We start from the raw sequence: 144,179 nt of genomic DNA on the forward strand, positions 1-144,179 counted from the left end.
ATTTTTCTTTTTATTTTTTAACACAGGTCTAATTTTTCATACGCTTTTTACATTTTTGTTATACATATAAAACATTTGTATACAAGCATAATATGTTTAAGTACCAACATTCTTTTACAGAAACATGTTTTGAATATTACTAATTTTCAAAAATGTGTTAAACATTTTTTCCAATACATGTTGATACATTTTTTAATAATAAAACCCATTTTTTGAACTATAAAAACATTTTTGTACATTCTACATACATTTTTTCTAAATTTCACCAACACATTTTTTAAACTTGTGTAGATTTTTTTAAGTGTGACGTACATTTTTCTAATGTACGGGACGCTTGTTTTTGGATTATATGAACATTTTTTGACATTGTATAAACATTTTTTCAATGTCACATTATTTTTGAAATGTGTGACATTTTTAATTGTCACTAACAGTTTTCATACACATGTTCAACATTATTCATATGTATGATTAACATTTATACTTTTTCATTCACGTTATACATTTTTGGTTTATGACAAATATTTTCTATACATGTTTAACATTTTTCAATTGTAAGATTAACATTTATTTATGACAACAGTAAATAAAGAAAATGAAAATGAGAAGGAAAAAGGAAAACACAAAAAGATAATACACGCATGACGTCATCGTTAGTGGGCCTGCCCAGTTCAGGCTCCCCGCATGCGAGCCCTGCCTAGGCATCGCGAGAAGTGGCACATAGCCGCGCCGAAGAGAAGGAGGTTGTACCTTGGTTGGCTAACTCCTAGTTGGGTTGCTTCTTGCTCAGTTGTTGGTTTTGTGATGTGTTGACTACTGGGTTGGCCCAATGAAACACACAGAAAGGCAGGGATTATTATTATTAACCAATCGAACAAGTTTTAAACTGTTTGAACAGTCAAACCTGGTTCAAATCTTGTGAAAGTTTTTACACAACTTCTTTGGATTATTCCAAGCCCACATAAATTATCTCTAGTATTTTTGGGTGGATAGTTTCATTCCTAAAAATATAAACCCAATTTGATTAAAATCAATATTCAAGCTAAAAGTGTGTTGTGGGTAATTCCAAAATTGATCGAATAATTTTGGTAGCTCCCTAAAATTATTGAAGGCTATGTACAAGTTTTCAAGAGAATTCACCATGTGAAATTATTCAATTCAAATAGATCAAATACCTATGGTTTATAAAAATTTGGAGTTCAATTAGAGTTTTGCCTTATAGGAAAACAATCTATGGGTTAGATAGAAGTAACAATATAGCTTGGTTTCTATGCTCTATGGGCGGCGAGAGAAAAAAAATCATCATTAATGCCTCTATGGGTTAGTCATCGGTTGTTGAGCCTGTTAGGCGGGCCATCCGGGGCAATTTTATAGACATACTACAAGAATTTGATCTTTAAGTTGCTACATTGGTGACAAAAATCCTTAAATTGGGTATTCTCTATCACCAGTGATATCTTTGTTTTGATGCCTTGAGTTTGTTGCACTAAGTTTGTTAAATAAATAAAGCAACTTCATCATTTGAAAGATCGGGTTAAATTGGACATGCCTCTTTTAAATTACACCATCACTCACACATGTATGCACCCACTACATATACCCGTAAAGACTGACATAAAACATCACATAATATTTGATTAAAACATAATGTCATGAATGTAGGATAATTGAGAGACCAAATTACCAATAGTTTACACTTCTTAGCTAATTTTTTCCTGATTTATACTGCTTAAGTTCCATGGCACCCACTTGGAATGCTCACATGCAACTAATTAGAATGATATATAGAGACATATTGTTGTTCAATACTTCTTGGGATGGCAAGGGGCGTGCGGGTAGCTCGTTTGGTTTGGCCCAATCACTGGTTCAAGGCGGTTGGTCCCCATTTTCACTTAGCATGTTGGTTAGTTTAGTAACGAACTGATGATTTTGACATTGACCAAAGGTATAATTTACTAGCAATGAATAGAGCACATGTGATTGAAGCATTTGTGATGGATTGATTTATTTGCTCTAGGGGACTAGAAAGAAAAATACTAGCATCGCTGCCTCTATGGGTTAGTCATTGGATGTGTGTCCATTGTAGGTGGGCCATTTATGTCCATTTGGAATAAAATTTGTTGGACAATATACAATAATTTAGTCTCTAAGTTTGTAAATTAGTGATATAAATCCTACATAGGGTATTCTATATCACCCATACTCTCTTTGTTCTGATGTCTTGAGTCAGTTGCACTAACTTTACCAAATGATTATATTGGACATGCTTCTTTCGAATACACCATCACTCACACATGTGTGCACCCAGGCGACTACATATACACATACATGTATAACAATAACGCAAATGTTAGAAAATAACACACTAAAAGATTATGCCATGAATGTAGGGTAATTTAGAAATAAATTTCCAATAATGTACCACACTTTAAAAAATCCCAAATTGCATTGCTTAAAGTTCCTTTGCACCCGTTTGTGAGGCTCACATGGCAACTGACTAGAATGATATATGGAGACGTATTGTTGTTGGGTGTTTTCTGACTTGACAAAGGGGTACACAGGTAGCTTGCTTGGTTTAACCTAAACCATTGCCTCAAATCGGTCGGTCTGCTTCTCGATCATCATTCCACTTAGAATGTTGTTTAACTTAGTGATGAACTGATTATTGCAGCAATGATCAGAGGTGTGGTCTACTAGCAACGACAAGAGTAAGTGATAGAAGTAGCAGCCATTGATGCAAACGTTTAGTGATGAACTGATTATTGTCATGGCTTTAGTTCAAGGAGGAATTAATAATTAAAAAGGTAAAAAAATCTGTTTTTTAAATAAAATTGACCTTCTATTGTACTTGAGGGAGTTATGGACTAAGGGGTCCTCGGGGCGTCGGCCCATTGAGTATGGGCCGGACTAGTGAAGCCGTATAGCGACAGGCGATCTACGGAGTCGTGGTGTGTCCTCCAAGTCGAGGATAGATAGGATATCTTTTTCCCTTATTGTATTCTATCTCCGGTAACCCTAACCCTATCGGTGTCTATATAAACCGAGGGTTGTAGTCTTTAGGGTAGGGACACATTCGTCACCTCATCACCAGAGGGTTTAGCTCATGCTGATCTTGAGGTAGATGTACTCCATAAACCATACTATACATCCAATATAATCAAGCAGGACTTAGGGTATTACCTCTTCGAGAGGGCCCGAACCCGGGTAAACACCGTGTTCATCGTCTCCTGTTCCCCATCGATCTTAGATCCACAGTTCAGGACCCCTAACCCGAGGTCTGCCCGTTTTGACACCGACGTTGGTGCTTTCATTGAGAGTTCCGCTGTTGGATCGCCAGCAAAATCGATGGCTCAACTGGTCATTAGAGACCACACCCGCGCCTAGGGCTTCCTTGCCCCTGGTCACTTCCTCGTGTTCGACGGCATATTAGTGCACGCCGATCTCACTAGTCACCCCGGCCAGATCGAAGGCTTCGCCCCCATGGAGGGACTCACTAGTTCGGGGGCATCAACCCCGGGGCCAGCAGACCTACAAGAATCAAGTATCTCTCAGAGTCCAGCCTTGGAGCCTGACCCCGACCGACCGTCCGCGAGATCTCCCGCCGAATTGCCGGAGTGTCCGGCATCCCCATGTGCCCAACCGACAGACCACTTGGCAAGTCTATTCCGTGCAATGGGAATCTCCATTATCAGGCCCACGGCCTATGATCGGATCGGGCTTAAACCCGATGACCGAGAAATCAACACCTCTCCGGCCACGCACCTCGTCGCACCGTCGAAGAGGCCCAGGAGGGTCTAGAGCCTTACAAGCTAAGTACAGTGTACACTCGAGTCTCTAGCTCGGAGTCACACACTAGGCCAGAGATACGTCCGGACTTAAGCCCTAGTGCAAGATCTGACCTCGAGCCGATCCAGCCGCACACTAGTCCGGATCTGAACCCTGCGCGATCAAAACTGGACATGGCTCAACCACCTATCAAGGATAGTCCGGGTCCGCCGTAGGGAGGAATCCCCGAATTTTTCCCGCCCACCCACCACACGGAATACTCCCCGGATTCGAGAAATACGGATATATGGGACCTCATGTATGTCAAAAAGCTGCCAAACGAGACAGTCCATCATTATTGGGCCAGGTTTCTCCTTGTAAAGAACATGATGGCACCGTGCTGCGACAAAGAGGTAATCAAAGCTTTCCAGTTCAACTGCAAGGACGAGGGCCTCTTAAACGCCCTCTCATGACGCCAAATTCACAACTTCACCGAACTATCAGATACGGTACGCAAGTATTGCGCCATGGAGAACACGTGGAGGGTGCAACAGATGGACATGGGGCCACAACCCGCCACGCAGCACGGACAGTCTCGCATCAAATGAGCATACACACATCAATCGCCAGAACACGAGCCTGACGAAAAGAAAACTAGGCCCAGATCAGTGCTGGACGAACTACTGGATAAACCATGCCCAATACACTCGGTCCTGCTAGACGCAAATCAAACCCACAGACTTCGAGCCTGTTGGGTGGTGAGACAAGTAGCCAAACTTGGCGAGTCAATCTTGGGCCTTACGCCTCTAGATAAACAGCTCGCAGCTTCACCACAGGACCACAATGTCCTTACGGTCTACAAGACGTTCGCCTCAAACAATAAAAGGAAAAAGGCTCTTCGAGAGCTCAGCCAGATATATCAAGTGACGGTTGATGACCCACAAGTATAGGGGATCTATCGTAGTCCTATCGATAAGTAAGAGTGTTCAACCCGACGAGGACCAGAAGGAAATGACAAGTGGTTTTTAGCAAGGTATTCTCCACAAGCACTGAAATTATCGGTAACAGATAGTTGTGTGATAAGATAATTCGTAACGGGTAACAAGTAACAAAAGTAAACAAGGTGCAACAAGGTGGCCCAATCCTTTTTGTAGCAAAGTACAAGCCTGGACGAACTCTTATATAAAGCAAGCGCTCCCGAGGACACATGGGAATTACTGTCAAGCTAGTTTTCATCATGCTCATATGATTCGCGTTCGTTACTTTGATAATTTGATATGTGGGTGGACCGATGCTTGGGTGCTGCCCTTCCTTGGACAAGCCTCCCACTTATGATTAACCCCTTTCGCAAGCATCCGTAACTACGAAAGAAGAATTAAGATAAATCTAACCATAGCATGGAACATTGGGTCCAAATTAGCCCCTTACGAAGCAACGCATAAACTAGGGTTTAAGCTTCTGTCAGTCTAGCAACCCATCATCTACTTATTACTTACCAACTTCCCCTAGGCCCAAATAATGGTGAAGTGTCATGTAGTTGATGTTCACATAACACCACTAGAGGAAAGACAACATACATCTCATCAAAATATCGAACGAATACCAAATTCACATGATTATTTATAACAAGACTTCTCCCATGTCCTCAGGAACAAACATAACTACTCACAAAGCATATTCATGTTCATAATCAGAGGAGTATTAATTATGATTAAGGATCTGAACATATGATCTTCCACCGAATAAACCAACTAGCATCAACTACAAGGAGTAATCAACACTACTAGCAACCCACAGGTGCCAATCTGAGGTTTTGAGACAAAGATCAGATACAAGAGATGAACTAGGGTTTGAGAGGAGATGGTGTTGGTGAAGATTTTGATGGAGATTGACCCCCTCTCGATGAGAGGATCGTTGGTGATGATGAGGGCTTCGATTTCCCCCTTCGGGAGGGAAGTTTCCCCGGCAGAACAGCTCCGCCGGAGCCCTAGATTGGTTCTGCCCAAGTTCCGCCTCAAGACGGCAGCGCTTCGTCCCGAAAGCTTCCTTCTGTTTTTTTCCAGGTTAAAACACATCATATAACGTGTAATAACAGCCCATAATGCAATGAATATCAATATAAAAGCATGATGCAAAATGGACGTATCAATGGCTGCACAGCCATGGGCAGCCACGCCTATCACTTTCGACGAGAAGGATGAGCCAAGCCCCCATAACAACCACGCACCGGCCGCACTGGTCCTCGACCCCATTGTCGATGGTTTCGGTTGACTAAAGTGCCGATGGATGGAGGCAGCGGCCTCAACCTCATTTATGAGGATACTCTCGATAAAATGCAGTTCAACAGGTCTCGCACCAAACGCAGTCATACCACATTCCGAGGTATAATGCTCGGTAGGGAGGCACGTTGCTCAGGACGCATAACCCTGGATGTCGTGTTTGGCTCACCCAATAACTACAGATCCGAACCCTTGCTATTTCACATTGTGCCCTTTCGCAGCGGATACCACGCCCTGCTAGGACGCGAGGCATTCTCGAGATTTCAGGCCATACCACATTACGGGTATATGAAACTCAAGATGCCAAGGCCCAACGGGGTAATCTCACTCAAAAGCGACCCGAGAAAAGCCTTGCGAGCCGAAAACAAGACGACATCCCTTGCCCTAGAGGCACTATCCGAAGCCCTAGCGGCCGAAGAGTTGACAACATTGCGCACTATAGTCGACAAGGACGACGTGTTCCTCGGTAAAAGACAAAAATCCACATCATTCAAGCTAGCAGATGAAATAGTCAAATCCCAAGTACACCCAACAGATCCCAATAAAACGACATCTATAGGAGCACAACTGGACCCCATAGTCGACAAGGCACTAAGAGCATTCCTACGTGAAAACTGGGAAATATTCGCCTGGCACCCCTTAGACATGCCAGGAATCCCACGCAGGCTAGGAGAGCACATCCTAAACATCCTCAAAGGCTTCAAGCCGGTGAAAGAGACTCTATGCTGTTTTTTCGAACCCAAACGACAAGCCATGGGCGAAGAGCTTGCAAAACTGCTGGAGGTCGGATTCATCCACAAGATCAAACACCAGGAATGGTTAGCAAATCTGGTCATGGTACCCAAGAAGGACAAGTCCTGGCGGCTCTGTGTCGATTTTAAAGACCTGAACAAGGCCTGCCCTAAGGACCCTTTCCCCCTGCCAAGAACAGGCCAGATCATCGACGCCACCACCGAACACGACTCGCTATGCTTCCTTGACGCATACTCCGGATACCACGAGTTAAGATGAAGGGGTCCGATCAGGCGACAACCGCATTCATCACCCCTTACGGGCCTTTCTGCTTCAACACCATGCCGTTCGGACTAAAAAAACGTAGGAGCCACATACTAGCGCATGATTTAAACATGCCTCGAGAGTCAAATCAGCAGAATGGTCGAGGCATATGTGGATGACGTGGTTGTCAAAACCAAAAACATCGACCAACTGATAGACGACCTCCGTCAAACATTCGACAATTTACGAGCTACGATATACGTCTCAACCCGGAAAATGTGTCTTCGGGGTCCCTGCCAGAAAATTGCTTGGATTCATCGTTTCCCATAGAGGAATCGAGGCCAATCCGGCCAAAATCAGCATGCTATCCCAGCTCGCAATAGCAACAGAGCTCAAGCCCGTCCAGAAATTGGCTGGATGCGTAGCAGCATTAAGCCGTTTCATATCTCGCCTCGGAGAAAAGGCACTCCCACTCTACAGACTGCTCAAAAACACCAAGAACTTCTAATGGACTGATAAAGCAACTGTGGTGCTTGAGGAGATTAAAACACTTCTCGCCGGCAACCCTATCCTGGCCGCACCTAGCGTCGGTGAGCCCATGCTACTATATATTTCAGCCACCAGCCAGGCGGTCAGCGCGGTGCTCATCGTGGAGCGAGAGTCCGAGGGCCACAAGTTCCAAGTCCAGAAGCCGGTCTATTACGTGTCTGAGGTACTTACGCCATGCAAATCAAGATACCCGCACTATCAAAAGATTGCCTACACGGTTTTTTTGGCATCCCGAAAGCTACGACACTACTTTCAGGAATGTTCGGTCACAGTGGCATCAGAGGTCCCCTTGGATGATATAATCAACAACAGGGACGCCACGGGCCACATCGCCAAATGGGCCATCGAGCTCCTTCCTTTCAAGATAACATACAAACCACGCCGAGCTATTAAATCTTAGGTGCTGGCCGATTTTATAGCCGAATGGACCGAAGTCTTAACTACCCCGGGAATACAGTACATATTTGCACTAGACGATGTACTTCGACGGCTCCAAAATGCTAGTCGGACTAGGGGCTGGGGTAATTTTAATATCCCCTACAGGCGATACCGTTCGGTATGTCCTACAAATAATGTACATGGACTCCAACAATGCAGCCAAATATGAAGCGCTACTACATGGTCTTCGGATGGCCACGTCAATGGGGGTGCAACACCTCGAAGTAAGGGGAGATTCAAACCTAGTGATACATCTCCAACGTATCTATAATTTTTTATTGTTCCATGCTATTATATTATCATTCTTGGATGTTTTATAATCATTTTATATCATTTTTTGGTACTAACCTATAGACATAGTGCCAAGTGCCAGCTGTTGTTTTTTGCATGTTTTTTACATCGCAGAAATCAATACCAAACAGAGTCCAAACACAGCGAAACGTTTTGGAGATTTTTTTTGGACCAGAAGACATCCAGTGGGCCGGAGAAGCGTCTGGGGGGTGCTCCGAGGGGAGCACTACCCACCAGGGCGCGCTTGGAGGCCCAGGCGCACCCTGGTGGGTTGTGCCCACCTCGGGTGCCCCCTGAACCGACTCTTTGCTCTATAAATACCCCAATATTCCAGAAACCCTAGGGGAGTCGACGAAAATCAATTCCAGCCGTCGCAGAGTCCAGAACCACCAGATCCAATCTAGACACCATCACGGTGGGGTTCACCACTTCCATTGGTGCCTCTCTGATGATGCGTGAGTAGTTCTTTGTAGACCTTCGGGTCCGTAGTTAGTAGCTAGATGGCTTCCTCTCTCTCGTTTGATTCTCAATACAATGGTCACTTGGAGATCCATATGATGTAACTCTTTTTGTGGTGTGTTTGTTGGGCTCGGATGAACTTTGAGTTTATGATCAGATCTATCTTTTTATCCATGAAAGTTATTTGAGTCTTCTTTGATCTCTTATATGCATGATTGCTTATAGCCTCGTATTTCTTCTCCGATATTGGGTTTTGTTTGGCCAACTTGATCTATTTATCTTGCAATGGGAAGAGATGCTTTGTAGTGGGTTCGATCTTACGGTGCTTGATCCCAGTGACAGAAGGGGAACCGACACGTATATATCATTGCTACTAAGGATAAAATGATGGGGTCTATTTCTACATAAATAGATCTTGTCTACATCATGTCATCGTTCTTATTGCATTACTCCTTTTCTCCATGAACTTAATACACTAGATGCATGCTGGATAGCGGTCAATTTGAGGAGTAATAGTAGTAGATGCAGGCAGGAGTCGGTCTACTAATCTTGGACGTGATGCCTATATAATGATCATTGTCTGGATATCGTCATGATTATTTGAAGTTCTATCAATTGCCCAGCAGTAATTTGTTCACCCACCGTTTGCTATTTTTCTTGAGAGAAGCCACTAGTGAAATCTACGCCCCCAGGTCTCTTTCTCATATTATTTGCCTTTGCGATCTATTTTCCTTTGCTTTTATTTTCAGATCTATTAAACCAAAAATACAAAAATACCTTGCTGCACTTTATTTTATTTGGTGTTTGATCTATCAATATTTACTACTCCCTCACGTCCGTTTGCCAATTTCTGGCGCCGCTACGCGAAAGGGATTGACAACCCCTTTTACACGCCGGGTTGCGAGTATTTGTTATTTGTGTGTAGGTGTTGTTTACGTAGTGTTGCTTGGTTCTCCTACTGGTTCGATAACCTTGGTCTCATAATTGAGGGACCACTGCTATGCTGCATCATCCCTTCCTCTTTGGGGAAATACAGACGTAGCTTCAAGCTGCATCAAAAGGAATTTCTGGCGCTGTTGCCGGGGAGGATCTTCAACATCTACCAGGTTCCTAATCACAAATCTCATCTCCTCGCAATTTACATTATTTTCCATTTGCCTCTCATTTTCCTCTCCCCTACTTCACAAAAAATTTCCGTTTTATTGGCCCTCTTTTTCGTTCGCCGTTTTCTTGCCGGATCTGTTTTGAGTGCAATCTTGTTGCGTAGTCACAATGACTCAAGAGAACACCAAGTTGTGTGATTTCTCAAATACCAACAACAATGATTTTATTGGCACTCTGATTGCTTCTCCCGCCACTAGTGCAGACTCTTGTGATATTAATACTGCTTTGCTGAATCTCGTTATGGAAGATCAATTTTCTGGTACTCCTAATGAGGATGCCGCGCCCCATCTTAATACCTTCGTGGAATTATGTGATATGCAAAAGTAAAAAGATGTGGACAATGATGTTGTGAAGATGAAATTATTTCCGTTTTCTTTGCATGATTATGCAAAAAAATGGTTTTCTTCTTTGCCTCGCAATAGCATCGATTCTTGGAATAAGTGCAAAGATGCTTTTATCACTAAGTATTTTCCGCCCGCAAAAATTATATCCCTTAGAACCCAGATCATGAATTTCAAGCAACTTGAACATGAGCATGTTGCACAATCTTGGGAAAGGATGAAAATGATGCTAAGGAATTGCCCAACTCATGGGTTAAATCTTTGGATGATCATACAAATTTTTTATGCGGGATTGAATTTTGTTTCTCATAATCTTTTAGATTCCGCCGCGGGTGGTACTTTTATGGAAATTACTTTGGGTGAAGCCACCAAATTTCTTGATAATATCATGGCAAATTATTCGCAATGGCATACCGAAAGAGCTCCTACTAGTAAAAAAAGTTAATTCGGTTGAAGAAATTTCTTCTTTGAGTGAAAAAGTTGATGCTCTTATGAAATTGGTTGCTAGTAAAAGTGCTCCTATTGATTTCAATCATATGCCTTTGTCTACTTCGATTGAGAAAAATAGTGATGCCATAGATGTGAATTTTATCTCTCGAAATAATTTCAATAACAATGCTTATAGAGGTAATTTTAATCCTAGGCCTTTTCCTAGTAATTCCTCTAATAATTATGGTAATTCCTGTGGAAATCAATCTTACAATAATAATAGGAACACCTCTGATCTTGAGAATAATATTAAAGAATTTATCAACATGCAAAAAGTTTTCAACACTACTATAGAAGAAAAGTTGAATAAGATTGATGATTTGTCTAGAAGTGTTGATAGAATTTCTCATGATGTAGAAAATCTCAAGATGAAATTTTTTGTGCCTAAAGTTGAGGAATCAATTAAGCTCTTTATGTTTCTATGGATGAAAGTAACAAAAGAACCGCTATGCTTAGAGCTAGAAGAGAATTTTTAGAAAAAAACATTTTCTAGTGATTGCTTTCATAAAAGTGATGAAGATCTTAAAATGATTGGTGTTTCTTCTATTGAATTCAACTTTAGTTAGAAGGTGTCCTGATAATTCGGAGGGTGAAAATCTTGTTGAGAAAATTGATAAAAGTGGGTTTGATGAGGTCAAAACTTTAACTAGTGATGTGCCCACTCTTTTGGATTACAAAGACTTTAATTACGATAGTTGCTCTTTGATTGATTGTATTTCTTTGTTGTAATCCATGATAAATTCATCCCATGCTTATGAACAAAATAAAGCTTTCACTAAACATATTGTTGATGCTATGATGAAAGCTTTAGAAGAAAAGTTGGAATTAGAAGTTTCAATTCCTAGAAAATTGCATGATGTTCTTATTCATATTAAAAATTATGAGTGTTTTGCTTTGTGTGACTTGGGTCCTAGTGTTTCTACAATTCCGAAATCTTCTTGGCGGATTCTACTATTAAAAACACTCATAAAAACACTCATAATTGGAACATAATTAATGATGTTCTTATTCTTGCAAATAGGAATTATGTGCCCATAGATTTTATTGTTCTTGATATTGATTGTAATCCGACTTGTCCAATCATTCTTGGTAGACCGTTTTTACGCACTATCGGTGCCGTGATTGATATGAATAAGCTCTAGTGCTTCACTTATATATTTTTGAGCACAATGTGCTTTTGAATTTTTGAAGAAACGCTCTCTTTCTTCACTTAGATTTATTTGAGAGTTAATAAATTTTCAAGAAATTCTCTCTTGTTTCACTTAAATTAATTTGAGAGAAAGAAATATTATGCTCATGATCTTCACTTATATTTGTTTGAGCTTATGAAAACCAACATATGAAAATTAATCCCAAAGTGATAGATATCCAAGAAGGATATAATAAAAACTTTCAGGAAGATCATTGGACAAAATAAACTTTATTCCTTGTAATAGTTTTTAGATATGATAGTGTGATATGTGAGTCATGTTGATGAGTAATTATGCTTTAGTAAGAATATTGGTGTTAAGGTTTGTGATTCGCTATGTAAGCACGAAAGTCAATAGTTGTGCAAAGAAATTGCATCCTACTTGTGGTGCATTATTCAGTGTTAATTATGCTTAATGCTCGCTTATGAGATTATTCATTTCTTGGTTGGTCGCTTCTCAATCTTTTTGCTAACCTTCATTTTGCACTAAGTATGATCACTACTTGTGCATCAAAAAACATTTAAATCAGTTTTGCCACATGAGTCCACTATATCTACCTATATGCAGCATTCTTTTGCCGTTCTAAGCAAATTTGTATGTGCCATTTCTAATTTTTGAAATGAACTTCTCTTTTGTGTGTTCGTACCGCTCGCAGGCGGTGAGGGGTGGCTAATATTGTCCATGCTAGATGTGTTATTCTCACGATGAGTGTTTATTCACTTGTCATTGCATGAGAGTAAGGCAAAGGTATTAGGGATGCCCAGTCCCGAAATGAAAAATGAATTTACTTTATGTTGTCAAATAATAAATTCCTTGGAAAGTGTTGGTATGGAAGGCACCCATGGATACGGTTAGCCATGGAAAGTGAAAGTATGGTTGAAAAAGGAATAAACTTTAATTTCTGTTTGGGAACCGGCTATGATATATCTAGCATGGAAAGTGCTGGGAACTCTAAGCCGTTTTCGTTGGTGGAAAAGGCACACCTCTCAAAATGTTTTTATCTCTAAGTTTTTCGCTTTGAGCTCTGGCACCTCTACAAATCCCTACTTCCCTCTGTGAAGGGCCTTTCTTTTACTTTATGCAATTTTTATTTTTCAATTTGAGTCTCCATGTTCTCTTATAAAAAGCACCAACTAGGAGGCACTATGATCGTACTTGAGCATTGGGTGTAGTTAATATTCGAGTGTGTTTCATGAATGGATCAATGATTGAGCATGTTGGGGTAGGGATAACTTATTTTAGCGTTGATATTTTGAAAGACATGGTTGCTTGTTGGTATGCTTGAGTATTTAAGTTATCATGTCAAAACCAGACTATTGCTTTGAACAATATAAAAGTCCAAATGTCCATGCTATAAAGAAAAGAATATGATATGACATGTTAGGCAGCATTCCACATAAAAAATTCTGTTTTTATCATTTACCTACTCGAGAACGAGCATGAATTAAGCTTGGGGATGCTGATACGTCTCCAACGTATCTATAATTTTTTATTGTTCCATGCTGTTATATTATCATTCTTGGATGTTTTATAATCTTTTTATAGTAATTTTATATCATTTTTTGGTACTAACCTATTGACATAGTGCCAAGTGCCAGTTGCTGTTTTCTACATATTTTTTACATCGCAGGAAAACAATACCAAACGGAGTCCAAACGCAGCGAAACTTTTTGGAGATGTTTTTGGACCAGAAGACATCCAGTGGGCCGGAGAAGCGCCTGGGGGGTGCTCTGAGGGGAGCACAACTCACCAGGGCGCGCCTGGAGGCCCTGGCGCACCCTGGTGGGTTATGCCCACATTGGGTGCCCCCTAAACCGACTATTTGCTCTATAAATACCCCAATATTCTAGAAACCCTAGGGGAGTCGACGAAAATCAATTCCCGCCGCCATAGAGTCCAGAACCACTAGATCCAATCTAGACACCATGACTGAGGGGTTCACCACTTCCATTGGTGCCTCTCCGATGATGCATGAGTAGTTCTTTGTAGACCTTCGGGTCCGTAGTTAGTAGCTAGATGGCTTCCTCTCTCTCGTTTGATTCCCAATACAATGGTCTCTTGGAGATCCATATGATGTAACTCTTTTTGCGGTGTGTTTGTTGGGATCGGATGAACTTTTAGTTTATGTCGGTGTACAAAAGTAGGGGCACACCTTTGTACCCCTTTACTTGTGCACGGGCAGTCGGAGCCGCGCGCCACGGCCACACTAAGCAGGGCAGAGGAGGGGAGCCGGAGAGAAGCCGAAGCACAAGATGGCCAAGGCAATGCCAAGACCAAAGAGCGAGAGGGCGAGGTGGACTCCCCCGGCAAGGGCCTCCGCGGCCCCGGCAAGAGCCTTGCCGGGGCAACTTGCCCGTTGCTAACAGAGTGGGCCACCGTTGAGCCCACGGGTTCCAACTCAACCAACCACATTGGAACTAGGGCTCGGGAGGCACCTCCGTGGTAGCATGCAAATCTTTGTCAAGACCATAGAGATATAAGATCAAATGAGAACCAGAAGACGGCGACCCTCAGCGGGATCCTTGCCGAGGAGATCCACAAGACCCCCGGCAAGCGCCTTGCCGGGGACGACTGCAACGCCACGGAAAGACCCTTGCCAGGCCCCCGGCAAGGCCCTTGCCGAGGGCGTCAGCAGGGCCACAGCCAGGCCCGCGTCGACCAAGACTCCACCGCCGTCCCCAAGCAGTTGCTAGCTCAACCAGCTGGGCAGGCACCTGCGTGGCGACGGGCGGCCTCTACGCCAACTCAGCAAGCACCTGCGTGGTGGCATGCAGATCTTCGTGAAGATCCTACCACCGCGCCACCTCAGCTGCTTGCCTGCCTACATGGCGCCGCATGCACCGCTGGCCTAGGCGCGTGTCGAAGCAAGGCGAGGCGGCAACGGACGGGACGGGCCTCGTTCCCGTCCCCAATAAAGCTAAGGGACACCTAAGCTGCGCATTAAATGCGTCTTGTCCTGTAACACGAGCGATAAGCTCGCAGCACTGTAGGCCTTTCCACCTCCTGTGTGCCATGGTGGCAGCCCCTTCCGACTATAAAAGGAGGCCCTTGGCATACTGGAGGGGGATTGGGCTCTTTTGAACTACGCAGCCACCATAGCTAGTTCGAGAGCTTAAGAACTCTCTCAAATACACACCAAAGCAGGACTAGGATTTTACGCATCCTCGCGGCCCAAACCTGGGTAAACGTTCCTTGTGCTGACTGTTAATCCTACTCTTCTCACAACCCCGCGCCCCGGCAACCGTAGTAGGGATTCTTGTGATCCCATAGGTGTCGTTTCCCACCGACATCTTTGGTGCGCCAGGTAGGGGGCGCAATTGTGAGAATCTGGTCTAGTAGTTAGCCTAGCAGTTCTTCATCGCCATGGCTCCCAAGAAGAAGACGATCACGGTGATCGGCTCATCGGGAACCGAACGGCCCGTGCCAGTGCGGGCGAACAACGGGCCGGTCGCGGATAGGACCCAGGTCGCAGTCCGCGAGCACCAGCATCGCTCTGGCAGTCAGAGCCTGGCGAGCGGCGTCGTTCGTGCGCCAGGCGACGGGCCGCACGCCGCCAAATCCAAAGATGGAGCTGGGCCCCCGCAGGCGGCGCGGGGCCCTCCAGGAGTGTTGTTGTGCCACCCACGGGCGGCGCAGCAACCTCCAAGACGCCCACGCCGGCGCCCACAGCGCGCTCTTCCCAGGGTGCGCGCGACGAGCAGCGCCACCATGCTGGAGGCCCCGGACACCACCGTGGGAAGAGCCCTGTGCATCGTCCGCGGGACGAAGGAGTCCAGCATGCTCGCCGAAGTGCTGGCAAAAATGGCACGTGGCCGCTGGGCCATGGTAGAGCTCCTTCTAACGTAGTTAGAAGTCGAAGCGCGCCACAGTCCACGCAGCTGTCACCGCAACCCACGCCAGCGGAAGCTTTGGCGCGCGCGCAGCTGCTCCTCGACTTCCCTCCTGCTGCGGAGAAGCTCGGCGAGTGGAGAGCCACCATCCGGAGCCTCGTCGCCGTCGCCAATAAAGATGATCCGCGACCGGCGGGGCCTTCGGGCCGGCGCTCCGTCGAACCACCGCATGCCAGCGGTGGAGGGGCCGGGGGTGCGGCGGCCACGATGCACTCTCCTCCTCCATGCTAGCCACCGCGGGTGTCGGTCCATCGTGATGACGCTTGTGATAATATTTCCATAGCATCGCCCGACCCACGGACCCACCGCGACTAGCGCCAAGTTCTTCGAGAATGAGCTCACGAAGATGCTCGAACCACTATCGAGCGCCGGCGCTATACGCGCCACTAGTCGGACAAGCGGGCAGGACCTGCTATGGACCACCCAGCGCCGGGGAGCTCCGGCGGCCTACCTTACAAGGTGGGTTGCCCAGCTTTTACCCGTGAGCTGCGGCAGTTCCAGTGGCCGTCCCACCACATGTTCAAGCCCGACGTTGGCGAGAAGTACAACGGCAAGACCCATCCTTCAGAGTTCCTCAGCATCTACACCATCGCGATGCAAGCTGCCGGAGCTCGCGACGACAAGGTGCTTGCCAATTACTTCCCGTTGGCACTGAAGCCCAACGTCATGTGTTGGTTGATGCACTTGCCGGCGGATTCCATCTCTTCTTGGTCGGATCTGTGCCATGAGTTTGTTGGTGCCTTCACCGGGGGCCACCAAGCTCATGGCCAAGCCAGTGATCTGCATATCATTCCCAGAAGGAAGGGGAAACCCTGCGCGAGTACATCCAGAGGTTCAGCCGGGTGCAGTACAACATCCCCGATGTTCATCCCGCCGCCGTGATCAGTGCGTTCCATCAGAACATGCGCAACCGCAAGATGCGCGAAGAGCTGGCGATGAACAAGGTTAAGGATGTGGCCGAACTTTATGTTCTGGCCGATAGGTGCGCCCGGGCTGAAGAGGGAAGGAAGTACCCCGGCGAGGACGCCAACGCGGAAACCAAATCCACTGATGAAGAAAGGCAAGGCCCCCGGCAGTGTCTGACGCCAGCGGGGTGGTGCCCGCACAGTCAAGTGAAGTGGTGCAGAAGAAGAAGATAATGCAGCACCCGGTTTACTTCGTCAGCTCCCTCTTGTAGGGGGCTAGGTCGAGGTACTCCGGTGTGCAGAAATTGTTCTTCGGCCTCCTTATGGCCTCGAGGAAGCTGCGTCATTACTTCCAAGCCCACGAGATCACTGTCGTCACCCGCCTCCCGTTGCAACGGATACTGCACAACCTAGATGCGACCGGAAGGATTGTGGAATGGGCCTTGGAGTTGTCGAGCTTTGGGTTGAAGTTTGAAAGTACCTCGACAATCCAGAGCAGAGTCTTGGCGGAGTTCATTGCAGAATGGACCTCAACGCCCGACGAAGAAATTCATGAGACCGCTCTCCCCGGCAAGGAAGCAAGCCGCGACTGGATCATGTACTTTGATGGGGCTTTCTCGCTACAAGGCGCCGGCGCCGGTGTGCTGCTTGTCGCACCCACTGGAGAGCACCTCAAGTATGCGATCTAGATGCACTTTCCCAGGGAGATGTCGACAAACAACACTGCTGAATACAAGGGGCTGCTTGCCGGTCTCAGGATCGCGGCGGACCTCGGGGTGAAAAAGCTCATCGTCAGGGGTGACTCACAGCTTGTCATCAGACAAGTTAACAAGGATTATCAGAGTCCGTTGATGGAGGCCTACGTAGATGAGGTGAGGAAACTGGAGGAGCGCTTCAACGGTATACAAGCAGAGCACGTTCCCCGAGCAAAGAACGACATCGCTAACTACCTGTCAAAGCGCGCTGCATTCAAGCTACCTATGGAACGAGGTACCTTTTTGCTTCGGTTAACTCAACCATCCGTCGAGCCATCAACAGAGTAGAACAAGCGGAAGAAGTCAGGCCCCAGCAAGTACTTTCCCGCCGAGCCCCCAGGGGCTGCGGGCAAGGGTGTTGCCGCGGATCCTGAGCCTGCCGAGGGATGGCTGGCTCCGGCGGGGCGCCAAGCCCTGGCCGTAGAGACGGCTGCCCCCATGGCGGAAGAGATGCCTTTGGTCCTTGCCGTTGAGCCCCAGGCTCCAGCATGGGCACAGCATACCGTCCATTTCCTCCAGATAGGGGAACTTCCTGAGGAGCAGGAAGAAGCGGAAAAAGTAGTCCGCCGGTCTGTCTGCCTTGTACCAGTTCGTCGATGACGTCCTGTCCAGAAGAAGACCGAACGGTGTGAAATTGAAGTGCATCCCCCGGGAGGAAGGACTGGAGCTGTTGGCAGAGATACATGGTGGCATATGTGGCTCCCACATAGGGTCAAGGGCCCTTGCCGGCAAGGCATTCCGACAAGGCTTCTTCTGGCCCACCGCCCTCCAGGATGCAACGGCACTAGTAACCAAGTGTGAAGCGTGTCAGTTCCATTCAAAGAAGCTTCATCAACCAGCTCAAGCCCTTCAAACAATCCCTCTCTCCTGGCCATTTTTGGTCTGGGGGCTCGACATACTGGGCCCCTTCCCCCGTGCTGTCGGGGGCTTTCAGTACTTGTACATTGCAATCGACAAGTTCACAAAGTGGCCGGAGGTGGAACCGGTGAGGAAGGTGACAACACAGTCAGCCGTCAAGTTCTTCAAGGGACTAGTCTGCCGTTTTGGTGTGCCCAACAGAGTCATCACTGATAATGGCACGCAGTTCACAAGCCACACCTTCATGCAATACATTCAAGACCTCGGCAGCAAGGTCTGTTTTGCTTCCGTGGCACACCCCCGGAGCAACGGCCAAGCTGAGAGGGCGAATGCTGAAGTGTTGCGAGGCCTGAGAACGAAGACCTTTGACAAGCTGCACAAGAGTGGAAGGCGTTGGATTGATGAGTTGCCAGCGGTTCTTTGGTCGATCAGGACGACGCCAAATCGAGCAACCGGCCAGACACCCTTTGCCCTAGTATATGGGGCAGAAGCAGTTCTCCCCACGGAACTCATATACGGGTCACCTCGAGTGCTCGCTTATGATGAGCTTGAGCAAGAGCAGTTGCAGCAAGATGACGCAACGCTCCTTGAGGAAGATCGTCTTCAGGCGGCTGTGAGAGCAGCACGCTACCAGCAGGCCTTGTGCCGCTACCATAGCCGCAAGGTCCATGCCCGAAGCTTTGAGGAAGGCGACCTTGTTCTTCGGCGCGTTCAGTCGGCCAAGAATTCCAACAAGTTGACGCCGAAGTGGGAAGGCCCTTATTGGGTAATACGAGTCACCAGGCCCGGCGCAGTCCGCCTGGAGACCGAAGATGCTGTCCCAGTGAGCAACTCCTGGAACATCGAGCATCTTCGCAAGTTTTACCCATAAGGCGCGGCTCGTCGGGCCTCCCGGCATGCCACCTTTTGTACAAGCTTTGCCGGCAAGTGTCGGCGTTCTGGGAACGGGGCTCCCCAGACTTGCCTGCCTGCGGCCCACGGCGTGGCTATGCTAGCGGGCCTGTACGACCCATCTTCATCAACAAAGCATTCAAGACCCTCGTGAGGGGCCAAGCCTCGCGAGGCGGACAACGCAAAACCTCCTCAGGAGCGGCCTCACCAGGCTGCCTCACGAGGAGCGGAGATATCAAGGCGGGGCAAACCTCGCGAGGCTGTCATGACGCGAGCCATGACGATCGACACCAGGCGGGTGCCAGCGCGCAGTGTCCTTGTTTCCTCTTTGGTGCTAAGGAGGCCAGCGCAGGCGCGGAGTACCGAGGCATCAGGCAAAGGTTTCCATATCAGTGCAACGAGACCGAGACCAGCAGGCCAACAGGACGGAGGTCACCGTGGAGCCCAAGATGGCGTCATCACCAGAGCCCTTTCGCAGGCGAAGACCGCTTTTGTCAGGATAGCTTGTACTAGCTGTCCCCTTTCAAATTGGCCGCCGTTGTTGGCTCCCTTCCTGCTCAATATTTGGGAAGAGGACCAGGGCCTCTATAAATAGGACTAGCCACCACCAAAGGAGGCAGCTTGATCTCATCTGATCGAGAGCCAACCCTTAGCCACACCGAACACAAGAACACCTCAACCTTAGGAGGCTGTTCTTCCCCTTGTACTGTTCTTCATCAGCCCAAGAGGCAATCCACCACCACACACTGGAGTAGGGTATTACACCACAACGGTGGCCTGAACTAGTATAAATCTTGTGTCTTTGTGTTGCTAGTTCGTCGAGTTCGTCCGCAAGATCTTAGCGAGCTAGGGCGTAGATCGGTAGGACGGAAAGAACTTCGCGTGCACCCCAGGGTTCGAGCCTTAAGGGTTTTGCCGGAACCCCAGATCCGACATTTGGCGCATGATAACCCACAAGTATAGGGGATCGCAACAGTTTTCGAGGGTAGAGTATTCAACCCAAATTTATTGATTCGACACAAGGGGAGCCAAAGAATATTCTCAAGTATTAGCAGTCGAGTTGTCAATTCAACCACACCTGGATAACTTAATATCTGCAGCAAAGCATTTAGTAGCAAAGTAATATGGAAGTAACGGTAACGGTAGCAAAAGTAATATTTTTGGGTTTTGTAGTGATTGTAACTGTCGGGTGGTTGATGCGACATATGCCAAGGGATGGCTTATCATTGTGGGAGCCAATAAAATGTCGCCGGTGCCTGGAAACGGGATGAGGCGAAGACATGCACGCCGGCGAATCTTACCCAGGTTCGGGGCTCTCCGAGGAGATAACACCCCTAGTCCTGCTCTGCGGGGTCTCCGCATGATCACTAGATCGATAAAGGGTAGCTACAATCGCTCCTAGAGCTGTTGGGATCAAGGGAGAAGGAGAACAAGGCTAGCTCTTGCTTCTCTCTATCTATGTGTGCGCGTGTGTTATCTTGGATGCGAACCCTTTGCATGGGTGCTCCGGGGGGTTTATATAGGCCTACCCCCGGGGGTACAATGGTAATCCGACTGGGACCTGGCCCCAGCCGTCAGTGTCTACGCTCGCCGGCTTCTCCACCGGCTGGTGGGTCCCACCGGCTGCCGGCTACTCGGTCGACAGGCCGGTCCCACCGCCTAGGGTTTTGTCGGCGGCTACTTACTGTAGCCGCGCCTCGGATGATGAGGGCTTTGTCGAGGTGAGCGTGGCTACAGTGGGCCGCGTCGGGGGCTATCACTGTAGCCTCACCTCGTCTTGTCTCCTTAATGGGGCTCCTGCTTCGAGGAAGGGCATGGCCGGCTTCTGGAGGCCGGCTATGCTCCCGGCCGACTAGGGAAAGCCGGGCCGCCTTCACGCCTCTCTCTGGCTGAAGGGGCCCGCAGTCCTTGGGTCGTGCAAGAGTGGGTCGTGGATGACGTCGAGGCTAACGTGGCTACAGTGCCGGGCCGCACGGGAGACTCCCTCCCGTACGGCCTCCTGTAGCCATGCCCGCCTCGGGATTCGGGGGTCGTGGGCCGCACTGTGGCCACGCCCCGTCAGGTCGCCGTTAAGTTGGAGTGGTTGTGGTCGTGGCCGGCTTCTAGGAGTCGGCGTCCTTCTGGGCCGGCTTCTTGGAGTCGGCGAGGCTGGGTCGTCTTCCGGGAGTCGGCTTTAGTGGCAGCCGGCCCGGGAAGGCGGCCCAAATGCTTGGAGTGCTTGAAGGCCCAAAGGCCTGATAAATTTTCTGAAGAGCCAGGGGTAGCCGGTTTGGCTACCCGTGGCCACTTACTCCGACAGTAGTCCCCGAAGCTGATCGGGCTTCGAGGTGGAGTAGGGTTCGAGAAGCTCGAACAGCTTCCCATCGCGACAAGCCGGCAGCTGGGAGCCGGCCTTGGTCAGGCACGTCGCCTGAGCCGAAATCTTCTGGAGTCGGAGGGCGGGAACCCGCTGGCATGTGCGCCGGGCCGGGCCGGCCGGGCCGACGGCGCGCCACGTAGCCGGAAAGCCTGCCAGCCCACGCGCGAGACGGGACGTTCCCGCAGAGAGGGGGCCCGCCAGGTCCGCGCCCCGGCCCAGGCGCGGATCTTTTGTATCCCGGAACCGCCCGCACGTTCCGTGCGGCAGTTTCGGCTCGCACTTATGCGTAATAAACGCGAGACGTGGGGGGAGTGGGCGCAGTTAATCCCACGTCTCCCCCCACGTCCGGCCTCTTCGGCCGCGTGAGGCTATAAGTAGGGGGAGGTGGAGGGCGGCAGGCCCTCGCACGCTCCTCCTACTTCCGCCGTCTTCTTGCCTTGCTCGTTCTCGCAACAGCGCCTCGCCGCCGCGCTCTTCCTCCGCACGCTCCTCCGTCGCCGTGCTAGCTTCCGCCATGCCTCCCCACGTAGAGCAGCGTGGCGGGGATTGGGACGGCTCCATCGTCCACAACGACCACATCGACTTCCTCCGCGACACACGGCGTCTGCCCAGTGCGGACAAAGTGGAGGTCCGCCTCGCGCCGGAGAAAGAAATCAGGCCGGCGCCGCGGGATGGCGAGCGGGTGGTCTTCCGCTCGCACTTCCTGCGCGGCTTCGGCTTGCCAGTGAGCGCCTTCTTCCGCACCTGGCTGGACTTCTATCAGCTCCAGCCGCACCACCTCACCCCCAACGCGGTGGTGCTGCTGTCGGCCTTCGTCACTCTGTGCGAGGGCTATCTCGGCGTCCTCCCCACCCTTGAGCTCTGGGGGGAATTCTTCCAGTCGAAGCTGGGTACGCGCAGCCAGGGCATGCCGGCCCACACTGGCGCCTTCATCGCGTCGCGGAGATCGGGCGCCGACAACCCTTTCCCCGTCATCACGCTGATCCAATCGGTGAAGAAGTGGCAGAAATCATACTTCTACGTGAGGAACATCGCTCCACGGGGCGACTACGTCAACCTGCCGGCTTACGTAGCCGGCCCGCCGGCGGGGAGGCTGCCCCAGTGGTCCTTCCGGGCGGTGACGCTGTCGCAGGGAGGAAACGCCGCCATCGCCCGCCTGCGGGTGATGGTCCAGACGGAGGGCCTGACGGGTCCCGACCTCCTGGCCGCGTTCGTCACACGCCGGGTCCTCCCGCTCCAGAGCCGGCCTCATCTGATCTGTCAGATGAGCGGCCAGCTCGATCCGAGCCGGATGTGTACCAAGGAGATGCCGCAGGCCGACGCTGCCGACATGGTGAACTACCTCGCCAACTGCCAGCTTCCCGACGACTGGCAATTCGGCAAGGAGCCATACAGCCGCGCCAATCCTCCGCCTACGGTACGCTCCCCTTCTCTTTTTCTCTTTGTCGCCGAGTTCCTCCGGGCCGACTCTAACTCAGTCGGCTCGCTCTTTTGACAGAATCCTCTGCTTCGGCCGGCCGGCGGGGCGGACGTGGAGCGCCGCTTCGTCCCCGACCGGACCGAGCACGACCAGGAGGACCCCGATCTGGGGGCGGTCCATATGGAGGAAGCCGCCGAGCCGGCTGGTGGCCAAGCCGGCGGCGAAGCAGGCGGCGCCGGGTTCTCCGCGACCTTCGACGATTGGCCGGACGAGGACGAAGCCGAAGTCGTCCCGCCCCGCCAGCCAGCCTCCGGACGCGGCGCGGGCTCCTCCGGCGCGCAGCCTGCTCGGGGTAGAGGCCAGAAACGTCGCGCCACCCAGGGCATGTTCGGTAGCCGGACGAAGAAGCCGAGGGGTGGGGCGGCAGCCACCAGGCGGGAAGAAGCGGCCGCGAAGGCGGCTCGCTTCCGCAAAGTGGTGAAGCAGCCGCAGGCTGTGTCAGCGTAAGCTTTCTTTCTTTCTGTGTATTCTCCTTCTTTCTTTCTTGGGTGGTCTTCTGAACCTTTGTCTTCTTTTCTTTGATCAGAGCTCCACTGTCACTCGAGCGGGCGGCTGCCGGCTCCGTTGTCGAGTCGCCAGGGGGCTCTGGGAGCACCACCCGCCGCGTAGATCCCCGCGCCGCCCTCCTGGAGGCGACGGAAAGGAACGCGCGGGAGGTGCGGGAGGAGCAGGAAGCGCGGGAGGCGGAGGCACGGAAGGCAGCCGCCGCCCAGGCAGCTCGGGACGAGGGGGCGGCGAAGGCGCTCGCCGAGGCTGCGGCCAAGGCCCAGGCAGAGGCCGAGGCCGAAGCGGCGGCAGGGGAGGCCTTGATGGTCACCCCTCTGCGCGCCATGGCGCCCGGGGACGCGGATCCCTCGCCAGGGGGAGCCAGCGGTTCCCAGCCGGGTCTGGGCGGGAGCGGCGACGACGTCATCTTCGTGAGGGAGGCGCCGGGGCCGACTCCTCCGACTAGGGCGGCCCAAGGCGGTCAGACTGAGCCTGCGCCTGCACAGTCGGCGGAAGGCGAGCCGGCCGCGGGAGCTGAGGTGGCGGTCCGGGTTCCGCCAAGCCGGCGCGCAGGGAAGACCGCGTCGGAGCCGCATAAGGCGGCGTCGGAGCCACGGCCGGCCGTGGGCTCCAGCTCGTCGGCCCGAGACGCGGAGGCGGCCAGCGCTACCTCCGGGTGGACGCCAGGCGGAGGGACAGCCGTGGTGAACATCGCTGCACAAGACGTCCGGACCCGGCTCCAGAGCCAAGCCGCGACGCTGAGGCAGTTCACCGACGAATTCCTCGCCACGCGGGCAGCCATCCGGGTTCGTATTCTCATTTTTGCTCTTGATTTTTCTCGTGGGGGCGCGTCAGCGCACCCACTGGGTGTAGTCCCCGAGTTCCGAGTCGGCTGCTGAGCAGGCGGCTTGGAACTTCTTGGTGGATTTGCCTTTGCTATTTTTGTTCTTACTTCGGTCTTCTGTCCATCTTGCAGGACTACCACAACCTCCGAGCGGCCGCCTTCAACTCCCAGGCTCGGGAGCTGACGCAGAAGACCGCCGATCTCACTGAAAGCCGAGGTATGTGACTTGATCTCTATCTCATGTGGGGGCGCGTCAGCGCACCCACTGGGTGTAGTCCCCGAGATTCGGGCCGACTGCTGAGCAGTCGGCTCGGATCTTCCTTGATGATTTCTCATTGTTCTTCTTCTTCTGTCTCTGCAGCGGCCAACGCCAGTCTGAGGGCACAGCTGGGGGAGTCCCAGACTGCTCTTCGTGCCAAGGACGCGGAGCTCGCCGCCTTGGTGCAGGAGCGCGACCGCCTGGTCAAGAAGCTGGCCGACCAGGAGGAAAGCCACAAGGCGGCGCTGAAGGCCGCGCAGGACCGCGAAGCCGCCCTCCAGGCCGAGTTCGAGACGGAGGCGGCCGCCTGGGACGAGGCCAGGCAGACTCTGGTCTCCGGCTATGGCCAGATTGAGGATCTGGTTGACGGTAAGTCGTCTGCCCCTTCGTCCTTTCTTGCCATCTGTCACTTTGACTTGTTTTTTCTGATTTGGGGTTCTTCTTTTCTTTTCTGCGCAGAGTACTTCCCCGGCTATTCCACTGCCGCCAACCAGGCCATCGAAGCTCGTCGCCAGGCGAAGAGGCAAGACGGCTTCGAGATTTCGCCGACTGCCGGCCGCTCGCTGGAGGAGCAGCTCCTGGCGATCCAGGCTCGTATCCAGCCGGCTCACAGGCTGCTCCGCCGGCTTCAGCGTGCCGGGTCGCAGGTCCTGGCCGCCCTCTGGCCCGGCCAAGTGATCCCGCGCACTCCCAGTCGGACCGCCGATTGGCTGGAGGTGGCCGTCGGGCGCTTCGAGGCTTGGAAGGCGTCAGCGGCTCGCTCCGGCGCCGGGCGGGCGCTGGAGTTCGTCAAGGCCTGGTACCCAGGCCTGAATCTGGACCAGCTGGCTACCTGGCGGCAGCAAGCCGACGCGGAGCTGGAGCCGGCGCGGCCGGCCATCATTCGACGGGCTTCGGCAATCGCCGACTACACCGACACCAACGTCTTCGCCCCCGAGGTGGACGACAATGGAGTCGCCCAGCCGGAAGATTGGTTCGGGCTGGACCCGGCGTGCGGCGAGGACTCGGCGGAGGAGATCGACTCCAGCGACGAGGGCGAAGAGGAGGAGGAGGAGGGTGAAGACGTCGAGCCGGCTGGTGGAGCAGCCGGCCAGCCTGACCGCGCCTCCAGCACTACGTTGCGTGCGAGTGCGTCTCCTGTTGCGGGAGGCGGTCAAGCCGGGACCAGCTAGGCGGCCACTCCTTCAGCCGGCGAGCTGCCTTCACCGACCAACTCGGCCTTCGCGCCTTTGTCTTCTTTCTTTTGTTTCCTGTCTTGTTACTTTTGAACAATGTTTTTGGTTAAGTCTGCGCAGTTCCACCCACTGGGTGTATTGAAACTCAAGTCTGTTGCCGCCTATCGGGGCTTTATGTATATAAGTTATGCAATCGGTCTTTCCTTGTACTTTCGCTTTTTGTCCTTCTGCTTTTTTCCTTTGCCGCCCTCCCTTGGTTGCCGCCTCCCTAGTCAAACAGTTGCTCTGCAATCTGTAGCCGGGGAGTGCCTGGCCGATTGGGGAGGGGGAAGTACTTTTAGCTCGGTCGGACTTAAGCTAAGTTTTTAGGAAGCCGGCCAGCCGGCTGCTGTGACAGCCGGCAGGCATATATGGAGGCCGTCTTTTTGCTATATAGGTTAGTTGTTCCTTAGCCGTTTTTTCGTGTGGGCATCCTTTCTGTCTTCTCTCTTGCTAGTCGGACAGTCAGTTCTTTGAGCTGCGACTTTCAACAAGAGAGGACTTGGGAGCCGGCGCACTACTTTGCTGACTTTGGGAAGAACGTAGAATATAGCTCAAGGCGGCCAGTCCCCGGGCCGACTAGTCGGACCCGGTGCCGGACAAGAATTCGAAATGTAATAATACATTCATGGATATGACACTCGTCATTCATAGATAAATAAAAGGCAGTCCCCGAGTACTGTTCGGGGGCCTGTTGGTTTGTAACGTAATACAAAAAAGGGGTAGCGTGATACATACTGCTTTTCAGCTGTAAAATCGTCTTAGGAGGTTTGCGTTCCATGGTCGCTCCGACTCCTTGCCGGAGTCGTCTCTCTTGCGTGCTTTTGGCTTTTGCGCGTCGATCAAGTAGTAGGAGTCGTTGCCGAGTGCCTTGCTGACGACGAAGGGGCCTTCCCAAGGGGCCGAGAGCTTGTGCTGGCCGGCTGTTCGCTGGATCAGCCTGAGCACAAGGTCGCCCTCTTGGAAGGATCTTGGCTTGACCTTGCGGTTGTAGTAGCGGCGCAGGCCTTGCTGGTAGATGGCGGACCGGCTGAGGGCTAACAGCCGGCCTTCTTCCAGTAGGTCGACGCCGTCTTCTCTTGCTTCTTTGGCTTCCTCCTCCGTGTACATGGTGATCCGAGGCGAGTCGAACTCGATGTCTGTTGGGATGACAGCCTCGGCACCGTACACGAGGAAGAATGGAGTGAAGCCGGTTGACTTGTTGGGTGTAGTGCGCAGACTCCAGAGGACAGCCGGCAGCTCTTCGAGCCAGCAGCCGGCCGATCGCTCCAGTGGTACAACCAGTCGGGGTTTGATGCCGGAGAGGATAAGTCCATTTGCTCGCTCGACCTGGCCGTTTGACTGCGGGTGGGCAACGGACGCTAAGTCCAGTCGGATGCCCTGTGTCGCGCAGAAACGTGCCAGCGCGCCTTTGGCGAAGTTTGTGCCGTTGTCGGTGATGATGCTGTGCGGCACGCCGTACCGAGTGGTGATGTCGGTGATGAATGTCACGGCAGTCGGCCCGTTCAGCTTCTTGATGGGCTTGGCTTCGATCCACTTTGTGAACTTGTCCACCGCAACGAGCAGGTGTGTCATGCCACCGCGGGCTGTCTTGAAAGGGCCTACCATGTCCAGTCCCCAGACGGCAAAAGGCCAGGTGAGGGGAATGGTCTTGAGGGCGGAAGCCGGCAGGTGTTGTTTGGAACTGAAGACTTGACACCCTCTGCAGCTCTTTACTATTTCTTTAGCATCCTCCAAGGCAGTCGGCCAGAAGAACCCATGGCGGAAAGCCTTGGCCACGAGGGATCTTGAGGCGGCGTGGTGGCCGCATTCGCCTTGGTGGATGTCTTTGAGGATTGCCACTCCTTTTTCTGGCTCGACGCAACGCTGGAAGACTCCAGTGACGCTGCGCTTCACAAGCTCCCTGTTGATTATTGTGTATGCTGCGGCTCGTCGTTGCACTAGTCTTGCTGCGATCTCATCAGTCGGCAGCTCTCTGCTGACTAGGAACTTGAGGATGGGCTGGGCCCATGAGGGAGCTGTGACTTCTTCTGCTGTTATCGTGGCCACCATGACTCGGGTGGGTGGGTTGGGTGTTGTATTGGAGTCGACCACTGCTTCTTGTGTCGTTGCAGTCCCCGGGCCGACTGCTGCAGTCCCCGAGCCGGGTTCTGAAGTCCCTGGGCCGGGTTCGACTACGTCAGTCCCCGGGGCAGTCGTCGACGTCCCCGTGCCGCCTGCAGGATTTCTTGAGCCGGATCCGGCTGTTTCTGGCGCAGGCGGTACGAAGATGGAGTCCGACTCTGGAGACGGCTTGATGGACGGCTTGAGGAGGCGTTGGAGGGAGACGCCAGTCGGTATGGCTTGTCGGGTGGAGCCGATCCGTGCTAGGGCATCTGCTTGGTCGTTGTCGGCCCTTGGCACATGAAGGAACTCGCACCCTTCGAAGTATCCGCTCATCTGCTGGACGAGGAAGCGGTAGCTCGCCATGTTCGCGTCCTTGGCGTCCCAGTCGCCAGATGATTGCTGGACCACTAAGTCGGAGTCGCCGTAGCACAGGATCCGGCGTATGCCGAGCTCTTTGGCTAGCCGGAGCCCATGTACGAGCGCCTCGTACTCGGCCACGTTGTTGGAGGCGGCGAAGTGGATCTGCAGCGTGTACTTGAGCTTGTCGCCTTTGGGAGAGGTGAGGACGATGCCGGCTCCCAAGCCGGTGCGCATCTTGGACCCGTCAAAGTGCATCCGCCAATGGGTAGAGTCGGGAGCCGGCGGTAAGTACTGGGTCTCGGCCCAGTCGACGAGGAAGTCGGCCAATGCTTGCGACTTGATGGCGGTGCGGGGTTGATAGAAAATCGTGTAAGGCGCCAAGGCAATGGCCCATTTGGCCACCCGGCCGGATGCATCCCGGCTGCCTATGATCTCGGCGAGCGGGGCAGTGCACACGACCGTGATGGGGTGCTCTTGGAAGTAGGGCTTCAATTTCTTGGCAGCGAAGTACACCCCATAGCACATCTTCTGGTAGTGCGGGTAGTTTTGCTTTGAGCTGGATAGTACTTCGCTGAGATAGTAGACCGGCCTCTGGACCAGCTGGGCTCGGCCTTCCTCCGGGCGCTGGACCACAACAACAGTGCTGACGACTCGGCTTGTCGCGGCGATGTAGAGGAGCATGGGCTCCTTCTCAGTCGGCGCAGCCAGGACGGGCGGAGTGGTCAACATTTTCTTCAACTCATGGAAGGCTTGGTCGGCTTGATCATTCCACTCAAAGTGAGTGGACTTCTTCATGAGTCGGTACAGGGGGAGGGCCTTCTCTCCTAGTCGGCTGATAAAACGGTTCAGGGAGGCTAAGCAGCCAGTGAACTTCTGCACATCTCGCAGCTTGGTGGGTATCTCCATCCTCTCGATGGCCTTGATCTTGACAGGGTTGCACTCAATGCCGCGTTCGGAGACCAGGAAGCCTAGCAGCTGGCCGGCTGGTACTCCGAACACGCACTTCTCGGGGTTGAGCTTGATCTGGAATCGGCGCAAGTTGGCAAATGTTTCCTTCAGGTCTTCCAGCAAGGTACCGCGCTTCTCTGTCTTCACCACAATGTCGTCTACGTAGACGTGGGCATTTCTGCCGAGTTGTTTCAAGAGACATTTCTGCATGCAACGCTGAAAAGTGGCACCGGCGTTTCTCAAGCCGAATGTCATTGTCAGGTAGCAGAAAGCTCCAAAGGGTGTGATGAAGGCAGTCTTGAGGCGGTCAGCCGGGTCCAACTTGATCTGATGATATCCTGAGTATGCATCCAAGAAACTTAACAGCTCGCATCCGGCTGTGGAGTCTATCACTTGGTCAATCCGTGGCAAAGCAAACGGATCCTTTGGGCAGGCCTTGTTCAGACTTGTGTAGTCTATACACATGCGCCACTTGTTATTCTTCTTCAAAACCAGAACTGGATTGGCAAGCCATTCTGGAAAGAACACTTCCATGATGAAGCCGGCTGCAAGGAGCCGGGCTATCTCTTCTCCCACGATTCTTCGCTTCTCTTCTGATAGTCGGCGGAGGGGTTGCTTGACCGGCTTCGCATCAGCTCGGACATGTAATTTGTGCTCGGCGAAATCCTTCGGGACACCCGGCATGTCCTTTGGGGACCATGCAAAGATGTCTCGATTCTCACGGAGGAAGTCGGCGAGCTCGCCTTCCTATTTACTGTCCAAGTTCGCCCCAATCACGGCGAACCTCTCCGGGTGCTCCGGGTCTAGAGGTATCTTCTTCGTCTCTTTTGCAGGCTGGAAGGAGCCCTGCGCGTCACAGTCCTTGGGGTTGGGGGACAAGGCCGGCTGCTTGCCGGCCATGGCCACAACCCGTTCCAACATCTTCTTCTCTTCTGCCACCACAAGGGACTCGGCCAGCCGGCTGCTGGCCATGGCACACTCGATGGACTTCTTGTAGTCGCCGGCTATCGTGATGATCCCTTTCGAGCTCGGCATCTTCATCTTCAGGTAGGCATAGTGGGGCACAGCCATGAACTTGGCCAAAGCAGGTCGGCCAAGCAGTGCATGATAGGGGCTTTCCAAATCCACCACCTCGAACCATATTGCTTCCCGGCGAAAATGATCTTTGTCTCCGAAGAGAACATCCATCTTGATCTTGCCGATTGGAGAGCAAGATAGGCCGGGTACGATACCATGGAAGACTGTGCGGCTCGGCATGAGCTGCTTCGCTTTGATGTTCAGCTTGTCCATGGTATCGCGGTACAGTATGTTGATACTGCTTCCGCCGTCTATCAGGACGCGGGAAAATCTGGCAGCTCGCCTCTCCGTCGCAAGGGTGACGTCCAAAACCATAGCATAGGAGCCAGGCGAAGGCATCACCTCTGGGTGGTCGGCCTGGCTCCAGCTGATGGGTTTTTCCGACCAGTGCATGAACTCGGCGGTGCTAGAGGCGACTGCGTTTACTTCTTGGTGCTGCCGGCGTCGGCTGCGCTTGTCGTCGACTTGACTTGTGAAGACAACGTAGGCGTCGTGCGCTTCAGGGAACTCGTCTTGGATGGCGCCGACTGCCGGCCGGGCCGCCGGCTGCGGGGGAGCTGGAGGCGGCGGGCCGGGAGGCGGAGGCGGCACCATCCCTTCGCCCTTGGTGATGCGGGTGAGCCAATGGCATTTCCGTGTTGTATGGTTGGACGGCTTCGCGCCGCTGTGGAACTTGCAGGGAGCATCGAGTGCTTGTTCGTAGGAGAAGGACGGCTGCCAGGGCGGCCGGCCTCCCTTCTTCTTGGGAGCAGGCCGCTCTTCGGGCTGCTCGTCTTCAATGGTGGCCACCTGCCGACTGGAGGAAGTCGGCATGGGGCCCTTGCGCTTGTGGTCGTTCTGGTAGGGGCGCCGGTTGGGGTCGCCAGCCGGCTGCTTGGGAGCCGGGGCGACCACTTTCCCCGAGGCGTCCACTCGGAGCTCGGTCTTCATGGAGGAGTCGGCAGTAGCGTATTTGTCGGCGATGACGAGTAGCTCGTCGAGGGTGGCGGGCTCGTCGCAGAGGAGTCGGTGCTTGAGGAGGGTGCCCTCTCGGCACCCGGTAGTGAAGTATTCGATGGCCTGGACCTCGTGCACTCCCTCGCAGGAGTTGCGGAGCTCGGCCCATCGCGTGAGGTAGTCGCGGGTCGACTCGTTGGGCCCCTGGACGCAGAGGGAGAGCTGGCGAGGCTTGGGAGGCCGCTTGTAGGTGCTGGTGAAGTTGCGGACGAAAGCTTCGGTGAAGTCCAGCCAACTGTTGATGCTGTAGGGCTTGAGGCTGTTGAGCCATGTGCGCGCCGTGCCCTGCAGCATCAGGGGGACGTACTTCACGGCAACGCGCCGGTTGCCGTTGGCGATGCTGACGGCTGTGGAGTAGTCGATGAGCCAATCTTCCGGCTTCACCGAGCCGTTGTACTTGGGCGTGTCTCTGGGGAGCGAGAACCCTTTGGGAAAGGGCTCGTCGCGGATGCGGGGGCCAAAGCATGGCGGGCCGACATCGTCTTCTTCTTCTAACGCCAAGGATCGGGCCAGGCGGTCGATCCTGTGGCGGGCGTCGCTCTCGCCGACTCCTTCTCGGCGGCCGAGTCGGTCGCCAAGAGTCGGATGGGTGACAGGCGGTGGAGTGAGGCGTCTTTCTCTTCGAGGCGGGGGAGGAGGCAGGTTTCCCTGATGTTCAACCGCCCGAGGGCGGCCTTCCGCGTCGCGCTCGATAGTGATGCGGGTCCGGCTGCGGCTGGCAGCCGGCTCCTTGTCTTTCTTCTGGCGCGTGCCGCTCGCAGTCGGCGAGCGGGACGTTGCGGCGTGCTCCCGGCGCGGAGGTTGACTATCGGCACGGGCGCCGGCTTCGTGCCGTTCTGCAGCCGCGTCGATCAGCTGCTGGATCCGTCTTGTCATGTAGGGGAGCTCGTCGGCTCCCAGCTCATTGAGCTCCTCTGCAGCCGCCTGAGCGGCCCGCAGATTCTCGAGCGGGGTGGCGTAGACGGGGCGATCTGCGCCCAACATGCTGGCAACGGCTGCGCCGCGCTTCTGGACGAAGCCGGCTCGGCTCGGGCCGCTAGGCGGCGGCGTCCCGAAGGCGGCGCGGTCAGCTTCGCGCTGGTGGGCCTCGGTGAGACGTCTCATCGAGGCTATCTTCTTGCCCTCCGTGATGAGGGCAAGGCGGCGTGCCTCCAGGGTCTCGGCGTCGGCGTCGGCCGGGATGGGGACGGAGAGGTCGTGCATCGCCGCTCGCTGAGCGTCGCGGGCGTTCTCGCCCGAGTCGGAGACGTGGCCGATGACCATCACTTCGGTGACAGCGCTGCTGCCGCTGTCAGCTCGAGGGAGTGGGTCGTCGAAGACCACCACGTCGGAGGGGTAAGCGTCGAGCGACGCGGTGTCGGAGTCGATGAGCATCGGGTCGGTGGAGCCGACAGACTCCATGTCCGCAGCAGGCTCGCTGGAGACGTGAAGTTGGTCGAGGAGGCTGACGAGGCGGCTCTCGGGGTAGTCGGTGCCTGCGTCGGACGCAGGCTCGTCGGAGATGCGAGTCTCGCCGAGCTGATCGGCGAGGCGGCTCGCTGCGCAGGCGTCGCCGACGCCTTGCAGCGCGTCGGGGCAAGCGCCATCGGGCGCAGCAGGCTGGCTGCGCTCGCGGGGAAGGAAGAAGGTTCCCGTCCAGAACAGGTCTCCGGACGACGGTGCACCTGGCCCCACGGTGGGCGCCAAATGTCGGGTGGTTGATGCGACATATGCCAAGGGATGGCTTATCATTGTGGGAGCCAATAAAACGTCGCCGGTGCCTGGAAACGGGATGAGGCGAAGACATGCACGCCGGCGAATCTTACCCAGGTTCGGGGCTCTCCGAGGAGATAACACCCCTAGTCCTGCTCTGCGGGGTCTCCGCATGATCACTAGATCGATAAAGGGTAGCTACAATCGCTCCTAGAGCTGTTGGGATCAAGGGAGAAGGAGAACAAGGCTAGCTCTTGCTTCTCTCTATCTATGTGTGCGTGTGTGTTATCTTGGATGCGAACCCTTTGCATGGGTGCTCCGGGGGGTTTATATAGGCCTACCCCCCGGGGATACAATGGTAATCCGACTGGGACCTGGCCCCAGCCGTCAGTGTCTACGCTCGCCGGCTTCTCCGCCGGCTGCTGGGTCCCGCCGGCTGGTGGGTCCACCGGCTGCCGGCTACTCGGTCGACAGGCCGGTCCCACCGCCTAGGGTTTTGTCGGCGGCTACTTACTGTAGCCGCGCCTCGGATGATGAGGGCTTTGTCGAGGTGAGCGTGGCTACAGTGGGCCGCGTCGGGGGCTATCACTGTAGCCTCACCTCGTCTTGTCTCCTTAATGGGGCTCCTGCTTCGAGGAAGGGCATGGCCGGCTTCTGGAGGCCGGCTATGCTCCCGGCCGACTAGGGAAAGCCGGGCCGCCTTCACGCCTCTCTCTGGCTGAAGGGGCCCGCAGTCCTTGGGTCGTGCAAGAGTGGGTCGTGGATGACGTCGAGGCTAACGTGGCTACAGTGCCGGGCCGCACGGGAGACCTCCCTCCCGTACGGCCTCCTGTAGCCATGCCCGCCTCGGGCTTCTGGGGTCGTGGGCCGCACTGTGGCCACGCCCCGTCAGGTCGCCGTTAAGTTGGGGTGGTTGTGGTCGTGGCTGGCTTCTAGGAGTCGGCGTCCTTCTGGGCCGGCTTCTTGCAGTCGGCGAGGCTGGGTCGTCTTCTGGGAGTCGGCTTTAGTGGTAGCCGGCCCGGGAAGGCGGCCCAAATGCTTGGAGTGCTTGAAGGCCCAAAGGCTTGATAAATTTTCTGAAGAGCCAGGGGTAGCCGGTTTGGCTACCCGTGGCCACTTACTCCGACAGTAACAGTAGCAACGGAAAAGTAAATAAGCGAAGAACAATATGTGAAAAGCTCGTAGGCATTGGATCGGTGATGGAGAATTATGCCGGATGCGATTCATCATGTAACAGTCGTAACATAGGGTGAGACAGAGCTAGCTTCAATTCATCAATGTAATGTAGGCATGTATTCCAAATATAGTCATACATGCTTATGGAAAAGAACTTGCATGACATCTTTTGTCCTACCCTCCCGTGGCAGCGGGGTCCTAGCGGAAACTAAGGGATATTAAGGCCTCCTTTTAATAGAGTACCAGACCAAAGCATTAACACATAGTGAATACATGAACTCCTCAAACTACGGTCATCGCCGGGAGTGGTCCCGATTATTGTCACTTCGGGGTTGCCGGATCATAACACATAGTAGGTGACTATAGACTTGCAAGATAGGATCAAGAACTCACATATATTCATGAAAACATAATAGGTTCAGATCTGAAATCATGGCACTCGGGCCCTAGTGACAAGCATTAAGCATAGCAAAGTCATAGCAACATCAATCTCAGAACATAGTGGATACTAGAGATCAAACCCTAACAAATCTAACTCGATTACATAATAAATCTCATCCAACCCATCACCGTCCAACAAGCCTACGATGGGATTACTCACGCACGGCGGTGAGCATCATGAAATTGGTGATGGAGGATGGTTGATGATGACGATGGCGACGGATTCCCCTCTCCGGAGCCCTGAACGGATTCCAGATCAGCCCTCCCGAGAGAGTTTAGGGCTTGGCGGCGGCTCCGTATCGTAAAACGCGATGAATCTTTCTCTCTGATTTTTTCTCCCCGAACACGAATATATGGAGTTGGAGTTGAGGTCGGTGGAGCACCAGGGGGGCCCACGAGGCAGGGGGCGCACCCCCACCCTCGTGGCAAGGGTGTGGGCCCCCTGGCCTTGATTCTTTCGCCAATATTTTTTATTATTTCCAAAAATAATCTCCGTGGAGTTTCAGGTCATTCCGAGAACTTTTGTTTCTGCACATAAATAACACCATGGCAATTCTGCTGAAAACAGCGTCAGTCCGGGTTAGTTCCATTCAAATCATACAAGTTAGAGTCCAAAACAAGGGCAAAAGTGTTTGGAAAAGTAGATACGACGGAGACGTATCAACTCCCCCAAGCTTAAACCTTTGCTTGTCCTCAAGCAATTAAGTTGATAAGCTGAAAGTGATAAAGAAAAACTTTTACAAACTCTGTTTGCTCTTGTTGTTGTAAATATGTAAAGCCAACATTCAAGTTTTCAGCAAAGATTATGAACTAACCATATTCACAATAACTGTTATGTCTCATGTTTACTCATATCAATGGCATAATCAACTAGCGAGCAATAATAATAAACCTCGGATGACAACACTTTCTCAAAACAATCATAATATGATATAACAAGATGGTATCTCACTAGCCCTTTCTGAGACCACAAAACATAAATGCAGAGCACCTTTAAAGATCAAGGACTGACTAGATATTGTAATTCATGGTAAAAGAGATCCAGTCATAGTCATACCCAATATAAATTAATAGTAATGGATGCAAATGACAGCCGTGCTCTCCAGCTGGTGCTTTTTAATAAGAGAGTGATGACTCAACATAAAAGTAAATAGATAGGCCCTTCACAGAGGGAAGCAGGGATTTGTAGAGGTGCCAGAGCTCGATTTTGAAATAGAGATAAATAATATTTTGAGCGGCATACTTTCATTGTCAACATAACAACCGAGAGATGGCGATATCTTCCATGCTACACACATTATAGGCGGTTCCCAATTAGAATGGTAAAGTTTATACTCCCCTCCACCAACAAGCATCAATCCATGGCTTGCTCGAAACAACGAGTGCCTCCAACTAACAACAGTCCTGGGGGAGTTTTGTTTGCAATTATTTTGATTTGATTTGCATAAAGCATGGGACTGGGCATCCCGGTGACCAGCCATTTTCTCGTGAGTGAGGAGTGGAGTCCACTCCTCTTGAGAATAACCCGCCTAACATGGAAGATACGGACAGCCCTAGTTGATACATGAGCTATTCGAGCATACAAAACAGAATTTCATTTGAAGGTTTAGAGTTTGGCACATACAAATTTACTTGGAACGGCAGGTAGATACCGCATATAGGAAGGTATAGTGGACTCATATGGAATAACTTTGGGGTTTAAGGAATTGGATGCACAAGCAGTATTCCCGCTTAGTACAAGTGAAGGCTAGCAAAAGACTGGGAAGCGACCAACTAGAGAGCGACAACAGTCATGAACATGCATTAAAATTAATGAACATTGAGTGCAAGCATGAGTATGATATAATCCACCATGAACATAAATATCATGAAGGCTATGTTGATTTTGTTTCAACTACATGCGTGAACATGTGCCAAGTCAAGTCACTTAAATCATTCAAAGGAGGATACCACCCCATCATACCACATCACAACCATTTTAATAGCATGTTGGCAGGCAAGGTAAACCATTATAAACTCCTAGCTAATTAAGCATGGCATAAGCAACTATAATCTCTAATTGTCATTGCAAACATGTTTATTCATTATAGGCTGAATCAGGAATGATGAACTAATCATATTTACAAAAACAAGAGAGGTCGAGTTCATACCAGCTTTTCTCATCTCAATCAGTCCATCATATATCGTCATAATTGCCTTTCACTTGCATGACCGAACGATGTGAATAAGAATAATAGTGCATGTGCATTGGACTAAGCTGGAATCTGCGAGCATTCAATAAACAGGAGAAGACAAGGCAATATGGGCTCTTGGTTAAATCAACAATAATCCATATAAGAGCCACTTCAACAATTTAATTATGGTCTTCTCCTATCGACCCCCAAAGAAAAGAAAAGAAATAAAACTATTTACACGGGAAAGCTCCCAACAAGCAAAAGAAGAACATGAAATATTTTTGGGTTTTCTTTTAATTATTACTACTACAGCAAGAAAGGTAAACTAACTAAAAGCTACAACTAATTTTTTTGGTTTTTCTTAAGGTTTTTCAAACACACAAGAAGAAAGCAAGAAAAAGGAAAATAAACTAGCATGGATATTATAGTGAAAAAGTATGAGCACCGACAACTAGCATGAGTGTGTGAACATGAATGTAACGTTGGTGAGAGATACGTACTCCCCCAAGCTTAGGCTTTTGGCCTAAGTTGGTCTATTGCCACGGCTGGCCTGGCGGATATCCAAAGTTATAGTTGGGGTCGTACTGAGAAGAAGAAGCCTCTGATTGCCACTGGTTGGCAATCATCTCCGGATCCCACTGGTAATTAGACTGTCGTTGAGGATGAAATTGTGGTTCCGGCTCTGGCTCTGTGGCTGATGTAGGGTTCCGGTAGGCGTGAATGGCTGCTAGCGGAACGAGATACTGGCCTGCAGATAAATCAAACAAGGAAGGAGCATGCAAGGTAATAGTCTCAGGGTGATGTTTATCATAGAACAATTTGTATTTAAGCGCCCTTTCCCTATTCTTAACAATAAAATCATGCGCTACCATACTCTTATAATCTAAATAAACAGTAGGCAACAATTTTTCTTCTTTTTCATAGTGCCTAATAGGTATGTTATAGTATGCAGGAAGGCGTGAAGCATAGACACCTCCAAAGATGGGGCCCTTTGTACGGTTCAGACTTACCAGTTTGGCAATAATAGCGCCCATACTAACAGAGTCATCACGGAATAAAGCATGGAAAAAATAATAATATCAGGGACACTAAGGTTTCCACAGTTTCCGCGACCAATTAAGCAACGACTAGCAAATATTGCAAAGTAGCGTAAAATAGGAAAATGTATGCTAGTGATTCTTGCATCGGAAACCTTCCTAGTTTCCTGATGACCCACAAGTATAGGGGCTCTATCGTAGTCCTTTCGATAAGTAAGAGTGTCGAACCCAACGAGGAGCAGAAGGAAATGATAAGTGGTTTTTAGCAAGGTATTCTCTGCAAGTACTGAAATAAGAGGTAACAGATAGTTTTGTGATAGGATAATTTGTAACGAGCAACAAGTAACCAAAGTAAATAAAGTGCAGCAAGGTGGCCCAATCCTTTTTGTAGCAAAGGACAAGCCTGGACAAACTCTTATATAGAGAAAAGCGCTCCCGAGGACACATGGGAATTATCGTCAAGCTAGTTTTCATCACGTTCATATGATTCGCGTTCGGTACTTTGATAATTTGATATGTGGGTGGACCGGTGCTTGGGTGCTGTTCTTACTTGAACAAGCATCCCACTTATGATTAACCTCTATTGCAAGCATCCGCAACTACAACAAAAGTATTAAGGTAAACCTAACCATAGCATGAAACATATGGATCCAAATCAGCCCCTTACGAAGCAACGCATAAACTAGGGTTTAAGCTTCTGTCACTCTAGCAACCCATCATCTACTTATTACTTCCCAATGCCTTCCTCTAGGCCCAAATAATGGTGAAGTGTTATGTAGTCGACGTTCACATAACACCACTAGAGGCTAGACAACATACATCTCATCAAAATATCGAACGAATACCAAATTCACATGACTACTAATAGCAAGACTTCTCCCATGTCCTCAGGAACAAACGTAACTACTCACAAAGCATATTCATGTTCATAATCAGAGGGGTATTAATATGCATATAGGATCTGAACATATGATCTTCCACCAAATAAACCAACTAGCATCAACTACAAGGAGTAATCAACACTACTAGCAACCTACTAGTACCAATCCCGGACTTGGAGACAAGAATTGGATACAAGAGATGAACTAGGGTTTTGAGAGGAGATGGTGCTGGTGAAGATGTTGATGGAGATTGCCCTCTCCCGATGAGAGGAGCGTTGGTGATGACGATGGCGATGATTTCCCCCTCCCGGAGGGAAGTGTCCCCGGCAGAACAGCTCTGCCGGAGCCCTAGATTGGTTCCGCCAAGGTTCCGCCTCGTGGCGGCGGAGTCTCGTCCCGAAAGGTTGCTTATGATTTTTTCCTTAATGAAAAACTTCATATAGCAGAAGATGGCCACCGGAGAGCCAACAGGGGGCCCACGAGGCAGGGGGCGCGCCCTGGGGGGTAGGGCGCGCCCCCACCCTCGTGGACAGGTGGTGGCCCCCCTGACGTATTTCTTCCGCTCAGTATTTTTTATTATTTCCAAAAATAACTTTCGTGGAGTTTCAGGACTTTTGGAGTTGTGCAGAATAGGTCTTTAATATTTGCTCCTTTTCCAGCCCAGAATTCCAGCTGCCGGCATTCTCCCTCCTTATGTAAACCTTGTAAAATAAGAGAGAATAGGCATAAGTATTGTGACATAACATGTAATAACAGCCCATAATGCAATAAATATCGATATAAAAGCATGATGCAAAATGGACGTATCAACTCCCCCAAGCTTAGACCTCGCTTGTCCTCAAGCGGAAGCCGATAACGATAAATATGTCCACATGTTTAGAGGTAGAGGTGTCGATAAAATAAAATACGGACATGAGGGCATCATGATTATTCTCATAACAGCAACATATATGGATATTGTCATATGATTTCTTATGCTCAAGTAATAATCTATTCACAATGCAAAGTATGAATCAGAAACTTTATTGAGAACTAACAAACTATAATCTCAGTCATTGAAGCAATTGCAATTTATCATAACATCAGAAAGAGTCTATGTCAGAGCTTTCTAGCAAGTCCACATACTCAACTATCATTTAGTCTTTCATAATTGCTAACACTCACGCAATACTTGTGGTTACGGAGTTTTAATCGGACACAGAGAAAGATAGGGGCTTATAGTTTCGCCTCCCAACCTTTTACCTCAAGGGTAATGTCAACAATAATAACTCATGCTGACTTACATCCAATTAGATATATCTATCAGGATCTTTCCAACACCCTGTGCTTGCCAAAGGATAAAATGTAAAAAGGAAAGGTGAAGATCACCATGACTCTTGCATAAGGTAGAAGATAATAATAAAAGATAGGCCCTTCGCAGAGGGAAGCAGAGGTTGCCATGCGCTTTCAGGGTTGGATGCACAAAATCTTAATGCGAAAGAACGTCACTTTATATTGCCACTTGTGATATGAACCTTTATTATGCAGTCCGTCGCTTTTATTTCTTCCACATCACAAGATCGTATAAAGCTTATTTCCTCCACACCAATCAATCATACATATTTAGAGAGCAATTTTTATTGCTTGCACCGATGACAACTTACTTGAAGGATCTTACTCAATCCATAGGTAGATATGGTGGACTCTCATGGCAAAACTGGTTTAAGGGTTTTTGGAAGCACAAGTAGTATCTCTACTTGGTGCTAAGAATTTGGCTAGCATGAGGGGGAAAGGCAAGCTCAACATGTTGGATGATCCATGACAATATACTTTATCTCAGATATAAGAAAACATAACCCATTACGTTGTCTTCCTTGTCCAACATCAACTCTTTAGCATGTCATATTTTAATGAGTGCTCCCAATCATAAAAGATGTCCAAGATAGTATATTTATATGTGAAACCTCTCTTTCTTTATTACTTCCTATTAATTGCAACGATGACCAAAGCTATGTTTGCCAACTCTCAACAACTTTTAATCATCATACTCTTTCTATGTGAAGTCATTACTCTCATAAGATCAATATGATCTCTTTGTTTCTTTTTATTCTTTTTCTCTTATTCACTCAAGATCATAGAAAAATAATCAAGCCCTTGACTCAACACTAATTTTTATTATATAGCTCACGGACTCGATTACATAGAGGGATCATAGAGCAAAACTCAAAAATAGATCATGCCATAAACTTTATTCTACTAGATCAAGATACTACTAATAGGATCGAACTAAGAAAAACGGTAAAGATAGGAGTGTGATGGTGATACGATACCGGGGCATCTCCCCCAAGCTTGGCAGTTGCCAAGGGGAGTGCCCATGCCCATGTGATTATATCTCCTTTGCTGATGAAGAAGGTGGCGGTGTTGTTGGTGATGCGGGCTTATCGTCCATCTTCCAAGGCATAGGCTCACCATCATAGAAGGATGATCGAGTCTCCGGGATCCTCAAATCTGCAGCCAAACTCATCCTTTTGAATCTATATTCATACTCACAGTTTTGGTTTTGCAGGTCATAGATTTGGGCTTGAAGGTGCTCGATCTTCTCGTGAAGCTTGAAGATGGTCTCCCCGATGTTGTCGGCATCCAGCTTGTGGTTGTTGGTGAACTCCGTGATCATCATGTGGTTGGAGTTGAGTCCACGTTCCACCATCCCCTGGCACTTGAAAACTTGTTGCTCCATTGCTTCGAGCCTCGTCTCCACGCTTCCGGTCCCCTTCGGTCCCTCAACATCGCGGATGTGCAGCAACCCATCACACATCTCAATGGTTTGAGGGTGTCGCAGCACCTCCGCGAGGTAAGGGTTGATGACCTTCTCGAAGAACTTGTCCTTGGGGGCACTTGGAGACGTCATGATAATCTAGATCTGTCAGAAAAATAGCTCGAAACAAGAACAGAGGATATTTGCGTGATACAGGAGTCAAAACCTTCGGGAGATTATATAATGAATTTTTACCGACCAAAATACGTATCGTGCAAGAAAACGGAGTCCGGAGAGCACACGAGGTGCCCACGAGGTAGGGGGCGCGCCCAGTAGGGTAGGGCGCGCCCTCCACCCTCGTGGAGCCCTCGTGTCCTTCCCGGACTGCTTCTTATTTTTCTATTTTTCTAAATATTCCAAAACGGAGAAATATTGCCTTAAAAACTGTTTTGGAGTCGGTTTACTTACCGTACCACATACCTATTCCTTTTCGGAGTCTGAAACGTTCCGGAAAGTGTCCCTTATGTATTCCTCCGGGGTTACGGTTTCAATAACATTGGTTTCAACATTTATGGGATTACCTGAGATATAATGTTTGATTCTTTGACCGTTCACCACCTTCGGATTTGTGCCTTCGAAGTTGTTGATTTTTATGGCACCGGAACGATAGACCTCCTCGATAACGTAGGGGCCTTCCCATTTAGAGAGAAGTTTTCCTGCAAAAAATCTTAAACGAGAGTTGTATAGCAATACATAATCACCTACATTAAACTCACGCTTTTGTATCCTTTTGTCATGCCATCTTTTAACTTTTTCTTTAAACAACTTGGCATTTTCATAAGCTTGGGTTCTCCATTCATCAAGTGAGCTAATATCAAATAACCTCTTCTCACCGGCAAGTTTGAAATCATAATTGAGCTCTTTAATAGCCCAATAAGCCTTATGTTCTAGTTCGAGAGGTAAGTGACATGCTTTTCCATAAACCATTTTATACGGAGACATACCCATAGGATTTTTATATGCAGTTCTATAGGCCCATAATGCATCATCAAGTTTCTTGGACCAATTCTTTCTAGATCTATTAACAGTCTTTTGCAAAATTAATTTGAGCTCTCTATTACTCAATTCTACTTGACCACTAGACTGTGGGTGATAAGGAGATGCAATTCTATGATTAACATCATACTTAGCAAGCATTTTACGGAAAGCACCATGAATAAAATGTGAACCACCATCAGTCATTAAATATCTAGGGACTCCAAACCTCGGAAAAATAACTTCTTTAAGCATCTTAATAGAAGTGTTATGATCAGCACTACTAGTTGGAATAGCTTCTACCCACTTAGTAACGTAATCAACAGCAACTAAAATATGTGTGTATCCATTAGAGGCAGGAAAAGGTCCCATATAATCAAAGCCCCAAACATCAAATGGTTCAATAACAAGTGAATAGTTCATAGGCATTTCTTGACGTCTACTAATATTACCAATTCTTTGACATTCATCACAAGATAAGACAAACTTACGGGCATCCTTGAAGAGAGTAGGCCAATAAAAACCGGATTGCAATACCTTATGTGCAGTTCTATCTCCAGCGTGGTGTCCTCCATAAGCTTCGGAGTGACACTTGCGTAGGATCTGTTCCTGTTCATGCTCAGGTACACAACGTCTAATAACACCATCTACTCCTTCTTTATAAAGATGTGGGTTATCCCAAAAGTAATGTCTCAAATCATAGATTTTCTTCTTCTTTTGCTGGTATGTGAGACTAGGTGGTATAAGTTTAGCAACGATGTAATTGGCATAATCAGCATACCATGGAGTAGTACGAGAAGCATTTATGACATTTAATTGCTCATCAGGAAAGCTATCATCAATAGGTAGTGGGTCATCAAGAATATTTTCTAACCTAGACAAGTTGTCTGCAACGGGGTTCTCAGCTCCCTTTCTATCAACAATATGCAAATCAAATTCTTGTAGCAAGAGAACCCATCTAATAAGTCTAGGTTTAGCATCTTTCTTTTACATAAGATATTTAATAGCAGCATGATCCGTGTGAATAGTTACTTTAGAATCGACAATATAAGGTCTGAACTTATCACAGGCAAATACGACTGCTAAGAATTCTTTTTCAGTAGTAGCGTAATTTCTCTGAGCATTGTCTAGAGTCTTACTAGCATATTGAATAACATTTAATTTCTTATCAACTCTTTGCCCTAGAACAGCACCTACAGCATAATCACTAGCATCACACATAATTTCAAAGGGTAAATTCCAATCAGGTGGCTGAACAATAGGTGCAGAGATCAATGCTTTCTTAAGTATTTCAAATGCTTCTACACAATCATCATCAAAGACAAATGGTATATCTTTTTGTAATAAATTAGTTAGAGGCGAAGAAATTTTTGAGAAGTCCTCAATGAACCTCCTATAAAATCCGGCATGACCAAGGAAACTTCTTATACCTTTGATGTCCTTGGGACATGGCATCTTTTCAATAGCATCAACCTTGGCTTTATCAACCTCAATACCTCTTTCAGAAACTTTATGCCCCAAGACAATACCTTCATTAACCATAAAGTGGCACTTTTCCCAATTCAAGACAAGATTAGTTTCTTCACATCTCTGCAAAACTCGATCAAGGTTGCTCAAGCAATCATCAAAAGAGGATCCGTAGACGGAAAAATCGTCCATGAAAACCTCACAAATCTTTTCACAAAAGTCAGAGAATATAGCCATCATGCATCTTTGAAAGGTAGCAGGTGCATTACATAAACCAAAAGGCATACGTCTATAAGCAAAAGTACCAAAAGGGCAAGTAAAAGTAGTCTTTGATTGATCATTGGCTGACACAGGTATTTGAGAGAAACCAGAATAACCATCTAGAAAGCAAAAATGTGTATGTTTGGATAATCTTTCTAGCATTTGATCGATAAAAGGTAAGGGGTAATGATCCTTTTTAGTAGCCTTATTTAATTTGCGGAAATCAATTACCATCCTATAACCTGTAATAATTCTTTGCGGAATCAATTCATCTTTATCATTAGGAACGACAGTAATACCTCCCTTCTTAGGAACGCAATGGACAGGACTTACCCACTGACTATCAGCAACGGGATAAATTATACCTGCCTCAAGGAGCTTTAGTATTTCCTTTCTTACCACTTCTTTCATCTTAGGATTCAGCCTTCGTTGATGATCATGAACCGTTTTGGCATCTTCTTCCAAATTTATTTTATGTTGACATAGAGTGGGACTAATGCCCTTAAGATCATCAAGAGTATATCCAATAGCAGCACGGTGCTTCTTCAGAGTTTTCAATAGTCTTTCTTCTTCATGCTCTAAAAGGTTAGCACTAATAATAATAGGATATATCTTTTTCTCATCAAGATAAGTATATTTAAGAGTATCAGGTAAAGGTTTGAGCTCAAACACGGGATCACCCTTGGGTGGAGGAGGATCCCCTAAGATTTCAACAGGCAAATTGTGTTTCAGGATAGGTTCCTGTTTAAAGAACACTTCATCTATTTCCCTTCTTTCATTCATAAACATATCATTTTCATGGTCTAGCAAATATTGTTCTAAAGGATCACTAGGAGGTACGACAATAGAAGCAAGACCAATAATTTCATCCTTACTAGGCAATTCTTCTTCACGGTGTTGTCTACTAAATTTAGAGAAATTAAACTCATGAGACATATCACCCAAGCCTATAGTAACAACATCCTTTTCGCAGTCTATCCTAGCATTGACAGTGTTCAAGAAGGGTCTACCAAATATAATGGGACAAAAGCTATCTTATGGGGAACCAAGAACAAGAAAATCAGCAGGATATTTAGTTTTCCCACACAAGACTTCAACATCTCTTACAATTCCAATGGGTGATATTGTATCTCTATTAGCAAGTTTGATGGTAACATCAATACCTTCTATCTCAGCAGGTGCAATTTCATGCATAATTTCTTTGTATAAGTCATGAGGTATAGCACTAGCACTAGAACCCATATCACATAAGCCATGATAACAATGATATCCTATTTAACAGAAATAACAGGCATGCCTACCACAGGTCTATGTTTATCTTTAGCACAAGGTTTGGCAATTCTAGCAGTTTCACCGCAGAAATAAATAACATGCCCATCAATATTATCAGCCAAGAGATCTTTAACAATAGCAATATTAGGTTCAACTTTGATTTGCTCAGGAGGTGTATAAGTTCTAATATTGCTTTTACGAACCATAGTTGAAGCTTTAGCATGATCCTTTATTCTAACAGGGAAAAGGTGGTTTCTCAACATAAGAAGTAGGAACAACAGGATCATTATAAGTGATAGTCTTTTCTTCAACTTTAGTAGGTGCAGCTACTTTTACTTCTATGGGAGGATGATATTTAAACCACTTCTCTTTGGGAAGATCAACATAAGTAGCAAAAGATTCACAGAAAGAAGCTACTATCTCAGAGTCAAGTCCATATTTAGTGCTAAATTTACGGAAAACATCGGTATCCATAAAAGATTTAACACAATCAAACTTAGGTGTCATACCGGACTCCTTACCTTCGTCGAGATCCCAATCTTCAGAGTTGCGTTTAATTCTATCCAATAAATTCCATTTGAATTCAATAGTCTTCATCATAAAAGAGCCAGCACAAGAAGTATCGAGCATGGTGCGATTGTTTTCAGAAAGCCGAGCATAAAAACTTTGAATAATTATTTCTCTTGGGAGCTCATGATTGGGGCATGAATATAACATTGATTTAAGCCTCCCCAAGCTTGAGCGATGCTTTCTCCTTCGCGAGGCCAAAAATTATATATATAATTGCGATCACGATGAACAAGATGCATAGGATAAAACTTCTGATGAAATTCCAATTTCAATCGTTTGTAGTTCCATGACCCCGTATCATCACATAGCCTATACCATGTCGATGCATCTCCCTTCAAAGATAAAGGGAAGACCTTCTTCTTAACAACATCACCGGGTATACCTGCAAGCTTAAATAATCCACAAACTTCATCCACATAGATTAGGTGCTCATCAGGATGCTTTGTTCCATCTCCTGCAAAAGGATTAGCTAGCAGTTTTTCTAACATACCCGAAGGAACTTCAAAGGGAACATTTTCATTTTCAGTAGGTTCAGTAGGTTGAGGAGCAACTCTTTGCTCTACTGGTCGGGGTGAAGATACCCCAAACAAGCCCCTCAGAGGATTACTTTCCATAGTAACAAGTGACAGTAAATTTCAGCACACTATATAAATTTTTCCTTACCAAATTCCACCTACCAAAGGCGCTTCACTCCCCGGCAACGGCGCCAGAAAAGAGTCTTGATGACCCACAAGTATAGGGGATCTATCGTAGTCCTTTCGATAAGTAAGAGTGTCGAACCCAACGAGGAGCAGAAGGAAATGATAAGCGGTTTTCAGCAAGGTATTCTCTGCAAGTACTGAAATAAGTGGTAACAGATAGTTTTGTGATAGGATAATTTGTAACGAGCAACAAGTAACAAAAGTAAATAAAGTGCAGCAAGGTGGCCCAATCCTTTTTGTAGCAAAGGACAAGCCTGGACAAACTCTTATATAGAGAAAAGCGCTCCCGAGGACACATGGGAATTATCGTCAAGCTAGTTTTCATCACGTTCATATGATTCGCGTTCGGTACTTTGATAATTTGATATGTGGGTGGACCGGTGCTTGGGTGCTGTTCTTACTTGAACAAGCATCCCACTTATGATTAACCTCTATTGCAAGCATCCGCAACTACAACAAAAGTATTAAGGTAAACCTAACCATAGCATGAAACATATGGATCCAAATCAGCCCCTTACGAAGCAACGCATAAACTAGGGTTTAAGCTTCTGTCACTCTAGCAACCCATCATCTACTTATTACTTCCCAATGCCTTCCTCTAGGCCCAAATAATGGTGAAGTGTTATGTAGTCGACGTTCACATAACACCACTAGAGGCTAGACAACATACATCTCATCAAAATATCGAACGAATACCAAATTCACATGACTACTAATAGCAAGACTTCTCCCATGTCCTCAGGAACAAACGTAACTACTCACAAAGCATATTCATGTTCATAATCAGAGGGGTATTAATATGCATATAGGATCTGAACATATGATCTTCCACCAAATAAACCAACTAGCATCAACTACAAGGAGTAATCAACACTACTAGCAACCTACTAGTACCAATACCGGACTTGAAGACAAGAATTGGATACAAGAGATGAACTAGGGTTTTGAGAGGAGATGGTGCTGGTGAAGATGTTGATGGAGATTGCCCTCTCCCGATGAGAGGAGCGTTGGTGATGACGATGGCGATGATTTTCCCCTCCCGGAGGGAAGTGTCCCCGGCAGAACAGCCCTGCCGGAGCCCTAGATTGGTTCCGCCAAGGTTCCGCCTCGTGGCGGTGGAGTCTCGTCCCGAAAGGTTGCTTATGATTTTTTCCTTGATGAAAGACTTCATATAGCAGAAGATGGCCACCGGAGAGCCAACAGGGAGCCCACGAGGCAGGGGGCGCGCCCTGGGGGTAGGGCGCGCCCCCCACCCTCGTGGACAGGTGGTGGCCCCCCTGACGTATTTCTTCCGCTCAATATTTTTTTTTATTTCCAAAAATAACTTTCGTGGAGTTTCAGGACTTTTGGAGTTGTGCAGAATAGGTCTATAATATTTGCTCCTTTTCCAGCCCAGAATTCCAGCTGCCGGCATTCTCCCCCCTTATGTAAACCTTGTAAAATAAGAGAGAATAGGCATACATATTGTGACATAACGTGTAATAACAGCCCATAATGCAATAAATATCGATATAAAAGCATGATGAAAAATGGACGTATCAACTCCCCCAAGCTTCATATAGCAGAAGATGGCCACCGGAGAGCCAACATGGGGCCCACGAGGCAGGGGGGCGCGCCCTGGGGGGTAGGGCGCGCCCCCCACCCTCGTGGACAGGTGGTGCCCCCCCGACGTATTTCTTCCTCTCAGAATTTTGTATTATTTCCAAAAATAACTTTCGTGGAGCTTCAGGACTTTTGGAGTTGTGCAGAATAGGTCTCTAATATTTGCTCTTTTCCAGCCCAGAATTCCAGCTGCCGGCATTCTCCCCCCTTATGTAAACCTTGTAAAATAAGAGAGAATAGGCATAAGTATTGTGACATAACGTGTAATAACAGCTCATAATGCAATAAATATCGATATAAAAGCATGATGCAAAATGGACGTATCATTTCCCCTACAGTAATAGTATCAATAAACCCATCCACATCTCTACGATGTGGTTCCTCTAAGCTACCCTCGAAAGGTATTTTGCAAACCCTGCAAAATTCATATAGTGACATCTTCTTAACGACATCATATAAATGAAACTCTACTGAAGGAGGTGATTCCTTAGGATAATAGTAGAAGTTTTGCACAAAAGTATTGGTGAGTAAGAGATACTGTTCGCGTTGGTCGCGGAGGAAGTCAGTGAGGCCTGCATTCTCAGCCAATTCATAAAAATCATCATAAATCCCGGCTCCTCTCAAGAAATCATCGGAAGGCCATTCACACGGCCGAACCTCCGCGGTTTTTTGGGCCTCTCTGCTTTTTCATTTTGCTTTTCCTTCGAGCTTCGGCTCGATGAGCCCCTCAAAAATCTCTTCATTGTTTTCTGAAAATTTCTGAAATTTTTAGTAACTTCAAATAAAAGTGAACCAAGCTCAACAAAATTGATAGCAACTACTCCTACAAGTGCCTAGAGCCTATATCATGCATTAGAACTACTTGGAACCATATAAATTTGACATCCAAGCTCAAGAACATGGTCACCTAGGCAACAAAAATTTGCAATGAATAAAGCACTAGAACAAAAACTAATTGGACCATTGGAGGAGTCACATACCAAGGAACAATCCCCCAATGCAGTTTTGTGAGAGGTGCTTTGAGAAAGGAGATCGAAAATGGCAGCAAAATGAGCTAGAACTCGGGCTTGAGCTGGTTGGTGAATTTTTTGGGAGGAAGAAGAAGTGTGTGGGAGCAGGAATAAGTGGAGGGGAGCCACCATGGGCCCACGAGGCAGGGGGGCGCGCCCGGGGGGGGGGGGTGGGCGCGCCCTGGACCCTCGTGGCCAGGTGCCAGCTCCCCCTGCTGTGTTCTCAGTGCTAGATATTCTCAAATATTCCAGAAAAAATCATATTAAATTGGCAGGGCATTTGGAGAATTTTTATTTTCGGGGTATTTTTATATTGTACGGATAATTCAGAAAACAGACAGAAAATACTAGTTTTATTTTATTTCAACTAAATAACAGAAAGTAGAAGGATGGTACAGAAGGTTGTGCTTTCTAACTTCATCCATCTCATGCTCATCAAAAGGAATCCACTAACAAGGTTGATCAAGTCTTGTAAACAAACTCATTCCGAATAACATGGAACCGAAGAAATTTCGAATAACACTATGTTACCTCAACGGGGATATGCACATCCCCAATAATAAGAATATCATATTTCTTCTTGACAGTAGGAAGAGGAAATTCAAAACCTCCAAAAATAATCGATGGACTTTTTCCAATAGAATTGATACTGTGGACTTGAGGTTGTTTCCTCGGAAAGTGTACCGTATGCTCATTACCTTTAACATGAAAAGTGACATTGCCTTTGTTGCAATCAATAACAGCCCCTGCAGTATTCAAAAAGGGTCTTCCAAGAATAATAGACATACTATCGTCCTCAGGAATATCAAGAATAACAAAGTCCGTTAAAATAGTAATGTTTGCAACCACAATAGGCACATCCTCACGAATACCGACAGGTATAGCAGTTGATTTATCAGCCATTTGCAAAGATATTTCAGTAGGTGTCAACTTATTCAAATCAAGTCTACGATATAAAGAGAGAGGCATAACACTAACACCGGCTCCAAGATCACATAAAGCAGTTTTAACATAGTTTCTTTTAATGGAGCATGGTATAGTGGGTACTCCTGGATCTCCAAGTTTCTTTGGTATTCCACCCTTAAAAGTATAATTAGCAAGCATGGTGGAAAGTTTAGCTTCCGGTATCTTTCTTTTATTTGTAACAATTTCTTTCATATATTTAGCATAAGGATTCATTTTGAGCATATCAGTTAATCGCATACGCAAAAAGATAGGTCTAATCAATTCAGCAAAGCGTTCAAAATCGTCATCATCCTTTTTGTTGGATGGTTTGGGAGGAAAAGGCATGGGTTTCTGAACCCATGGTTCTCTTTCTTTACCGTGTTTCCTAGCAACAAAGTCTCTCTTATCATAACGTTGATTCTTTGATTGTGGGTTATCAAGATCAACAGCAGGTTCAATCTCTACATCATTATCATTGCTAGGTTGAGCATCAACATGAACATCATCATTAACATTATCACTAGGTTCATGTTCATTACCAGATTGTGTTTCAGCATCAGAAATAGAAATATCATTGGGATTATCAGGTGTGTCTACAACAGGTTCACTAGAAGCATGAAAAGTCCTATCATTTTTCTTTTTCTTCTTTTTAGAAGGACTAGGTGCATCAACATTATTTCTCTGAGAACCCTGCTCAATTCTCTTAGGATGGCCTTCAGGATACAAAGGTTCCTGAGTCATTTTACCAATTCTAGTAGCCACTCTAACATCATAATCATTATTCTTACTATTCAGTTCATTGAGCAAATCATTTTGAGCTTTAAGTACTTGTTCTACTTGAGTGGTAACCATATAAGCATGTTTACTAATGAGTTTAAGTTCACCTTTAACTCTAGACATGTAATCACCCAAGTGTTCTATCATATAAGCATTTTGTTTTAATTGTCTACCAAAATAATCACTAAAATCTTCTTGCTTAACCATAAAGTTATCAAACTCATCCAAACATTGGCTAGCAAACTTAGTAGGAGGGATTTCAGCTTTATCATATCTATAGAGAGAATTTACCTTTACTACCTGTGTCGGGTTATCAAGACCATGAGTCTCTTCAATAGGCGATGGATTAAAACCATGTATTTCTTCAACAGGCGGTAAATTAAGACCATGTATTTCTTCAATAGGAGGTAAATTCTTAACATGTTCTGCTTTTATACCTTTTTCTTTCATAGATTTCTTTGCCTCTTGCATATCTTCAGGACTGAGAAATAGAACACCCCTTTTCTTCGGAGTTGGCTTAGGAGTTGGTTCAGGAAGTGTCCAATTATTTTCATTGGTCAACATATTATTCAATAGAATTTCAGCTTCATCTGGTGTTCTTTCCCTGAAAACAGAACCAACACAACTATCCAGGTGGTCTCTGGAAGCATCGGTTAGTCCATTATAAAAGATATCAAGTATTTCATTTTTCTTGAGAGGATGATCACGCAAAGCATTAAGTAATTGGAGAAGCCTCCCCAAGCTTGTGGGAGACTCTCTTCTTCAATTTGCACAAAATTGTATATATCCCTTAAAGCAACTTGTTTCTTATGAGCAGGGAAATATTTAGCAGAGAAGTAATAAATCATATCCTGGGGACTACGCACACAACCAGGATCAGGAGAATTAAACCATATCTTAGCATCACCCTTTAATGAGAACGGAAATATTTTAAGGATATAAAAGTAGCGGGTTCTCTCATCATTAGTGAACAGGGTGGCTATATCATTTAATTTAGTAAGATGTGCCACAATAGTTTCAGATTCATAGCCATAGAAAGGATCATATTGAACCAAAGTAATTATATCAGGATCAATAGAGAATTCATAATCCTTATCAGTAACAAAGATAGGTGAAGTAGCATAAGCAGGATCATATTTCATTCTAGCATTCAGAGTTTTTTGTTTGAGCTTAGCTAATAATATCTTAAGATCACTTCTATCATTGCAAGCAAGAAAGTCTCTAGCAGTTTCTTCATCCATAACATAGCCCTCAGGCACAATAGGCAATTCATATTTATTGGGAGAGTCTTCATCATCACTTTCATCAATATTATCAGTTTCAATAATTTCATTCTCTCCAACCCTAGCAAGTTGTTCATCAAGAAATTCACCAAGTGGCACAGTAGTATCAAGCATAGAAGTAGTTTCATCATAAGTATCATGCATAGTAGAAGTGGCATCATCAATAACATGCGACATATCAGAATTAATAGCAGAAGCAGGTTTACATGTCGTAAGCTTACTCAAAACAGAAGGTGAATCAAGTGCAGAGCTAGATGGCAGTTCCTTACCTCCCCTCGTAGTTGAGGGATAAATTTTTGTTTTCGCGTCTTTCAAGTTCTTCATAGTGACCACCAGATATAAATCCCAAGTGGCTCAAAGAATAGAGCTATGCTCCCCGGCAACGGCGCCAGAAAATAGTCTTGATAACCCACAAGTATAGGGGATCGCAACAGTTTTCGAGGGTAGAGTATTCAACCCAAATTTATTGATTCGACACAAGGGGAGCCAAAGAATATTCTCAAGTATTAGCAGTTGAGTTGTCAATTCAACCACACCTGGATAACTTAATATCTGCAGCAAAGTATTTAGTAGCAAAGTAATATGGAAGTAACGGTAACGGTAGCAAAAGTAATATTTTTGGGTTTTGTAGTGATTGTAACAGTAGCAACGGAAAAGTAAATAAGCGAAGAACAATATGTGAAAAGCTCATATGCATTGGATCGGTGATGGAGAAATATGCCGGATGCGGTTCATCATGTAACAGTCATAACATAGGGTGACACAGAACTAGCTCCAATTCATCAATGTAATGTAGGCATGTATTCCGAATATAGTCATACGTGCCTATGGAAAAGAACTTGCATGACATCTTTTGTCCTACCCTCCCGTGGCAGCGGGGTCCTAGCGGAAACTAAGGGATATCAAGGCCTCCTTTTAATAGAGTAACGGACCAAAGCATTAACACATAGTGAATACATGAACTCCTCAAACTACGGTCATCACCGGGAGTGGTCCCGATTATTGTCACTTCGGGGTTGCCGGATCGTAACACATAGTAGGTGACTATAGACTTGCAAGATAGGATCAAGAACTCACATATATTCATGAAAACATAATAGGTTCAGATCTGAAATCATGGCACTCGGGCCCTAGTGACAAGCATTAAGCATAGAAAAGTCATAGCAACATCAATCTCAGAATATAGTGGATACTAGGGATCAAACCCTAACAAATCTAACTCGATTACATGATAAATCTCATCCAACCCATCACCGTCCAGCAAGCCTATGATGGAATTACTCACGCACGGCGGTGAGCATCATGAAATTGGTGATGGAGGATGGTTGATGATGACGATGGCGACGGATTCCCCTCTCCGGAGCCCCGAACGGACTCCAGATCAGCCCTCCTGAGAGAGTTTAGGGCTTGGCGACGGCTCCGTATCGTAAAACGTGGCGAATCTTTCTCTCTGATTTTTTCTCCCCGAACACGAATATATGGAGTTGGAGTGGAGGTCGGTGGAGCACCAGGGGGCCCATGAGGCAGGGGGCGCGCCCCCACCCTCGTTGCAAGGGTGTGGGCCCCCTGGCCTTGATTCTTTTGCCAGTATTTTTTTATTATTTCCAAAAATAATCTCCGTGGAGTTTCAGGTCATTCCGAGAACTTTTGTTTCTCCACATAAATAACACCATGGCAATTCTACTGAAAACAGCGTCAGTCCGGGTTAGTTCCATTCAAATCATACAAGTTAGAGTCCAAAACAAGGGCAAAAGTGTTTGGAAAAGTAGATACGACGGAGACGTATCAGCGCACCAGGTAAGGGTGCGCCGGAGCCTCTTCCCCGCCGATCGGTCCACCGACGCTCCACGCCCCGATGTCCGGCGATCCAAGGCCAGACTCTAACCGCTGGGCAGCTTGGCCAGCCCGAGCGGTGTCACCTGCCCATGAAGACCTCGACCCCGCGCTCCAGGCAGCACGAGCGCCGTCCAACGTTGCGGGGCGCGGGCGACGTGGCCAGGCGTCGTCCACCCTCACTCCACGGCAAGTGCGAGCCGCTGCAAGGGCAGCAAGCCAGGCCGCAGCAACGGCGCCGCACTCATGGCGGGAGCAGGCAAACATGCGGGCAGCGCTCGCGGTGGCGCAAGAGCTGCTGTGGTGCCGGCTGATGGAGAGCGGCTGGAACGCGTTGCCGAGCTGCTGGATCCAGCGGCATCGGGAGCGCCGCCCTTCTGCTATCAGCTTCCTTCTTAGGCCACTACGGGGTCTCGCGGCGGGCCTCGCCGCAACCACGCACCATCGGGTGTGCCTGGGGGCTTCGTCAACACCAGCACGGCCGGCGGCGCCGGGGGCTCCACCGCCCCCATGCTACCCGCGACAAGCATGGGCACAAGCGTCGCCTCCCATGGTCCCAGCGAGATGCCGTGCTACCATCCTCAAGACGCCGCGCTGGGCCGGGCAACATGGAGTGTGGGGCACTACGGCGAGGTGTTCGGGGTAACGGCCCCGGAAGCCTACATGCCCCGCATGATGGACCATGGGTACGCACCGGAGGACGACCCTGGCTCGTTCCTCGGAGAAGATTGGAAGAAGGGATGCTAGAAGTTGAAGCCTTCCAGGAACCGACGGAGAACCGCTGAAAGGATCGAGATGGACCTAGAGGGGGGGTGAATAGGTACAATTACAAATTTTAATTGTTACTTAGCAATTTTAGGCACTAATGCGGAATATGAGAGTGAGCCTAACAATTGCAAGTGTAGTACTAAGTGCTAAGAAAGATAAACAAGTAACACAAGTATGTAAGTAAACAAGCACAATATGATATAAGTAAGTGCTAAGAGACAAGTAACCACAAGTAGAGAGTTAGGGTTAGGAATAACCGCAACTCCGGGAGAGGAGGATGTATGCCGATGTTCACTTCCTTGGAGGGAAGCTACGTCACCGTTAGAGAGGTGGATGTTACCACGAAGGCACACCAATGCCACGAAGGCTCACCCTATTCTCCCATTGAGACAACACCACGAAGGCGTTTCTCAACCACTAGTGGTAGACCTTGGGGTGGTCTCCAAACCCTCACAAACTTTTCCGGGGGTAATCACAAAGGTCGATTCCTCTCCGAAAGACTCCTACCGCCTAGGAGTCTCCAACCTCCAAGAGTAACAAGATCGATGGGGAAAAGCTCAAGACTTGCTCAAATCACGAATTCCTTGGGTGCAAAGAAGGGGAAGAGGTGGATCTATCACTTGATCGGACAACTTCTCTTCAAAGCTCTCAAATCCCTTGGGGATCTAAGATTTGGTGTGGAGGAATGAGAGAGAGAGTGAGAAGTGTTCTAGGGTTTGTTCAAAGTGAATGGTCAACCCTCTCCCGTGGAGAACAAGGGGTATATATAGCATGAGCATGAATATGGCCGTTGTAGTGTAAGAGAACGAGCAGGCCGGACATCCGGCCTGGCAAGATATGAGGAACAGAAAAAAGAACCAGAGCTGAGAACAGAGGGGCCGGACATCCGGGGCCAAGCCCGGACATCCGGCAAAATAGGAAGGCCCGGACATCCGGCGCACAGCCCAGCATAAAAACGTTCTCTGGATATCTATGCCCGGATATCCGGAATGGGGCTCGGACATCCGGCGTAACAGGAAGGCCCGGACATCCGGGGAAATCCCGGACATCCGGCGCTATCACAACCAGAATACAGAAACATAGTAGTTCCACAGGTAGTATAGGCCGGATATCCGGGATAGGGCCCGGACATCCGGCGTGACAGGAAAGCCCGGACATCCGGGGTAAAGCCCGAACATCCGGCAGCCAGGAGACAGAAACAGTAAGGTTTAAGCATGTGTATGTGGCAAGGAGGTTTGTGGCAAGAGCAAGCCTTTAACTAACCCTATCGATCCCCTCTTAATAGTGCGGGATCCTATACTCAAGAAAACAAATATGGAATCAATTTTTATGCTTCATCCTTGAGTAAAATCACTTGTATGCTCTTGATCCACACACTTCGATGATCCGAGAACTAACATCTGGAATTAACTTGACAACCATTGTTATTCCCCTACATGTATATTGTCATCAACATCAAAATATGATGTAAGGGCATGATTGCTCTTTCAATTTCCCCCTTTTTGTTTGTTGATGACAACCATACATGTAGTATCATAGATGCAGTAGATTGACAACCATGAGGGCACAAATACATAATAAGTTTATGTTTCTATTTACTTTTAGCTCCCCCTAAATGTGTGCATGGGATGAATGTGTTAGGATGTTCAACACAATCGCCGTAAGGTCGCATATGTAACCATATATAAATGTGGGAGACATGCACATATGAGACTATAATAACCCATAGACTTAAAGACATTCCATAGCCATAAGATAATAACATAGCTCCACATGATCAAGATCAAATACCATAGTTCCACATGATCAAGATCAAATACCATAGGTAGCAACATTAACAAGACCGAATAATATTAGCTAGTACAAATAGACCCAACACATCATAGCATGACCTTACTAAGATACTACTTCTCCCCCTTTGACAGCAACCAGTAAAAAGGGGCGAAGAACTAAACGGACTCGGTCACTCCTGGCGGATGTCATCATCATCAACAAAGAACTCTGGATACTCGTCATGAGAAGGGAAACCGAAGGTGGAAGTGGATGGGGCCGCGGGAATAGGATCATCATCACTCACGGGGCTCCCACGATCACGAAGACGCTGCTTGAGCTGATTCTTGGAGATGATGAGGCGCTTCTGAACATCATGATTCTGCTGACAGCTGAAGGTGATTGCTTTCATGATAGCAGACTGAGCCTTGCCGAAGAACGAGGCAAGGTGTCCACGAGGAGCAGACGAGGAAGATGGAACAGAGGAACCACTGGGCTGAGTAGGGGCAGCTGTCTTCCCACCGGCAGACCTCCTAGGCTGAGTAGGAGCAGAAACCACCACGCGCATATGAGGAGGAGGCTTCCAAATGCAATGCACAGCAGTCTTAACCACCTCAAAGGGAGCAGTGTGATCAATCAGAGCCTGAATAAATGGAGCATGAGGGAACTGCCGTGTCTGAATGAAACTGCAAAGACAGATCTCATGCCAAATAGAATTTGCTGTGTCCAGAGGCTCAGTGGGTTGGTCATGCATACGAACCATCAATTCAGTGCAATAGTTGCGAGCCCTTGAGCGATCTCCCTTCTTAGGGTAGAGAGTGCGAAGCACACACTGGTAGAGGATGTAGTAAGGAGCACGGAAGATGGATACCTCATTGATGGATATTCAAGCTCTTCCTTAGTGAGCTGAGAGGGAGGTTTAACAAGTGGCAAGCAAGCATCAATCCCTTTGGGTTTGTACTCTGGATCCATACTGTGGATGCAATGGCCAACACCGGAGAGACCCAAAATCTGAACAAACCTGTCATAGGTGATCGTCAGTGTAGTGTCATCGGTCCTCCAGGTAAGAGTGTTGTCCGGACCAAAGAAATAGGTGGCATAGAACTGTAGAATGGCAGCTTCATTCCAGTCACACCTGAAGGTCATTGCAGGACCAAGAGTCATATCATCAATGATCTTGACTGGATTGTTAGGGAAAAAGGCAGGATTGTCACGCAGAAAGTTGAGATCCAAGTATGAGTGAGGAGCAAGTCCACGCCCATGGACGAAACTGGAATAGAGATCCTGCTGCATACGAGTCCGGAACCAAGGATCTTCGGCATCAGCCACCATCTCATATTGATTGACATCCCGACGGAACTGAAGGTATTGCCCCGCCCCCGCAGTTGTGAAGTCGTGAGTGGGGCGACCTCCGGTGTCAGGAAGCTCCATGGTGATGCGACGACCATGGACAATGGGCATTGCAGAACCACGAACTTGAGGCACCGGGGCCCTCCTAGTACCGGGCTTGGACTGTCCAACAGACTGTCTTGGTGCACTGTCATCCTCTTCCTCCCCAACATAGTCCGCATCATCTGGATCCGAGGCCGACGGACTGGTGGATGGTGCCCGCTTCTTCTTCTTGGTGGTGGTCTTCTTCTTCTTAGGCCGAGCATGCTCATCGGAGTCGGTTGAGCCTTGCCGGCGATCAACTGGAAAGGATAATGAATAGGTTCCGATAAGAAGAAGCCAAAGAATATGAACAAGGATAAGCCAAATAAAACCATGGGATGAACATTTTTCGATTATGACCATAGGACAAGTCCAAAGGGTAAATCAAAAATTGTACATTCCCATGGTTAAGTTGAGTAGCCGAGTACATATAGAAGTGTTTGTAGGCTTAGGTATACAGTACCAAAACGCGAGAGCGATAGATATGGCAAGATGTATATGGAGAATAATGCAACCCTAATAAGATTTGGTCACGAGCAAGAGGAAGATGAAGAGAGATAGCACTCTTACCCCGAGAAGACACCTCGGGACGCTTGGGACCGCAGTTCTTGGTACGAGCCATGAAGAACTCCGGCGGTGAATCCCACGAACACCGGCCCCTCCCGAGAGACTCAAGCCACAGCCCAAGAAATGGATTGGAGAGAAACGTAGATTGGGAGGAGGAGAGTCCGTGGGCAGGAGATCGGGGCCGGAGATCGACGGAGACTGGCCGGGGCAGCGCCGGAGCACACCCCGGCAGCGGCGGCTATGTGGTGAGATGGGGAGAGGAAACGGGAGCGAATGAGTAACTCCCCTAAAGCCCGAGCCCCTCCTCTGTTATATGGTGCGGTGACAGGCCGGACATCCGGGGCATGGCCCGGATATCCGGCACTTGGAGGTCAGGGAGCAGAAGAAACAGGGCCAATGGGTCGGACATCCGGGGACCAACCCGGAAATCCGGCCACTGGAGGTGCACGATGGTGACTTGCACAGCAGAAGTTTTTTTTTCGTTTTCAGGGCCCGGATGTCCGGCAGCGGAGCCGGATGTCCGGCCACTGGACAGAGAAACAGGATGGGGAAGGATTTTCAAGGGGTCAACACATAGAATTGAATCTAGACTCTGCCAAGGAGTTTTTAGAGATTTATATGGGTAGAAATCTGAGTCATCTATGGTCATACTAAGATAAAATAACCACCCAACCTAAATAAGTAATGAAAGGTCCACACAAGCAAGGTACAAGCGGTGACTGAGGTCACCATGTTTGAGCATATGGACCATAGGACCGCAAAGATGTAGACTTTGGGCACATGGTCATGACTCCATCATATTAAAGCCCATAGTTCGAGAACCATGATACTTTGAGAGTGTTTGTTCTATTTATGCATTGTGTAGAGTGAGAATATTCATGAATTGAATGTCTCCCCCTAAATATATGCCTACATCAAGACAAGACATTAAGTTCATGCATGAATGGGTACTAGATTTCACATAATGTTGTCAATATCACCCTTCTCCACATGATCTGTCAAGAAGTGATACCTGATATCAATATGCTTGGTGCGGGTATGATCTTTGGGGTTCTCAGCAATATTGATGGCACTTTCATTATCACATAGAAGAGGCACATGTCTATAGGTGATACCGTAATCCTTCAAAGTTTGCCTCATCCATAGTAATTGAGTTGCACAACTGGCGGTCGCAATGTATTCAGCTTCTGCGGTGGAGAGGGCAACACAATTTTGTTTCTTCGAGGACCAACTTACCAAGGAGCGTCCAAGAAATTGACATGCACCGGAGGTGGACTTACGATCCACCTTGTCTCCGGCCCAATCCGCATCCGTGTACGCAATGAGATCAAACTTAGCATCCTTGGGGTACCATAGTCCTAACTTTGGGGTGTGAACAAGGTATCTAAGAATATGCTTAACCGCCTTATGATGGCTTTCCATAGGGAAAGCTTGAAATCTAGCACACATGCATACACTAAACATGATGTCTGGTCTAGATGCACAAAGATAAAGCAACAAACCAATCATAGAGTGGTATTTAGATGGGTCGAAGGGGGTACCATTTGAGTCTTCAGTGAGTACAATTTTGGTTGGCATGGGTGTCTTACATGGGCTAGCATTAGTCATGCCAAATTTCTCTAGGATATCCTTGAGGTATTTTGCTTGAGACAAGAAAATTCCTTCTTGAAATTGTTGAATTTGAAATCCGAGGAAGAACTTTAAATCCGTATTGAGTGACATTTCAAAATTCTTGGTCATTGAAGCCGCAAACTTCTTGCACAAATGAATGTTAGGAGAACCAAAAATGATATCATCTACATAGATTTGGCATAAGATCAAATCACCTTTGTCCCTCTTAGTAAAAAGAGTGGGATCGATCACCCCTCTCACAAAACCATCATCAAGTAAAAACTTCTTAAGATGATCATACCAAGGACGAGGTGCTTGTTTGAGGCCATACAAAGCCTTATGAAGTTTATACACATAGTCTTTGTGATCAGGATCAACAAACCCAGGTGGTTGTGATACATATACTTCTTCTTGCAGAGGACCGTTATGGAAAGCACTCTTCACATCCATTTGATGTAATGTAAAACCATTGAAAGCAGCATAAGCAAGTAAGATGCGAATGGATTCAAGACGGGCAACGGGGGCAAAGGTCTCACCAAAGTACAAACCTTCAACTTGTGAGTACCCTTGTGCCACTAACCTTTCCTTGTTGCGGATGATTAACCCATTCTCATCTTGCTTGTTCTTGAAAACCCATTTCGTTCCAATGACATTGTGTTCCGTAGTTGGCCTTTTGACTAATGACCACACTTGGTTGCACTCAAAACTATTCAACTCTTCTTGCATAGCAATGAGCCAATCATTGTCCATCAAAGCTTCTTGTACCTTAAGAGGTTCAACACTAGACACAAACGAGAAGTGAGCACAAAAGTTTGTCAATTGTTTACGAGTGACTCTACCTTCCGATATGCCAGTGAGGATTTTATCAATATCAACACGACCGGCCACTCGAGGCATGATGGAGGTAAGTGTTTCACGAGGTTGAACTTCATGTCCATCATCCACGTCCTCAACATATGGATCATTAATGTGTGGTGGAAGATCTTCTTCTTCATCTTGCATTTGTTGAGGTTCATTGTCAATGATTGCACTTTCTTGTTCTTGCCCTTGAGGATGATCTTGCTCTTGATGATCACTATGAAGAGGAGCTTGATCATCATCTTGTATTTGGTCTACGGGCATTGGTTGAACAATAGGAGCTTGTGGTGGTATGGGTGTTGACGTAGTTTGATGATGTGCGAAGCTTCCATCTTCTTCTTCATCATCATGAGGTTCTTGTTCCATTGGGAGAAGTGCGCCAACACCCATGGTCAAGATATCTTGAGAAGAATCGTCTTCACCTACATCACTTGGATTAACTTGCTCCCCATGGGAGCCATTAAATTCATCAAACACCACGTCACAAGTTTCTACAACACATCCATTGGATTTGTTGTAGACTATATAGGCGTGAGAGTTTGATCCATAGCCAACAAATATACCCTCAGTTGTTTTAGATTGAAATTTTCCTGACCGTTCTCTTTTGTTGAGGATGAAGCATTTGCACCCAAATACACGAAAGTACTTGACATTTGGTTTGTTCCCGGTTAGGAGCTCATATGGAGTCTTTTCCAACATCGTGCGGAGGAAGAGCCGATTTGATGCATGACATGCAGTGTTGACGGCCTCGGCCCAAAAACTATGTGGCGTCTTGTATTCATCCAACATGGACCTTGCCATCTCCACAAGTGTGCGGTTCTTCCTTTCTGCTACACCATTTTGCTGGGGAGTGTATGGAGCTGAATATTGATGCTCAATCCCTTCATCACTAAGGTACTCTTCCAGAGTGTAGTTCTTGAACTCAGATCCATTATCACTTCTTATTGCCAGAATTTCTTTGTCAAACTTGCGTTGTGCTTTCTTGGAAAAATCAATGAAGGTGATCTTCGTCTCGTCCTTGGATTTGAGGAAGAAGACCCATGTATACCTTGAGTAATCATCCACAATGACAAGCCCATACTTTTTCCCACCAAGACTATCCCATGAAGGAGGCCCAAAAAGATCCACATGAAGGAGCTCCAAAGGCCTTGAAGTAGACACAATATTCTTGGGTGGGTGCTTTGATTGATGTTGCTTCCCGGCTATGCATGCACTACACACACGATCTTTCTGAAAAGAGGCATTTGTTAGTCCAAGGATGTGATTTCCCTTTAAGAGATCTTGAAGATTTCTCATGCCGACATGGGCTAGCCAGCGATGCCATAGCCACCCCTTGTCGGCCTTGGCCATTAGACAAGTTGCATGGAATGTGCTCTCTTTCGAGAAATCAACCGTGTAAAGGTTGCCATCCAACTCTCCAACAAAGGCCACTTCGAGAGTATCTCTCTTAAAGACTTTCACATACGTTAGTCCAAATATGTATCATAACCAACAGAAGCCAATTGGCGAACAGAAAGCAAATGATATTTAAGGGATTGGACAAGCATGACATTTGCAAGAGACATGTCATTTGTGATAGCCACCTTACCCAAACCAAGTACCTGTCCTTTTGATCCTCCACCAAACATAATGCTCATAAATGGTTGAATAGCTTCCATGAAATCGTAGAGCAATTTGCTATCCCCGGTCATATGATTGGTACATCCACTATCAATCACCCATTTTACTCCACCGGAGAAGGCAACCTACACACAATTATTACTTGGTTAGAGGCACCCATTTTGCAATGGGACCTCTCAAGTTAGTCACAAGGGTCTTAGGGACCCAAATAGCATAAAACCAAAATGCATTTCGAGGACCAACAAACTTTGCATAAACTTCTCCATCCTTAGTCTTACGAAGTACATAGGATGGAGGCATGAACTCTTTTGGCTTGTTGAGAGTGGGCATGCCCCTTGTGGCCTTCCCACTAACAACCTTACCTTTCTCCTTGTGCCCTTCTCGTACAAAAGTTTCTTTTAGAGGGGTGGTGCACTTTTGAGAGGATGTCTTCTTCTTGCTTGTGCTCAGGTCAAACCCCAGTCCCTCTTTGGCAAACACCTCATTGTGTTGGCTCAACACCTCATTAAGGTTCTTTTGCCCTTAAGCACATGTCATGAGCCCTTTCTCGATTTGAGCTTTGAGAAAGCGATTCTCCTCAAGAATAGATGCTAGATCACTACTAGAGTTAGTAGTACAAGCATCAACATTGATAATAGGAGAAGAGTAAGCCTTGGCTAGAGTTTCAAGATAAGTAAGCTTGAGTGTCTCAAGACTCTTTGTAAGAAGGGTGATCTCTTCTTCCTTGGTCTTGAGGGATACAGATAGGAGCTCACAATCCTTAGAGAGAGAAGCATTAGACTTTACAAGCTTACTTCTATCATTCATCAACTCTTCGCAAGAGTCAATAGCCTTTTTCAAGGAGGCAAGATCTCTAGTATGAACATCAATTTTTGCACCAATTTTTAAGCATAGTTCATCATTGCATGCTTCCTCATATTGGACTTTCCGCTCAAGGATTTCATATTTTTCCTTTTCCTCGGTGACGAGGGTTTCGAGTTCCTTAATGGAAATGGTGTGCTTACTCACCATCTCCATAAGCATACGGAACATGGTGAGCTTCTTTCCTTTAAGGGAGCACATGCACTTATTTAGTTTAGCAAGCATAGGATCATTTATATCATCATCCTCATAACTATCCTCCGCATCAAGATACTCATCACTAGGAGTAGGAGTGAAAAGAGGAGGGTTTGATCGTGGGTTACCTTGACCTTGTCAGGAGAGTGTTGGTCCTCTCCATCTTCTACCACGGCCTTCGCCATGAGACACTTGTGAGCGTTGCCCTTGTAATCCTTCATGTAGTTGTAGGTGAAAACTTCACAACTCTTGTTGACTAGCCTCAATGTGTTTTGAGAATCTTGAGCAACTCCGGCAAGGCCACTAACATCATCCGGATCGGATTCTTCTTGAGCAACCATTGCTTTCCCATCTCTCTTCTTGAGCTTGGAGTTCAAAGGATTTGGCAACTTCTTCTTGGGAAAGGTCTTGGGAAACCTAGGTTTATCTTCTCTCTTCTCATAAGGGCACTCGTTGGAGAAGTGGTTGGTTTCTTCACAGTTGTAGCATTTTCTTACTTTCTTCTTTTGAAACCTTCCCTTGAATTTTCCCGCGCTAAACTTCTTGACAAAGAGAGCCATGTCTTCATATGAAGGGCCCTCATCAGATTCAACCTCATCACCATCATCATCATCATCATCATCATCTTCTTCTTCTTCACTTTGCTCATCTTCACATACATGCTTGGCCTTCAATGCAAGATTGATCTTCGACGATGGAGTACCATGCATGGCAAGATGTTTTGTAGCATTTGCCTTTGACTCTTCAAATAGTTGGAAAGTGGATATGATGTCATCTGTAGTCATTTCCTTGAAGGCATGGTGTTGTCTTATGTCCCATACCATCTGATGGTGATATGGAGCAAGAGCATGGAGCAACTTGTCCACAAGGAATCGCTTAGTCATGTTGAATCCATCTTGTGTCTTGTCACACTCACACGACTCAATATCAGCAGTGGGAGTCATGAGACGCTCAAGGAGTTGATTTGGAGTTTCACCTTTCTCCATACAAAAGTTTTGCAATTGCCCCTTGGCAATTTCATATTGAGCACTCCGGAGGGTGGAGGTACCGGTCTTGGATCTTATAATACTTTCCCATAGTTCCTTGGCACTTGTGATGTGTATGAAAGGTCTCCTTTGCTTTTCAACCATACCTCTCCTTATACACATGATTGCAGTGTCATTGAGATTCTTGTCATAAATTTTTCTTGGTGTAGGATTCTTTGGATCAACCACATGGTAACCATACTCCAAGATCTCTAGCATCTCATCGTTTCCATATCGAAGATGATCCTGCATAGCAACTCTCCACAAGGAAAAATCGGAAGTGGCATCAAGTTTAGGAGGTTTGCCTTGAGGGTTATATTTTGGTTTCTCAACTTGGGGTCTTGCATAAAGCCAAGGAACACTAGAGTGTTCATTGCTAGGAGGTTGTTGACCAAGTGACGGAGTAGGCATAGTTGGCCTCGAAGCCGCACCACCCGAAAGTGGTGCAAGCACCGTGGACAATGTGGCTATCCTCATTTGGACCAAGGCCTCGACAGAAGCATCATGCTCCTTTTTTTTTGCTTAGCAAGGGCCCATTCCAGATCCTCAGAAGTAAAGGACTTGACTTCAGAAGAAGCCTCGCCTTTATCCTTCGGATCTGCAACACGGGGAGTCCCATCGGGGTTCATCTTGCTCTAGGGCGGTTAAGCCACAAGAATAGAGCACGAGGCTCTGGTACCAATTGAAAGGATCGAGATGGACCTAGAGGGGGGTGAATAGGTACAATTACAAATTTTAATTGTTACTTAGCAATTTTAGGCACTAATGCGGAATATGAGAGTGAGCCTAACAATTGCAAGTGTAGTACTAAGTGCTAATCAAGATAAACAAGTAACACAAGTATGTAAGTAAACAAGCACAATATGATATAAGTAAGTGCTAAGAGACAAGTAACCACAAGTAGAGAGTTAGGGTTAGGAATAACCGCAACTCCGGGAGAGGAGGATGTATGCCGATGTTCACTTCCTTGGAGGGAAGCTACGTCACCGTTAGAGAGGTGGATGTTACCACGAAGGCACACCAATGCCACGAAGGCTCACCCTATTCTCCCTTTGAGACAACACCACGAAGGCGTTTCTCAACCACTAGTGGTAGACCTTGGGGTGGTCTCCAAACTTTTCCGGGGGTAATCACAAAGGTCGATTCCTCTCCGAAAGACTCCTAATGCCTAGGAGTCTCCAACCTCCAAGAGTAACAAGATCGATGGGGAAAAGCTCAAGACTTGCTCAAATCATGAATTCCTTGGGTGCAAAGAAGGGGAAGAGGTGGATCTATCACTTGATCGGACAACTTCTCTTCAAAGCTCTCAAATCCCTTGGGGATCTAAGATTTGGTGTGGAGGAATGAGAGAGAGAGTGAGAAGTGTTCTAGGGTTTGTTCAAAGTGAATGGTCAACCCTCTCCCATGGAGAACAAGGGGTATATATAGCGTGAGCATGAATATGGCCGTTCTAGTGCAAGAGAACGAGCAGACCGGACATCCGGGCAAGGGGCCGGACATCCGGCCTGACAAGATATGAGGAACAGAAAACAGAACCAGAGCTGAGAACAGAGGGGCCGGACATCCGGGGCCAAACCCGGACATCCGGCAAAACAGGAAGGCCCGGACATCCGGCAGGTGGCCGGACATCCGGCGCACAGCCCAGCATAAAAACGTTCTCTGGATATCTATGCCCAGATATCCGGAATGGGGCCCGGACATCCGGCGTAACAGGAAGGCCCGGACATCCGGGGAAATCCCGGACATCCGGCGCTATCACAACCAGAATACAGAAACATAGTAGTTCCACGGGTAGTATAGGCCGGACATCCGGGATAGGGCCCGGACATCCGGCATGATAGGAAGGCCCGGACATCTGGGGTAAAGCCTGGACATCCGGCAGCCAGGAGACAGAAACAGTAAGGTTTAAGCATGTGTATGTGGCAAGGAGGTTTGTGGCAAGAGCAAGCCTTTAACTAACCCTATGATCCCCTCTTAATAGTGCGGGATCCTATACTCAAGAAAACAAATATGGAATCAATTTTTATGCTTCATCCTTGAGTAAAATCACTTGTATGCTCTTGATCCACACACTTCGATGATCCGAGAACTAACATCTGGAATTAACTTGACAACCATTGTTATTCCCCTACATGTATATTGTCATCAACATCAAAATATGATGTAAGGGCATGATTGCTCTTTCAACCGCAACGATCGCGCCAGCAACAACAACTACAGGGTACCACTAATCTCTCAGGAGCAGGCTTACACTAACCGTGGGCTGTAGGTGAATCAGGTAACAACGTTGGTCGACGACCCCGGCGCAGCAGCATCCCTTCCGCCGGGGGAAGCACACTGGGGGCCACGAGGAGGGAGCCAGGAGCAAGGCCCCTCCCCACTTCGCGCGAAGCCAGGCAACGCCCGGAGGTAGGCCCTCTGCCGGGGAGGTGCCGGCGAGCCTTCCCCCGGCAGAGGACCCGTGGTCGCCGAGGGCACCGCTGGCGTCCCCTTTCCCCCCTTGGTGTCGTCCAGGTTGCCGGTCGGCTCAAAGGTGGTCGAGGGTGGCGCAAGGCGGGGCCCTCGTCTGGCGATATGAAGCAAGGCCGGTTCCCGTGAAGAAGGCCCAGTGCCTGTGAAGCTCGCCGCCTGTGACACTCTCACGTAATAACTAGTGGGGCTGTACACGCCCCAAAGTCTCAGGGGTGCCGGCCTCAGGCCCTGGGGCTCCCTCCCACACCTAGTGGTAGCACTTAGCTCCACGCTGGTGAGAAGACTCGAAGACCAGAAGACTAGACTAGGCGCCGGACGCGGCCATTTGCTTTGGATCTCTTCTTCAGTAGTCTTGCTTTCTGGATTTGGATCTAAGTTGAAATCGAGCTTTTGTCGATGCGTGCGGGGGGTGTATTTTCTCGTTCAAGTGATTTCTTGCCATCTGGTTCTTGCCTTGTTCTGGAGCTCACGCTCGCCGCCTCCCCCTCGCGAGCGGGGCTGGGCACAGCATGCGTGCCACTCAAGCCGATTGGCGCAGGAACCTCGCGAGGCCCTCTCGGGCGGATCAGCAGACCCTTCAGGAGCCCCGTGGCGACTCTCGACCTTACAACCCGATTCAGGGCCCGCTCCAGCTAAGGTAAGATGCAGCGGCAAAACTTGCCGTCAGACTCATGACTGGCCAAAACGCACCTTCGGTTCGGCATAAAGGAGTAGAAATCATGATTTGCTTACGTGAGGGGCTCCCCCTCCCAAAATGCTCTCACAATCTTTAGGGGCCATGCCCGAGTTTTTGCATACAGGGTGAAGCAGTAAAGAGATCAGGAATTAGCTAGATATGTCGCTTGCCGCGTCCCCCGCGTCGTCTTCGGACGCGCCGCTCGCGTCGCTGTCACCATCGTCGGCGCGCCGCCACCGTCATCAGCGCCGACGTCCCCATCATCGACCACGTCGCCTCCGTCTGCAGCGACCGTCACTGCGTCGTCCTCTGAAGTGAAGGCCCTGACCAATGCATCCATGTTTTCCTCTACCCACCGCGCCAGGTCATCCCGGACGATCGTGGATACGGGGGCGATGGCGGTGTCGAAATCGAAGTCGGGGTTGGCGTTCAGGAGATGGCTGAAGACATGGGAGAAAGCACACTCGAGCAGGCCGCGACTCCTCTCTTCCACGAGCCTGTGAGCTTCGTCAGATCGGGCCTCCAGGCGTGTCACCACGTCGGTGAAGAAGCGGAGGTGACTGGCGTAGTCATTCACCTGAGGATGGGGGGCGTTCGCATCACAGACATGGCCCAGGGTAGTGTTGGCCTTGTTCCGAAGATCCTGAAGCATGGGAGCGTGAACGCGCTCTAGCGTCCGCCTCTCCAGCACCTCCTCTCGACTCTGCCGCGCGACGGACTCGGTGTCATCAACCCGCCTCCGGAGGGAGAGAAATTCGGCACGGGCGGAGGCCAGCTCCGCCTGCGTCGCAGCCAGGGTGACGGTCCTGGCCTCCGCGCGCCTCTCTGCATCAGCGAGCCTGGGCCTGAGGGCAGCGGCCCTGCCCGCATCCTTCGTTTCCGCGAGCATCAACTTCAAGTCATACCTACCCTCCAGATCTGCACGAGCTTCGGCCACCCGACGATCAACCTCCTCTTGAGCCTTGGCCTCATGTGGGCCGACGACATCTTATGCTTGGGCAACTTGGCGCTCCCTCGTCTCCAGCTGCTCAAGCTCAAGGCTGCGCTCCACGGCCTCCAGAGCCAACGCCTCCTCACGCTTCCGGACCTCTTCTTCCTCGGCGGGCGCCCCCCTCAGCGATGCAAGGGCGGCTCTGCGCGCCTCCACCTGCTGCTCGAGGGACGCACTCCAATCCTAGAGCTCCCACGCGCGCTTCTCCGCAGCCTCGCGACAGCGGTCGGCCTCGCAAGCCTCCTTCAAGGCTCGGGAGCAAGCTTCGCGGGAAACCTTGAGGGACGCCTCGGCCTTCGCATTGTCAAGATCATGCTGGTAGCGGCCCAGGTTGACGGCCACCCTCAGCTTACGCCACTCCTCCGCCAACCGAAGACCTTCAGCCTCAAGACGCGAGTCGACACCCGCAAGTTCTTCGCCCATCCGACTCATCGCGCCCATCGCCTCCTGGAAGAGCTCATGACGAACGATGCTTCGCCCGTGCTCGGACTCCAGCGCACGCCCCACCTCGTCCTCCGTCGCTGGGGCTGCGGGAGGGGCGCGTGGTGGCACCCCCCCTCTCGGCAGGGGGCTGGTGCCGCTCCAAGCGCTGGCCCGACCTCGCGAGGGGCCCCGGCCAGTCGGGGCCCGCCGCTTGAAGAAGAGCTGCAGGCCGAAGCCAACCAGCTGCCGTCCATGACCAGAGGAGGGGTCCGGGGATGCCCGCCAAGCTCCAAGCTAGACCGTGAAGGAAGGACCGTGGGGCCGCAGATTCAAGGCACCAAGAAGGTGAGCGCACCCCCTCGGCCGGCCCCGCTCCGGGCGCGATGTGCAAGCTCGGGGTACTCAAGGCCGACGGGAGTGCCGAGGAAGGCGGGGATTGCTTCACGAGGGACCCAGCGGCCCTGGCAGAAGGTGTCCTGAAGAGGTAGCGTCAGGAAGGAAAGCAGCAATCAAGAAATCGCAAGGTGCAGTACTTACTCGTCGACAGCGAAGTACTTTCGTCGCTTCAATGGCCCGAAGATGCTGTTGCCGCTCGGGGATCCTTTCCTCTTGCGGAGCTCCTCGAAGTCCATGCAAAGCCGACCGAAGCGCTGGACATGGCGACCAGCACGGGGCGAGGCCGAGGAAGAGCTTGGAGGGACAACTTCAGGGGTGCCCGGGTGCGGTGAGCAGTCGGACGCCGTCTCACCACGACCTCCCGAGGCTTCCGGGGCTTTGACCTTGGGAACCGCATGCTGCGTCGCCTCAGTAACCGACGCCCCAGGGGAGGGATCACGAGCTCCCGAGCACGACGCCCCGGGATCACCACGCGGCATGTGATCCTCAACACTTGGGCCACCGGCCTCCGTCGGAGCTCGCCCTCCTGCACCCTCACTTGGGGCGAGCTCGGCACCGGCGGCGAGGAAGGGAACCACGTCGACGGGGTTCTCACGGGGCCCCACCAGGCCGATCGGGAGCAGCCCCCACTCATCAAAGGAGGGCATGCTCTCGGCAAATTCGGCTTTGTTCTCGCAGCGGTACAGCAGACAGCTCTTCCTGGGCATGTCGTCCGGTAGAGGGGCACCCATCAGGACCGCAAGCATTATTTGCCGCGTCTTAAGAGGAAGCCCCACCTCCTGAAACCTCATATGGTCCTGACTGCTGAGCAAGGCCCACATTGGGCGGGAATGGCGCTGAAGCGGAGCGACTCGACGCTTGACAAACTCCTTCACCACCATAGGCGCAACCACGCCGCAGTCCTTCAACCTCCTCAACCTGAGCCAGACGGGGACGAGACGGGGGCTCGCGAGCCTCTGGTGGCCCCAACTGGGGTTGGGAACAGCAGGCCCTGGCGGAGCATGGAGCAGGGGGCTGAGCACACCGGCGTCGACAAACACCCATCGTGTCCGAAACTCGCTCGTGGATGGAGGAAGCTCAAAGTCGATTCCCACGCCCGCTGTTGCGGCCACGGCCTGGAAGCTCGTGCACCCCGAGCTCTGCTGAGGGCCAGTCAGATGCAATGAGAAGAAATGGCGGAAGAAGGCCACCGAAGAAGCGATGCCCACCATGGCTTCGCACACAAAGGCGAAGACGGCGAGAAGAGTCACAGATTGAGGGTCGAGATGCAACATGTGGATCTGATAATGCTCGAGCACCGCGTTGAAGAAGGCGGAGAAGGGGGGAATCAGGCCAGCCCAAAGGGCATCTATGAAGATTGGGACCTCAGTGGCTGCCCGGGCAATGCGAGTGCGAGACGCGGGCCAAGCCATCGTCTCTCCCCACTCGTTGAAATTGGAAGCAAGCATGGGGCGCACCTTGTCCATGGCCTCATCGTTGAGCACCAGGGGTCGGCCGAGCGCAGGCTCGAAGAACGGAGGCGCGCTTGGCGAAGGCAGGGGCTTCTTCCCCTTGTTTGCTCGTCCCGGCATCATAGCGACGAGGCAAGCAGGGCGCATATCAGATTGGAGGGGAGGAGCAGAGTCTTGAGAAAGCAGAGAGATTGGGGGAGCCAGGCGTGGGCGAAGGAAGAATAATTGTGTAAACTGCGGGGGCCGCATAGCCAGGCGGATTCAAAGGCAGCGTGGGGAAGTGGAGACGCCCACGTCCAATCAACCGCCACACGTCAACCGAGGCCGCAGGATTTTGGGGCCCGCGGTGCTCCATACTTGACCTTTGGCTTCGCCTCGAAGCCAAGCCCGAGGGCACCTTGGGCCCGGGGCTACTGTCGGTGTTCTGGGAACGGGGGTCCCCAGACTTGCCTGCCTGCGGCCCATGGCGTGGCTATGCTGGCGGGCCTGTACGGCCCATCTTCATCAACAAAGCATTCAAGACCCTCGTGAGGGGCCAAGCCTCGCGAGGCGGACAACGCAAGACCTCCTCAGGAGCGGCCTCACCAGGCTGCCTCACGAGGAGTGGAGATATCAAGGCGGGGCAAACCTCGCGAGCCTCTCGTGACGCGAGCCATGACGATCGACACCAGGCGGGTGCCAGCGCGCGCAGCGTCCTTGTTTCCTCTTTGGTGCTAAGGAGGCCAGCGCAGGCGCGGAGTACCGAGGCATCAGGAAAAGGTTTCCATATCAGTGCAACGAGACCGAGACCAGCAGGCCAGCAGGACGGAGGTCACCGTGGAGCCCAAGACGGCGTCATCACCAGAGCCCTTTCGCAGGCGAAGACCGCTTTTGTCAGGATAGCTTGTACTAGCTGTCCCCTTTCAAATTGGCCGCCGTTGTTGGCTCCCTTCCCGCTCAATATTTGCGAAGAGGACCAGGGCCTCTATAAATAGGACTAGCCACCACCAAAGGAGGCAGCTTGATCTCATCTGATCGAGAGCCAACCCTTAGCCACACTGAACACAAGAACACCTCAACCTCAGGAGGCTGTTCTTCCCCTTGTACTGTTCTTCATCAGCCCAAGAGGCAATCCACCACCACACACTGGATTAGGGTATTACACCACAACGGTGGCCCGAACCAGTATAAATCTTGTGTCTTTGTGTTGCTAGTTCGTCGAGTTCGTCCGCAAGATCTTAGCGAGCTAGGGCGTAGATAGGTAGGAGGGAAAGAACTGCCCGCGCACCCCAGGGTTTGAACCTTAAGGGTTTGGCCGGAACCCCAGATCCGACAGCAAGGCATGTAACCCTCTGTACAAAGCCAGGTGGAGACCCTGAGCATAAATAAATGAAGCGCTGGCGCCCTAAGTTATACCGTGCATGCTAGGTTAAGTTTCTTCCTCGGTTAGGGTTGATAGTGCTTAGCGGCGACTAACCCCTAGCCTAGAGGTCGAGTGTGCGTCTTTCTGTCCTCTTTGGTTCATAGGGCACGTGGACATGTCTCCTGAGCCGCTTGGGAGAAGGAGGATGGACCGGCGCTACGGCCCCGGCAAGCCAGGATCGCCGGGGGCTAAAGACACAAGGATCCAACCACGGCAAGCCAAGGTTGCCGGGGGCTGCGGATTCAGATAAGTCTTTTATCCCCTGTTATGAATTTCTGTATAGAACTGGGACATATGAAACCTCGTTTATATTCTGAAAGCCACCGTGCTCCCCTTTTCCCGTACCCAGGAGCTATCCCCTGGGTCAGAACTTGGTCGTAGTCGCAGTGGCAAGAGAAATGAACGAGGGGCCTAACCTTGCTTCGCCCCTACCTCCGCCAAGAGCGTGAGAATGGTCGACCAAAGCGGGGGGACGGCAAGGCCTGTTGCCGGGCGACAATGTTTACCTTAGAAATAACAAGGATTCGTCCTAGGCATGGGCCTCGCTCACGCACAAAGAACCCGACAAACACCCTTTTTCATTAAAAATGTCCCATACAGGTACAGTTTGTACGGAATAAAAAACATGAGCAAGGGGATTACAAGTTTAAAAATTAACCAGTGCCCGCAGGCTTACAAACTAAAAAGAGATAAGGTGCCCGTAATCCCTTTCTTGTCCCTCTCCTCAGGAGGTGAAACAAGACAGCAGGAGGGCGAAAGGAGCGCCTAGGCGAGGTGCGAGAAGCAGAAGGCGCCAAGAGAGCATCCCGGTGCCGGCGGAGGGGCTGGAAGATGAGGCAACGGCCCGACACTACGCGACGAAGGCGTCGGTGCCCGCGTACTCCGAGTTGACGGCCGCCGCCCGCCTTCTTCGCCTTCTCTGGCCCTCCTATGCCAGCCGCCAAGGAGGCGATGGGGAACGCGCCGATGGACAACTTGGCGAGGAAGGCCCTCGGCAGGGCGCGAGGCCGAGGGAGGGACGACGCGATCAGTCAAAGTCGGGGTCGGCATCCTGCCGCCCGACTCCCTCGTCATTGTTGTCGCTGTCCTCCTCGTCACTCCCGCTCGAGGAGGAATCTTCATCGTCGGAGGAGCTCTCCACACAGCACTTCAGGCGAGTTCCAAGATCTCCGAAGACCTTGACGGAGAGAAGGCCGGCCTCCATTAACTTGAAGTAGAGGCGAGCCCCACCGTCTGGCTATGGATGTGAGCAATTGTCTTCCATCCACGACGGAGATACATAACATGCGGAGCGGGGAAGTCGATGTCGACCCGCGTACCGCCTGTCCCGCAGCCCCTCATGTGCAATCTGAGGGTGTCGGGCGGTTCGAGCTCCATCTCCTCAGCGAAAGGGGTGGGGATACAGAGACGATGACGCGGTGGCCGGCGCAGCCTGATGAAGAACTCGCGGGGTTGGTCCCCAACGTGACCCTCCATCGCGGGAGGCACCGCTGGCGGAGGCACGACCGCTGCACCACCTCGTCCCCCTCTCCCCCGACCGCCACGGCAACCTCGGCCATGCCCCCTCCCCCTTCCTCTCATGGATGGCTCTGCCGCCACGGGTTCGTGGGAAGGAGGGACGCGCTGACGAGCAGCAACCCTCGCCGCCACCGTCGAAGGCCCAGCGCCTCCTCTCGCCATGGCAGGTGGAAGAAAGAAGTGGAGGTGGAGGAAAATGGATGCTGAAGGAATGTGGGACGACGCCCTCTCCCCATCCTTATAAAGGGACGGGGTCGAGGCTCGGCCGCCCCACTCAGCCAATCCAGCCATCGGAGGCGCAGGGAATCAGGACCGACCCGCTACCCCAATCAGCGACGGCCCAGTTTCCTGTCTCCAACGCCCGCCACTTGCATGAAGGACGCGTGGTGAGCGAGCAGGGTCGAAAAGACGGGTGAGGCGACCGTTCCCCGCCCCGTGATCGGGGGGGGGGGCGTGGGCGCCTTGAAGACCGCGACCCGAGTCCATCCAGTAAATGAGCCGTGCCTCCACGCCTCCCTCTTTTATGGGGAAGGCGCGAGCCGCCTCTTTACCATGATGTGACGCATGCATGCGGAAACCGCCCCACGCATGACCCCCACGTTACGCACGACCCTCCATGTCGCACGCAGGTCGTGGGGAAGCGCAGTGGATGAAGGGTTACTGCGGTAAAAATCCGCCCCGCCTGCCCGCGCACCGTTCTGGGCCTGGCCCAACTACGTGTCACGCTTATGTGTGGCCTAGGCCCGGGGGCTCCGGTCGGTGTACAAAACTAGGGGCACACCTTTGTACCCCTTTACTTGTGCACGGGCAGTCGGAGCCGCGCGCCGCGGCCACACTAAGCAGGGCAGAGGAGGGGAGGCAGAGAGAAGCCGAAGCACAAGATGGCCAAGGCAACACCAAGACCAAAGAGCGAGAGGGCGAGGTGGACTCCCCCGGCAAGGCCCTTGCCGGGGCAGCCTCCGCGGCCCCGGTAAGAGCCTTGCCGGGGCAACTTGCCCGATGCTAACAGAGCGGGCCACCCTTGAGCACACGGGTTCCAACTCAACCAACCACATTGGAACTAGGGCTGGGGAGGCACCTCCGTGGTAGCATGCAAATCTTTGTCAAGACCACAGAGATATAAGATCAGATGAGAACCAGAAGACGGCGACCCTCGGCGGGATCCTTGCCGAGGAGATCCACAAGACCCCCGGCAAGCGCCTTGCCGGGGACGACTGCAACGCCACGGCAAGACCCTTGTCGGGCCCCCAGCAAGGCCCTTGCCGAGGGCGTCAGCAGGGCCACAGCTAGGCCCGCGTCGACCAAGACTCCACCGCCGTCCCCAAGTAGCTGCTAGCTCAACCAGCTGGGCAGGCACCTGCGTGGCGACGGGCGGCCTCTGCGCCAACTCAGCAAGCACCTGCGTGGTGGCATGCAGATCTTTGTGAAGATCCTACCACCGCGCCACCTCAGCTGCCTTCCTGCCTACATGGCGCCGTATGCACCGCTGCCCTGGGCGCTTGTCGAAGCAAGGCGAGGCGGCAACGGATGGGACGGGCCTCATTCCCGTCCCCAATAAAGCTAAGGGACACCTAAGCTGTGCATTAAATGTGTCTTGTCCTGTAACACGAGCGATAAGCTCGCAGCACTGTAGGCCTTTCCACCTCCTGTGTGCCACTGTGGCAGCCCCTTCCGACTATAAAAGGAGGCCCTTGGCATACTGGAGGGGGATTGGGCACTTTTGAACTACGCAGCCACCATAGCTAGTTTGAGAGCTCAAGAACTCTCTCAAATACACACCAAAGCGGGACTAGGGTTTTACGCATCCTCGCGGCCCGAACCTTGGTAATAGATCCTTGTGCTGACTGTTAATCCCGCTCTTCTCACAACCACGCGCCCCGGCAACCGTAGTGGGGATTCTTGTGATCCCATAGGTGTCGTTTCCCACCGACAGCTTATGATAAGATCTATCTTTTTATCCATGAAAGTTATTTGAGTCTTCTTTGATCTCTTGTATGCATGATTGCTTATAGCCTCGTATTTCTTCTCCGATATTGGGTTTTGTTTGGCCAACTTGATCTATTTATCTTAGAACGGGAAGAGGTGCTTTGTAGTGGGTTCGATCTTACGCTGCTTGATCCCAGTGATAGAAGGGGAACCGACACATATGTATCGGTGCTACTGAAGGAAATGTGCCCTAGAGGCAATAATAAAGTTGTTATTTTATATTTCCTTATATCATGATAAATGTTTATTATTCATGCTAGAATTGTATTAACCGGAATCTTGATACATGTGTGGATACATAGACAAAACACCGTGTCCCTAGTAAGCCTCTACTAGACTAGCTCATTAATCAAAGATGGTTAAGTTTCCTAACCATAGACATGTGTTGTCATTTGATGAATGGGATCACATCATTAGGAGAATGATGTGATGGACAAGACCCATCTGTTAGATTAGCATAATGATCGTTCAGTTTTATTGCTATAGCTTTCTTCATGTCATATACATATTCCTTTGACTATGAGATTATGCAACTCCCGGATACCGGAGGAATGCCTTGTGTGCTATCAAACGTCACAACATAACTGGGTCATTATAAAGATTCTCTACAGGTATCTCCGAAGGTGTTTGTTGGGTTGGCATAGATCGAGATTAGGATTTCTCACTCCGAGTATCGGAGAGGTATCTCTAGGCCCTCTCGGTAATGCACATCATAATAAGCCTTGCACGCAATGTGACTAATGAGTTAGTTGTGGGATGATGCTTTACGGAACGAGTAAAGAGACTTGCCGGTAACGAGATTGAACTAGGTATGAAGATACCGACGATCGAATCTCGGGCAAGTAACATACCGATGACAAAGGAAATAACGTATGTTGTCATTACGGTACGACTGATAAAGATCTTCGTGGAATATGTGGGAACCAATATGAGCATCCAGGTTCCGCTGTTGGTTATTGACCGGAGAGGTGTGTCGGTCATGTCTACATAGTTCTCGGACCCGTAGGGTCCACACGCTTAACGTTCGATGACGATTTTGTATTATATGAGTTGTATGATTTGGTGACCGAATGTTGTTCGGAGTCCTGGATGTGATCACGGACATGACCAGGAGTCTCGAAATGTTCAAGAGGTAAAGATTCATACATAGGATGATAATATTCGGATCCGGGGGTACCGAGTATGTATCGGGTCACCAGAAGGGGTTCCGGGCACCCCCCGACAAAGACATGGGCCTTATTGGGCCTAGGGCGGGACAGACCAGCCCCTTGTGGGCTGGTGCGCCCCCATATGGGCCGATCTAAGTGGAGAAACGAAAAGGGGAGGAGGAAAGGAAATAGAGGGAATAGGATACCCCCTTCCTCTCCCCTCTCCCCTCTTTCCTTCCCCCCTCCGGGGATAAGGAAAGGGGGAGGCCGAATTGGAGCAGGCCCCAAGTGGGATTCCTCCTATTTGGGGCGACCCAAGGCTGCTCCCCTCCCTCTTCCACCTATATATACATGGGTAGGGGGTGCCTAGAATACACACCAACAATTGTTAGCCGTGTGCGGCGCCCCCCTCCACAGTTTACACCTCAAGTCATATTCACGTGGTGCTTAGGCGAAGCCCTGCGCAGATTACTTCACCATACCGTCACCATGCCGTCGTACTGACGGAACTCTCCCTCGACACTTTGCTGGATCAAGAGTTCGAGGGACGTCATCAACCTGAACGTGTGCAGAACTCGGAGGTGCCGTACGTGCGGTGCTTGATCGGTCGGAACGAGAAGAAGTTTGACTGCATCAACCGCGTTAAACTAACGCTTCCGCTTTCGGTCTACGAGGGTACGTGGACACACTCTCCCCCTCTCGTTGCTATGCATCTCCAGGTAGACCTTGTGTGATCATAGGATTTTTTTTGAAATTGCATGCTACGTTCCGCAACAGTGGCATCCGAGCCAGGTCTATGCGTAGATGATATGCACGAGTAGAACACAAAGAGTTGTGGGTGATGATAGTCATACTGCTTACCACCAACATCTTATTTTGATTTGACGGTATTGTTGGATGAAGCGGCCCAGACCAACCTTACATGACCACGTTCATGAAACAGGTTCCACCGACAGACATGCAACTTGTTTTGCATAAAGGTGGCTGGCGGGTGTCTGTTTCTCCAACTTTTGTTGAATCGAATTTGACTACGACCGGTCCTTGTTGAAGGTTAAAACAACAAACTTGACGAAACATCATTGTGGTTTTGATGCGTAGGTAAGAACGGTTCTTACTAGAAGCCCGTAGCAGCCACGTAAAACTATCAACAACAAAGTAGAGGACGTCTAACTTGTTTTTGCAGGGCATGCTGTGATGTGATATGGTCAAGACATGATGTGATATATGTTGTTGTATGAGATCACGTTTTGAAAAAGTTATCGGCAACTGGCAGGAGCCTTATGGTTGTCGCTTTATTGTATGAAATGTAAACGCCATGTAATTGCTTTACTTTATCACTATGCGTTAGCGATAGTTTACAAGCGATAGTTGGCGAGACAACCACGACGCTACGATGGAGATCAAGGTGTCAAGCCAGTGACGATGGAGATTGATACGTCCATTTTGCATCATGTTTTCTTACTATTAGTTGTAATGTTTTTATCCATAATAATGCTTTTCGGAGTAATTCTAATGCCTTTTTCTCTCATAATTTGCAAGGAACACACCAAGAGGGAGAATTCCGGCACCTGGAAATCTGGACCTGGAAAAGCTACGCCAGGCCACCTATTTTGCACAACTCCAAATAAGCTGAAACCCAGATGCTGATCATCTCCGATTGCTCGTCTCGGCGCCCACAAATCTGATAGATAGTATCCTTGAGATCATTGTGGTACACTTCTCCAATGCGTCCTATGGTGATGTGGGCTGCCATGCTCTTTCCTAGACTACAGGTTGGTGCATTAAAGGAAAACTCTATGGGCTCAGTGACTGGCATGAACGTCCTTCCTGGAACTTGAATTTGAATCATCAAGCGCTCCTCTTCTGGTAGTGTGGCATTGTAGGTTCCGGTGAAGCTTGGTATTCCGATGTTTAGGTACTTAGTAACTTCCTTCAAGTGTCGTCCAAAAGGTGTATCCTCATCCGGTTGGGCGAACTTGTTCCTTGCATCCGCCATCCTAAAAGAGTGGAAGAAAGGAGAGGAGTTAGAAATGAGAAGAGAGTAGTGATCTAGGGCTTTAGCTTAGTGGTCGTGTCCTACAGTCAGCGTGTGCTTTGATACCATCTTTGTAGCGACCAGACCTCAAACAGTCTAGTCTCTGTGCATCAGTGTCATCCCTGGATCGGTAATGTTGACACGCACAGTACTTGAAGGATTTATAACAGAGGAGCAATCACACACTTATTACATCGAATGTCTCAAAAAGAGAACTTATTACAATAAATATGGCTTAAGGCCATCTAAAAACGATAACAGCGGAAGGCTTGGAAGATAAAGTGAGTCCATCAACTCCAACGACATCACTGAGTATAAGACCACGACCTATGGTACCTTACTCATCGTTTGAAAAGTCTGCAACATGATACGTTGCAGCCCGAAAACGGGTCAACACATGAAATATGCTCGCAATGTAACACACAGAGAGTAATGAACAGAATAATGCTATCACTACATGCATGTTTGGCTGGTGGAAAGCTCTATGGTTACAGTTTTGTGAAAAGCCAATTTTTCCCTACCACAAAGGAATAAATTTTATTTAACTATCATGGTGGTTGTTAAACATTGAGAAGGTACCTCCAACTCAATCCCAATTAAGAACGTGATTAACCCAATCAAATTAAATTAAGTAACATGATGATGAGATTCACATGATAATCCAAGAACTAGATACTCAAGATGTCCATAACTGGGGACACGGCTAACCATGATTAGATTGTACACTCTGCAGAGGTTTGCGCACTTTTCCCCACAAGACTCGATCACCTCCGCTTGATTTCTCGCACTACATGGTGTTTGAGAAACGGATGACCGAGACACAGTCTTTCAGAAACAATACTCTTTACTCCGGGTGGACAGTTACACCTACTTTCCCCTACATCTGCTAGCCCACCTCTTCAAGAGGTCATGTAACCTACTCAACTATGTTAGAGCCCATAATAGCTTGTGGCTGCACATGGAAGTTTCTAGCATGAAAAATCTCATGATCCCTTTGAGTCTGGGTGGCGGTCCATAGGATGATCACACGGGTACTCCGGGATATCCAAAAATACAGGCAACACTGGGTTCTCCAGGTGCCTCAATCCACCCAGATGTAAATTAAAGTAGCCACCTTAAGTTGAACTATTAATTAACAATCTCACATCTGTCATGGAAAAATTCACTCAAACCCAATCCACGTCTATGAGCATAGCATAGCAATATAAGCAAACGTAGAAGTAACTCCCAATGGTTGGATATAAACAGGGCAATAGGTACTACCTCAACTACTTCCCAAAACCCACATTTTAATCAGATCCTAATCATGCAATAGTTTGAGGATTGATCTAATGCAAAACTGGGTGGTAAAGAGGTATGATTACTTGCCTTGCCGATGATCCGTGAAACCTAGAGACTCGTAGTAGCACGCTTCGCACTCCGGGTACTCTATCGCAAACAAACAATACATACATAAGCAATCAAGCAAGGGTGCACAGATAAAACTTAAAATAAGAGATCTAACCAGAAAGTTCAACTTAAGAACTCCGGTTTGCAAAAAGAATCAAATCGAACGAAGCAACGAAACTCAAACGGCGAAAGAAAGAAGCTTCGTTTACTAATCTGGACCTAAGTCAAATTTTACAGTAGCAAAAACTTGTTTGAGTTGGTTAATTAGAAAGAGGGTTTCGAGACGAAACTCTAGGCCCTTGAATCGCCTGATTCCGATAAACGAGCGAAAAGTTATACTAAAACGCAAAACAGATCGGAAATCGCGATCGAAAATAATCGCGAAAAAATCCGAGAAAAAGAAAAACTGAAGGATAACGAACTAACGTTCGCTATCTGCGGTTAAACGACGAAAACCGTTCGTTAAAATGAACGTACAGACGAATGTCCGCAAAATAAATAAACCAGAAAAAAAACTAAACCAATCAATAAAAAAAACCGCGGTTTCCAAAATAAACCCATGGTTTTCCGAAGAAAACCGGCGGCGGCGGCGCGGGTGGCTACCTCCGGCGGCGGCGAGGTCCGGCGAGGGGTGGCGGAGCTCTGGCGACGGCGGCTACGGGCGGCGGCGGGACGGGCGGCGGGGCGGCGGCTAGGGTTTCGTGGGGCGGGCGGGCGGCTCGGGCTGGGCTGCGGGGCTCGGCCTCCCGGCTTATAAAGGCCGGCCGGGCCAGAGTCCTAGCCGGGCACGGCTCGTTAGGTCGGTTCATTTTTTTTAAATCATACATGCAGAAGAAGAAATAAAAGGAATACTAAATGGACTCAAAATATCCCGAAATAAATTTTCCCCGTCCTCTAAAAATAAGCCGGACAAGATGAACATTTATTTGGGCCTAAAATGCAATTTTGAAAAACGCGTATTTTTTCCTAATTCAAAGAAAATCAAATAAAATCCAAATAAAATCAAATATTTGTTTTTAATATTTTTCCTCCAATATTTCATTATTTTTGGAGAAGTCATATTATCCCCTCTCATATATTTGATATGACATATTTTCGGAGAGAAAATAATTAAAACAAATGATCCTATTTTCAAAATTTGAGAAAACCCAAATATGAAAATAACGAAATCCCCAACTCTCTCCGTGGGTCCTTGAGTTGCGTAGAATTTCTAGGATCGCAAAACAAAATGCAATAAAATATGTTATGCATGATGATCTAATGTATAACATTCCAAATTGAAAATTTGGGATGTTACATGATTACTATATGGTTTATTTGGTGGAAGATTATATGTTCAGATCCAATATGCTATTTAATACTCCTCTGATCATGAACATGTTTATCATTTGTGAGTAGTTACTTTTGTTCTTGAGGTCACGGGAGAAATCATGTTGCAAGTAATCATGCGAACTTGATATGTGTTCGATATTTTGATAGTATGTATGTTGTTATTCCCTTAGTGTGTCATGTGAACGTCGACTACATGACACTTCACCATATTTGGGCCTAAGGGAATGCATTGTGGAGTAGCAATTAGATGGTGGGTTGCGAGAGTGACAGAAACTTAAACCCCAGTTTATGCGCTATTCCGTAAGGGGCCGATTGGATCCTAGAGTTTAATGCTATGGTTAGAATTTATTCTTAATACTTTTCTCTTAGTTGCGGATGCTTGCAGGAGGGTTAATCATAATTAGGAGGTTTGTTCAAGTAAGAACAACACCTAAGGACTGGTCCACCCACATATCAAATTATCAAAGTAGCGAACACAAATCGAACCAACATGATGAAAGTGACTAGATGAAATTCCCGTGTACCCTCAAGAACGCTTTGCTTATCATAAGAGACCGTTTTGGCCTGTACTTTGCCTCAAAAGGATTGGGCTACCTTGCTGCATACTTATTGTTACTATCGTTATTTGCTCGTTACAAATTATCTTGCTATCAAACTACTCGCTACTTACAGTTTCAGCACTTGCAGACATTATCTTACTGAAAACTACTTGTCATTTCCTTCCGCTCCTTGTTGGGTTCGACACTCTTACTTATCGAAAAGAGCTACAATTGATCCCCTATACTTGTGGGTCATCAAGGCTATTTTCTGGCGCCGCTGCTGGGGAGTGCAGCGCCTTTGGTAAGTGGAATTTGGTAAGGAAACATTTATATAGTGTGCTGAAATTTATTGTCACTTGTCACTATGGAAAACAATCCTTTGAGGGGTTTGTTCGGGGTATCTTCACCTCGTCTGGAACCACAATTAGCTACCCCTCAACCTACTGCACCTACTGAAAATATTGAATATGAAATTCCTTCGGGTATGATAGAACAACTGCTAGCCAATCCTTATGCAGGAGATGGAACCGAACATCCTGATATGCACTTGATATATGTGGAACAAATTTGTGGATTGTTTCAGCTTGCAGGTTTACTCAGGGATCAAGTTATGAAAAATGTTTTCCCTTTATCTTTGAAGGGAAAAGCATTGGCATGGTATAGGCTATGCGATGATATTGGATCATGGAATTGAATCGTTTGAAATTGGAGTTCCACCAGAAATTTTATCCCGTGCATCTAGTTCATCGTGATCGGAATTATATATATAATTTTTGGCCTCGTGAAGGAGAAAGTATCGCTCTAGCTTGGGGGAGGCTTAATTCAATGTTATATTAATGCCCCAATCATGAGCTCTCAAGAGAAATTATTATCCAGAAATTTTATGCTCGGCTTTCTCGTAATGATCAAACCATGCTAGATACTTCTTGTGCTGGTTCTTTTATGAAGAAGACTATTGAATTCCAGTGGGATCTTTTGGAAAGAATTAAATGCAACTCTGAAGATTGGGAACTCAACGAAGTTAAAGAGTTAGGTATTAAACTTAAGTATGATTGTGTTAAATCTTTTATGGATACCGATGCTTTTCAAAAGTTTAGCACTAAATATGGACTTGACTCTAAGATAGTAGCCTCCTTTTGTGAATCATCTTCTACTCATGTTGACCTCCTTAAATAGAAGTGGTTTAAATATCAGCCACCTATTAAAGAAGAAATTAAAAAATAGTACCAGTTAAAGAAGAAACTATACTTTGTTGATCCAGTTGTTCCTTCTGCTTATATAGAGAAACCACCTTTCCCTGTTAGGATAAAGGAACATGCTAAAGTTTCAACTGTGGTTAACAAAAGCTATGTTAGAACACCTAAACCTGATGAACAAATTAAAGTAGAACCTAGCATTGCTATGGTTAAAGATCTCTTGGAAGAAGATATTGATGGGCATGTTATTTATTTCTGTGAAGAAGCTGCTAGAATTGCTAAACCTTATAGAAAAGATAAACATAGACCTGTTGTTGGCATGCGTGTTATTTCTGTTAAAATAGGAGATCACAGTTATCATGGTTTATGTGACATGGGTGCTAGCGTGAGTGCTATTCCTTACACTTTATATCAAGAAATTATGAAAGACATAGCACCTGCTGAGATAGAAGAAATAGATGTTACTATTAAACTTGCTAATAGAGACACTATATCACCAATTGGGATTGTTAGGGATGTTGAAGTCTTGTGTGGGAAAATAAAATACCCAATTGATTTCCTTGTTCTTGGTTCCCCACAAGATGACTTTTGTCCCATTATCTTTGGTAGACCTTTCTTAAACACATTTAATGCTAAGATAGATTGTAAGAAACAAACTGTCGGTGTTAGCTTTGGTGATGAGTCTCATGAGTTTAATTTTTCCAAGTTTAGTAGAAATCTTCATGAAAAGGAATTGCCTAGTAAGGATGAATTGATTGGTCTTGCTTCTATTGTTGTGCCACCTACTGATCCTTTAGAACAATATTTGCTAGACCATGAAAATGATTTACATATGCATGAAAGAAATGAAATAGATAAAGTTTTCTTTGAACAACGTCCTCTGCTTAAACACAATTTGCCTATTGAAACTCTTGGAGGTCCTCCTCCACCTAAAGGTGATCCTGTGTTTGAATTAAAACAACTTCCAGGCACTTTGAAAGGGGGTATTACTGTTGTTCCTAATGATAAGAATGAACTTATGGCACAAAGAATTGTTAGAGGCTATAGAATGGTAATTGATTTTAGAAAATTAAATAAAGCAACTAGAAAAGATAATTATCCTCTGCCTTTTATTGATCAAATGCTTGAAAGATTATCTAAGCACACGCACTTTTGCTTCGTTGATGGATATTATGGCTTTTCACAAATACCTATTTCTCAACCTGATCAAGAAAAGACCACTTTTACGTGTCCTTTTGGAACCTATGCTTATAGACGTATGCCTTTTGGTTTATGTAATGCACCTGCTACCTTTCAAACATGCATGATGACTATATTCTCTGACTTTTGTGAAAAGATTGTTGAGGTTTTCATGGATGAATTTTCTGTCTATGGGAAGTCTTTTGATGATTGTTTAAGCAATCTTGATCGAGTTTTGCAGAGATGTGAACAAACAAATCTTGTCTTGAATTGGGAGAAGTGCCACTTTATGGTTAATGAAGGCATTGTCTTGGGTCATAAAATTTCTGAAAGAGGTATTGAAGTGGACAAGGCTAAGGTTGATGCAATTAAGAAAATGCCATGTCCTAAGGACATCAAAGGTATTCGTAGTTTCATAGGTCATGCTGGTTTCTATAGGAGATTTATCAAAGACTTTTCTAAAATTTCTAGGCCTCTTACTAGTCTCTTGCAAAAGGATATCCCTTTTGTTTTTGATGATGATTGTCTTGAAGCCTTTGAAACACTCAAGAAAGCCTTAATTACTGCACCTATTGTTCAACCACCTGATTGGAACTTGCCTTTTGAAATTATGTGTGATGCTAGTGATTATGCTGTTGGTGACGTTCTAGGACAAAGAGTTGATAAGAAATTGAATGTTATTCATTATGCTAGTAAAACTCTAGACAATGCTCAAAGAAATTATGCTACTACTGAAAAAGAATTCTTAGCAGTGGTGTTTGCTTGTGATAAATTTAGACCTTATATTGTTGATTCCAAAGTAACTGTTCACACAGACCATGCTGCTATTAAATATCTTATGGAAAAGAAAGATGCTAAACCTAGACTTATTCGTTGGGTTCTCTTTTTGCAAGAATTTGATTTACATATCATTGATAGAAAAGGAGCTGAGAACCCCGCAGCTGATAACTTGTCTAGGCTTGAAAATGTGCTTGATGACCCACTACCTATTGATGATAGTTTTCCTGATGAGCAGTTAGCTGCAAAAAATGTTGCTAATGGTACTCCTTGGTATGCTGACTATGCTAATTACATTGTTGCTAATAATTTACCACTTATCTTTACTTACCAACAAAAGAAAAAAAATTCTTCTATGATTTAAGACACTACTTTTGGGATGACCCACATCTTTATAAAGAAGGAGTAGATGGTATTATTAGACGTTGTGTACCTGAGCATGAACAGGGACAAATTCTACAGAAATGTCACTCTGAGGCTTATGGAGGGCATCGTGTTGGAGATAGAACTGCTCACAAGGTATTGCAATCTGGATTTTATAGGCCTACTCTTTTCAAGGATGCCCGTAAGTACGTCTCATCTTGTGATGAATGTCAAAGAATAGGTAATATTGGTAAGCGTCAAGAAATGCCTATGAATTATTCACTTGCTGTTGAACCATTTGATGTTTGGGGATTTTATTAAATGGGACCTTTTCCTTCCTCTAATGGGTATACACATATCTTGGTTGTTGTTGGCTATGTTACTAAGTGGGTAGAAGCTATCCCAACCAGTAGTGCTGATCACAACACCTCTATTAAAATGCTTAAGGAAGTTATTTTCCCAAGGTTTGGAGTCCCTAGATATTTAATGACTGATGGTGGTTCACACTTTATTCATGGCGCTTTCCGTAAAATGCTTGCCAAGTATGATGTTAACCATGGAATTGCATCACCCTATCATCCTCAGTCTAGTGGTCAAGTTGAACTTAGCAATAGAGAAATAAAATTAATTTTGCAAAAGACTGTCAATAGGTCCAGGAAGAATTGGTCTAAGAAATTAGATGATGCACTTTGGGCTTATAGAAGAGCATATAAAAATCCTATGGGTATGTCTCCTTATAAAATGGTTTATGGAAAATCTTGCCATTTGCCTCTTGAGTTAGAACATAAAGCATATTGGGCAGTTAAAGAACTCAATTATGATTTCAAACTTGCTGGTGGGAAGAGGTTATTTGATATAAGCTCATTAGATGAATGGAGAACCCAAGCATATGAAAATGCAAAGTTATTCAAAGAAAATGTTAAAAGATGGCATGACAAAAGAATCCAAAAGCATGAGTTTAAAGTCAGAGAATATGTTCTTTTGTACAACTCTCGTTTTAGATTTTTTGCAGGAAAGCTCCTCTCGAAGTGGGAAGGCCCATATGTCATCGAGGAGGTTTACCAGTCTGGCGCCATCAAGATAAATAATTCCGAAGGTACTACCCGAAGGTTGTCAATGGGCAACGAATAAAGCATTATATCTCAGGTACGCCCATTAACGTTGAAAGTAATATTATCCAAATTTTGACACCAGAAGAACACATAAAAGAGTCCTTCTGGAACACTCCAGAATCGTCAAAATAAGGAGGTACGTGATACGGTAAGTAAACGGACTCCAAAGAATCTGCAAAAATATTTTTTTGTCATTTTTGGAATATTTTGGAATATTGGAAATAAAGAAACTCCCAGGAAGAGTCCCCTGGTGGGCATAAGACACTAGGGCGCATCAGGCTTGCCTGGCACGCCCAGGTGGGTTGTGCCCACCTGGGACACCATCCTTACTCCGTTTTTCTCCTGTATGCTTGTCCTGCAAGATAAAAAATCCATATATACTTCCCGAACCTGTTAACCACCGTATCACGGAGAAAATCCTCGGTTCTCTTTTCTTGCTGTTTTCTGACAGATTCAATTAGACCAACATCACGTCTTCCTCACCCTTAAACAATGGAGAAGGAGACATAAGGTTGGTTCAGGAAGATCTAAGGAGGGATGAAGCTGAAGAGGTTGCTATGGAGGAAGGAGAGGAAAGTCCCTTTGGGATTCACCCTCTGGCCTCCGAGGGAGGTACACTAGCTGGCATCTCCACTCACCCTAATCCTCATCAAGCCATGAGATCATCGAACAATCAGGCAAGCCTGGAAGTTTAAGAAGATCTCCCACCAAGGAGGCCCTTACACAGGTTACATCGCAACAATTTTCATAATTTGATTCACAGTTATGGGTTCGAGAACACTCCTCGTAGGCACATACCATCCAATTGGGACATATCTCGGCCAAGAGAAAACAGTGCAGGAACCAAATCATGGGGCCCCGAGAATAAACATATAATGGCTGAGGTGAAGAAAAACAGTGAATTAATTCATCAAGCTCTTTGGGAGATTCAAGGTTTGAAGGATCTACTCATGGTTATATTGGAGAATACTACACCACCACCATCTTCTTCACCACCAAAGGGGAACTGAGTATCGGGTATGGGCAGTCCCCTTGGCTTTCACCAAGCTTGGGAGAGGTGCCTCGGTATCGTATCATCCCACTATCTTTTAGCTTTTACTTATCTTAGTTTGATCTTTTTGCTTTATATGAAATAAAGTTTAGTTCGATCCTTTCATCTTTGAGAGTTTGCTTAGTGATCTATCATTGTAATTGTGTGCAAGTTATATAATAAAGTTTAGTTTGAGTTTTTGCTTCCTTTACTTTCTAGTTGCAAATAAAGAAAAGAAATAAGAAAGAAAGAAAAAGAGAAAAGAAAGTAAATAGAATAAAGGAAAGAAATCAATAAGATTATATACTAATCCTATGGTAGGTGATAGCACCACATATCGAAAAGTATAAGTAAGAAAATTTTATTAGAGATTGACAAACATAGCATTAGTCATTGATGCAACTCATGAAAGAATTAATAAGGGAAGAGAAGATTCACATATAAATATACTATCCTAGTAATCTTTTGTGATTGTGAGCCCTCATCAAAATATTATATGCCAAAATTGTTGACGTTGGACAAGGAAGACAACTTAATGGTTTATGTTTGTTTATATTCACATAGAAGTCATATTGTCATAGATCCTTTAACATGTGGTGCTTGCCCCTATCTTTGCTAGCCAAAAATTCCGCACTAAGTAGAGATACTACTTGTGCATCCAAAAACCCTTAAACCCAAATCTTTTTCAAGTGTCCACTATACCTACCTATGGATTGAGCAAGATCCCTCAAGTAAGTTGTCATCGGTGCAAAAAGGCAATAAAAATTGCTTCTAAATATGTGAGATCATTTAGTGTAAGAGAAAATTGAGTGTTGTACGAACTTGGATGGCAAAGAATAAAAGCGACAGACTGCATAATAAAGGTTGTCATCTTAAGGGGCTATACAACATGACGTTCTCTTGCACTAAGGGATTGAGCATGCAAACAAATAAGCGCATGGCAACCTCTGCTTCCCTATGTGAAGGGCCTATATTTTACTTTTATGTATTTGCTTTTATGCAAAGAGTCAACGTTTTCCTTCTATTCCATTTTATTTTCTCTTTTGGCAAGCATCATGTGGCGAGGAAAGATCTAGGCACATATGTCCAGTTGAATATAGATAGCATGAGTTATTATTGTTGACATCACCCTAGAGGTGAGTATGTTGGGAGGCGAAACTATAAGCCCCTATCTTTCTATGTGTCCGGTTGAAACGTTTTGCTCATGGGTACGAGGTGAGTGTTAGCAATCATAGAAAACTATAGTATGGTTGAGTATGTGAACTTGCTTAAAAGGCTCCAACACGTGAATCTTTCTAAAAAGATGATGAATTGCAGTTGCAAAGTTGACTAAGAACATAGTTTGTTGGTTTCTAATAGAGTTTTTGCTTTATACTTCGAGTGTGTGATGAACTGTTACTTATTCATGGGACGTATATGATGCAAGTTCCATGATAAAAGTCCTATGTTTAATTTTGTTGTTGTTATAATAATCAACATGATGCTTCTATGTCCGTATTTTGTTTTTATCGACACCTCTCTCTCAAAGCATGTGGACATGATTTTCGATTTTGGTTTTCGCTTGAGGACAAGCGAGGTCTAAGCTTGGGGGAGTTGATACATCCATTTTGCATCATGTTTTCTTAATGTTATTTATAATGTTTTTATCCATAATAATGCTTTTTGGAGTAATTCTAATGCATTTTCTCTCATAATTTGCAAGGAACACATCAAAAGGGAGAATTCCGGCAACTGCAAATATGGACCTGGAAAAGCTACGTCAAGCCACCTATTCTACACAATTCCAAATAAGCTGAAACTTCACGGAGATTTTTTATGGATTATTTAAGAAATATTGAAGCCAATAAACACCAGAGGGGGCCACGAGGTGGGCACAACCCACCTGGGCGCGCCAGGCCCCCCAGGCGCGCCCTGGTGGGTTGTGGCCTCCTCGGCCCACCTCTGGTGCCTATCTTTTGGTATATAAGTCATTTTGACCTAGAAAAAATAAGGAGAAGGCTTTTGGGACGGAGCGCCGCCGTCTCGAGGCAGAACTTGGGCAGGAGCACTTTTGCCCTCCGGCGGAGCGATTCTGCCGGGGGAACTTCCGTCCCGGAGGGGGAAATCATCATCATCACCAACAACTCTCCCATCTTGGGGAGGGCAATCTCCATCAACATCTTCAAAAGCACCATCTCGGCCCAAACCCTAGTTCATCTCTTGTGTTCAATCTTGTTACCGGAACTATAGATTGGTGCTTGTGGGTGACTAGTAGTGTTGATGACATCTTGTAGTTGATTACTATATGGTTTATTTGGTGGGAGATTATATGTTCAGATCCAATATGCTATTTAATACTCCTCCGATCATGAACATGTTTATCATTTGTGAGTAGTTACTTTTGTTCTTGAGGTCACGGGAGAAATCATGTTGCAAGTAATCATGTGAACTTGATATGTGTTCGATATTCTGATAGTATGTATGTTGTTATTCCCTTAGTGTGTCATGTGAACATCGACTACATGACCCTTCACCATATTTGGGCCTAAGGGAATGCATTGTGGAGTAGCAATTAGATGGTGGGTTGCGAGAGTGACAGAAACTTAAACCCCAGTTTATGCGCTATTCCGTAAGGGACCGACTGGATCCTAGAGTTTAATGCTATGGTTAGAATTTATTCTTAATACTTTTCTCGTAGTTGTGGATGCTTGCGGGAGGGTTAATCATAAGTAGGAGGTTTTTTCAAGTAAAAACAACACCAACACCGGTCCACCCACATATCAAATTATCAAAGTAGCGAACACAAATCGAACCAACATGATGAATGGACTAGATCAAATTCCCGTGTACCCTCCAGAATGCTTTGCTTATCATAAGAGACCGTTTTGGCCTGTCCTTTGCCTCAAAAGGATTGGGCTACCTTGCTACATACTTATTGTTACTATCGTTATTTGCTCGTTACAAATTATCTTGCTATCAAACTACTCACTACTTACAGTTTCAACACTTGCACACATTACCTTACTGAAAACTACTTGTCATTTCCTTCTGCTCCTCGTTGGGTTCGACACTCTTACTTATTGAAAAGAGCTACAATTGATCCCCTATACTTGTGGGTCATCAGAGATCATGACGGTGCTTTGGAGATGGAGATCAAAGGCACAAGATGGTGATGGCCATATCATGTCACATATTTTGATTGCATGTGATGTTTATCTTTCATGCATCTTATTTTGCTTAGTACGGCGGTAGCATTATAAGATGATCCCTTACAAAAATTTTAAGGTATAAGTGTTCTCCCTGAGTATGCACCATTGCGAAAGTTCTTCGTGTTGAGACACCACGTGATGATCGGGTGTGATAGGCTCTACGTTCACATACAACAGGTGCAAGACAGTTTTGCACATGCGGAATACTCAAGTTAAACTTGACGAGCCTAGCATGTACAGACATGGCCTCGGAACACTGGAGACCGAAAGGTCAAACGTGAATCATATAGTAGATATGATCAACATAGAGATGTTCACCATTGATGACTACTCCATCTCACGTGATGATCAAACATGATTTGGTTAATTTGGATCACGTGATCATTTAGATGAGTTGAGGGATGTCTATCTAAATGGAAGTTCTTAAGTAATTTGATTAATTGAACTTAATTTATCATGAATTTAGTCCAAATAGTTTTTGCATATCTATGTTATAGATCAATAGCTTGCGTATAGCTCCCCTATTTTATTTTTAATATGTTCCTAGAGAAAACTAAGTTGAAAGATGATAGTTGCAATGATGCGGACTGGGTCATGATATGAGGATTGTCCTCGTTGCTGCACAGAAGAATTATGTCCTTGATGCACTGCTAGGTGTCAGACCTATTGCAGGAACTGATGCAGACGTTATGAACGTTTGACAAGCTCGGTATGATGATTACTTGATAGTTTAGTGCACCATGATTTACGACTTAGAACCGGGACTTCAAAAAAATTTGAATGCCACGGAGCATATGAGATGTTCCAAGAGTTGAAAAGTGTATTTCAGACTCATGCCCATGTCGAGAGGTATGAGACCTCTGACAAGTACTTTGCCTACAAGATGGAGGAGAATGGCTCAGCCAGTGAGCATGTACTCAGAATGTCTGGGTAGAACAATCGCTTGAATCAAGTGGGAGTTAATCTTCCAGATAAGATAGTGATTTACAGAGTTCTCTAGTCACTATCACCAAGCTACTAGAACTTCGTGATGAACTATAATATGCAAGGGGATGACGAAAACGGTTCCCGAGCTCTTCGCGATGCTGAAATTGGCGAAGGTAGAAATTAAGAAAGAGCATCAAGTGTTGATGGTTGACAAGACCACTAGTTTCAAGTAAAAGGGCAAGGGAAAGAAAAGGGAACTTCAAGAAGAATGGCAAGCAAGTTGCCACTCCCGTGAAGAAGCCCAAAGCTGGACCCAAGTGTGAAACTGAATGCTTATACTGCAAAGGAAATGGTCATTAGAAGTAGAACTGGCCCAAACGTTTGGCGGATAAGAAGGATGGCAAAGTGAACAAAGGTATATTTGATATACATGTTATTGATGTGTACTTTACTAGTGTTCATAGTAACCCCAGGGTATTTGCTATCGGTTCAGTTGCTAAGATTAGTAACTCGAAACTGGAATTGCAGAATGAACAGAGACTAGTTAAGGATGAGGTGACGATGTGTGTTGGAGGTAATTCCAAGGTTGATACGATCACCATCGCACACTCTCTCTACCTTCGGGATTAGTGTTGGACCTAAATAAATGTTATTTGGTGCTTGCGTTGAACACGAATATGATTGGATCATTTTTATTGCGATACGGTTATTCATTTAAGTCAGAGAATAATTGTTGTTCTGTTTACATGAATAAAACCTTCTATGGTCATACACCCAATGTAAATGGTTTATTGAATCTCTATCGTAGTGATACACATATTCATAATATACATGCCAAAAGATGCAAAGTTGATAATGATAGTGCAACATATTTGTGGCACTGCCATTTAGCTCATATTGGAGTAAAGCGCATGAAGAAACTCCATATAGATGGGCTTTTGGAATCACTTGATTATGAATCATTTGATGCTTGCGAACCATGCCTCATGGGCAAGATGACTAAGACTCCGTTCTCCGGAACGATGCAGCGAGCCACTGACTTATTGGAAATAATACATACCGATGTATGTGGTCCGATGAGTGTTGAGGCTCGCAGCGGGTATCGTTGTTTTCTGACCTTCACACATGATTTGAGAAAATATGGGTATATCTACTTAATGAAACACAAGTCTAAAATGTTTGAAAAGTCCAAAGAATTTCAGAGTGAACTGGAGAATCATCATAACAAGAAAATAAAGTTTCTATGATCTGATCTCGGAGGCGAATATTTGAGTTACGAGTTTGGCCTTCATTTAAAACAATGTGGAATAGTTTCACAACTCACGCCACCTGGAACACCATAGCGTAATGGTGTGTCCGAACGTCGTAACCATACTTTATTAGATATGGTGCGATCTATGATGTCTCTTACCGATTTACCGCTATCGTTTTGGGGTTATGCACTAGAGAAAGTTACATTCACATTAAATAGAGCACCATCTAAATCCGTTGAGACAACACTGTATGAAATGTGGTTTGGCAAGAAACCTAAGCTGTGATTTCTTAAAGTTTGGGGTTGCGATGCTTATGTGAAAAAGCTTCAGCCTGATAAGCTCGAACCCAAATCGGAGGAGTGCGTCTTCATAGGATACCTAAAAGAAACTGTTGGGTACACCTTCTATCACAGATCCGAAGGCAAGATCTTTGTTGCTAAGAATGGATCCTTTCTAGGAAGGAGTTTGTCTCGAAAGAAGTGAGTGGGAGGAAAGTAGAACTTGATGAGGTAATTGTTCCTTCTCTCGAATTATAAAGTAGCTCATCAGAGAAATCCGTTCTCGTGATGCCTACACCAACTAGAGAGGAAGCTAATGATAATGATCATGAAACTTCAGATCAAGTTACTACCGAACCTCGTAGGTCAACCAGAGCATGTTCCACACCAGAGTGGTACGGTAATCCTGTTCTGGAAGTCATGTTACTAGACCATGACGAACCTATGAACTATGAGAAGGTGATGATGAGCCCAGATTCCGCAAAATGGCTTGAAGCCATGAAATCTGAGATAGGATCCATGTATGAGATCAAAGTATGGACTTTGGTTGACTTGCCCGATGATCGGGAAGCCATAGAGAATAAATGGATCTTCAAGAAGAAGACTGACGTTGATGGTAATGTTACTGTCTACAAAGCTCGACTTGTTGCGAAAGGTTTTCGACAAGTTCAAGGTGTTGACTACAATGAGATTTTCTCACTCGTATCGATGCTTAAGTCTGTCCGAATCATCTTAGCAATTGCCGCATTTTATGAAATCTGGCAAATGGATGTCAAAACTGCATTCCTTAATGGATTTATTAAAGAAGAGTTGTATATGATGCAACCAGAAGGTTTTGTCGATCCTAAAGGTGCTAACAAAGTGTGCAAGATCGAGCGATCCATCTATGGACTGGTGCAAGCATCTCGGAGTTGGAATATACGATTTGATGAGTTGAACAAAGCATATAGTTTTATACAGACTTGCGGTGAAGCCTGTATTCACAAGAAAGAGAGTGGGAGCACTACAACCTTTCTGATAAGTATATTTGAATGACATATTGTTGATCCGAAATGATGTAGAATTTTCTGGAACGCATAAAGGAGTGTTTGAAAGGAGTTTTTCAAAGAAAGACCTCGGTGAAGCTGATTACATATTGGGCATCAAGATCTATAGATATAGATCAAGACGCTTAATAAGATTTTTCAATGAGTACATACCTTGACAAGATTTTGAAGTAGTTCAAAATGGAACAGTCAAAGAAGGAGTTCTTGCCTGTATTGGTATAAAGTTGAATAAGACTCAAAACCTGACCACGGCAGAAGATAGAAAGAGAATGAAAGTCATTCCCTATGCCTCATCCATAGGTTATATAAAGTATGCCATGCTGTATACCAGACATATTGTGTACCTTGCCATGAGTTTGGCAAGGGGATACAATAGTGATCCAGGAGTAGATCACTAGACAGCGGTCAAAATTATCATTAGGTACCTAAAGAGGACTAAGGAAATGTTTCTCGGTTATGGAAGTGACAAAGAGTTCATCGTAAAGGGCTATTCGATGCAAGCTTTGACACTAATCCGGATGACTCTAAGTCTCAATCTGGATACATATTGAAAGTGGGAGCAATTAGCTAGAGTAGCTCCATGCAGAGCATTCTGGACATAGAAATTTGTGAAATACATACGGATCTGAATGTGGCAGACCCGTTGACTAAACCTCTCTCACAAGCAAAACATGATCACACCTTAGTACTCTTTGGGTGTTAATCACATGGCGATGTGAACTAGATTACTGACTCTAGTAAACCCTTTGGGTGTTGGTCACATGGCGATGTGAACTATGGGTGTTAATCACATGGTGATGTGAACTATTGGTGTTAAATCACATGGCTATGTGATCTAGATTATTGACTCTAGTGCAAGTGGGAGACTGAAGGAAATATGCCCTAGAGGCAATAATAAAGTTGTTATTTTATATTTCCTTATATCATGATAAATGTTTACTATTCATGCTAGAATTGTATTAACCGGAAACTTGATACATGTGTGGATACATAGACAAAACACCGTGTCCCTAGTAAGCTTCTACTAGACTAGCTCGTTAATCAAAGATGGTTAAGTTTCCTAACCATAAACACGTGTTGTCATTTGATGAATGGGATCACATCATTAGGAGAATGATGTGATGGACAAGACCCATCCGTTAGCTTAGCATAATGATTGTTCAGTTTTATTGCTATTTCTTTCTTCATGTCATGTACATATTCCTTTGACTATGAGATTATGCAACTCCCGGATACCGGAGGAATGCCTTGTGTGCTATCAAACGTCACAACGTAACTGGGTGATTATAAAGATTCTCTCCAGGTATCTCCGAAGGTGTTTGTTGGGTTGGAATAGATCGAGATTAGGTTTTGTCACCCCGAGTATCGGAGAGGTCTTGCAAGCAATGTGACTAATGAGTTAGTTGCGGGATGATGCATTACAGAACGAGTAAAGAGACTTGCCGGTAACGAGATTGAACTAGGTATGAAGATACCGACGATCGAATCTCGGGCAAGTAACATACCGATGACAAAGGGAATAACGTATGTTGTCATTACGGTATGAACGATAAAGACCTTTGTAGAATATGTGGGAACCAATACGAGCATCCAGGTTCCGCTGTTGGTTATTGACCGGAGAGGTATCTCAATCATGTCTACATAGTTCTCGAACCCGTAGGGTCCGCACGCTTAATGTTCGATGACGATTTTGCATTATATGAGTTATGTGATTTGGTGACCGAATGTTTTTCGGAGTCCCGGATGAGATCGCGGACATGATGAGGAGTCTCAAAATGGTCGAAAGGTAAATATTCATATATAGGACGATAGTATTCGGACACCGGAAGTGTTCCGAGGGTACCGGGTACGTATCGAGTCACCGGAAGGGGTTCCGGGCACCCCCTCCCCCCGGCAAACATATGGGCCTTGTTGGGCCTAGGGCGGGACAGACTAGCCCCTTGTGGGCTGGTGCGCCCCCATATGGGCCGATCTAAGTGGAGAAAGGAAAAGGGGAGGAGGAAAGGAAATAGAGGGAATATGATTCCCCCTTACTTTCCCCTCCCCCCTCTTTCCTTCCCCCCTCCGGATATAAGGAAAGGGGGAGGCCGAATTGGAGTAGGCCCCAAGTAGGATTCCTCCTACTTGGGGCGCCCCATGGCTTCTCCCCTCCCTTTTGCACCTAGATATACATGGGGATCACTACAAAAAAATACACTTCCGTGATGATACGTGTTTGTCACAGTAGGTCACGTTTTCTGTCATGCATGTACATCCATGACGATTTTATGACAGAATCAAGATAGTCCTACCAGTGGTGTCGTAGAAGTGTTCCATGACATTACCAAAATTATCATCACGGAAGTGTCCACTTCCATGACGATAAATCGCGCGTCATAGAAGTGCTTTCGTCAAGGGTGACCGACACATGGCATCCACCGTAACGGGATGCCGTTAAGCTAACGGGTCTGGTTTTGGATCCAATAACCCGTTAACAGCCCGGACCAATGGGAATTTTCCACGTGTAAAATTCTCATTGGCCGAAGGAAACACGTGTCGGCTCAACGTTCGGACAGATGTCATCCACTCACTGGACAGGAGGCGCCTATGATACATCGACACGTGGCACGGCCCAACAGAGGCCCATTCTGGTGAAAAGGCCGGCCGGTTTGACTTGGTCAAAAGGTAACGGGTCGGCCCACGGAAAGCCTGTTAACGGCCTATTTGTATATAGCAATTTACGGCCCGCTTACTACCGGCCCGTTACATCCTATCGGAATTAAGCCCAGTAGCTTCATCTGGGCCGTCCAATATGATTCCAGCCCGTTGTAACTTCCGGCCCATGTATGGCCCGTGATGTCTTTCGGCCCATATGAGGCCCTTTGTAACCCTCGGCCCATTAAAGGCCCGAGATGAAACATGCCCATAATGAATAGTGTATCGCTTATACCCATTAACGGCCCATTATTCCGTCGGCCATTTCCAGCCCGTGTTAACTTTCGGCCTTCTAAGGGCCCATTTATTCTTGGGCTCATTTATAGAATTCGGTTAGATACGGTCCGTTACTGGCATGTCCTGTTTGTGGGCCAAATACAGCCCGTGGTTACATTCGGCCCATTTGTGGCCCGTTAACCCGTTGGGCCGTTTTCATAGCGTTATCAAATACGGCCTTTTAGCGGCCCGTTATGGTCCACGAATAGTACGACCCATGTTTGGCGAAATTATTATACGGCTCGTAGAAGGCCAATGGATCATACGGCCCATAGAAGACCCGTGGATCATACGGCCCGTAGAAGGCGCATGGATCATACGGCCCGTAGAAAGTCCATGGATCCTATGGCTTGTAAAAGGCCCATGGATCCTACGGCCCGTAGAAGGCCCACGGATCCTACGACCCGAAGGAGGCCCATGGTTACAACCGTCCGTGTGTTGCCATGATTATTATGGCCTAGTTACCAAAACTAGGTTATTGTGGCCACTAGCAAACCGCGGAAAAAGAACTGCACTGACTACAAGCAAACAAATAAACAAGACAACAAGGAACTAAATAAGCAAGCAACTTACGCTTGGCTATCACGACTATTACACATATTACATCCACTGGGCATCAAAGTTCGCTACCAGTGCAAATATAGGGAACAAAGCAGCATATCACATACACTGGTCGTCAAAGTTGGCGACCAGTGCAAATAAACGCCGCAGCAAAACAAGTCCAAAACTGAAACCACTTGAGAAGAGCTCAAGAAACAATATCCTGGGTACCCATAATGCTGGCAAGATGCTTAGCAAGCTTATTAACTTTCTCTTGTTTGGCGCTTAAATCCTCCTGCGCTTGCTGTTGCACAAGAAAGTATGCATCTGAATTCTGCGGGGACTTCCTCAGTCCTTCGGCTTCTTGCTGTAGCACAGCTAACTGATGCCTTTCAGCTTGTAGCTGAGACTGAAGAAGTCGAAGTGATCCAGGCAGCGAGGTCGAAGAGCTTGTGCCAGCGGTACTGACCAGTAACTCGAACACTACATCAATGCAGGACTGTGGGGTTTTCTCACTGTCTACAAGATCGTTTTTATCACCTTTCTTGGAGACCAACAGGGTTGTCTCACTATCTTGAACCTTATCTGCATTACTTTCTCTACCATTGCATAGTGCGGTGCTCTTCTCCAATATTCTGTTCGCATACTACAAGAGAAACAAGCAGACGCATCACAGGTTTAGCATGTAGTATACCAAACTCATTTTGGTAAACCGGTTCAGTAGTAAGGTGGACAGGATAACAGCATGAAACAAACATATATCTATGTACTATGGTCACTGTATTGTCCATATCATTCTATTTTATGTTGCCAAATCAAGATAGAGACACAGTTCAACTCATATATCTTGAAGACACAGCAGCATAGATAGAATATAAGTGTGAGAAACTACACAGCATTGGCAACACTTGTAATGTGCATCACATGAGAACATAACTGTTTATACAACTGAAACTGAAATCAACATAGAGCAAGAAGTTAGAACAACAATCCAGTTAAAGAAATAGGTTTAAAACATACCTGTTGCGCCATTGGAGTTTCAATTGGATCCTTCATATTCGAAAGTAGTTGGTATGAGTAAATACAGTGATGCAGCAGCAAAGGAGTATGGACCATAGCTACGGAATCTGACCTGAGAGCAGTTGCTCTTCTACTTTAAACGTGGAGTTTGGGTTCGCTGTGGTGGTCTTCGTGCTTTGGGCACTGCAGTTGCTTTACAAACTGCTCGTGTGGGGGTACTCTGTGGTGGACATGGTGCTTTGTGAACTAGAAGTGGGTTACTATCCGCTGGGGTTGGGGTTAGATGGGTTGTAGTTGGTTCTTTGCCCAACGGTCTAAGTGTGCAATTTGGAAGAGTCTCGATTATGTGTGGTGGGGCAAGTTTGTGGGCCAGTACAACCATGGTTCTATCTGCATCGACGGGTAGCACTGTCTTTTGTGAAGAACGGGTTTTTGCTCCCTTAGATACTGCTATCACCCCCCTCCAATTCAAATGGCTGATAAACAAGAAAAGAAATTGAACGTACAGACATTGTATGATAGACAGATGTGGTAATTCACATATATGTTGTCTAAGCAAACAGGACGGCATGACACAATTTCACATATATGATGCCTAACTAAACAGGATAGCATGACACAGTTTCAGATATATGATGGATAACTTAACAGGATATAATGGCATAATTCAACATATGATGAGTATCTAAACAGGATGACATGCCAAAACTATATGATGTCTTTCTAAAATAGGTTGGGATGAAATAAATCACATAAATGTTGTCTAAGTATACATGATGGCATGATATAATTGACATAATTGATTCATATACTAAGCAGCTGGCACTCACATGTATGATCTCTAAACTAAGCAGATGGAATTCAATATTGTGCATATGATGTCTAAACTAAGCAATGCAAGACACCATATGCCTGATATGAGAAATATAAACATTGCAACTTACAGCATACACCTCAGGTGGGATATAGGACTGGTCATCTGTCTCTGAATCCTCCTCTACGGAGCTCCCTGTAACCATCGAGATATATGCTTCAACAGGTACCATTGCATGCTCTGAAGACCTTGTTTTCACTCCTAATTTTTTCATAACCGGCTCAAATGGCTGATACACATGAAGAGTAGTTTAATATACACAGATTGTCGACAAATGGAATACGTAATGAAAAAAAGGATGGCATGAGATAATTCACATATATGATGCCTGGCTACATGGCGGTGCATAATTCACAGATATGATAACTGGCTGAAAAACATGGCATTGCATAATTCCCATATACTCCCTCCGTTCCTAAATATTTGCCTTTTAGAGATTTCAAATGGACTACTACATACGGACATATATAGACATATTTTAGAGTGTAGATTCACTAATTTTGCTCCGTATGTAGTCACTTGTTGAAATCTCTAAAAAGACAAATATTTAGGAACAGTGGAAGTGTGATATAGAAACCAAACAGGTGGCATTCACACAAAGCAAATCTGAACTAAGCTGATGACATATAAGATGAATAATGTAAGCAATGCGAGGCGCCATATGCATGATATGACCAACATCAGCATGCCAGGTTAGAGGAAACACCTCAGGTGGTAAATAGGAGTGGTCGGCTCCCTCTAAATCCCCATCTGAACAGTTATCTTCCTCTGGAATACAATCTGGAATGGCAGGAGGGGGGCACTTCGCCCACCATGGAGCGGCATCTGCATGACATTGTATTCCCACGCAACGGTCTTCTCTTTTTCTCTACATGTCCACTATGATTGTGTACAATAACTGACATGCATAATAAAAAATTAGTTAGATTTTGTAAGGCCTAAGGGGTGCATGCAAAAATCAAGACTGATGGTAGCAAACGAGTGGATAGATCCAAAACTAATGATAGCAGGTAGATTATAGCTTCAGTTTAAAAAGATAGACAATGGACCATCTACTGTTTGTTGCCCACCCAACATGAACCACATAGAAGACCCCAGATGAACAAGATCGTAGACAGATACTATTCGTTGCTGCCTCGATATGAGACCCACGGGCATTTTAAAACTCAAGTTTGAACGATAAAGTAGCAGGTAATAATAACCGATGTATAACGTAAGCAATCACGAAAGACTGCGACCTCTCTTATGAAACTGTGTAGTTCTCAGGTTCATCTGCTCAGTCGATGATGGTAATGCAGTTTGCGTGGCTGTCGGCAACGGGGAAGATGATCTGAGGCGGCGAAAGAAAGTTTGCAAGGGGAATCTCTGCTGCAGTGAACGCTTCTGCCGAGGGTGCACCTCAGGTGGGGTGGATGATGGCACGGTAGGAGCAGGACATAACACACAGAGTTTTCTTTGACGCCTATATGAAAATGAAGTAAATCTGTAAGGGCTCCTTAGAATTGGAGGATTCTATAAACGCAGGGACAGGAAAAACACAGGAATAGGATAGGAATGCACGAGCAAAACAGAGCATTTGGAAACATTGGATTTCTGTGAACCTCGGTGTTTGGTTCACATGAATTGGAAGAACACAGGAATGGAGAAACATGGTCAAATTAAAGTCAAACCACGTGAAAATGAAAAAAAATAAGAATCTTATTATGCTAGTAATGCAATTAGTCCTGTTCTTCATGCATATTAATTTGAAAAGGACGTCCATCTGGATATTAAAATTCCTACCATTTTTCTTTCAAAGAGACACCAAAGGAAAAAAAATCCTCCAGTTTTGCTTTGCTCCACTCCTAACCAAATGCACGAATAGTAGTACCATAGTAGTTCCATAGCAAAGGATCCTTGAGGGATCGACATGAATGCACATTAACAAAGTGATGCAATGAGTGTACAACCTCTTTGGCATAGCCTTGTCGACCTCAGCATCATTGGGTTGGACGTGGAGGGAGGTGATGCTGGTGTGACTGTCGGAGGCGGGGAAGAAGATCTGAGGCCTCTGGAAATGGCGCCGAGGGTACTGCTCCGCTATGATGGATGGTTCCGTCATTGGAGCAGCTCCGGTGAGGTGTACGGCGTCGAGGCTGAAGCAGGACAAGACAGACAATGTTAATCTGAAGTGGGACTCTAATATCATCTGCAATAGATGATGTAAAATACATCACCAAAAAGTGCTAGATGTAAAACGCATTAGCCGCGCCACGGCCACTCTAATAGATGCTGTAAATACTGTTTACTCTGAACGTAACTGAAGAAACTGAACTTTACAGTCGAAACTGAATTTTACTGTCGAAACTGATTGAACTAGTAGAAGAGCATTGCAATAGATATTTAGGGCTTTTGAGCACTAGTAGCAGAGAAGCAGTGATCTAAATCAGCAGATGCTTGAGCAGGGAACGCACTAGCAGAGAGCAAGTCGTGCAGCAGAACCGCGAGCGAGTGCTAAAGCAGCAACTCCTGTAGCTGCCGGAGGTCGTGCAGCAGCAGCAGCGCGAGCGGGAGCAAGAGCAGAGCAGCAACACGAACGAGAGCAAGAGCGGAGCAGCAGCGCGACCGATAGCAATAGCAGAGCAGAGCAGCAACACGAAGTGGCCGCCGAGGAAGCAACGACATGGGGGAGAGACGCTGTGGATGAAGTGGCCGGCGACTGCGCCGTCGATGGAGACCCGTCATGGCTGCTCGGTATTGAGCACCGGTAGCCCCGTGAGATCGAATAAAAGATAAAATGCAGCGGTGAGTGCAAAACATCGTTGGTGGCGCCGAGTTGGCCTCGGCTTCATCGAAGGAATTGGTGAGGGTGCTGCGGTTCCGGTGGGGCAGGTCAAGGCGGTGCTGTGGGGATGGAGGTGGCACGATAGACGAGGCGACCATCAGGGCAGCTCCTTGGAGGTGGAGGACGGGGCGGTTGATCCGGCGGGACGATGAGATCATCGATGGATCCTCATCCGGTGCGGTGGATGAGGGACGGCGAGCTGTTGCGGTGGATGACGTCGTCGGGGAAGAGTCTCTGGCTAGCCGGCGGCTGGCAGGCCGACCGAGGAGCGTGGGGTTTCGTGGGTTTTGGCGGCCTCGGTGTACGAATGGGGGGACGAAGGGGAAGGTAGGGGGAGCCATGGCTTAGGGACGCGCTTGTCTGAAATGTAGGGTAAGTTACCAGCGTACCCCCATCGGTTTTGACACCGCGACGTCGAGCCGGCATTTCCGACTGAGGGGTGGAAGGGGGATTTCGCGTGTCTGGGCTGCGGGACCAATTTCGAATGAGGAGGGAGTTTTCGCGCGCGTCGAAATTTCGGGATAATAAGGCGCGACGAGGGTTGAAGAGGCGGGAGTTTCAAAACAGACGAGACAAAAGATACCCAAGCATAAAATTTCGGGATAACAAGGCGCAGATTCCTTGTTCGGCAGAACAAACTTAACGTGTACAAAAAAAACAGTTCATACAAGACACAAGAGAGTCATGTCCCCTTTTACTATATTGCTATAAATGTCATTGAAAAAACTACAAGAAAAATGTAAAAAAATCGGGAGAACAAGATTACCCTGTACAGTACCAAATCGATTCGCACTTCCCTCAACAACAACAAAAAAACAAATCAATTCCTACCAAAAGAAAGAGTCATGTCCCTTTTTATATGATTACAAATGCCAGGATCTCGAATTTCAATTTTTGAATCCATGTTATGTTGAATTCGAATATATCATTAGGTGACCTTGCGGTTTATAATGGATGTAGTCCTACATTTTGATCTTCCATCATATATGAACATTTTACTCCACCCGATGAACATATATATTGCCGTTTACCATATGGACTAAATTTGAATCAATTTTCCTTATTTGAATACGATTGTTGTCAATTTATACAATCATTTAAATATTATCTTGATAACAAAAAACATGCATATAGTAGTAATCATATTTCACTGTAAACTACATGTAACATACGATCTCCAATTCAAATATTTGTATCCATTTTATGTTGAATTCAAATCAGAGTACATTGGTCTAGGTGGCGAGATGTTCGGGATAATATAAACCCTGTTTTCATATGTACATAATTCTTGGCTGAATTGGGACAAGTTTTGGTATAAGCTTCTTGCAAAACCGGAGATTCTCTCGACAAACCTCGTGGTTCCGAGAGGGAACGTCTCACCTTTGTGTGCAAAACAATATACGCTACCTCCCCCCAGATTTTCTTTACAGAGGCAACATAGAACTATATGAGTGCCCTGTTAAATTTTGGAATTATTCCGGGTTCGTTTGGCCTTTTTTATACATTAATTGAGTTTATGGACATTTAATGTGCACAATCCAAATTTGAACTGCAAGCACATGTTCCGGTGCACCAAAGTTGGTTGAAAATTCACATGTGTGTCCTTGGGGTGAATTTCTAGGTCCCATGCAAGAAATGGGAATGAAATTCAAACATCTGGGCGTCGTGACTCGGCCGAGAACATCGAGAAACTTGGTTTTTAAATTCATGTGAACACAAAACTCGCCTGGAAATCATGAAACTTGGCATGGTGTCATGTCATGGCACTAACATGCTGTGGTAAAAAAATGGGCCGATTTGGAACAAGATTTGGTATAAGCTTCTTGCAAACCGGAGCTTCTCTCAAGAAGGCTCGTGGTTCTGAGAGAGAACGTGTCACCTTTGAGTGTGAAACGATATACGCTGCCCCCCTTGAGTTTCTTTACAGAGGCAACATAGAACTACATGAGTGCACTGTTAAATTTTGGAATTATTCCGGGTTCGGTTGGCCTTTTTTATACATTAATTGAGTTTCTGGTCATTTAATGTGCATAATTCAAATTTGAACTACAAACATATGCTCCCGTGCACCAAAGTTGGTTGAAAAATCACATGTGTGTCCTCGGGTGAATTTCTAGGTCCCATGCAAGAAATGGGAATGAAATTCAAACATCTGGGCATCGTGGCTCGGCCGAGAACATTGAGAAACTTGGTTTTAAAATTCTTGTAAATCCAAAACATGCCTGAAAATCATGAAACTTGGCATGGTGTCATGTCATGTACTACCATGCCCTGGAAAAAATGGCCGAATAGGAACAAATTTTGGTATAAGCTTCTTGCAAACCGGAGCTTCTCTCAAGAAGGCTCGTGGTTCTGAGAGGGAACGTTTAAGTGCGAAACAATATACGCTGCCCCCCCTTGAGTTTCTTTACAGAGGCAACATAGAACTACATGAGTGCCCTGTTAAATTTTGGAATTATTCTAGGTTCATTTGGCCTTTTTTATACATTAATTGTGCTTCTGGTCATTTAATGTGCAAAATTCAAATTTGAACTACAAGCACATGCTCCCGTGCACCAAAGTTGGTTGAAAAATCACATGTGTGTCCTCGGGTGAATTTCTAGGTCCCATGCAAGAAATGGGAATGAAATTCAAACATCTGGGCATCGTGGCTCGGCCAAGAACATTGAGAAGCTTGGTTTTAAAATTCTTGTAAATCCAAAACACGCCTGAAAATCATGAAACTTGGCATGGTGTCATGGTACTACCATGCTGTGGTAAACAAATTGGCAGAATAGGAACAAGTTTTGGTATAAGTTTCTTGCAAACCGGAGCGTCTCTCAAGAAGGCTCGTGGTTCTGAGAGGGAACGTGTCACCTTTGTGTGCATAATTCAAATTTGAAATACAAGCACATGCTCTAGTGCACCAAAGCTGGTTGAAAAATCACATGTGTGTCCTCGGGTAAATTTCTAGGTCCCATGCAAGAAATGGGAATGAAATTCAAACATCTGGGCGTCGTGGCTCGGCTGGAAACATTGAGAAACTTGGTTTTTTAATTCCTGTAAATCTGAAACACGCATGAAAATCATGAAACTTGGTTTGGTGTCATGACATGGCACCAACATGCTGTGGTAATTTTGCTGTCCAATTTGCGAAGGCGCACACACTAACAATCAACAAAGTCATTTTGGAACAAGTGCTGTCATGTTACAATCGGAAACACAAGTATTATTGAAACCGTGGGTGTTCTATTTACCATTTACGTGCCGCCATGCGTCCCCCTTTTTTATTAGCTAGGAGGCGCCGTGCAGGGTAGCTATTTGAGTACGAGAGGCGTGCGATCAGAAACCTGCGTGTGCTTATCGGGAGGAAATCCCTTTGACCTCCATATGCCGTCCACCTCTCTCCCAAGGTCTCCATTAATGGTGCCCGAGCCTCTGTTTAATGGCGTGGAAATGTCTCAATGACTGAGATTTAAGAGAGAAAAAAGAAAATCTAAAAAGAAAATTTTGCACGGATCTTGATGTAAGATCCGACGGACCTATATAGCATCTACTGTGACTTATAGCAAGACTGATGAATATATATATAAGGACGACGAGAGTGGATAATAATTGTCCTACATAATTAGGAAGATAATTAAAAAAGCCACATGCGGCTATGCCCGAAATACACAAGGGCAAAAGAAGAAGGAAGACGCATACAACGATCTGGCTCACTGATCTCTACTTTCTTTATGCGCTGCAGGTCACGGAGACTAGTTCTCGCGGCGGGCAATGATCTCTTTCATCAGTTTCATGTCCTTAATACGCTGCTTGGCAGCATCCATGGATTCCTCCACCAGCCTGTTGCGTTCGATGCGGAGCATGGCATCCTCGTCCATAAGTTTCTTGACGATGACGCCCGTCCTCTACAACAAGGCAGCAGTCTCCTCCTCCTGCTTCGCCCTTCCGGCGATCTTCGCCCTCAGCAGGTCACGCTCGCCCCAGAGCTTCGCATTGCCCTTGCTAGTTGCCGGATGACGCCGGTAGCCTCGTCCTGCAACCTCGCCCAGCCGGAGATCTGATCCATCTGGCTGTGGACCATCGCATGCATGCACCTGTAAGAGTCCTCGCCTGCCCGCGAGAAATTTTCCCAGGCCACCGCGGCGCGGCGGGACCTCCGTGCTGCTTCGGCGGCATGGCGGGACATCTCTGCTGCTTCCGCGGCGTGGCCGGACCAGTCTGCTACATCGACGGCGCGACGGGACCTCCGTGCTGCTTCGACGGCATGGCAGGACCTCTGTGCTGCTACTGCTGCGCGGCTGGACATGTCGGCTGCTTTCGCGGCGAGGCGGGACATCTCTCGTGCTTCCTCTTCCATGCTCGCCTCTCCCTGGTGGAAATCTCTCGACCCAGAACTAACGCTAGCCATGGCTTGATTGACTTGATTGTTTTTTGTGGATGAGGAGTTGAGGAGGAATGTGCAGTCATCTTGGCATAGTAGTATTTATAACCGAGTACTACCACTACAGGAATCAGCTACTTTGCCGTCTGCCACGGCAAACGGCAAAGGCAAGGATGGCGGACGGCAAAGGCCTTTTCCGTCTGCCGCGAACGGCAAAAGGCTTCGGCAAAGTAGGCTACGGTAAAGAGCTTCTTTGCCGTCTGCTTTCTGAAGCGGACGGCAAAGGGGCCTTTGCCATCAGCAGCTGACGGCAAAGAAAGCCGACGGCAATAAATGTGTTGTTAGTCCGTTAGGCGGCTAACGGTAGCCTTTGCCGTCCGCCACTGACGGCAAAGAGCATCCGGCCTTTGCCGTCCGCCGAATGACGTCGGCTGGACGTCACTGCGGGACAAGCCTTTGCCATCTGCCACTATAGGCAAAGTGCTCAAACATGCCAGTCCCAGGAAGCACAGGTAGCTGCCACGTGGCATGTTTGCCGTCAGCTAGCTGACGGCAAAGAGCCTGTACAGCCCTGTTTTTAATTTAATTCATTCAATTTGACAGCAATTCATAGATATACAGAGATATACCCAGCAATTCAGATATATACACAACAAGCCTATCCAACACACAAGTTTCATCATATATACATACATAAACAACACATATATAGTTCCATCCTTACATATTACAAAAGTTTCACATTGTTCATCCTACACCGTTATCCATCCATATAACAAGTTCCAACCATGCAACTTCATTGATACAAAATAAAAGCACAAATGGAAAAGAAGCACTCCATCCATGCAAGCTTCCGTGAATTAAATCAAATCTGCAAAATGATAAACCTGATGTTAGAAAAAGAAGAAGAAGAAGAAGAAGAAGAAGAAGAAGAAGACTATAAGAAATAAGCATACTTAAGTAAAATGGAGCTAACCTAGAAGAAAATGAAGAAGAAGAAGAAGAAGAAGACTAGAAGAATACTAGAAGAAGACTAGAATAATAATAATAATAATAATAATAAGAAGAAGAAGACTATAATTAAGCTTATTATGTAAACTTGGTCATTTGTGCTAACATAAGTAATTCTGGAGTTAACCTATAGGAAACTAAGCATATTAGAGATAACTTAGCATATTAGAGCCAACTTAGGTAAAATGGAGCCAACCTAGCTAATTATGCCATCTTTGAGTGAACTAAGCATATTAGAGCCAACTTATAGCTAACTTATGACCTAGAAGAAGAAGAAGAAGAAGATTGTAAGCTTATTATGTAAACTTGGTCATTTTGTGCTAACATAAGTAATTTTGGAGCTAACCTATAGGAAACTAAGCATAGTAGAGATAACTTAGCATATTAGAGCTAACATATGTAACTAAGCATATTAGAGCCAACATAGGTAACTAAGCATATTAGAGCTAACTATATATAGATCATTTTGGAGATCTGACATACCTGACATAGTTCAGTTCTCATTGTTCTTCTCCTTCTCCTTCCTCAGCCTGATGCGCCAAGAGCGGCGAGGCGGTGGAGGCAGTGGGATGTAGTATTCTACCATAATTGGCGTGGTCATGTCGCCCAACTGTGGGATCGCCGGCGCCACCACCGGCGCGAGGTCATTGTCAGGCACCACCACCATCGCGAGGCCATCTTCAGGCAGGACAGGCAAGACCATCGCTAGGTCAACCTTAGCCACCACCATCTCTTGCCCATGATGCGCCACCACCATCTCCTGCCCTTGGTTGGCCACCACCATCGGTAGGTCATCCTCAGCCTGATGCCCACTCTGCTCCTCTTCTTCCCCGCTCCAGTCCGGATCATCCTCCTTGTTGTCTTTGCTGCAGCCCGAATCGCTGCTGCTTTTGCTACAGCTAGAATCGCTGTTGCTTTTGCTACAGCCAGAATCGCTGCTGCTTTGGCTGTAGCCAGTGTCGCTGCTGCTGCTCCCATTGCCTGTCCAAATGCAACAATTAATGACCGTTAACAATCGATGCGAGACAAAGCCAAATGTAGAGGAATAAGAAGAGGCAGAACGTACCGGCATCATCGTCGTCAGCGTAGCGCATGCGACACATAGTCGCGTTGAACACCTTCATGATGAGCATGGTGGCGTCGTCATCGTACCTGAAGAGAAGGAAGTACCCCAGCCGCAGGTCGTAGGCACGGTAGAACTTCTCCCAGCCACGACACAGGTACATGTGGCCCTCCTTGATCACCAACTCCACATCCCACAGCCTGCGAAACCCGCTGCTGGCCTGTCGCAGCTTCACATTATTTGGCGGATCTTCACCCAGCATGTTCATAAAAGTGTCAGGCAGCCTCTGCAGTTTGGGACAAGGAGTGATCTAGCAAACAACAGAGTTATCATAATGAGATGGGTGAAGGGGAGATCTCTCCGTTTATATACCTGCCTCTTGGAGGAAGTCCCAAGTATGATACTGAAGAACTCGAAAGCATCCAACTCGTACTTTGGTGTGGCAGAGCGGAGCCTGCGGTGACGGCCTCCCCCCGTCTCTAATAAGCAGCAGAAGAGACCAATTAGTATCTAGCTAGAAGCATATCTATAAACATAGAGCCAAGTTTCTAGACATGAAAGAAAACTAAGAAAAAAAGCAATGCACTTGTGCTCAACAACATCAACAACACTTAGTTAATTTGGTAGGTTAGTTGGCAATGGCAATTGGCACCCTTCAAAACTAGGGATTTCTTTAGACGCGAAAGAAAACTGAAAATGTTGAAAAAAAGAGCATAGTAATCTAAAAATAGAGGAAAATACACTTCTTCTTTCTCCTCTTTATCTTCTTTTTTTTTCATCTTTCATCTTTCTTCTTAACCAAAACTAAACCTAAAGTTCCTTCTAGTGTGATCACATTGGAATACTTGTGGCAACAAATCATAGTTGCACCATATTTTAGGTGGCTCTAGGTGCCACACACCAAGCAAACAAACAAACCTCAAATCAGAAACTAAGGGTGTAGTGTCGTAAAATCAATTTACTTTGTATGCAAATCAGAATGTATAGTTTGCCTTTCCGCAAAAAAGAAAAGGAAAAGACGGGTATAGTTTGCCTCTTATGACATATTCCATAAGCAATATGCATGCCTTGTTGTTTTCTCAAATTAAACTAATTCGAGTGTTGTTGATTGATGAATTTGAATATATGCAAAGGAATTTGAGGAAAGCTTTTGCTCTTCTCACTATTAGTTTCATAATCTTTTATACAACCCCTTCAAGGAGTCCGTGGATAACTTTCGTTTACAGTTCACTAGATATGTGTATTACATTTTCTATTGGAAATGCATTTGAATTCATTTATCACAAATACTAATTCTAAAGTTTAACTCTGATGATACGGTTGCCACGTACCTACCAAGACATGCCAATTTTTTTTTCTTGTATATAAAAGAACTTGTGCACTAATGTTTACTTCACTGAAAGATTTTTCACTTTGAAGGGAAATAGTTTTTGTTCCATCATCTATTAATAATATAACAATAATAATTCATTATATGCCAATGAGTTGAGAATCTGGCACTACATTATTTAAATGACACATAAAAAGCATAATGTACAAAAAAATTGATCATGCATAACTAAACACTGTGGATCAATAATAGTATAGAAGATGATCTAACTAATAAGACTACTAGTGAGAATTGAGATTATACACAATTATAGTAGAGAAGATGCTATCTATGCTCTAAACCTAAACTAAAGTAAACCTAAACTAAACCAAACCTAAAATAAACCTAAACTAAACTTAAAATACAGAAACAAAAACAGAAGAAAAAAACAAGAGGTCTCACCAGGTGGAGGAGGGGGCACCGGAGGGGTGGGGCGGCCGCGGTGGTGGAGGAGAGGGGCGCCGGGGTGGCCGGGTGGAGGAGGGGACGCCAGAGTGGCGGGGAGGCCGCGGTGGTGGAGCAGAGGGGCGCCGGGGACGCCGGGTGGAGGAGGGAGCGCCGGAGCGGCGGGGCGCCCGCGGTGGTGGAGCAGAGGGGTGCCGGGGCCGACGGGGTGGTGGAGGGGGTGGCGCGGCGACGTGGGTGGCGTGTGGCAGCGGCGGCTCGGGCACGGGCGGCGTGGCGTGACGACGGGCATGGCGCGGGGCGGGGAAGGGGGTCACCGGGGCTGCTGGGGCGGCGCGGCGACGGGGGTGGCGCGGGGCGGCGGCGGCACGGGGGCGGGATGGTGCGGGGCGGCGGCGGCTCGGGCGCAGGCAGAGAGAGAGGGGACAGATGTGGGGCGCGAGCGGGCGTCGATATGGATTTTAGTTAGGGCACGGTTCTTTGCCGTCCGCCTGCAGACGACAAAGATCCTAGCTAACGGGCGTTAGCTTGGCCACTTTCTTTGCCGTCTGCTAGCGGACGGCAAAGACAGTGTCCGTTAGGTGGTTCTCGGTAGTGGGCCACCCTCATTCTTTGCCGTCGGCCAGCGGACAACAAAGATTCTTTGCCGTCCGCCAGCAGACGGCAAAGAATTGGCTGATGGCAAAGACATTCTTTGCCATCAGCCAGTTCTTTGCCGTCCGTTTTTTTCAAGCTGACGGCAAAGACCTTCTTTGCCGTCCGCCAGCAGACGGCAAAGAACAGGCAGACGGCAAATAAGCAAATTCCAGTAGTGTACTAATACGCTCCTAAGTGGGAAACCGTTTAGGTTGTGATCGGTGTGAACATGTTTGCAATTAAATATAGTGTGGTAGTAGTAGTAATTTGGAATGTGACGAGACGCGCTCAAAATTTATTGACGGTTCTAGTTTTGAAGTGCGACACTATTCCCGGATGGCGTAACATGGGCACGTATTCTCGGCCGTGGTGTAGCATATGCCATGGTACTAGTTCTTTTTCTACTGTTGTGTACGTGCAAAAACTGGCACCGTCGGATACATATCTTACGCTTGGCGTTCAACATGAATTGCCTCGTGGCAAGCTATAGACTAGTCTTTTTTCAGGCGCATTACACCTATCTCTCGGGACTTCTCGCAGGCACCATCACTGCTCCCTAGGTCGATGCCACCCACATACACTTGTACTCTGAGTTTAGTACGTTATACAGGAAGAGAAGAGGTGCACGCACGCACTCATCCTCTCTCACACACGCATCTGCAGCTACGAATTGTAGTGTTCTCAACCATCTGATTGGCTCTATCATAGGTTTCACGTTGCTCCTTTGCCTTGAGATTGATAAGTTTAAAACGCGGAGGCTAAGATGGAGGCGCGAGGTTTTGGTTAATGTGCGGGCCGCACATGGCACCAACACGACACGAGCTTCGTCTGCCTGGTGCGCATGCAGTTGGGTGAGTTGTCCAAGTATAGACACAACCTGGCCCTCGTTGGTATCCGCGCCTCGACTTTGGCTGGTCATAGTGGAGAGTAACATAGACTAGTTAGTAGTCTATGTTACTAGTACCTTCATAGTGGGTAGTGTCATATATGTGATAACATAGTACTACATGTCTTCATTTATTCCTTTGTAGACTTATTTTGCATTGGAAAGCGCTATGTGATGGTAACATATGAGGCTAGTCATAGTGGGAGTAACTTAACTACTCCCTCCGTCCTAGGTGTGTAAGTCACCTTACGAAAACGAAATAAACCCAAAACACTTAGGCACGGTAATTAACTCCCTTCTCGTTTCTTGTTTCATGACGTATCAACCAATAAGAGATGTGGGCCGTGCATGCTTTTAATGACTTGAGACTAACAAACATGACATGCAGTGGTTAGTTCATTGCATGCAATGCTATTAATTAGCAAAAAGACATTAAGTTCTCTCGTTTTTCCCTCCGCCTTGGTCGCGGTGCACAACCTAAGATGACTTAACATAGCGCACTTCGAGAAAATTCTGCTTATGTGGCAAGTAATTAATAAGAGGTGGTGTCGAAGTAATTGCTGCATCGCCACCAAAGCCCACCATCTCTTAAGCTAAAGTAGACCGAGCTAACCCCTATATTAGCATATTACTAACAGAAACAGAAGGCACTGTAGAATCATTTAGGACGTGAGCTTGTCAATCTGAATGTGGTGGGACACCAGCTTAGCCCCGGCCAGCAGCCACTACAAGAAATATGTCAACTAGTGACCTTCTGTCAGTGACCCTAGAAGAATTGGTCATAGATCTATGACCATTTCAGACCAATTGGTCAAAAGCTGTTCGGGGGGCTCCAAACCCTAAACTATAACGACCATTTTGGTCAGAAAGGTCGTCATTTCCTTACACGAAATGGTCATAAAGCATATAGCACTGGTCCGCTGCCTTATTTCTAGCTGATCACGACCAATATAGATGGTCATAACCTTGTAAATTGTGGTGGGTTGCTATGACTAGGCGCCACCTCATCAGTTTTGCCTATGTGTCATGTCCATGTGGCAATTTTTGCCCCAGGTTGTGAAGCAACCTATATTTCTGTCATTCCCAAAATTCCCAAAATAATCTCATAAATTCTTTGGGTCATATCTTTGTCAAATATGTAAAAAAAAAACCTTCCTTGCCTAGTTCAAAAATAATTCAACAATATTCATTTTCCTATTCTGTTCAGAACAACACTTTGTGAAGGAAGTACCACTTTGGCATGTCCAAATGGTATCCATTTTCGACGGTGCTTTCCTATGCCCAAATAACCATCCTCCACCAAATGCCAGCTCAATCCATTCATTATTTTGAGCCCAGCTTCAACATTCGTATTTATGTCCAGTGTGGTACTTTGCAAAGCAAGTACCACCTAGGCTCCTCCTTTTGAGCTGAAAATTTGTGAAGACGGTCTTCTTAGTAACTGATCATCCTCAGCCAAAACTCACGCCCATTAGCCATGTATATTTCCCGTACCGCTAATCAAACACTTGGCTGCTAATTCATGTTTGAGCATCGATCGGTCTCCTCGTGAGAATCTTATGTTATAATTTTATTCCTAGCACCTACCTGGGGAGTGCCCAACCCACTAGACATTCCTAGGCCGCCCAGAACACATGGCAACGCCACGGTCACGCGGTGACCACGCGGCGGGCATGCGAGTTTACGCGCTCTAGAGTTGGGGCCCTCGGCCACCGCCCAAACCTTGACGTATCGCCACCAAACCATGTATTTATGATTAAATAGGTACTTATGTAACTAGAAATTATTTTTGGAAAAAAGAAATAGCAAACTATGAGGCAGCTGCAGTTCAAATTTGACCCGCTTCCACCTGAATCTGCGGAAATTTGTCTTTTTCACGCTAGGTGGATCAAAACTTTTTACACCCAACCATTTTGTCAATTGTGCATTAAATATGTCCTAGTATTTTAGAAAATTGATTTGGTCCAATTTTGCAACAATTATTTGGGAGGTCCTTCACAAAAAACCTCCTTTTGGGCACTCGAAGAATGGAAAATGGTTTTTTCGTCCAAAGAAAATGAAAAATTCCTTAGGCAACATTGTTTGCCATTCCAATATGCACCCTTGTGCACAATATGAGATCATTTGAACAAACTATGCCATGAATGTGACCATAAGATTGATCATCTGGCTTGAAAGCCATTGATCTCCACACATGATAGCTCGTTTCTGAGAACACTTTTTTAAAATAATTGCTGTATTAAAAGTTTGTTATTTTTCCTGGGAACTTGGCCACATATAATGACACAATGCGAAGGTTTCCCAATTTTTTGATTTTTTTTTTGAATTTTTGATGCCCGTTTCCAAATGCGGTCAAAATGGCGGGAATGACCGTTCCTAGCTAGTGGTTGAATCTTGGAAAACCTTTGGTGTTTATCTGATTAAATAGATACTTTTGTACCTAGAAATGAATTTTGGAAAAAATAAATAGCAAACTATGAGGCAGCCACAGTTCAAATTTAACCCGTTTTTAGCTGAATCGGTGGAAATTTGTCTTTTTCACTAGAGGTGGATAAAAGCTTTGGACACCCAACCATTTTGTCAATTGTGCATTAAATATGGCCTAGTATTTTATAAAAATGATTTGGTACAAATTTGCAACAAATATATGGTAGGTCCTTCACAAAAAAACTCATTTCGGGCACTCAAAAAAATGGAAAATGAATTTTTCGTCCAAAGAAAATGAAAAATTCCTTAGGAAACATTGTTTGCCATTCCAAGATGCCCCTTTGTGCACGATATGAGACCATTTGAACAAACTATGTCATGAATGTGGCCATAAGATTGATCATTTGGCTTGAAAGCCATGAATCTTCACACATGATAGCTCATTTATGAGAACACTTTTTTAAAAGAATTGCCATATTACAAGTTTATAATTTTTTCTAATAACTTGGTCACATATAATGACACAATGCGAAGGTTTTCCAATTTTTTGATTTTTTTTGAATTTTTTATGCCCATTTCAAAATGCGGTCAAAACGGCAGGCATGACCGTTCCTATCTAGTGGTTGAATCTTGGATTTTTTTGGTGTTTCTCTGATTAAATAGATATTTTTGTACCTAAAATGATATTTTGAAAAAATAAAGAGCAACCTATGAGGCAGCTGCAGTTCAAATTTGACCCGCTTCCAGCTGAACCGACAGAAATTTGTCTTTTTCACGAGAGGTGGATGAAAACTTTTGACACCCAACCATTTGGTCAATTGTGTATTAAATATGTCCTAATATTTTAGAAAATTGATTTGGTGCAATTTTGCAACAATTATTTGGTAGGTTCTTCAAAAAAAACATTTTTGCCACTCGAAAAATGATTAAAAAATAGCTAGAAATATGAAAAATGCATACAAATTGGTCCTAATCCATAAAATGTTGTCTAACTCTAGTGAAAATTTGTGTGGTGCCCTTTTGCAAAATATTTTTGATAGCTACTTCACAAAATCCCTCTATTTTTAGTACTTGAAAACTATTTTACATCACTGATTTTCTGAACCAATCATAACTCTGTCCACGGATCGATGACATGGCGCCCATCCATCCATCCATCTCTCCATCCCACATCCATCCATCCATCCATCTATCTATACAAAAAAGAAAAAAAAAGAAAAGAAAAAGAGATACCCCCCACCCGCAGCCCAAAACCTAGCTCAGATCGACCCCTCCCCCCGTCGCCCCCTTCCTCCCTCGTCCCCATCTCCTCGCCGCCCCCCTTCCCGACCCAGATTTCTCCTCCTCCGCCCCTCCCTTCCACCACCCAGTCACCCCCTCAGCAGATCAAGCGAGCTTCCCAACCTCACCGGCCTCCTCTGTCTCTTCCGGTCAGATCCGACGGGCACATCTTCCTGCAGCCACGAGCGACCACCCCGGCCTCCACTCCACCGCCGGCATCCTTTCCCCTCCCTCTCCATAGATCTTTTTGAGTAGCCAACTCGAGGGCGGCGCCGCCACCAGCGGGAGGGGGAGGGCGCCGCCACCAGCCGCGGCGGAGAGGTGGAGCCCCGGCACCCCCGACGGCTTTGCCGTCCCCAGGAGCCACTTCACCCCGCGCCTGAGCGCCAGCTGCTGCTCCTACCGCGTCACCCTGCCAATGAGCAGCGGTGGATGCTCCCGGCCGCCGAGGGCGCCGCCGGCGGCGGATTCCCCATACGTGAGGGCGAAGCAGGCGCAGGTAACACAACCGCTGCCATCAGGCGATCCCTTCCCCTTCAGGTTCCGAAACCCGGCGCCGTGCTATCTCGTTGTTCGGGCCATTCTCCGTCAGGTAGGGTTTCGGGGTGCCTAATTAGATGCAACTGATAGATATGGTAGATCGACTTGCTGTGCTGCACTTCGTGTTCCTGATTGTTTGTATAAACTCGTCTCAGGATGATCCTGTTAGTTGAATTGAGCATTGTAATGGTATTCTGCACTTACCAAATCAATAATGTTCCTCAGTGTGTTAAATCAAGCCTTGCAGAGCTGTTGCGAGACACATCTTGCATACAGATGACGCTGGTGCTGTTGTGCTTGTGCCTGTGCTGTTCTGTTGATCTGTGCGGGTTTCAAGTGTTAGGCTCGATTTCTTGTTGGTAGATTGTGTGGCGTGGTAGCTTGCTTGCTTCGATATGGAGCAATGGCGAGTCTTCCGTAGATCATGGCTTGCTGCTGGTTTTGGTGGATCTAAAGTGTGCGGCCGTTTCTATTGGAGGAATTTTGTGTCTTTCCTTTCGAGTGATCCAGGAAAGCTAGTTGGTTAATCGGTGAAATATTTCATGTTGCTAATAATGATCACCTTGCTTTGCTCAGCTGGTCATTTGAAGATATGTATATGACATGCCCATGGGCATCATGTTTTGGGCTTTATTTAGAAATTTCTTTGACTATGTAGTGTAGATAAATAAATACTCTTAGCAGACTAGATTTGAGGTGTTCTAGTTTATTTGGTAGACGAAATTCAGTTTAGATTCTGAATTTGTTGAATATTTGACAATTCCTTCATTCTCAAGTGCAATAGATCCTTTGTGGTAGTTAGAATTCATATTATTGTGATGTTTACTCCTGTTTAAGTTTTTCATTCTCATTGTTCTGACCGGTTACCATTTTGGTTTGCAGAAAGGTACCAAGAGGGTGCATTTCGTCAGGAACTTGATCAGGGAGGTCGCTGGGTTTGCTCCGTATGAGAAGCGTATCACTGAGCTTCTCAAGGTTGGCAAGGACAAGCGTGCCCTGAAGGTGGCGAAGCGAACATTGGGTACCCACAAGAGGGCGAAGAAGAAGAAGAGAGGAGATGTCCAGTGTCCTCAGGAAGATGAGGTGTGTAAAATTTGGGCAGTTCTGGAACTAACTAGGAGTTAGGACGCTATATTTTATTAAAAATGAGTTGTTGTGAACTAGTATCAGTTGCAAAATGTGTTACATATTGACCCGGAGGTCGGGATCATGACTCGTAGAGGCATTAAAAGTGATAATATGCATACTTGTTTCAAGGATTGGGTAAAGTTTTCATGATACATTACATTCATTCTTAGTATGGAAGTTGAAGCAACCCCTAGTACTAAATTTTCTATGGCTCGCTTCCTTCACTGTGAAGATAGAGCGGGTGGAGAGTTTTGCCGTTGTGCGCGCAAGTGCTTTGATTAGTAAAAGATGTAACCATGCTCATTATATGCTATCTGATTCTGAGTCGATTTAGATTAATTATGATTTTGTTATTTTGCTTTATGATTTACTCAATCACTATTGTTTCATGATGATTATGCAGTAATGCTCCTCTTCTTCCTCGACCACCTGAACCACCACGCCGGCGGGCTCCTGAAGCATCAACTTCAGTAACGGTGACCATCCATTCCTCCATTCCTTGCTTGCAGCTAGCGTTTTAGTTCTCCTAGAGCTAGCTAGTTTAGTCTGCTACTGTTTGGGGGTGCTTTGGGTTTCAATTCACTGCAGCAGAAGCACCATTCTTTTGCCTTTTTCAGTTAGATGCCTTTGGATTGTTTGGCATTAGAACCTGTTCAAGGAGATTTGCTTTTGGTAGATGCAAAGTATAGATTAAGTATTCCTTAAAATTCACCACATGAGTATACTACTTAATAGCCAATAGTTTACTTAATTTCTTTGCACTACCTTGCTGTTTGACCGCTATTTTTATGGTTTGGATGTATATACGAGATGGTGGGCTGTTGGATGTGGATTGTGAGTACACGGCAAGACTGAGCATTATTTTATCAACTTGTTGTACACTTGCTCTGCTTGAGGCTACTATATAACTTGTGGCTTTTAACTTGATGTGCATAGCATGCAATTTTTTTACTGTATCACATTCACACTATCTGAATCCTACTACCCATTTCTGTACAATATCAATAGTGCGTTTGGTTTGCATTGATCCTTAGCAGTTTGTGTCAAATGCAGGTGCTCTGCCTCTCCACGGGCTCGTTCACCATTCGTTCAACTTCAGAGCTCATCAGGTCTGTTCTTGCCCTGACCAAGTTGTTCAAGTATGTTAGGTTTGCAATAATATTTAGTATTGGTTTGGCTCTTGCAATGCATAGGCACAACAGGATATACTCCTATGTGCTACTAAATGTCACGGAGAAGAAACAAAGATGGCAAGTAAAAAGAAACTGTTTATAACTTGAACACTAGCTGAATCTACAGCAAAACTAATTTGTAAGACAAAACCTGGATTAGATCAACAAGTCCTTAGCATATCAAACGTGCCACTTTGGAAATGTCAGCCTGTAGCACATAATAGGTTATCTTATTGCTGCTGTGTCACTGTATCCTAGTAATTCTGCTGTGTCACTTTATCCCAGTAAAGCAAGATGCTTGTTATACTCATGTTCCTGATGATATTGGTGTACACTCAATTTGGCTATTTCTTCTAGTTCTGCTACTAGTTGCTGTGTACTCCTAGTGCTGTAGTTCCTGGGTAGTAATACGGAAATATTAATGCTCAAATATGATGATGTGGCCTGCAGCTGTGACGCCCGGATAATTAAGCTACAGTGAACCTCTGCTAATGATGCCACGTCACTTCCATTACTGTTGCTAATCTCACGTTAGTTCGAAAACGATTTAAATTCAAAGTCAAAATCAAGCAAACAATAAAAGTTTTCAAATATTAAAACTAAAATGTTCATCATGTGGCAAATAATCCCTAACTAGTTTTGGTGGTGGATCCAACCTTTTACAAAGTGTTTAAATGCCCTAAACTAATTAAAAAACAGCGTGTTGAGGATATAGATACTGGTGTAACCCGCCCAAGATGGGTCGGGTTACGTTGCGACAGCTCTTCATTCAGAAGCCCAAGGACAGGTTAAGGATGGCGGTTTAGTAATAGGTCTAAGGCCCAGAGGCGACTTAAGGCCCATAGTGGTAAACCGCCGTTGTGGCATGACTTGTAGTGTAAGGCAAGAATAGTTAAGAGTCCAAGCCGAACACAGTTTATGAGCCGGCCGGGACTCTGTGAGCCGCGGGGCGTTAACCTTTCTATATAAAGGGACGACCCGGCGGCGGTTCAGGACAAGTAAGATCAGATCGATAACTAGGCGCAGCGGTTTAGCTCCCTGGTCATCGAAACCCTAAGTAATCCAACCTCAACTGGAGTAGGCTTTTACCTTCACCGTAAGGGGACGAACCAGTATAATCCTCGTATCCTTTGTCCCGTTTAACCCCTTTAAGCTTCCTAGTTGCGATGGCTCCACGACTAAGTCCTTGCACGAGGAAATCTGCCGTGACAATTCCACGACAGTTGGCGCCCACCATGGGGCCAGCGCATGGTGGATTTGAGTTCTTGAAGGGCAGCTTCGAAGGGCTCAAGGGATACGCTGTGGGCCGAATGACCAAGAGTCGTCGCGGCAAGCTCTACATTGATGACGCAGGCTGGGGCCCCGATGCCGGCTCAATTGAGTACGGGTACCGGGTCCCCTTCGGCGGAATCCACGTTTTCATTGGCAATATTGGTGAGCCGGGCCCTGAGCCGGAGATCTGCACTGACCCCGTCGAGACGGCTCAGCGTGCAAGACCCGCCCGGACTTTGCCGGCCTTGAAGCGTGCTTTCGTGGAATGCGTCCATGGAGAACTCTCTGAAGATCTGGATCTAGCGAGGAGACGGCCACCCGCTCTGACGGTGAGTCGTCCACAGGTGAGACCGACTCGTTATATCAACTTCAAGATGGCAGGCTCAGGGGTTGTTCCGATGGCGACAGTATTCCGGACCCCTTTGAGCCACCGAGCCGGGTTGGGATCTTCATGGCCGGCACACAACCTGTCCAAAACTCCGCCGCTGGGGCAGGAGGCCCTGTGCACTCGCCGGCTCAGGTGCTGATGGATCTCACGGACAAGATGACGGCCCTGTTAACCGCTACGGTCGCCCCAGCGGATCAAGCTCAACATGATGCGGAGGTGGCACAGTTAAAGCTGGATGTAGCGAGAGCCAAGGAAGATCTGGCAGTAGAAGGGATCAGGATGGCTGCTGAGCGGGCGGCTCTCGACGCCCAGACTCAGCTGATTCAGGCACAGTCTTTCCGGCTCACGATGGATCAGAACGCATCCAATGAGATCTTGAGAAGGAGGCATCAGAAGGCTCAATCTCGACTCCCTCCGGTTTACGATCCTCGAAACCTCTTCAACACGCCTGGTGCAGGGCCCAGTAACCCGCCAGAAATCACGGCACCCGGGGCTGGAACGCCGATTCAACCGCAAGTGATGGGGCCTCCCCGTGTGAACACTGCCCCACCTCAATACGTGCCTATACCATCGGGTCATTATGCCAACCCGTTGGAAAACATGATCGCCGCAGCGGCGCGACTGGCGGCTCTCCCAGTCGAGGGAGACTCTTCGACGGCGGTCGAAACCCGCCGGGTCAGAGAACTTCTTCAGACGGCCCTGGCGCAACAAGAGGCATATTCGTATAGTCGGGACAGGATTCATTCAACCCCTCGTCCAAACCAGAGCCCAAGTTATAGCAGACACATGGTATCAGCGACCGGCTCAAGCAACGTCCGGCGCCATGACTTGCCAGCTGGCCACGGCCCGGCACATAATGGAGCCTTTAACACGGTAGACCAAGACAGAGCACGACAAGAGGCAGAGCAGGCGGCTCAGCTGACAGCATACCAGCCCCTCCCGGTTTATCCGACGGCTTCTATCGAGGCGGGCGTACCTACGAGGACCGGAGGTGTCCCTTGTCTGGTGCCGGCTCTCCGTAATGAACGTCTGCCCAAGGATTTCAAAGGACCTAGGAAGGTACCTAATTACACAGCTGATTTACAACCCGGAGCATGGATCGAGAGCTACGAGATGGCTATGGAGTTGCTGGAGGTCAGCGAAGCGGCAATGGCCAAATACTTCACCATGATGTTGTATGGGACTGCCCGCACTTGGTTGAAAGGACCACCGCCTAATTCTATCGGGTCATGGGCAGAGCTAAAAGCCCGGTTCATCCAAAACTTCAAAGATACATGTAGGCAATCTATGTCAATTGTGGATTTGACTAACTGCAAGCAGCAAGAGGGCGAGTCTACAACCCATTGGGTTCGCCGGGTCAAAGAGATAATACATTCGTCTGATAAGATGGATGCCGGCTCTGCAGTCTTAATGTTGGAGCAAAATTGTCGTTTTGCGCCCCTGAAGATGAAGCTTGGGCGGCTCAAGCGCGATTGCAATGATATGGGTACGCTGATGGCGGCTCTGGTCAAGTATGCCGACTCTAATAGTACCAAGGATCCCGCATCTGATGATGAAAGGACAGGGAAGGAAAGAAGAATGGCAACGGCAAGGGCCCTCAGCATAACCCGGTGAACCAGGGAGGTAACAAACGTAAGGCTGATGGCAGTATGGAGTTTGTGGCCAACACCAATGCGCAGGGTAACAACCACCGACGTAAGGGGAGACCACCTCCCCGAGCCGGCGGGTCAGGCCCGACGCTTGAGCAATTGTTGAATGAGCCCTGTCCAAGGCATGGCTCTAGGGAGAAGCCGGCCACTCATCTATGGAAAGACTGCGCAATCATGAAAGCCTTCAAAAATTCCAACGCTTTTAATGGCAACAATGGGCAGGGCGGCGGCTCAGGCGCCGGCGGCTTTCATGGCCCGGGCGACGGCTCTAATTCCAATTCTCAGAATTTTCAAGGAGGATTTAATCAACAATCTGGCCAGGGTAATCAGCAGCAGCAGCAGGGGGATACCAGACCAATCCAAAGCAGCTCAATGGTGGACAGTATCATGTGTTTACTACCAGTCTGTGCAAGCGAGACCAGAAGCTTCATAAGAGGGCTGTAAATGCTGTTGAGCCGGCGGTTCCACGCTATTTAAGATGGTCTGAGCAGCCTATTGTGTGGAGTAGGGAAGATCACCCTCCCCGGGTTGATAATCCGGGTCACCTGGCCTTGGTGGTGGCTCCTCAGGTTGGGGGGTACAAATTCACTAAAGTGCTCATGGACGGAGGCAGTAGCATCAACATCCTCTATTATGAGACCTTCCGTCGTATGGGATTAACTGATAAAAACCTCAGCCAGTCCAACACTGTTTTCCATGGGGTGGTGCCCGGTAAGTCGGCATATCCAGTCGGTAAGATCGAGCTGGAAGTAGCCTTTGGAGATGAGTACAACTACAGGGCGGAAAAACTGACTTTTGAGGTGGTTAAAATAAGAAGCCCGTACCATGCTTTATTTGGGCGGCCGGCTTACGCCAAGTTCATGGCACGGCCGTGTTACGTGTATTTGCAGCTCAAGATGCCGGGTCACAATGGGACCATTACGGTTCATGGCAGCCGAAAGATAGCCTTGGAGTGTGAGGAAGGTGACGCTGCTTACGCTGAGTCTGTTTGTGCAACAGAGGAGTTGAAGTTTTACAAGGATAATGTTGACCCGGCAGATATGACGTCTTTGAAAAAGCCAACCACGGAGCATGAGCCGGTAATGAAATTTAAGTCGGCCGATGAGACTAAACTTGTTGACTTTGTTCCAGGTGACTCATCTAAGCAGTTCAGCATCAGTGCCAATCTGGATCCGAAATAGGAAGGCGCGCTCATCGAGTTCATCCGTGAGAACAGGGACATCTTTGCATGGAAACCTTCTGACATGCCGGGTGTACCAAGAGAACTCGCTGAGCACACTCTCAATATTGATCCGAAATTTAAGCCAGTCAGGCAATTCCTCCGGCGGTTTAATGAGGAGAGGCGGAAAGCCATTGGTGAGGAGGTAGCCCGGCTCTTGGCGGCCGGGTTTATCGTTGAAGTCTTTCATCCAGAATGGTTAGCTAACCCGGTGCTCGTGCTCAAGAAGAATGGCACCTGGCGTATGTGTGTGGACTATACGGATTTAAACAAGGCTTGTCCGGCTGATCCTTTTGCTCTCCCCCGTATTGATCAAATTATTGATGCTACGGCAGGTTGTGAGCGTTTGAGTTTTTTGGATGCGTACTCTGGTTACCATCAGATCAAAATGGCTGTTAAGGACCAAGAGAAGACGGCGTTCATTACTCCCTTTGGAGCCTTCTGTTATGTGTCTATGCCTTTTGGGCTCAAGAGCGCACAGGCGACTTACCAGCGTTGCGTGCAGAATTGTCTTCATAATCAGATTGGGCGCAACGTTCATGCCTATGTGGATGATATCGTGGTCAAATCCAGAGAGAAGGAGACCTTGATAGATGATCTGAGAGAGACCTTTGATAATCTCCGGGTCTACAAGATGATGCTTAACCCGGCCAAGTGTGTTTTTGGTGTTCCTGCAGGCAAGCTCTTGGGTTTTCTGGTTTCTCACAGAGGCATTGAAGCTAACCCGGAGAAGATCAAGGCAATCACCTCTCTGGCTAAGCCGGCGTGCATAAATGACGTCCAGCGGCTGGCGGGTCGCATCGCTGCTTTGAGTCGGTTTATAAGCCGGTTAGGTGAAAAGGCCATGCCACTATATCAGATGATGAAGAAAACAGATGACTTCGTCTGGAATGATGCTGCTAATGCTGCTTTTGAGGATTTGAAAAGACAGCTGGCTGAGCCGCCAGTCCTTGCTGCTCCTATCGATAAGGAGCCCTTGTTGTTGTATGTAGCCGCTAACACACGAGCCGTCAGTGTGGCTGTGGTGGTGGAGCGTAAGGAGGCGGGTAAGGAACATCCGGTTCAGCGGCCGGTTTACTACGTCAGTGAAGTACTTATTGAGTCTAAGCAACGGTATCCACATTGGCAGAAGCTTGTTTATGGGGTGTTCATGGCAAGCCGGAAGCTTAAGCATTATTTCCAAGGCCACCCTATCACTGTGGTTAGTTCTGCTCCCCTAGGAGATATCATCCAAAACAGAGAAGCCACAGGAAGAGTTGCTAAGTGGGCCATAGAACTCGGGCCTCATGGTCTAAAGTACGTGCCACGCACTGCTATCAAATCTCAAGCATTGGTGGATTTCATCAACGATTGGACAGAGCTGCAGGTGCCTGAAGAGAAACCGGATAATACATACTGGACTATTCACTTCGACGGATCCAGGCAATTGGAGGGCTCGGGGGCTGGAGTTGTGTTAGCTTCCCCTCGAGGTGACAAGTTTTGTTATGTACTACGGTTGATGTTTCCCTGTACTAACAATGCAGCTGAGTACGAGGCCTTGCTCCATGGTCTTCGGATGGCTAAGGAGATGAGCTTAAGCCGGGTAAGGTGCTTTGGCGACTCAGATTTGGTGGCCCAACAAGTGTCAGGCAAGTGGGATTCCAAGGACCCCCTCATGGCGGCTTATCGCCGCGAAGTTGATGCCATTGCTGGACATTTTCAGGGTTACCAAGTAGAGCACATCGATCGCAGAAAGAACAAGGCGGCTGATGCATTAAGCCGGTTAGGCTCTCAGCGAAAGCCGGTGCCGCCTAATACTTTCTTGGATACTCTGCATAACCCTTCTGTCAAGTTACCTACAGAGGAAGACTTGGCTGTTCCTGACCCAGAAGCACAGTTGGTGGCGGCTCTCCACGTTATCCCAGATTGGACAGTGCCATACTTGGCTTACATGACCCGGGGAGAATTGCCTGAGGATGAAACTTTGGCCAGACAAATAACCCGGCGGTCTAAGTCAATGATAATTGTCAATGGCGAGCTGCATCATCGCAGTGTCACTGGAGCTTTTCAGCGTTGTGTTTCCCCTGAGGAGGGTCAAGAAATTTTACGTGAGATTCACGAGGGGGATTGTGGCCATCATGCCGGCTCAAAATCCCTTGTGGCCAAGGCTTTTCGTCATGGTTTTTATTGGCTGACGGCTCATGCTGATGCAGAGGACTTGGTCAGTAAATGTGACGGTTGTCAGAAGTTCTCAAGACGGGCTCACGTGCCGGCTCAAGAGTTGAGGATGATTCCAATCACTTGGCCGTTTGCAGTCTGGGGGCTTGATATGGTTGGGCCTTTCAAAAGGTCCAAAGATAAGAAGACCCACCTTTTGGTGGCGGTTGACAAGTTTACGAAGTGGGTTGAGGCAGAGCCAGTTAGTAAGTGTAACGCAGCCACGGCGGTTCAGTTCATGAAAAAGGTGATACTTCGCTTTGGTTTTCCACACAACATTATAACTGACAATGGTACCAATCTATCTAAAGGCGCCATGGCGGATTTTGGCAACGAGAGCATATTCGGCTTGATGTTTCATCACTGGCTCACCCTCAATCCAATGGTCAAGCTGAGAGAGCCAATCTAGAAATCTTGAAGGGCATCAAACCCTGGCTTTTGGTCCCTTTGCAACGGACGCCGGGTTGTTGGGTGGAGGAGTTACCCTCTGTGTTATGGAGCATCAATACTACTCCTAATAGGTCTACGGGTTACACGCCTTTCTTCATGGTTTACGGAGCCGAGGCGGTTCTCCCTAGCGACATCCGTCATGACTCGCCTTGAGTGGCGGCTTATGTCGAGGCGGACAATGAGCAAGCGCGTCAAGGTGCTCTTGACTTGTTAGACGAACAACATGACGTTGCAGCAGCTCGCTCAGCGATTTACCAACAAGACCTGCGCCGCTATCACAGCCGCCGGGTTAAGTCCAGGACCTTTCAAGAAGGTGATTTAGTGCTCCGACTCATCCAGGATCAAACAGACGCACACAAGCTATCCCCACCTTGGGAAGGGCCCTTTGTGGTCAACAAGAACTTGCACAACGGGTCATACTACCTCATCGATATTCGAGAGCACGAAGATTCACGTAAGTCGGAGGAGGAGACCCGCCGGCCGTGGAATATAGCTCAGCTTCGGCCTTATTACACCTGAGCCACCGGCTCTCATAATGTACATATTTCTATAGCCATGTATATATTATGATGAATAATAAAGCAGGACCTCTGTCCTTTTTTCCCTCCAAAGGTAAATGTGTCATGGTTATTTTCATTATGCTATCACATGATCACTTGGAGGCTGATCCGGCTTATGATCGTATTCGAATCTAGCCGTTAAATATATGATCACTTGGGGGCTTCCTGTTCAAACATAGGTCGTATCCGAACCAAAGAGAACATAGCTGTCGATACCCACTTGATTGGCATATTGCCGAGCTCACTGGGGAGTTTCTTGGTCATATTTGAATCATAGCTCAACCCCCTTTGGGAACCGACGTGGATCGTATTCGAATCAGCGTCGTTAAACAACTTTCAAGATCATTTGGGGGCTTCCTATTCAAACATAGGTCGTATTCGAACCAAAGAGAACATAGCTGTCGATACCCTCTTGATCGGCAATGCCAAAGCCACTGGGGGCTGTATGATCGTATTCGAATCTTAGCTTCACCCCTTTGGGACGGTTCTCTGGTCGTATTCGAACCAGAAGCCTCCAAATTTTTGAAGTCTCTTTGTTGCAAACAAGTTCTTTTGATTATATATAAAGTGTTCAAGGGTGGTTTCTACTCCACCGACTTACCTTTGGTCAATAAAGTTGATCGCACATGATAAGCATCATGTTACATAGTGGGGTCTTTACTCATTGTTCGGATCACATAAAGCGGAGGTTCACTTAAAGGATCACAGATATGCTGTTATGGTTGTCTCAAAGATATAATGGAGAACTGGTTTGTTATGATTCCGGGTTATATGTAAAGTGTATGACTCTCCATGCGGTAAGCCGCCAAGGAACTTGTGGTTTGTTTTTCTATGCAGGACAATTAAAGACAGCTCTTTAAACATAAGGAAAACAGAGGATCAAGCATAACCCGGAAGAATATAAAAGGGCAGCTTAAACACTGTTGAGCGCTACACACGTGCGCGATGGCACGACAAAATTAAGTGTTTGTCCTACTCTATTACATGACTCCCCAAGTCCAAAAGGTGAGGCATCGTATTTTAAGACATAACCATGAGTTGCCTGCAAGATCAAGGGCGTTGTTGGCCTGAGGTTTCCGGGTCATCCCTCTCCGCTCCTCCGGCTGTTTCCATGACCTGGAAGGTTGATGATTTCCAGTCAATGCCACTCAAGGCTTCAAATTGAGCCTCATCATCAATTAACCCGGCCGGGTCAACTTCAGGGGCGAAGGTATGCTTATGAGTTGGAGGAATCAGGCTGACTGCTTCATAGCGTGGTGTTGGGATTCTCTGATTCTCCGTGTCATGGACCGGTTGATATTTGGTAAGATCTGTGTCATTGCCAATCAAAGTGGCCACAGGGCGTACGCTCTTCACACAAGCGGCGAAGTCCTTCTGGTCAAAGGGGGTGCCGTCTTCCTTCAAGCTGGGATACCCAAGGGTGATGTCGGCCGGGTCTAGCTCCGGTAGAAACGCCTTGGCCCGGCTCAGAGCGGCTATGGCTCCGGCTCTTGCAGAAGCCCGTCTCCACTCTTGGAAGCGTTGAGGGAGTACGGCAAGCCACCTGAGTACATCCGCCAGGTGAGTGGGAACTTCATTTGACAGAGCCACAACGGCTAAGGCACGTTGTGACCCGGTGTAAAGTTGCTCTACCAAGGTATAAACTGCCTTCAATTTTGTCAGCACATTTTGATTAAGATTGGAGCTCCTGGGGCCTGCATTGCAAAGACAGGTAAGCTGATGACAATTGAGATGCTCTTTGGAAAATATGTAAACTAGCTAAAACACTTAGAGTAGCTTACCAAAGATTGCGGAGACCATCTGAGAAACATGGTTTTTTAAGCCGGATAGCTCGGCGGCTGTTCCAGCAAGAGTGACCTCCGCTTGTTCGGCCCGGCTGAGCAAAGCCGCCTTTTCATCCGCCCAGGCTTTTCTCTCTGCTTCAAATTTCTTCTTCAGTTTCTCTTGAGCAGATATACTGATTTCAAATTTGGAGTTGGCCTTTTGGGTTTCATTTTCTTGAGTCTTCAGGCGGTTCTTTAAATCAGAGATCTTCGATTCAAATTGCTTGACGACGGCCTGTATAAATTCCGGGTCACAGTTAGAGTGATTATAATACAACATTATGTCCCAAGCGTTTTGCAAGCAAAGACACTTGGCCCTTGGGGGCTAATGTATGCCGAAGAGCTCTATTTACAGTGGCGGTTCATGCAAATAAGTCCCAAGCACTTTGCAAGCAAAGGTACTTGGCACTTGGGGGCTAATGCATATTGTTGTTCAACTACTTGATTAAAACAAGGTAAGGACCGATTCAGATATGCTGATTAAACCGGACCTTGAGTGCTACCAGGTAAGCCGGTTTTCTTGCAGTGATTACTAAGCCGGTATTAAGTCTACAACATATTTTATTATAAGTAATAGACTTGGGGGCTGGCATGGTAAGTATAACTATGAAGTAAGAAAGAGAGTTATACCTCAGATTTTTGCTGTATTTGTTTCACCATGTCAATCTCCAGATCCCGGCTGTTGTGCACTTGATTTACATAGCCAGAGACAATATCTTCAATGCTCAGATGAGCATAATCAGTAATGTTCAACTTGGCCCGGCGGCGCTCCAGAAGTTCTTCCTTGGCAGAGCACTTGGCAAGCACGGTAGGTTGTCCCGGTTCAACAAACTCAATCCGGGTGATCTCAACGTCCAGATCATCAGGATGAGCCGAGCTGGGGATCTCTGGGTTATCAGAACCTTCTATAGCTTGTTCAACAGTTGGAGCAGCAGTGGCATTAGGAGATGGTACAACCGGTGACTCGTCAGCAGAGACATTAGGAGCAGCCGTTCTGAGTTCCGGCTCAGCCAGGACCGGCTCATCGGACGGCTTATTTTTCTTCGCCCTCTTGCTGGGCTTCACTTGTACACTGCAAGTCAAAGGGTTAGTGCAAAAACATGAGTAAGATAAGCGCAAAATCAACTGATCATCATTACCCGGGAGCGGTTTTGAAAGCCGGCAAGCTGGACTGCATTGAGTCGCCGGAGGAAGGCGAAGTTCCCTGGTAGTTTGAGTCAGAAGAATTAAGGGGTTGATGAGTGGCGCCCGCCAAAGGATACAAAGAATATAAGTCGTAGATAACGTCAGTCCGGCGCTTCCTTGATGCTTCGGGGAAGCCGGAGGAGAGGTCTGCATCTTTGCTGGTTCGGGTTTGCCTCCGATTCTCATAAATCTGACGCTTCAAAAGAAATTGAGGATCTTGATAAGCTAAAGGATGTGAAAATCTTACTTTCCGGGTTACTCTTCGGACTTTCCGTCTCGGTAAAGGCTCGGAGTCAGAGGAAATTATAGTTACCTCTTCATTCACTTCATGACTCGTTCCGGTGTCCTCCTGCTGATAATCCGTGTCAATAAGATGGTTAAAAAAGGAGCCTAAAGGGTCAAGAGCTACGTCTGACTCGGAGGTGTCTTCCAGACGAAGCAGGTCCGAGGCGCTAGGTTTACTCCCCTTCTTACGGGGAGCGGCTTTCCTGGTGGCTTTCTTAACTTTTCTGGCTTTCTTGGCAGCTTCGTGGTCATACTTGACCTTCCAGAATTTATCATTAGCCTGCAAAATACAACAAAGGTTAGTGAGTTAAGACAAAATCGTTAAAATGGAAGGAGAAGTATTCAGGTCAATGTTTACCGCTGGAGCCGGGTTAGTCTTGCAGAAAGGGCTTAAGCCCACTCTCCCGCAATCTGCCAGGCTCTCGTTCAGAAGCGACTTGGTTGTATCATCAATGACGTCCTCAGGTAAGTCGTCTGGACTGTGTCGAAGAGGATCATCCTTCTGGCCCGTGTAATCACACATTAAGCCGGGGCGGCGGCTTAAAGGAATCACCCGCCAGGCAACCCAGACCCGGACCAGATCAATACCATTTAAGCCGTTCCCCAGAAGAGCTTTGATTTTGTTGATGGTGGGAGTAAGTGGTTGACGTTCAGCTTGAGATAATTTGTCTGGCAAGGGGTGATTTGACTCCAGACGCAGGGCGCGAAAGCCGGGCAGAGGGTTCTCGTCAGCCGGAGAAGTGTCCTGGCAGTAGAACCATGTCTGGTTCCAATCTTTCGGGTGGCTTGGCGGCTCAGCATAAGGGAAGAGACAATCTCTCCGTCGTTGGATTGAAATTCCACCGAGTTCCAAGCTAGGCCCGTTGGCACATTCATTCTGGCGGTTCAGGTAAAATAACTCCCTAAAGAGCAGCAAGCTGGGTTCTTCTCCGAGGTACACCTCACAGAACACTTGGAAGTTGCAGATGTTTGACACGGAATTGGGTCCGATGTCTTGAGGTCGCAGATCAAAGAAGTGCAGGACATCTCTGAAGAATTTTGAGCCGGGAGGAGCAAAGCCCCGGTTCATGTGATCAGTAAATATGACAACTTCCCCATCCTTGGGTTGAGGCCTCTCTTCTGACGGGTCAGGAGCACGATAGGACATGACCTCTTTCTTTGGCAGGTAACCCGTTTTCACGAAATCAGCTAAGATGCTGTCGGTGACGTTGGATCTAACCCAGTTGCATGTGATGGGTGCTTTGGGAGCCTTAGGCGGCATTGTGAAAGATGGAAGCCTATGACAAAATAAAGTTTCCGGTTCAAATTTAAGCCGGAGGAAAATTTCAGTTCAGTATTCAAGATGGCGGCTTATGAAAGGGCCTAATGATATATGGCTAATTGTGTCAGGTTGTTTAAGCCGCCGTGGATATCATGAGCAATTAAGTTATTTAACTCTATTATGAATGATCCGGAAATTTCACAAAGCATGGCCTCTTTTAAGCCGGCGATATGACCCGCCATGGCTAACGGATGCAGTTTTTGCCTAAGTGTTGCACAAACAAGTTTCACAGATTACAGGGATTATTTTGGATCAAACGATCGTCCAGAAAAGAAAAATTTCTAGACCTAAAAACTGATACGGAGAAGTTCATAAGCTCTAAATGAGGTCTTTTTGCAAGCGAAAGGGGTCTGCTAGTATTGAAAATGGGCGTGAAACGACTACCGCCGAAGTTATGCACTATTCTTGGATCAGAGGGGGCCGTTGTGGAAGAACTGCGAAGGAATCGCGAGGAACCACGAAGAACACAGAAGAACTCGCGAACCCTAATGCGGATCTAGTATACGGGACGACGAGGACTTACTGGTGCTGATGAGCAACGGAGGTGCGCCGCGGTTCTCTGGTCAAGACTGGTCGATGCAGCGGCCTTGGTCGGTGCAGACGGGATGCGCGGCGGCGGCGGAGCTCGGGCTCTGAGGTGTCGAGAGGAGGAAGACGATGGAAAGGGAAGAGTGACGAAGACCTGAGGGCCGGGCCTACTTATAAGGGACGGCTGATGAATGGGCGCGAGAAACGAGGAGGCTAAAGACGTGGTTATCCAGCTGTGGAGACTCCTCGATTTTCGGGGCAATTATTAAGATAAGGATCCGTTGAGATACGTTGGGCAGAACATGCATTAATGGCGGATGATGTCACGACGGGTTACAAGAATCCAGAAGATGACGTCACGGAGGGTTACAAAGAATCCAGAAGATGACGTCATGGTGGGTTATAACCTTCGCTCAAACAGAAGTCGGAAGATTTTCTCTTAAGGTATTGAAGATTGACATGAACCGGTTCAAATCAATCTGGGGCCTAATGTTGAGGATATAGATACTAGTGTAACCCGCCCAAGATGGGCCGAGTTACGTTGCGACAGCTCTTCATTCAGAAGCCCAAGGACAGGTTAAGGATGGCGGTTTAGTAATAGGTCTAAGGCCCAGAGGCGACTTAAGGCCCGTAGTGGTAAACCGCCGTTGTGGCATGACTTGTAGTGTAAGGCAAGAATAGTTAAGAGTCCAAGCCGGACACAGTTTATGAGCCGGTCGGGACTCTGTGAGCCGCGGGGCGTTAACCTTTCTATATAAAGGGACGACCCGGCGGCGGTTCAGGACAAGTAAGATCAGATCGATAACTAGGCGCAGCGGTTTAGCTCCCTGGTCATCGAAACCCTAAGTAATCCAACCTCAACTTGAGTAGGCTTTTACCTTCACCGTAAGGAGCCGAACCAGTATAATCCTCGTGTCCTTTGTCCCGTTTAACCCCTTTAAGCTTCCTAGTTGCGATGGCTCCACGACTAAGTCCTTGCACGAGGACATCTGCCATGACAATTCCACAACACAGCGGCTAAAATAATAATTTAATTGCTTTTGAAAATATAAAAATATTAAACTAATTTATTTTGGGTCCAACTAGGTTTGGCAGTGGCCTATTTTGATGATACTAATTTAGGTGCTAACTTGGTATTTTAAAGAAGCTAAAATAATTAGGAACTAAAAGAAAACAAAAAAGAAAATAAATAAAGAATAGAAACAGAAATCAAAACTACGAAATAAAAATAAAATAAGTAGAGGCCCCCTGGCCAACTGGGCCAGACGGCCCAGCTGGCCGACCCACTGGCCCAACCGCCCCCCCTCCCCACTCGCTCCCTTAACCACCACCCGACCAAACTGTCACGCCCAATATGCGATACTATCCTAAAGAGATTCGAAGGTCCCACCAACGATAGAACCGCATATTGACACGCTTTTGCAAGGTGGATATCATTACATCAACATTACATAAAAGATGGGGATACATACAAAGCATACACATGCCGCAAGAATACATCAATGCATCATACATAAGATCAACATCCGACTATGGATGAAAACACAACCAGAAGCTCAAACAACATCCACCCTGCTAGCCCAGGCTGCCGACCTGGAACCTATCCCCTGATCGAAGAAGAAGCAGGAGAAGAACTCCAAAACAAGTAAACATCGCTCTCGCGTCATGATCATCGCAAAACCTATACCTGCAACTGGTGTTGTAGTAAAGTGTGAGTCACGAGGACTCAGCAATCCCATTACCATGGGTATCAAGACTAGCAAAGCTTAAAGGGAAAGGAATGGATAAGGTGGTGAGGTTGCAGCAGCGACTAAGCAAGTATGGTGGCTAACATACGTAAATGAGAGCGAGAAGAGAAGCAATGGAACGGTCGTCAACTAGTAATGATCAGGAAGTGATCATGAACTCCTACTTACGTCAAACATAACCCATTAACCATGTTCACTTCCCGGACTCCGCCGAGAAGAGAGCATCACGGCTACACACACGGTTGATGTGTTTTAATTAAGGTCAAGTGTCAAGTTCTCTACAACCGGATATTAACAAATTCCCATCTGCCACATAACCGCGGGCACGGCTCTCGAAAGTTTATACCCTGCAGGGGTGTCTCAACTTAGCCCATTATAAGCTCTCACGGTCAACGAAGGATATTCCTTCTCCCGGGAAGACCCGATCAGTCTCGGAATCCCATTTACAAGACATTTCGACAATGGTAAAACAAAACCAGCAAAGCCGCCCGATGTGTCGACAATCCCGATAGGAGTCGCACGTATCTCGTTCTCAGGACACACCGGATGAGCTAAGCGTACAGGTACCGACGTAACCCAAGTTGCCAAGGGATGGTCCCGCACGGTGCTCTAGTTTGGACCAACACTTAGACAAGCACTGGCCCCGGGGGTAAAATAAAGATGACCCTCGGGATGCGCGACTCCCAAGGGAAAAAGGCTAGGTGAGGCAAATGTAAAACCAAGGTTGGGCCTTGCTGGAAGAGTTTTATTCAAAGCAAACTATCAAGGGGGTCCCATAAATCACCCAACCGCATAAGGGACGCAAAATCAAGGAACATAACACCGGTATGACGGAAACTAGGGCGGCAAGAGTGGAACAAAACACCAGGCATAAGGCCGAGCCTTCCACCCTTTACCAAGTATATAGATGCATTAATTAAATAAGAGATATTGTGATATCCCAACATAAACATAATCCAACATGGAGCAAACTTCATCTTCACCTGCAGCTAGCAACGCTATAAGATGGGCTGAGCAAAGCGGTAACATAGCCAAACAACAGTTTGCTAGGAAGGGTGACAAAGGTTAGAGGTTCATGGCAATTTGGGAGGATTGAAGAGCAAGTGAATAGGTAGCGCAGCATAGCGATAGAACGAAGCAACTAGCAAAGCAATGATAGTAGTGAGATCCAGGGTAGCGGTCATCTCGCCTGAAATCCCGCTAGGAAGAAGAAAGAGTCCATGAAGAAGATGAAGCCACGAAGACGAACGAATCCTCACAATCGCAACGAACACGGGAACTATCGAGAAGAAGCACACAACAAGGTAAACACACCACACATGAACAAGGCATGATGCTCAACCAAGTATGATGCATGATAAGGCTACATGAAGCTACTCATGACAAGAGATGATGCATACAAGAACAACACATCAAAGCAAGTTTAAATGAGGCCGGAAACAACATATAACAATTCCGGTAAGTCCTCATATGCAAATTTTGAAATTGGTTCAGATCTGAATAAACCTTATGTTCAAGTTGTTAAACAGCAAGTTAAGACGCACCAAGATGATCTACACGAAATTCTAGTCAAGTTACATATAAAGTTCATTAGATTCGGAGCTACGGCCTAGAAGATATGAGCAAAACAAGTTAAACATGGCATTGATGCAAAATGCATTCAAACATCAAGAAAACACCTCAAAACAAGGATGCAACAAGGTAATATGAAACTACATGCAATTATAAGCAAGTTTCATATAGACCACACTCCAAACGGAGCAACGGTGCAACACATACACTCCAAACAAGATATAGCAACAATCTGTCCAAAACAGCAACTAGGCATCTAGAAAACATCAAAACGATATGCTACAACAACTCAACATGAAAACAAAAGGCATGGACGTGATGTACAGGTAAAACATGACAAAACATGAACACTGAGCTATCTCCATAAATCACTAGAACATGCTCAAAAGGACATGGCAAGATTACAACTAATAATAGTTTCACAGACTTAGCAGAAATTACTGGGCATGGCAGAAATAACATCAGGGTGCAAAGTTTAGAGCTATCAAACAACATGCTACAGGAACATATCGTAGCAAACAATGACATGGCATGAATCTAATAATTGCATAGAACAAAAGTCCCTTACTGATCAAGAGCCAAAAAGGTACAGAAGATATGATGGCACCCATGTAAACATAGCAAGTTACATAAACAGATTCAGACTTGGAAGAAAAACAGAGCATGGCAGAAATAACGATAAGTAGGCATGTTGGTGAGCTTGAAGCACTCACCACAGAGCAATACATGGCATGAAAAGGTAACCAACCATAAGATGGCATAAATATGAAGCAAAGAATGGGAATAGCATAGTCATAGGGTAACAACCATGGCAAAATTGATTAACATGTAAACAATCTGCCAGGAACATTTTATAGCAAAAGTAGAGCAAGATAACAATAAGCTACGGCATGCCATAAATGCAAACAAGGGCATGGATGGATAGAGCATAACACGTATAACAAAACATCCTTAGTAAACATCTCCAGATCATGCATAGAATGACTTGTAGCAGTAGGTTTCCATGGCAACAAAATATAACAGACTCAGACTTGGCAGAAATGACTGTCACAGAAATCAGCAACATCACAGAGGCTACTTTGCATGTTTGTGCTAGTCACCACAGAGACCCTAAAAATACAAGACAAACACCACTGAAAAGATGGCATGATGTATATCAAAACACATGTAGACCTCATGCTCATAGGATGCACACACAAAATGCAATGAAAAAGACAAATCACCAAGTTCTGATAACAGACAGTAGATAACATCATATAGCACTCTTGCAACGATGATTAGGGCATCAAGATGAACTCTAATGAACATGAACATGTCCCAATGGAGTAAAATGAAGATCATCTCACAATAAACATTTCGATATATCACACGCACTAATCGGAGCAGCACACATGGAGATATAGCATGATGAATTGTGCACTAGAATGCATGATTTTTGGGACTTAGCAGAAATTCGAGGGGGGGGGGAAGTCAAACTTTGCCAGATCTAGATCGAGACGAAGGGAGTTCGCCGGAGTAGGAGGCGGTGGTGGCCGGAGGGAGCTCGGGGAAGGTCGGAGAGGTCGGGGACGGGGCGGCGCCGGCGAGGGAGAGGCGCGGGGTCGGCGAGGCGGCGGGCGCGGGGCTCCTCGGGCGCCCGCGGGAGGCGGCGGCGCGGCGACCCGTGTAGGCGGCCGGCGGCGATGGGCGGCGCCGACGGGCGGCGAGAGGCGCTCGGGCGACGGTGGCGGATGGGCCCGCGCGGGCCCCGGATGGGCTCCGCGGGCCGCGGCGGCGGGGAGGAGAGAGAGAGGGCGACGGGGTGACGTGGCGACGCCTGAGTGGATGCGGGCGGCGGCGGGATTTATCCGGCGCGGGGGCAGACATGTCTGGCGGCGCGAGGGGAGCGGGCTAGGGTTTGGTCTGCGCGAAATTTCGGGGAGGGACACATATTTATAGGTATAGGGAGCTAAGAGAGTCCAAATGAGGTGCGGTTTTCGCCCACACGATCGTTATCGAACGACCGAGAGCATGGAGGGGGTTTCGTTGGGCTAGTAGGCTGTGGTCAAGGGGTGCTGGGCTGCAAAGAGAGAGGGGTTTCGGGCTACGCGGTTAACCATTGGGGCATCAAACGACCTCCAAATGGAACGAAATTTGACGGGCAGTCTGTCGGTGCTATACCAAGGCCACTCGGCAAATACCGAACCTTTCCGAGAAGGTTTATCTCCCGCTCACAAAAAGAAAACAGAGGGGGGTGCAACGGGTGCGGCGAGAGTGTCGGATCGCAAAACGGACAACGGGGAAAAGAACCGGATGCAAGTTTTTAAAAACATGATGATGCAATGCAGATGATGACATGGCAAAATGCAACACGCAAGCAAATGAAATGGCAACGACGAATAACTGGAAGACACCTGGCGCATCGGATCCGGGGCGTTACACAAACCCTAACCCGTAACCCCCCCACATGCCCCCCACTACTCTCTCCTCCCCCGATCCGATCTAGATCGGGGCACCCCCCTCGCGTCCGCTCATCGTCCCCGCCGCCACCTCGCCGTCTCCCACCCACGCGCCGCCCCACCATCGACGCCACCGCCGGATCCTGAAGGTCGCGTCACCCGCCCCCGTCGCGCTGGACCGCTCGTCCCCGCCTCTCCCTCACGCTACTCCCTCCCGAGCTGGACGCCATCGCCCCTCCACCCCCGACGCCGACGCCGGCGCCCGGAGCTTCCTCGCCGGACCACCTCAACGGCCTGCTTCCTCTCCGTCACGCCGTCTCCGACCTCTTCCCCGAACACCGCTGCCCGAACCCCTACCGGCCCCGTGAGCACGCGCCCGATCCTCCCCTCTTCCTCCCCCGCGCACGCGCTCGAACCCGAGCCGCGCATCGTACCCCCTCCCCCCGCGGTGAGCGCCTCGTGCCCCCCTGCTGCCGTCCTACCCTGTGCCCGCCCACGCGGGGCCGCGCCCGCTGCCGCTCGCGGCTCCGGCCAGCCCGTGCAGGCCTCACCCCGCCTCGTCTGCGAGCGCGCCCGCTGTGGCTGCAGCCGGCCATCGCCGACCCCGCCCTGCACCGCCATGGCCTCGCGCGCCCCGGCCTTCCTCCCTCGTCGCGTCTCGCGCCTCGCTTTGTCATGCCCTGCCCCTTCCCTGCCGCTCGACTGCTGCCACTGCTCACTACCTCGTCGTCGACCACGGCCCCTGCACCGGCCCTTGCCTCGCTCCACCTCGCCGAGCCTCGCCCTCTCTGGTCTACGCGCGCCGCCCCGCTCGGTGCGGCGGCTGGACTGGGCGGGTGCCAGTTGGGCTTGCGCCCGGCATCCAGCACCCACCGCCCGCTGCGCTCGTTCGGGCTGTGCCCTGCACCCGACGCCCGCTAGTCCTCTATGCCACTGGACAGCGGGCCCCCACCCCACAGAACGGTTTTAAAAAAAATAAAAAATAAAATAAAATAAAATAATAATATATTAAAAATAATTAATTAATTAAAGAATTAATTAACTTAATTAATTTTTGATTAATTAGACTAATCAAATAACTAAACTAATTAAATTATTAGTTAATTAATTAATCAGTCAAAGACAGTGGGGCCCACCCCTAATTAATCCTGATTAGGTTAATTAATATGTTTAATTAATATGTGTCACTGACCAGTGGGACCCACTGGTCAGGTTGACTGTTGACGTCAGCATGACATCATGCTGATGTCATAAATGCAATTTCGAATTAAATTAAATAATTAATTAAATTCCAAAAATTAATAAATTCTTTTGAAAATCATATCTTTTAATCCGTAACTCGGATGGAAAAACTTTGTATATGAAAGTTGCTCAGAACGACGAGACGGGTCCGGATACGCAGCCTGTTTGTCTGCCACACATCCCTAGCATAGCAAACTCGCAACTTTCCCCCTCCAGTTCATCTGTCCAAAAACGTGAAACAGTGGGAATACTTTCCCGGATGTTTCCCCCCTTCGCCGGCATCGCCTAGTACCACGTTAGGGCATACCTAGCACCGCGTATTGCATCGTTATGTTTTTTGATGCTTTGTTTGCTCCGTATTTACTGTTTCTTCCCCCTCTTCTTCTCCGGTAGACCCCGAGACCGACGCCGCTACTACCCAGTACGACTACGGTGTTGACGACCCCTCCTTCTCGGCTGAGCTTGCAGGCAAGCCCCACCCCCTTGATCACCAGATATCGCCTATTCTTCTCTATACTGCTTGCATTAGAGTAGTGTAGCATGTTACTGATTTCTGTTAATCCTATTATGTTGCATAGCCTGTCATTGTTGCTACAGTTGTTACCCTTACCTGCTATCCTACTGCTTAGTATAGGATGCTAGTGTTCCATCAGTGGCCCTACACTCTTGTCTGTCTGCCATGCTATACTATCGGGGCGTGATCACTTCGGGAGGTGATCACGGGTATATGCTATATACTTTATATACATGACACATGTGGTGACTAAAGTCGGGTCGGCTCGTTGAGTACCCGCAAGTGATTCTGATAAGGGGCTGAAAGGACAGGTGGCTCCATCCCGGTAGAGGTGGGCCTGGGTTCCTGACGGCCCCCGACTGTTACTTTGTGGTGGAGCGACAGGGCAGGTTGAGACCACCTAGGAGAGAGGTGGGCCTGGCCCTGGTCGGCGTTCGCGAATACTTAACATGCTTAACGAGTTCTTGGTATTTGATCTGAGTCTGGCCATTTGGTCTATACGCACTAACCAACTACGCGGGAACAGTTATGGGCACTCGACGTCGTGGTATCAGCCGAAGCCTTCATGACGTCAGCGACTGAGTGGCGCGCGCCGGATTGGACTGGAACGCCTGCTAGGCTAGGTCTGCTTCCGGCCGCGTTCGCAACGTGCAGGTGTGCAATGGGCGATGGGCCCAGACCCCTGCGCCATAGGATTTAGACCGGCGTGCTGACCTCTCTGTTGTGCCTAGGTGGGGCTGCGACGTGTTGATCTTCCGAGGCCGGGCATGACCCAGGAAAGTGTGTCCGGCCAAATGGGATCGAGCGTGTTGGGTTATGTGGTGCACCCCTGCAGGGAAGTTTATCTATTCGAATAGCCGTGTCCCTCGGTAAAAGGACGACCCAGAGTTGCACCTTCACCTTATGACAACTAGAACTGGATACTTAATAAAACACACCCTTCCAAGTGCCAGATATAACCCGGTGATCGCTCTCTAACAGGGCGACGAGGAGGGGATCGCCGGGTAGGTTTATGCTATGCGATGCTACTTGGTGAACTTACCATCTACTCTCTTCTACATGCTGCAAGATGGAGGCTGCCAGAAGCATAGTCTTCGACAGGACTAGCTATCCCCCCTTATTCTGGCATTCTGAAGTTCAGTCCACCGATATGGCCCTTTACACATATACCCATGCATATGTAGTGTAGCTCCTTTCTTGCGAGTACTTTGGATTAGTACTCACGGTTGCTTTTCTCCCTCTTTTCCCCCTTTCCCTTCTACCTGGATTGTCGCAACTGGATGCCGGAGCCCAGGAGCCAGACGCCACCGTGGACGACGACCCCTACTACACCGGAGGTGCCTACTACTACGTGCAGCCCGCTGACGACGACCAGGAGTAGTTAGGAGGATCCCAGGTAGGAGGCCTGCGCCTCTTTCGATCTGTATCCCAGTTTGTGTTAGCCTTCTTAAGGCAAACTTGTTTAACTTATGTCTGTACTCAGATATTGTTGCTTCTGCTGACTCGTCTATGATCGAGCTCTTGTATTCGAGCCCTCGAGGCCCCTGGCTTGTAATATGATGCTTGTATGACTTATTTTATTTTAGAGTTGTGTCGTGATATCTTCCCGTGAGTCCCTGATCTTGATCGTACACGTTTGCGTGCATGATTAGTGTACGGTCAAATCGGGGGCGTCACAAGTTGGTATCAGAGCCGACTGCCTGTAGGAATCCCCCTTCCACACTCCTTGGCCGAAGTCGAGTCTAGACATTGCAAAACTTTTACTAACATGGCTGTGCGGCCATGGGCCCACGTCGCCATTGGGTGGTATTAGGATCTTTTACTCCTCGATCTTTACTCCGGGATTCTGAACTCTCTTCTATTCGGGTTAAACGATTTTTACTAAAATCTAACTTTAGGTTCTCGAAAATACTTTCTCCCGGAGGGCCCTTTCAGTCCAGATGATCGCCGGCTGCACCAGAAGATTTCGAAGATACTCTCCGATATTCTCTCGAGACCTTGTTCCCGTTGCTTTTTCTATTCCCTTCCCCCAAAATATCCCTATGGATAAATACTTACACCGGTCATGCTTACTTTTATTCCCAGTCGATCTTGTTATTACAAGATACCCCGAGAATATTTTGTGCCTACTGCCTTGCAGTTTTTGCCACCTGAATACCCCTAAGAATAATTTCTCGCACTTTCCGAGTATCCGCTCATCCCCAGTTGTTCAGGTGTTTCACAAAAGTCTTTGAAATACTATTCAATCCTCGAAAAATCCTTAGCAGCTTTATTGCTCTGCAAATACTTGTCTACTTGCATTATTGATGCTTCCCATATATCTGGCATTATTCATTAGTCTACTTTGACACCGTCATTTTGATCCTGTTGATTCAACATGAGTGCGAATGCACGCAATCATCGGTTGATCCTTTTAAATTATCTATCTGGCTCAGATGCCATTTTGAACATGAGCTGGTTCTCACCCAATCCAATTGCCGTCGATTGTACCCCTAAGACTATTCAACTTATCCATCCCTAATCAGAACATTTCTTTTGATCCCTTGATTCGAAAATCATAATTCCTTTGCATTTGAGCTCTGGATTAGTCAGTTGTTTCTATAATCCAATGCCTTTGCATTATTACTTCCTCTGGTTGTGTGCCGATGCTCACATCAGCTCTGTTATGGACCGGCAGGTCCTTTAATGGATTTTATCGGACAGCGTCCTTCATATTCAATAACCTTGTGAGCCTTCCCTCGGATACATAATGCCTTTGGTAAATTGTATCATCTACTTTCTTAACCTTGCTCTACTTTCGAGCTTGTGATATTTACTCTTGAAACTTGTGGTATATGTTTCTAAGACGCCCCTATGGGTTGAACATATGCCTTCTCTAAACCATGTGAACCCGAAAGTTTTCGCGAGTCATACTCTTCTGGTGCTTCGCAGATAAAATTTCAACACTGCAACTTCTTCGAAGACGAGAAGTGAATGAAAGGTTATGGGTTGAACAAGTGGGAGTCGACCTTGAACCCTGTGTTCATGCCCATGGACACGATGTATACCTTATCATCGAAGCTTCTCTTATAATAATTATCCCCTTGTTATAAGTTCATCTTGTATCTGTGGACATGGTTCCGACCATGTTTCTCCTTAATACCATTTCTCGTGCAAGTTTAAGCACTTGTTCTTCTATAGAATAATACCCCAGTCCAACCTCTACTTTGATTTGTCGTCGAGTATTACCCCCCTGGTATCTCAAGATTATCCCGGAACTGCATAACTTCTTATGAGTTCTTCATCAAGTGCTACATTCTCATTGATTCCAATTTTTCACGGGCTCTGAGTTATTAAACACTCAAAGACACCGATAACTGAACCGAGTCCGCCCTACGGTTCAACAACTCTTAGTAATCTTCTTTACATACGAGTTTGTACCCGATCACGTCATTCCTAGCCTGTTTGGCTATATCATTATCGTGCTAAATTTTAACTGTGCTACATGGTCCTTCTTCCCGGAGCACAATTTTTGGCGATGAGCTAAGCTTACATCGATCTTCCTCATCATATCATTTCGCCTTAAAAATAGCAAGCTTGATTTTGATTTTGTGTCGTTTCTGTGGCTCCAATAATATTTTGTTGCATCAGTCCTTCTGCGTGATGCAATCGTTGTTCAATTGCTTCTTCGTGGATCCTCTCGACAACAAATTGTCGTGATCATCATCAAAATTTTGACTCCTTCCAGGATTTCAATGGAATTCTAGATGATAAGTGCCATCCTCGTTCCTTGGTAATTTGGGTTACCATCAACATCATCCTTACCTTCCTTTCATCACAAACTTGTTCATGTTATGGATGCAACTTGCTATCCAGCTTGTATTATGATCTACCTTGTAGTATTACTGCCGTTTTGTCAAGAATGTGGTGAGAATCTCACCACCTCTTGAGAATTCTCGATATAAGTGATACTTCACCATCACCATTCTTTTCTTGGTCCCCGTGTTGTTCCTAACAGGAATACCGACAGATGGACTAGTAATTTTAAAACTTCTAGCAACCTTATTGCTTTGAAGGTAATGGTCAACATTTCAATCTTAGACCATTGGTTATCGAATCGCCATTCTAACATTGTTTGTGCTACCTAATTCCGTATTTCGGGTGCACCGTCAACCAATGTTTAGTCGTGTATGTTTCCTCGAGCA

Source organism: Triticum aestivum, chromosome 2D (assembly GCF_018294505.1).
Source record: "Triticum aestivum cultivar Chinese Spring chromosome 2D, IWGSC CS RefSeq v2.1, whole genome shotgun sequence".
NCBI classification, from domain to species: Eukaryota; Viridiplantae; Streptophyta; class Magnoliopsida; order Poales; family Poaceae; genus Triticum; species Triticum aestivum.